This window comes from Schistocerca nitens, chromosome 1, assembly GCF_023898315.1.
Source record: "Schistocerca nitens isolate TAMUIC-IGC-003100 chromosome 1, iqSchNite1.1, whole genome shotgun sequence".
Lineage (NCBI taxonomy): Eukaryota > Metazoa > Arthropoda > Insecta > Orthoptera > Acrididae > Schistocerca > Schistocerca nitens.
Genome location: NC_064614.1, coordinates 143,967,809 through 144,111,987, shown reverse-complemented (window position 1 = coordinate 144,111,987; position 144,179 = coordinate 143,967,809). Strand labels below are relative to the sequence as shown.

Genomic DNA, 144,179 nt, shown 5'->3' with positions numbered 1-144,179 from the left:
TTAGGGGGTTTTCCACATCCCGCTAGGTGAATATCGGGCTGGTCCCCACGTTCCGCCTCAGTTACACGCGTCGCAGACATTTGAAACACGTCCGCACTATTTCACGATTTACACTAGACGCAGACAGTTGGGGTACACTGATTCCGTCATGGGGGGTATGGGGTGGCGGCAGGAAGGGCATCCGGCCATCCCTAACACTAACACTGCAAAATCCGTTGTAACCACGCCGACCCTGCGATTGCTGCGGGACTATGGCGTAAGCGAAAGCAAGAAAGAAAGAAAGAAAGAAATTAACTGACTAAACAAAAAGTAGGCAATGTCACACGTTTCATAACGTAGCTGTTGTTACGCAGTGATTCGGTTACACGTGCTTTATTACTGTGGAAAGTGGCAAATTAATAGTTACGCGCAGTCGAGGCTTCGGTTACAAATGGTGTACTTATATGATAGGTACCAGTGTGTCTAACGTTGCTGGAAGTTTTCAGTTGCAGATAGTACGTAGCTTATCGACATGTTTCGGACTTGAAGGAAGGACGAATCATGGCTCTAGAGACAAGGTAGCGGCATACCGACAGATCACGCAAACAGTTCGTTGTAGTGCGACAACCACGGTACGAGAGGTGACGACATAGGTTCAGGCGTGCGTCGTTCCAGGGAGGGGAACACACACGATGTGATGGTAGGATTGTTGGACGAGCTCTGGCGAATAGACCGATGACAGCAGCTGGAGTTCAGATAGAGGGTACGGGCAGAGTGTCACCACGAATCGTTTGGGATCAGATTACTGGAAGCTGGGCTGAGATCCAACGTGCATCGTTTCCCGCTTCCACCACACCGCGGACAACGAAGACTTGCATGGTGCAGTGTCAGAGTCAACTGGGATACGAAGTGGCGTTCTGTGGTGTTCTACGATGGGTCTCGCTTCTGCCTGTGGCTGTCAAAGGAAGCCAACGTTTCAGTAGGCGTCTAGGTGAAGAATTTACAGCAAGCAGCGAATTTCGGGACCTGTGACTCAGCAACTCCTCGGACCGTGGTACTGGACAGGACAACAAGTCTGATTTGACAACCACCGCTCGACAGTAAGTGGCAAGAATAGCTAGTTGTCATGCTTTTCCTGAAAGGGGCCGGCCTTGGTGGCCGACCGGTTCTAGGCGCTTCAGTCTGGAGCCGCGCGACCGCTACGGCCGCAGGTTCGAATCCTGCCTCGGGCATGGATGTGTGTGATGTCCTTCGGTTAGTTAAGTTTAAGTAGTTCTAAGTTCTAGAGGACTGATGACCTCAGCTGTTAAGTCCCATTGTGCTCAGAGCCATTTGAACGATTTTGAACCTGAACAGGGTACCAAATGGCACACTTCAGCAGGATAACGCATCTCTCCAAGCACAGTTCAGATCACAAATGCCTTGAAGAATATGCAAATCCTAGACTAATCTGCCCGGTCTTTTCGTTTGTCATCCACGGAGCTTGTCTGCTGCAATCCCCAACAACCCTAACGTGTGTCTTTCAGGTGTTCGGAAGCTGTTTGCTGTCCTTCCAGTGCAATGGTAAATCGTGTTTATTTTCTAAACTATTCTCTGTATTTGGCCATGTTTTTCATGTGTCATGGTACACAGACACATTTGACATGTACAGAAACCCACGGCAAGTGGCACTATCTTAAATGCAACCTCAAACCACCCGCAAATTCACAAACAGGTTGCAATCAGATGCATGTTGAACAGACTGAACAGGATCCCTCTAAGCACTTCCGATTAACAGAAAGAGCATTATGAATGCACACAAATAAACATTGGTAGACAAACTAAACAGAAAAATAAGGACAGAAATAATGAAGAAACCTAACCAAACCACACCAATACATACGACCTGCACTATTACAAGCAGTGGCATACATTGACCTACCACAACAAATTCACCCACGAAAAAGGTAACGTATTGAAAAAAAAGCCATAAAAATTGGTTACAAAACAAATAACTCAGTACAAGAGCACATCCCAAAACTGAAATCAAAACCGGACATATACCAACAATCTGGTATCATCAGCTCGGTTGCAGAGGAAAAAAATACACGTTAGAAAGACTGTCAGGACATTCGACACAAGATATAAAGAACACATCAGAGAACTGAAATACGGTATAAACCATTCAGCGTTGCTACGTCATCTAAAACAAGAATACGATAGACCAGGCAATACTGAAAAAGATACGAACATCGTAGGAATCAAGACAGACAACTTCTCCCTTTCCAAGAAAACTTCCACATACAGAAAGAATTAACACAAGATAAACTGTTACTCAATGACCAAATAAATATTAGAAACCAGTCAGGTACTTCGGAAAATATCTGCATCTGCGTGTACGCTCAGCAAGCCACCTTACGGCATGTGGCGGTGGGTGTTTGTCGTACCATTATCTGCTCCCGCCTTTGCGTGATCCAATCGCGAATCTTTCGTGGGACAAATGACTGTCAGAAAACCTCATTATCAGCACTAATTTGTCGGATTTTCTCGTTCTGGTCATTTCGCTAGATGTACGTGGGTTGGATGTAATGCGTTGTCCGACTCTTTCCGGAGTCTACTGTGTTGGAATTTCAGTAGTAAACCTCTAAGTCATGTACAATGCCCCTCTTGTAACATCAGCCGAAGAAACGATCCCATGATGAAACGCAACGTTCTTCGTTGGATCTTGATTATCCCATCTATTAATCCAATCCAGTATATCAATACCTAAAATATCTCGACTGAAAATCGCTGATAAGCTCAAAACCGGTTTATCGACTGAAATATTTTTCGCCTATATCCGACTGCGCGGAATATATTTCGTAGTATTTTATATACGAGATTATTTGTTTGAATAGGTTCCCTAATTCAATTATACGACATGCCACTGCTGAAAAAGGCACAGCCTGATGTTCCCCTATGGCGGCGATGACAGATATAATATTTTTTTTTCACTAAGCAGTTTTACATTTTGTTAAACAATGTAATTACATAACTTTTGTTCTTTGTCCCCCGTAGTGCAAAATGTGTCTTTTAATGACAAGATTATTATGAATAATAGCCAGCTAGACTGCTATGTAAATAGTTTGTATTTAATATCATTCACGGTGATTCCATTTCGGCAAATTGCCGTCGTCAGGTGCTCTGTATATGCGTAAATAAGCGATGGTCTTAATATAATGGTCTTGTAACTATGATCTGAAAAGCTATAATACATCAATAGGTGCTTTTACCTTACATGTAACATCGTTGGTGTCATGTCTTGTCTGTTTTAGAATTATTACTTTCTCCCAGGTGTACACTGGAGATCGTATATCAGATTTTACTTGTTTTCCATGTATGCCACGTTTCTGACAGCCTGGATGACAGTGGGTTAGCGATATTACATGTTTACGTAGTACCATTATAAATAAGTGATGTCTCAAATTCAGTTATTTTTTTAAATTATTTTTATAAGTTTGTTTCTAATTATGTATCTGTCTAGAGTTTGTTTTAGTTTTGTCATTTTTATTTTACCTTTTTAATTTTTTCGTAGTATCAACGTGAGTAGTATAAATCAGAAAGTATTATGAAAAAATTAAAAACGTAAAATAAAAATCTCAAATAAAACTAAAACAAACTCTAGGCAAAAACATAAGTAGAAACAAACCTATAAAAATAATAAAAAACATCTGAATTTCACACACTTATTTATAATGGTAACTGTGTGATCATGTAATACCGCTAACCCCCTGTCAACCAAGCTGTCAGAAAAGTAGCATACATGGAAAACAAGTAAAATCTGATATACGATCTCCAGTGCACACCTGGGAGAAAGTAATAATTCTAAAACAGACAGGATATGACAGAAACGATGTTACATGTAAGGTAAAAACACCTAATGATACATTATAGCTTTTCAGATCATAGTTACAAAACCATTATATTATGACCATCCTTTATGTATTTACAGAGCACATGACGATAACAATTTGTCGAAATGGTCTCGTTGTGAATGATATAAAATATAAGCAATATACATAGCAGTGTAGCTGACTATTATCCATAATAATGTATTTACAGTCTCGTCTCCTCTACAGTTTACATCACTGAGAGGACCAATCGACCACAGAGTCGGCGCGCGGCGTGTCAACTCAACTTTAGATTTGGGCGCGACTGACAGAGAATTAAGCCGATTTACGACTCCCTCCCCCTCCCTGCGCGTCCGTCTGACGAAATTACTCCTCCCCGTGGGGCTGGGCTGCCGGTGACGTTTGCGACAAATGAGTGTCGCGGACGGCCCGGAGAGGCGGAGATGAGTGAGGGGGGCCAAGATGAAAGCGCGCCGCCGCGGGGGTCGCAGTGGCACAGTGGCACAGAGCCGGCAGGGGTGTCAAAGGGAGTGCCCCTAATTGCCTTGATCCCTGCTCACCTACTGACTGACACAAACTTTTACTCCCTCTGATTTGCTTTTTCTTTGCCTCGCGCCCAATCTCCATTATAGTTCCCGCTAACAGTTTCTCGCCAAGTTACATCATTAGCCGTCTCGTAAAAACACCTGCATTGGCCGTTTCATATCCGTTTTGAAAGTAAAACGTATAACGTCTTTTAACTTACCTAGGGCACAATGGAAGGAGACGAGTATTTTCGTGCAGCACGTAATATACTGAGCACCAAAAATTACCGCTAATGGAAAAGGATTTTTAAAATTTTTTCCGATCGTGTTACAGATGCTCACTTACTGGGCCACCCTGATAATTGCTTTGGGCAGCCGGCCGGAGTGGCCGAGCGGTTCTAGGCGCTACAGTCTGGAACCGCGCGCCAGCTACGTTCGCAGGTTCGAATCCTGCCTCGGGCATGGATGTGTGTGATGTCCTTAGGTTAGTTAGGTTTAAGTAGTTCTAAGTTCCTAGGGGACTGATGACCACAGAAGTCCCATAGTGCTCAGAGCCATTTGAACTTTTTTTTTTTTTTTTTTTTTTTTTTTTTTTTTTTTTTGCTTTGGGCAGCCGCAGGTTGGACACCCCCTGGTCTAAAGCTATATCTATCGACATCTAGCATAAACGAAGGGAAGTTAGCGTTTAACGTGCTGTCAACGATGAGGTCATTACGGACGAAGCACAACCCTGGATTGGGGACGGATGTTGAAGGAAAGGGAACTTTCCTTGAGTGATGTAAGGAGGTCGCCCAAAACCTACAAATGTGTGGCCGGGCCGGGTTTTGGATCACTGTTTTTCAGAATATGTGTACAGCGCCTTCAAACGCGCCATCTCGATCGTTGCTGCTTGTAAATGTCTTTAAATGCAAGCAGTGAACCAAGGGTACATTTGGAAAGGCAATTCAAGTTCGGGGAGAGGGCATGATTACTGCGAGGTTTGCCAGAGACTGCAATTCTGTCAATTGATATAGCACATGAACAGCAGTCAACAAATAGGGTACATTGTTCGAAATTTGCGGGTGTACATATTGATGAAAACTTGAAGCATTTTACTTAGCTTCTAAAGTAATTAAGTTTAGCTACTTTTGCGCTTCGTATAATATTGCTAGTCTGAAACAAACGGATCGACCTCCTGACGCATTTTGCATATTTCCACTCAGTAATGTCTTATGGAATAATTTTCTGGGTTAACTCATCACTTAGAAAGAAGGTACTGACTGCACAAGAGCGAGCGTTAAAAATAGTATTTGGTATCCGCGGTCTCCGTATAGGTACCTCTTCAAGGAGTTTGGAATTTTAACTGCACCCTCAGAACAAATATATCTGGCAATGAAACACCTCATAAATAACCCATCACAGTTTGAGAAAAATGCTCATATCCATAGTTACAACACTGGAGGAAAAATTTACCTTTGATATACATTATTAAAGCTGTCAGTGCCTCAGAAAGGGGTTCAGTATGCACCAACAAAAAGTTTTGATCATTTGCCCAAAACCATAAAACCTCTGACAGGTAGCAAAGGAAGTTTTAAATCTAATGTAAAATAATTTTTCATGAACAACTCCTTATGATCCATGGACAAATTTCTATTTGAAAGCTGGCAGGCTGAGCAAAAAAACACAGTTTTTAACTGTAGTGTGCACGGCCGAAGTGGCCGTGCGGTTAAAGGCGCTGCAGTCTGGAACCGCAAGACCGCTACGGTCGCAGGTTCGAATCCTGCCTCGGGCATGGATGTTTGTGATGTCCTTAGGTTAGTTAGGTTTAACTAGTTCTAAGTTCTAGGGGACTAATGACCTCAGCAGTTGAGTCCCATAGTGCTCAGAGCCAACCAACTGTAGTGGCATGAGTAAGATTAAAAAGTAAAGTGTTCATTAATATTAACACTAATAATGTAAAATTGCACAGGATAGGGTAGCATAGAGAGCTGCATCAAACCAGTCTCAGGACTGAAGACCACAACAACAACATCGTTTCGATAAAAGAATCGTTCAAACGGTCTTTGGAACATGCAACTGACTAAATAACTGACGGATAAAAAGTTTAGTTCTTCCAATACCAGGCCTGAGTTAAAACCTTAAACTGGATTCTAGACAGGGGGAGAGAGAGCATACGTTGATAATAGGAAGGATTTCATAGCAAATGAGTGTACGCATCTCCCAATATAGAACAGCTGTTTCAATGCAAGCCTTTTTATTATTTAGTAGCTACAGAAAGACCTTACAAAATTAAATCACTTCTGCAGCACCATACAGTTACATACATCCATGCACCCAGTGCAGATAATTCTTGTACAGATTTTGTAAGCAGAGTAATATAATATGTCGCTTCAGAGCGGTCCGCTTTTCTACCGAACCGAGCAACTTGAGTACTTCCGATGTTGGTAGAAGAGAGAACAAATAAACGAGTCACAAGTGTCTACAAGCTCTCGAAATGTATAAGTACGGATTAAAAAAAAAAAAAATAAGTACACACGTCATAAAAAGTTTTGCATCACCTCGTTTCCGAGAATTCCGGAACCTGTACAGAAAATTGGAATAGAGATCAACATAAATATCATTTCCGCCCTTTTTATTGCTCATGGAAACCACACATTGCATGTTGTACCACCAAACAGTGAGACTTTCAGAGGTAGTGGTCCAGATTGCTCTACACACCAATATCTCTAATACCCAGTAGCTTGTCCTCTTGCATTGATGCATGCCTGTATTCGTCGTGGTATACTATCCACAAGTTCATCAAGGCACTGTTGGTCCAGATTGTCCCACTCCTCGACGACCATGCGGCGTATGTGCCTCAGAGTGGTTGGCGGGAAACGTCGTCCATAAACAGCCCATTTCAATCTATCCCAGGCATGTTCGATAGGATTCATGCCTGGAGAACATGCTGGTCACTCTAGTCGAGCGACGTCTTTATCCTAAAGGAAGTCATTCACAAGATGTGCACTTTGGGGGCGTGAATTGTCGTCCATGAAGGCGAATGCCTCGCCAATATGCTACCGATATGGCTGCACTATCGGACTGAGGATGGCATTCACGTATCGTACAGCCGTTGCAGCGCCTTCCATGACCACCAGCAGAGTACGTCGGCCCCACATAATGCCACCCCAAAACAGCAGGAAAACTCCACCTTGCTGCACTCGCTGGACAGTGTGTCTAAGGCGTTCAACCTGACTGGGTTGCCTCCAAACACGTCTCCGTCGGTTGTCTGGTTGAAGGCATATGCGACACTCATCAGTGAAGAGAACGTGATGCCAATCCCGAGCGGTCGATTCGACATGTTGTTGCGCCCATCTGTACCGCGCTGCATGGTGTCGTGGTTGCAAATATGGACCTCACTGTGAACGTCGGGAGTGAAGTTGCGCATCATGCAACCCATTGCGCGCAGTTTGAGTCGTAACACGTCGTCATGTGGCTGCACGAAAAGCATTATTCAACATGGTGGCGTTGCTGTCAGGGTTCCTCCGAGCCATAATCCGTAGGTAGCGGTCATCCAGTGCAGTAGTAGCCCTCGGGCGGCCTGAGCGAGGCATGTCATCGACAGTTCCTGTCTCTCTGTATCTCCTCCATGTCCGAACAGCATCGCTGTGGTTCACTCCGAGATGCCTGGACACTTCCCTTGTTGAGAGCCCCTCTTGGCACAAAGTAACAATGAGGACGCGATCGTACCGCGGTATTGACCTTCTAGACATGGTTGAACTACAGACAACACGAGTCGTGTACCTCCTTCCTGGTGGAATGACTGGAACTGATCGGCTGTCGGGCCCCCTCCGTCATATAGGCGCTGCTCATGCGTGGTTGTTTACATCTTTGGGTGGGTTTAGTGACATCCCTAACAGTCAAAGGGACTGTGTCTGTGATACAATATTCACAGTCAACGTCTATCTTCAGGAGTTCTGGGAATTGTGGTGATGCAAAACTTTTATTGATGTGTGTATATAGAAAAGGAATAAAATGAACCATATTCGCTATCTCAGAAAACTATAATTGATTATTTCTTTGTTCGAAATGAAACGATAGCAATAGGTCAGTATTTGTAGCAGAAGCTCTGCTGTAAAGGAGGCACAGATTTTCGGGCAATGTACAGTGTAAGTAATGCTGTTAGTGGTCACCTTTTACAGTTTGTAATACAGTCAACTGAATGCCCGAAGTACGGGAGCAATTCTTTCGGTCTCTGAAACGTGCAGCAATAAAAATAAGTGAATCAAAAATGGTGTTCATTTAAAAGCGACAAATGTGTATTATTTTTCGGCAGTATCACCTAGGTGGCTGAGTTTGTGTACCATATTTTCTATTCACTATTACTAGTTTATGAGTGAGAATGAAGTCTTTCGTTACTACACTGTTGTATAAGACATTCTTCGGACTTTTTATCGCGTCTGTTCAGGGTAAAATCTCCAGCTTTCGACGATTACCTCCGTCGCCTTCGTCAATATCAACTGACTGTCGAAACTGCTTCTGTGGTGACCTTGTGTAGACCATAGGTGGCTTCCGATTCGTCGGCAATTACGTAATGCTGTCGCAAATGGTATCAACGTCTACGCTGGCGCCGCCACCGCTCCCGCAGTAGTTAGGAATATCTCTGCCTCTTTTCCGTATCGAGAGCTCGCTTCCATGCACCTCTAAGATTGTAGCCGTTGTCACGGCTGAAGTTCTTCTCGCACAAGATTCTTTATAAATAAGGAAGAGCGAGAACAGCTTCAACCATGGCAGTGGATACAATCTTAGTGGTGCATGGAAGCAAGTTCTTGATGCACGGAGGAGGCAGAGATATTCGTCGCAATATTTACGCTACTACGGGCGAGATGGCGCCACCAGCGCAGACGTCGACACCATCTGCAACAGCATCACGTAACTGCCGGCCAATCAGAAGCCGCCTGTGGTCTATCTAAGACCACCATAGCAGTAGCTTTGATGACACCGCCTTCCTTGCCCTCGCCCCCACCCTGCAGCGCTCCCAACACCTTCTTCAGTCCCATCTTGACCGGTTCCCCACTTGGTGCAACCAGTGGTTGCTTAAGGTCAATCCTTCCAAAACCCAGGCGATCATTGCCCCCCTTCTTGCAGTGGTGTACCGTACGTCTCTAGAAGAGCGTAGCGTTCCAAAGGATTGGAAAAGGCACAGGTCATCCCCGTTTTCAAGAAGGGACGTCGAACAGATGGGCAGTACTATAGACCTAAATCTCTAACGTCGATCAGTTGCAGAATTTTGGAACACGTATTATGTTCGAGTATAATGACTTTTCTGGAGACTAGAAATCTACTCTGTAGGAATCAGCATGGGTTTCGAAAAAGACGATCGTGTGAAACCCAGTTAGCGCTATTCGTCCACGAGACTCAGAGGGCTATAGCCTTTCGGCGCTCGTGATGCGGTCGCGAGGTGGCGCGCACGAGAGAGGATCGGCCAAGCGAACGCGCGGTTTGAGGGGCAGTTAGTAACGGCATGTAGTTGATAGGGGACCCGAGGGGCTACCTTGGCGTTGGATACGGGTTCCCAGGTGGATGCCGTGTTTCTTGACTTTCGCAAGGCGTTCGATACAGTTCCCCACAGTCGTTTAATGAACAAAGTAAGAGCATATGGACTATCAGACCAACTGTGTGATTGGATTGAAGAGTTCCTAGATAACAGAACGCAGCATGTCATTCTCAATGGAGAGAAGTCTTCCGAAGTAAGAGTGATTTCAAGTGTGCCGCGGGGGAGTGTCGTAGGACAGTTGTTATTTACAATATACATAAATGACCTTGTGGATGACATCGGAAGTTCACTGAGGCTTTTTGCAGATGATGCTGTGGTATATCGAGAGGTTGTAACAATGGAAAATTGTACTGAAATGCAGGAGGATCTGCAGCGAATTGACGCATGGTGTAGGGAATGGCAATTGAATCTCAATGTAGACAAGTGTAATGTGCTGCGAATACATAGAAAGAAAGATCCCTTATCATTTAGCTACAATATAGCAGGTGAGCAACTGGAAGCGGTTAATTCCATAAATTATCTGGGAGTACGCATTAGGAGTTATTTAAAATGGAATGATCATATAAAGTTGATCGTCGGTAAAGCAGATGCCAGACTGAGATTCATTGGAAGAATCCTAAGGAAATGCAATCCGAAAACAAAGGAAGTAGGTTACAGTACGCTTGTTCGCACACTTCTTGAATAATGCTCAGCAGTGTGGGATCCGTACCAGATAGGGTTGATAGAAGAGATAGAGAATATCCAACGGAGAGCAGCGCGCTTCGTTACAGGATCATTTAGTAATCGCGAAAGCGTTACGGAGATGATAGATAAACTCCAGTGGAAGACTCTGCAGGAGAGACGCTCAGTAGCTCGGTACGGGCTTTTGTTGAAGTTTCGAGAACATACCCTCAGCGAGGAGTCAAGCAGTATATTGCTCCCTCCTACGTATATCTCGCGAAGAGACGATGAGGATAAAATTAGAGAGATTAGAGCCCACACAGAGGCATACCGACAATCCTTCTCTCCACGAACAATACGAGACTGGAATAGAAGAGAGAACCAATAGAGGTACTCAAGGTACCCTCCGCCACACACCGTCACTGGCTTGCGGAGTATGGATGTAGTAGTAGATGTTTCCTTCCGCCTCCCCGACTTCTATGTCACCACCTATGGCCGTCCTATCGCTCTCACCTCCACCCTTAAGTACCTTGGCGTCACCCTTGACCGTCGCCTCTCCTGGACCCCCCCACTTCCGGACAATCCAAGCCAAGGCACGCTCCCGACCCTGTCTCCTCAAGCTCCTTTCTGGCTGTACATGGGGTCCGGACCCCTCCACCATCCTCCATACCTATAAATCCCTTATCTGCCCTATCCTCTGCTTCGCCCACCCTGCCTGGATCTCCGCCCCCCCTACCTTACAAATCCCTTCAGATCCTTGAACGCCATGCTCTTCGCCTCGCCTATCGCATTCGTCTCCCCTCCCCCACGCAGATCCTGTACGACCTCATTCCGTTCCCCCACCTCCTCCTTTTCCTCGAATGGATATGGATCCTCTACACCTCCCATAAACTCGATCCTCCTCACCTGCTTGTCTCTCCCATCCTCTCCCTCCCGCCCCCCCCCCCCCCCCCGCTGCCGCGCCTGTACTCCCATGTCCCACCTGCTCTCCATCTCTCCACTCTCCTTACCCTCTCCCAACGTGGCTTCCGCCAGCTCCCCCTCCCTGGTGATGCCCTGCTCCCCTCCATCTACCCCTCCTACCAACTTTGATACTCCCTCTTTCATCCTGTGTTTGTTCCTATGGGCATCCTCTCTCCTTTCTCTCCCCCTTCCCTCCCTTCTCCCTTTCTCCCCCCTCCTCCCCTGGGCTTCCCCTACCATCATACCTCCATTCCTCCCACCATCTCCTCTGCCATTGGCATCTTTGCCCTCCCCCCTCCCTCCCCCACCACCTTCTTCCCCTCTTGGCAGGTCCCCGGACTCGTACACGTTAAGTGGACATTCGCGCGCCTGAGATCATCGCCATCGTTTTAGTGTGTATGCCGTCGTGTTTGCGCCACAGCGTTTTTCACCGCCCACGCTCCATCGTTCACGTGTCGTCTCTATCATCAGTGTCTGTGTGCAGTGCCAACAGCTTCTTTAGGTGTCTTCGCGTGTGAACGGCTACGTGTTATTCTGTTTCTGTGTCTACTGTTTTTTGCCCCCCCCCCATTTTGTTCTGTATATTCTGTGTCTCCATTGTTTTTCCTTTGTAAAATTTGTGGCTGAAGTGCAGCGTAGTGTGCTGCTGCCAGCCCACCGTATGAAAGATGTTAAATAACAATAAAGAAAAAAAAGGTAGCTTTGACAGCCAGTTGCTACTGGCGAAGACGATGGAGGTAATCGTCAAAGCTCGAGGTTTTATCATGAACTGACGAGGCAAGAAATCTGAGGAAGTTTGCTGCTACTTGTAGCAGGTCGATGGATGCCACAGACGCGCCACACACGAGCGGGTTTGCAGACGCCGATGTCCTCGCTCCTTTTATTGGTGTTGATTGCCGTTGGTTTTGCGACTACCATTAGCTATAGAGGGGCCTGATGAGGGTGGAGAGGACCACCGAAACTGGTCTCAATTAAGTAATAAACAGGCGCACATGTGACGGTTTTATTTATTGCTTTACATAGGTTATATCTTCCACTAGTACTGCTTCTTTTCCCTTCTTTTTTTCATCCCTTGAAAGTATTGGACAGTGTGGGAAATACCTTTAATGTCGGATTCTGAAAGGAGGGTTTTAAACTGCACCTCATCGCTGTAAAGACCGAAAAACGCCTAATGTGGCCTACGTATAGGAAGTATACCTATTTTTTACACAGTTCACACTACATCGAGCTATGAACAAAAAGATCCAGAATAAGACTCACGTACAGTCAAACCTTTTACTAATTTTATTATTTTATGTATACTGCATTTAGCTGGAGCCCAGTCTTTACTATTCACCATTTTGCCAAAATTTCACGAACAAATGTTCCTGAGTGTCGAAGGCGATATAAGAACATGATAACAATATTATTAATAATAATCCTATTTTTGAAATTTAAAATCGTCATGTGAATGAAAATAGAACCTGAAGTTAGCTGTGTTACAAACAAATGAATTTCTAAAACAGTGAAATGATACAAATAATTGAAATATTACTTACGAGGTGTGGCTAGAAAAAAACCGGACTAGTACTGGTGAAACAATAAAACGAATGCAATAAGGCTGAAAGTCGCGTGGCCTGTCACGTGACTCTCGCTCCGCCTACTGCTCGAGTTTCATCTGCCTCCTGCACTCAGTCTGCCCGTGGCGTCTGTTTTAAGTAGTTGACGTTTTGTCTGTGCGTCGGAAAATGTTGAGTGTACAGAAAGAACAGCGTGTTAACATCAAATTTTGTTTCAAACTAGGAAAATCTGCAAGTGAAACGTTTGTAATGTTACAACAAGTGTACGGCGATGATTGTTTATCGCGAACACAAGTGTTTGAGTGGTTTAAACGATTTGAAGATGGCCGCGAAGACACCAGTGATGACACTCGCACTGGCAGACCATTGTCAGCAAAAACTGATGCAAACATTGAAAAAATCGGTAAACTTGTTCGACAAGATCGCCGTTTAACAATCAGAGCAGTGTCTGAGTTAACAGGAGTTGACAAGGAAAGTGTTAGGCAGATTCTTCATGAAAGTTTCAACATGAACAAAGTGTGTTCAAAAATGGTTCCAAAGTGTCTCACAATTGAACAGAAGGAACGCCGAAGAATGATTTGTTCTGACATCCTGGAAAACATTGAAAGTGATCCCACCTTCTTACAAAATGTTATTACTTGCGATGAATCGTGGTTTTTTACTTACGATCCCGAAACTAAACGCCAATCGATGCATTGGAAAACTCCTGGTTCTCCACGACAAAAAAAGCACGAATGTCAAAATCGAAATTCAAGGCAATGATGATTGTTTTTTTTGACATCAAAGGGATTGTGCACATTGATTGGGTACCAGAGGGACAAACAGTGAATCAGCATTACTACATTAGCGTCCTGGCTACCCTACGTGAGCGAGTACGGAGAAAACGGAACGATTAGTGGAGAAAAAAGTCATGGATCCTTCACCAAGACAATGCCCCAGCTCACAGTGCGTTGTCAGTGAAGACGTTTTTGGCAAAACACAACATTCCCATCTTAGATCATCCACCCTACTCACCTGATTTGGCCCCCTGTGACTTTTTTCTTTTCCCTAAAGTCAAGTCAGCTTTGAAAGGAACTAGATTTGAGACTGTTGAAGCAGTAAAAGAAAAAGCGACGGAAGTAATGTATGGACTTACCAAAAATGATCTGCAGCATTGCTATGAACAGTGGAAAATTCGTATGGAGCGGTGTAGAGACCGAGGAGGAGAGTACATTGAAGGAGATAACATGAAATTGTAAATAATTGTAAATAAATGTTTTTTCCAGCATCAGTCCGGTTTTTTTCTAGCCGCACCTCGTATTATTTAATGAAGTCGAAAATCAAGGACGAAAGTTTTGGTTGAAACAGGTTATATGTTGGCGTAACTTAACTGTTACTACAGGAAAGGATTTGTATTTTTACAAAAGTGAATAATGATGAATCTTAATGAGTGATTTTATGTCGAACTTCACACATGCTTTTTGTCTTACTAAACAACGACCTGTATCACAAAGCATAGTTGCCTGATTTGGTTTAGGTAAATTATCGAAGCAATCCCGACGATGTCGCTTTTCGGGAATTGGGTTCCATAGAACTATGCAAAAAGAGAAAAGAAAACATAATGGCCGTATAAAATCCCGAGGCATCTCGTTCATTTCTTCCTTGCCCGAACACTAGAAAGAGACAGTGGAAGACCAAGGCATTACGTAATCAGTGATGTAACCGGATGACTTACTTTCTAGAGAATAACCGGAAAAATGTAATTTTTCTTTTCAGGTGCTCGAAGCACTCACTCTCTACTACTTCGGAGATGTGAGACTCAAGAAGGGGCGGTGAGGTTTGCCGATGTACCATATGTGCGAACTTCTCTTCGCTTCTAACAACTGATACACATATCGTTACAGTGAAAGTATTACAAAGGGACTTTTCGGGTAGAGAAACGATATTCTTCGCTCGAAAACCAGTTGGGTAAATTTAGAGAAGCGATTTTCGAAGAATGTGCGACAATCTTCGTGTCAATGTTACATATCTCGTGGACGAATTGTGGGGATAAGAGGTTATAGCGAGTACAGAGAAAGGTAGACAGAAATTTTCCCGTTAATACACGACGGGAAAAATTGCACACTACTTCTCTTAGTAATAGTCCTAGTACCTCGTTGTTTCGTATTTTGTACTAGCACTTTTAACATCCTTCTTTCACGCTGCGGATACTTCAGTCAGTATCAATATGGGATACGTGTCCGTATATTTCACTTTGCAGCCAAAACTATTCACTGCAGACCAATGGCATGTAAGCATGGTAGTAACCTTGGTTCACATGGTTCTGAGCATTATGCTACTTAACTTCTGAGGTCATCAGTCACCTAGAACTTAGAACTAATTAAACCTAACTAACCTAAGAACATCACACACATTCATGCCCGAGGCAGGATTCGAACCTGCGACCGTAGCGGTTGCTCGGCTCCAGACTGTAGCGCCTAGAACCGCACGGCCACTTCGGCCGGCCCGGAAGTAGCCTTAAGTCTCACATGGTGCACCATGGTGTTTTGGTCGCAGTGGGTGGAAATGGGTGGTTGCGAGTGGCAAAAATTGTAATGCTAACTTAATTAAGACTCAGCGATGCCAACACAAAGTGCGTGGTGTAATCTGTGCCTAGAGTTTTCATTCAGTGCTATAACGAGATCTTCGGCGCGTGGTGAACTTTTAAGGCTTTGCAATTTGATTATATACGACGAATGTACAGCGGCCATTAAAAAATGTCTTGAGGCACTCAATACAACATTACAAGATCTTCGGAAAAACAACAGATTAATGGGAGCAGTTTTACTGTTACTATCAGGAGACTTTCGGCAAACATTAGCGGAAATTCCAAAGTCAACAACGGCAAAGGAAATAAACGCAAGCTTGAAGAGATTAATATTTTGGGATAAGGTCCAAAAGTTATCTTTGAAAGAAAATATGCACGCAAATATGACAGAAGATCAAAAAGCTCACATATTTGCCGAAAATTTATTGAAAATTGGAAATGATACTTTCCTCTTCATCCAAACACTGATAAGCTTAATATATCATAAAAATTATGCAATGTAGTAGAAACTTATTGAAAAAGTCTATCCATCGACAGAAATGAACTACCTAAATAAAGACTGGTTCTGTGAGAGAACAATTTTAACTTCAAGGAGTAACGTAGTGCAACAAATAAGTGAGCAAATACGGAAGACGCTTCCAGGACCAGAAATAATATGTAAATGGATAGATACAATTATGGATCAAGAAGAAAGCGTCAACTTTCCAATCGTATTTTTAAACTCATTAAATCTTCAGTACGTCTCTGCTTGTATTGAAACTGAAAATTGGATCATCAATATTACGAAATATTAACTCACAGAAATTATGTAATGGCACACGATGTGTGCCAAACAACTATTTCTCAATATTATTGAAGCGAAATTTGTAACTGGTAAACAAAAAGGAGAATCGGCATTCATACCAAGAGTGCGATTGATCTCAACTCATATTGGCATTTTCTTTTAAAAGATAACAATTTCCTGTGAAATTAGCTTATAGTATGACAGTCAATAAGGTTCAAGGTCAAACATTTCACTACTGTGGAGTAAATTTGGATGAACCCTTTTTGTCTCACGGTCAGCTCTACATTGCATTTCCACGTGTCGGACAAGCAGAAACTACATTTGTATATCTGCCACACAACTAAACATCAAATGTAGTATGTAAGACTGTAATGTAATGTAAAGACTTCATATGTAATATATTTGTTATAATAAAAGAAACAAAACGAAAGAGTTTTCCCTGCAGTTTTTTGTCCATTATTACATTTATAAAATTACTGACATTCTGTAGTCGGTAACGACCTGGATGAATGGGAGTTAAACGGCACTCTACCCCCGGTCAGCAAGTTACGGTACTGCCAGGAAAGTGACAGAGTCTATTCTGGAAACCTTGCGTTTCTGCATCACTTTAAGGTCAACACAATATTCTAGCTACACGGATCCAAAACAAGGTGCGGCTAACGTTAGGCTTTCCCACAGTCTCCATAGTTACCCACATAAATCTTGCAGGTATCCCTTTAAGCAGCTGGAAATGGTAGCCACGGTCTCACAGTGCATTTATTCACTTATAAAATGTGTAACCAACAATCCATCTCAGTTTGAGTGTAACAACGATATTAGCAAGTACAACACTACTAGGAAAAAAATATCTGCATTACACTATAACGAATCTAACTTCAGCACAGTTCTATGTAATTGTTCTATGTTGTAAATAATTTTCGTTTTAGATGTTTCGCATTACAACATTTATCATGAATTTGCTCTATGGAGCAAGTAATCGACTAAGAATCTAACTTAAAATTTCGCCTCAGTTACATAACGAAATCAGCATTAAGAAAAGTCTCCCCACACGGGGCAGTGGGCCAGAGAGTACCCTCTCGTTCCAAGAGCTACTCCACCTGCGAGCTCGACATGGTCACGCATTGTCGTCTATAAAAATAAAGTCAGGGCAGAAAGCACCCTTGAAAAGACGGACATGGGGAAGGAGTTTATTGCCACTGTGTTCGAACATCTGGAGCTCAGTACGCCCACGCAACACCACAACGCCCCACACAATAACATCTGGACCGTAGAAACTATCATGCCAGAAGTAAGAAATATGCGTCTTTATTTATTTATTTTATGGCCTACATTGGAACATTTTAGTCAATTTTTAGTAATATTTTAGTCAATATTATGAACTAGGTTCTTCTGTTTTTTGTTCACCCAACACTTTTTCATTATTTCAGATCGTGTCCTTTTCTCCTCACCCGAAATCATCCTTCCCATTCTCTGTTCGTTAATTTCTATCGGTGGTGTGACATCTTTGTCCTAAAGTATCTTAAACATGTCTGTCCTGACTTTCAAATCCTCCATCGTACTCTGTAATTTGATTATGTTCTCCCTTGATCCCCGCGATCCATCAAATGCAGCTCTTACTATTCCATAACTTCTCAATTATTCACCCGCTAATTCTGTTTTCTGTTATCCTTACCAAACGTCCTAGGAAAGAGATCCGTTTCTTTTTCATTGTACTTCTCACTGCTTCTGTTTCTTTATAAACTGTTTCATTTGAAGCTGCTCTTCAAACTCCGCCTTTTTGCTATTTTTTATTTACACATGTTCTGGCTAGCCTTCTTTCTATTTTGAGTAATCTGTCTATTGCTACACTGTTGGTTGTTTTAAATATAGTTTCGCTAGCATATGTTATTTGTGGCTGTGTGACTATTTTTTAGTGTTTCAGTTTTGCGGGTATTGAGAGGCATTTTTTGTTATATGTGTTCTTGGTACATAATGTGTTTTAATCAATTTGTTTATTCTACTCTGCCATGATGGTTTCTCATTCACGTTGCGTCGTGTTATTTCTCTCAAGTATTCAAAACTTTCAACAATTCTTACGTCGTGTTCTCCAATTATAATTTTGTTTGCCAATGACGGTTCCTTTAGCATTATTTCTGCTTTTTCAGAAGATATTTTAAGGCCAATACTCTGGGCTATTTCATGTTATGATTGTCTTTGTGTTTGATTTCTTGAACGTTGTTGGCGAGAAGAGCGAGGTCATGAGCATATGCTAAACAATTCAACTTTATGTCGTCTTTTCGTGTTCCAGTCTTGATGGTCTTTGGATTGTTCTTATACCATTCTCTCATAATATATTCAAGGGAACAATTACAAAAAAAAAGTGGTGACAGGCCGTCTCCCTGCCTTAAACCAGTTTTTATCAAGAATTATTCAGAAAGTTTCCCTTTCAACTTAATTTTCTAATTTGTATTTGTTAAGATAAGCTCTAGCAGTTTAATTACTTATGGGTAGAGTCCGGAATGTCCCAAAAATTTTAACAGTGAGGGTCTATGGACAGAATCATATGGTTTCTTAAAATCTACAAATGTAATTGAGAGAGGCTGTTTCGTTTGCGGTAATAATCCATGAGTAATTTCAGAGTAATTGTTTGTTCGGCACAACTTCTTCGAGCTCTGAAGCACCCTTGGTATTGCCCCAGTTTCTTATCCAGTTGTTCTTTGATCCCATTGTGTAAAACCTTGGAAAAAATCTTGTAGGCACAGTCCAAGAGCAAGATTCATCTACAGTTGTCTGGATCTCTTTCGACTGCATTCGTATGAAGTGGTTAGTGAAAGCTGTGGTCCAGTCTTCTGGGATTTTTTCTGCTATCAATTTTTTTGTAAAATAATATGTAAAGATGTCTGAGTTGTTTTACCAGCATACTTCCACATTTCCGCAAACTCTTTATTTTCTCCACATGCTTTGTAGTCTCTCATTTCTTTAAATGCAATTTCAATTTCTTGTACTTCAGGTGGGCCTGTATTTTCTGGTTTTGCTTTTACAGAGGTGCTTGTGTCTACTGTTGAATGCTCTTCAGGTTCATCACAGATCATGAGCTTGTTGAATACTTCTGCCATGATTTCTGTGTTTCCTTTGTTGTTATGGGCTATTCTTCCTTCTTTGTTTCTCTGCAATAGTATGGGAGGGTTTGTAATTACGTAATTGTTATCAAAGCCTTTGAAATACTCTCTGGAATTGGTTTTGTAGAAGTTTCGCTAAATGGAACTCAGTAGATCTTCTTGATATTGTCGCTTTGTTTTCTCTGATAATTTTAGAGAATTTTGTTGTGATGTTTTTGAGGTTAGGTGCATTTTTTTTTCTTTTGTTAGTTTGAAATTTCCACCCTTGATGACTTTCATTATGAATTTCGTCGCATTCTGTAGTCCGTCATGCATGTTTTTTACGTTGATGTACTGGGGCCGATTCTTCAGCAAACTGTTTCAAAATCGGTATTAGTTCCTCAAGATTATCTGTTACTATTGTATTTTGCGTGGTTTTCTAATATGCGTCTACAGGTAAATAGATATACAAATTTTGAAAATATTTCATTTTTACAAAAATACTTTTTGCTTACCTTTTCTTGTGATAAGATACATTATTCATCTCTAAAAATAGTTGACAACCTTTGTAGGCTCATGTACAACTGAAAATGCAGAACAAGTATTAAGTGAAAACACTCGCACCCGGAGACTGAGTGAAAACATTCATATAGCTGACGTAACCGCCAGATACTTTCATTTGTCTGTTGCCCCTCAAACCCGGAGAGTGTCTCAAAAACATTCATGTAACTGGCGTCGTAGCAAAGATTAGTTCAGTTGCTTCATTCGAGTGAAAAGGCCAACTGAATGAAAGGGAATCGAAGAGCCAAGTAGTTCTTAAAATCATTCTGTCGTTCGCATCGCTGCTGACTGGTGACTGTTGGCACTTCACGCCTAGGGGTTTGGCGCAGATGTGCGAAGCGTGTAACGTGCGGACGAATTTGAGTCACTCTTGCTACATCTACGTCCACATCTATACTCCGCAAGCTACCTTGCGGTGTGTGGCGGAGAGTACTTTCTGTACCATTTTCGCTCCCCGCTTTGCTGTTGAAGTTGTGAACAGTGTGCGGAAAAAAAGACTGCTGATAAGCGAATCTCTCTCATCTCCTCTTCATGGACTTTCCGCGACGTGTACATAGGAGGGCGACGGGCGGCTGCTGTGGCCGAGCTGTTCTAGGCGCTTCAGTCTGGAACCGCGCGACCGCTACGGTCGCAGGTTCGAATCCTGCCTCGGGCATGGATGTGTGTGATGTCTTTAGGTTACTTAGGTTTAAGTAGTTCTAAGTTCTAGGGGACTGTTGACCTCAGATGTTAAGTGCCACAGTGCTCAGACCCTTTTTTTTTTTTTTTTTTTTTTTTAAGGAGGGTGACTCTTCTAGGAATGTATGATCTCGGAACTTTAACGTTAAACCACTGTAACGCAGAACGCGTCTCTTGCATTGTCTGCCACTGGAGTTGACAGATCATCTTCGTGACGCTATCGCGCTTACTAAAGGAACCTGTAACGAAACGTGCTGCTCTTGTTTAGACCTTCTCTGTTCCCTTTATCAATTCAGTCTGGCACGAAGCCCACACTGAGGAGGAATATTCAATTATTGGTCGAACGAGTATTTTTTAGGCTAGCTTCTTTGCTTGCGGACTATATTTCCCGGGGATTCTTCCAAGGACTCTCAGTCTAATTATTAAATGTAAACCTTCACGGCAAGAAATGTAACAATTAATAAAATATTCCAGGCTAATATGCCTTGGTCGAATGAATTTCACATTAATATGAAATCCATCCGACCACGGCGTAACAGCCCGGAACCTTTTATTAATTGTGCATCTCAGTCTGACATCTACCTTTACTCGGACTTGTTTTTCATGTGGTCGTTCCTCTTACAATCGCTCCGTACGCACGCTCGTAGATATTTTATGGAAGTAACTCTTTCGAGATATTCTCCCGCAATTGTGTGATCATAGGACAAAGGGCCCTTCAGACTATTTATTCGTAATACATAGAATTTGTTTACGTTGAGGGTCAATTGCCACTTCTTCAACCAAGCGTCGACCCTGTGTAGATCTTCCTCGATTTCACTGCAATTTTCTATCGTCGCGAGTCATCTGTATAGAACAGAATCACTCGAAAAGCCTCATGTAACTTCAGACTCTATCTACTACGTCATTTATATCATCGTGCAAAGTAATGCTCCTATAACACTGCCCTAGGGCACGCTCGAAGTTACTTTAACATATTAAGACTTCTCTCCGTTGACAATTACATTCTGTATTATGTTTGCTAGATACTCTTTAATCCAATCACACAGTTGGTCTAATATTCTGTAGCTTCCTATTTTGTTCATTAGGCGGGTGCTCGCAACTGCGCCGAAAGCCTTCCGGAAGTCGAGGAACACGGATGCTACATGAGCGGCCTTATCTATCTCCATCTGGGGCTCGTTGACGAACAGAGCGAGCTGGGTTTCACACGATCGTTGTTTCCGGAACTCATGTCTGTTCACGCTGAGGAGATTTTCAGCCTCCATGAATGTCATAATACACGAGCATAAGACAAGTTCGAGAACTCTAAAGCAGACCAAAGTCAGAGATACGAGGGTAAGTCAATTATTATCCGCAAAGTAGTTATAAAATTTTATTGTAATCAAGTAGGAAACTTACAAGAACATAATTTTTAGACATAGTCTCCTTGCGTTTCAACGCACTTGGTCCATCGTTGTACAGGCTTCCTTATGCCCTCATAAAAGAAGGTTCTCGGTTGAGCTACGAGCCAGAAATGCACCGCTTCTTTCACTGCTGCGTCAGAGGCAAATCGACTGCCCCATAATGCCTGTTTGAGTGGACCAATCAAGTCATAGTCAGAAGGGGCAAGATCAGGACTATATGGAGGATGATCCAGTACTTCAACTTTGAGTTTCTGGAGAGTTTCAGCAGTGTGGGCGGCAGTATGCGGACGGGCATTCTCGTGCAACAACAAACACCTTTTGACAGCAACCCTTGCTCCGAATTCCAATCTTTAGCCCGGCAGTAAGCATCTCACTGTAACGTACACTTTTTATTGTTGTACACCTTTCCCCATAATGTTCCAGTACGGGACCTTGTGCGTCCCAAAAAACGCTAAGCATCAGTTCTCCTGCGGACGGTTGGATCTTGAACTTTTTCTTGTACGGCGAATTTGAATGTTTGCATTCCATACTCTGCCGTTTCCTCTCCGGCTCGTATTGATGGGTCCATGTTTCGTCACCAGCAATGAGCCTGTTTAAGAAGTTGTCCCCTTCGTTATCACAGCGATCCAAATGTTTTTTGCAGATGTCCAAGCGCGTTTGTTTATACAACTGTGTGAGTTATTTTGGGACCCATATTGCACAAAATTTATGAAACCTAAGTTTGTAGTGGATGATTTCGTAGGCAGAACCGTCACTAATTTGCAGACGATGTGCCACTTCGTCAATAGTTAATCGTATGTCCAAGAGAATCATTTCACGTGAACGCTCAATGGTTTCTTCATTTGTGGTGGTAAACGGTCGTCCGGCTTCTTCATCGTGCGTAACACTTGTGCGACCATTTCGGAATTTTTCAATCCATTCGTAGACACTTCGTTGTGCCAAAACACTGTTCCCGTAAGGTACCAAAAGTCTTCGATTAATTTCTGCTCCTGATACGCCTTCCGATCACGGAAGACGGATCACTGAACGTTCCTCTTGTTTGGTGCAAATACACAGCGGAGCAGCCATGATTAACATCACGGCAGCGATAACGAAACTAACCTAGCAGCTTGAAAATTGCAAAGATGTAACAACAAGTAAACAAAGCATGCGTCATCAACGTAGAACGACAGTATTACCAAAATAAACAAAAATGTAACTAAATTGCGGATAATAATTGACTTACCCTCGTATAAACCCTTCTCGAAAATGGGAATTCCTGTGGTTTTTTCCAATCAATAGGAGCACTTTGCTCCTCCGAAGACCCACGGTACAATGCTGGTAGAAAATGCGAAAGGTCCAGTGGCCTTCCCTCTGTTGAGAGATATCAGTTGCTTTTCTATCCCATAGTCTATTAGTTTGATATCAGACATTTCGTAGTTCGCGCGGCGATTTAATGTACGCACGACAGCGTGATCCTCCTCCGTGAAACAGTTTTTGAAAAAGACGTTTAGTGTTTCGGCTATGTCTGTGTCGTCCTCTGTGTCAATGCCATTATGGTCACAGAGTGTCCGGACAGGTGACTTCGGTTCGTTTGCTGATGTAATAAACGACCAAAACATTTTAGCATTTCCTGTCAAGCTAGTAGACGGTACCTTACTTTCGAATTCGTACACGTATCGCTATATGGAAAAATACTGGAGGGAATACTTGCCTAGCATCCCCGCGTAGGCATGCGGTTGGGGAGACACTTGACAAAATTAAACCAGCGGGAAAATGCTCCTATGGGAGCACAAAAAATTAGAATACGTTCCTGTTCATTTAAAAGACTCTTTAGAGTGGGGTATCTGTTGTTTCACACTTCCTGCCCCAGCGCCTTTAAAAATTTTCTCAACAATTATGGCTTCCGAACATATTCGCCCTTTTTTTTAACGTGCTGTTCACCTCAAACTCGCACAAGTTCCTCTAACTCACTCACACCCAGTAATCCATCGGTCTAAGTCGCACATAGCCATCGACTCCCTGTTGGCCTTTCTCACTCGCTCATGCAATCCAACTCATTGTCATTACCTGTTTGTATGCTTCTGTCATTGTCTCCTGTGTCACAGCTACAGTCTCCTTCGTACTACCACTGCCTCGTCTCTTTCTCTCTCACTGTCTCCCTCTTGCTCTCTCTCACTCCTACCATCTCATTCATTCCTTTCTGTTGCTGCTGTCTCTTTTCACTGTAACAATCCCTCTCTTCCTCTTCGTCATTGCCATATGCTATGTCTCTAATTATCACTGGCTCTCATTCAATTCCACTTTCTCCTCTTTATTCCTCACCTCCTAGCACTGCCTACCTTTACTAGTGCAGTTCCCTCATTGTCAAATACATTACACTGCCACTGTGTCCCTCTCTTTCCCTCACACTGCCATTGTCTCCTTCGCTCTTTCTATAGCACAACCTCTGTCTACTACCTTCAAGTTCTTTTACTTTTCCGTCCTTTTGTCATTGCAGATGTCTTATTCTCTCTTGCACAAAAAAGCGCGAAAATGTTCGCATGCCACAATTTTGGGGAAAACTTGCTGAGTAAGATAGATGAGGAAGCTGAAACCCCACTTTGCAGTCAGAGTCTTTTGAATAAGCAAGAACATATTCGCATTTTTTTGTGCTCCGATAGGAGCATTTTTCCACTTTTTCCCTTGTTTTTCCTGCTGCAGCTTGGCATGTAACTCATCTGAAGAGAAATGAATTGGTCAGCAAAACTTAGATAATTTACTTATGTGGAATTGAATAACGCAAAACTAATTTTACACCTCAGAGCAGATTTTATGTGCAAAAAATTTGTTCGTGTCTTTGAATACTGCAACATGGGTTTCCCAGATGATAACGAAGACAGCCAGCCGGAGTGGCCGTGCGGTTCTAGGCGCTACAGTCTGGAGCCGCGCGACCGCTATGGTCGCAGGTTGGAAACCTGCCTCGGGCATGGATGTGTGTGATGTCCTTAGGTTAGTTAGGTTTAATTAGTTCTAAGTTCTAGGCGACTGATGACCTCAGAAGTTAAGTCGCATAGTGCTCAGAGCCATTTGAACTATTTGATAACGAAGACACTTTATAGCGTATTTCTCACTTTATAAACTAGGTTTTCGCTTCACACCGGATTTTACGTGCGTATTTCACGCGAACGAGTATGGTAACTTGGAACCTCTGTATCTTGAAAACGGATGAAGATATCAAGAAAATTTTGAAGGCTTTTCGAGATCGTAAAGGTTTCAGCTTTTTGCTGTCCATAGCCGTCTTGGAATCCTCAACTGGGTTTTGATCCACTGGTGATGGCGAAAATATAGTAAAAAAACTCTTTTTTCGATTTTCCGGGAAACCGTCCATGAAGTAATGGTGCCTCTGTAAGTTCCGTCAAGCACGCCGTAGAACACATCCAATACAAAAAGAACCAACCCATTTGCTCCATTTGCCTAAGCAATAGGAAGTGTGTAGAAGTGATGCTTTGACCATACACTATAGCATAGTGATTAACACCATCGTTCTGTTGGGTATACAAATGATCCCCAGGCCAAGGGCCAACCAAAACACTTGATCCTACCTTTTATCGCCAATAGGACCAGAGTAGCGCCAGAAAATCCCGTTTTTATCCTTTTTGGAACGTCTCAGGTACGCATGCCATCGCAAGCATACCGATAGGCGGACGACGCAGGGTATGTATGTGGGAGCGTCCCGTGTCCAGAATATTCGCCTCAGGTCCGATAGCAATGGCACTGCGGAGTGATTAACTGCGGAAAACATGAGTGTTGATGGCGTTCGTTAAACGGCCGCGGCTGCGAACACACACTTGACGCTGACGGCTGACCTCTGTTAACAAGGCCGTATCACGGGCTGTGGGAATCCACAGACCGCACACCGGGCGGCGTCCCGGGGAAGTGGAGAGAGTGAGGTGGAGGGAGTTTTCCGGAGGGGGCCGCTGCCGTTGCGGCCGGTCCGTCTGCGACTCTGCGGTCAGTCACAGCTGGTCCGCCGCTGCAGAAGGTCGCCCAGTCCACGCGTTCACCCCACTTGGTGAGTACCTGCGCAACGCGCGCGCTCTACACAGAGGTGGTGCGGGTCTGCCTTACACAGTAGTCAACCAGAGTCTTTTCTGGCGTAAACGGTGTGCGAGAGAACTGCATTCGGTCATCTCGAATGAAAAACAGCCCACAGTTGCACTAAATTATGTTTTTTTTTAAACCTTGGCCATGCTTTCTGCTATAATAATATAGCCTTCTTCAGAAGTCATACACACTAATAAATGAAAACTATCTTAGCCCAGCGGCTGCGTCAAGACCAATAAAATAACTTCAATAGACATAAGCCTGTTTCGAACATAAGTAAAATTACGTATGGCACCGTATATACTCCGCCACTACAGAGTATGGTTCAAATGGTTCAAATGGCTCTGAGCACTATGGGACTTAACATCTGAGGTCATCAGTCCCCTAGAACTTAGAACTACTTAAACCTAACCAACCTAAGGACATCACACACATCCATGCCCGAGGCAGGATTCGAACCTGCGACCGTAGCAGTCGCGCGGTTCCGGACTGAAGCGCCTAGAACCGCTACAGAGTATGTACTCCTACCACTACAGAGGTAGTGGCGGAGGGCATACGGTGCCATACGTAATTTTACTTATGTTCGAAACAGGCTTAAACCTGTTGAAGTTATTTTATTGGTCTTGACGTAGCCGCTGGGCTAAGACAGTTTTCATTTATTAGTGTGTATGACTTCTGAAGAAGGCTATATTATTATAGCAGAAATCATGGTCAAGGTTTAAAATAAACATAATTTAGTGCAACTGTGGGCTGTTTCTCGTTCGAGACAATTTATAACGGCTCCTGCTGTCGCTGCCATGATGAAAATAATGATACATTCGGTCATGTTCCGTTCGCATTCGCCGTAATAGTGTTCCGCTGGTTGTCGGTCTTCGGACTGTATTACAATGCAAAGGGGCCCTCACACGCTCAATAATACTTTAAATGCGAACATTTTAGGTTAGGCTTTACCGTGAATGCAACTGACATTAAATGGAACAACAAGTTTACTATTACCAGTCACTATATATTCATCTCCACGATGCGCTTCAAAGGTTTAAACATCCATCATCAGGTGGATTTACATTTGTTAACACTAGATGTATGTGTGTCTCTGTTGTGTTACGATTTTTGGAGGAACTTAAGACACTGTCTAGTGGAGAAACAAAACACTATTTCAGAAAATGATTTTGGATTTCTTGTGACAAAAAACTAAAATTACATCTAACGGTAAAAATAAAATAAATGAAGTAGAGAACCTCCAGTGGTCTAGGTTTCTTTCACTGTCGTAACTCTACTTTACTTATTCTATATTTACCGTAAGATATAATTTTGGTTTTTTGTCAAAAGAAGCCCAAAACCATTTTCTGAAATAGTGTTTTGTTTCTCCACTAGATAGTGCCGTAACTTCCTCCAAAAATCGCAACAAAATACACACACACACACACACACACACACACACACACACACACACGTCATACTAACAAATGTAAATCCACCTGCTGATGGAGGTTTATGCCTTTGAAACGAGTCGGGGTGATAAATCAACAGTGACTGGTACAAGTAAACTTGTTGTTTCATTTAAACCCAGTAATACTGTCGAACCTTCAGTATACTGACAGTCTAATGACGTCTATTGACGTATTGTCAACACTAGAAATACTGACGAGTAATAGTGATGGCTCTCAAAACATTCTCAATACATACTGGACGTGCTAGTTCAGATACTGACGATTTGACGATGTTCCCCATTCAGATGCTGACAGTGCTTCAGGAACTAGCCACACAGCGTTTGAGTGCAGTGTTTTTGTTTTCAGTTCGCCTTTTTTGCATATCATACGTTAGATTAAGGTTCTTAATAAGTCTTTTAACACAAAACGGTTCCAGCAGGCCTACATGCAAAGGTGGACACTACATATACCACTTTAGCATGGTCCACGGGGAATTCTCTATGACACTGCTTACTCTTTTAATTTGAAAATATAGTTTGGTGAATTAAAGAGCAGTGTGGAAACAGTACGTCATATATCTGCACTGACTACCAAGAGGTCTCCGAAATGAGTGTCAATTTCACTGAATTATCAAAAAACGCAATAAAAAAGTTTTACGTTAATTGTCTGAACATATCCCCGTCAAGCAGATATAACTGCTTCACAGGTTCCTTTAGAATTTTATTTATTGTCTTTTCTAAAAAAAAAAAAGTCATATGACTAGGGCCTGTAGACCGTTCGCCGGGCTGATATTACAGAACCAAAACATCGAACGTTCGGATGACCTGCCTGTCACCGGAAATCTCCAACTTACTCCTAATCTCTTGTCAACTGCGACTGGCTCTCTCTTGTTTTCCCTCCCTATTTCATCTAGTATCAACATTAATATATGATTTGTCGTATTATGAACGACTCATCGCAAAATAATTTATGAAATCCCTCGGGTCCATGATTCTGATTTCAGTCCTTGTCTTTCAACCAATGTCGAACACATTCCCTCCTGTTGCTTGCGAGCTATAGTTACCACAACTGCTGCAGATGCTTCATTTTCGGTGTTTGACATCTTAACCGCGTAACAGCACGTTCTCAGCTGACAGTTTTCGTCAGTCTTATTGACGGTGTGTGGTCGCTTTACTATACTGAAGGGTTGACAAACTAGTGTTTTCAGTGAATGTTGAACGGCTGCAGACCCCCTTAAAAGATCCTTTATCAAAGCCTTTGGTCGGATCTTCGACAGTCAATTACGGAAGCTTTTATCAAAACTATCTTTTTGCAATTGTCGCCGCGCCTTAGCAAACCGTGATCTCTGTTCTTATAGTAAATAGACAAGCATCGTGTGTATTACTTCTTTTTTACCGACTACAGGTTTCAGTCTGCCATGAAGACCATCTTCATGTCTGATGCTGCAAAGTGTTGACAAACTTCACTTTGCGGCACTTGACCTGAAGATTGTCTGCGCGCGGACTGAAACCGACAGTCGGTGCAAGAGAGAAGTCATCCACACGGTGCCTGTTTGTTTATTTATTATAGAGATATAGTTTATTAAAGATGTTTGATAAAACGAACGAAGGTCTATCTTCGATAAAAGTTCGTTGTTGTATATACGTCGCTTCGCTTGCTTTAATGTCTTTAAACTACAAAATGACACCGAAGCATGTTAGTGAGGCGGAAAGCGAAAAAGGAGCTCTTGTCAAAAATTTTTAATTCTAAGTTATTATAATTTTCACGTTCACCATCAAATTCTGAGCAATTATATATATATATATATATATATATATATATATATGACAACAGACATAGGCATTTATAGCTGTTATATAAACAGGATCTAAGTGTCTAGTTTGGCTTTATTGTAATAAAAAATTGTTCTTCTTTTATACAAAGCTAGTTTGAAATGCCTCGAAAACTTAGGAGATTGGGAAGCATCACATTCGCAGCTGTGAGACTTCGTAAAGGAGCCTCTCGCCAGGCCAAAGTTATTTCTCCATAACGACAAGACGTCCGTTTTCAGGAGACAGACGTCTATTGCTTATAATGCTATTATTGACTCTTGTTGGATTCAAACAGCGCTCAGGTTGGTACGAGCACATACAGAATGAAGTAAATTCTTATAATACACAAAAAACTAAAATGGTGATTTTAGACATCATCGTACGCCTTTTGCTTCTACTGAAAATTTAACTTCTCCGACAAGTAGTCCCTTTTCGGTTTCCGTCTCACGTTTTGTGCGTGGCTGCCGCCACAGTGTTCATTGCGAAATACGAAGATTACAAAAGTCTTCACAACACAAAGCATGCTCACTACAATAACCGCAGTAAGGAAGTAGATGCAGCAATCAGCTGCATTCTAAGTGACTGCGCTGTGGATCATGTTAAGATTATTCACAGAAGATGTCGAAGGAGATGTGGGAAGTCAAGCGTTGTCAAGAGTACACAAGTGAAACAAATTTATCTGATTATCTGTAAGTAACCTAAGCTAACCTTCATAAATTCCTCCTTAAGTGATTTATGTATTCGATCACATGTCTTAGAGACATTATGTAATAAAATTCAGATTACTGCAACAGTAGTTTAATGTTTTTATTGTGATGGATCCATTTCAGCTACATTGCCTTCTTCAGACAACCTGCAAAAGTTACATAATATCTCTTGTTATTTTATTATAATATTGGTTACTCGTATTTTTGGCTATACACGTCAGTGGTCACTGTCACTCTATTGTATTACAACGTCGTGTAAATTTAGGACCTCTATGCTATGAGCTGTTTTGTGGTTTGCTGCTGTCGTTAATCGCTCTTTCTCGTAATTTTTATAATTTGAAGATCTATCGTAAGCAGCAAACTGCAAACCAGATTATAGCGTAAGAGCCCTAAATCTACACCACGTTGTAATACAACACAGACTGACAGTGATCACTGATGATATATGGATGTAAGTTACAAATCTGTATAGACGAAAATATGAGTAACCAACAATATAATAAAATTAAAAAAAAATAATGTAATATTCGCATATGGTCTGAAAGGGATCCACCACAATAAAAACATTAAACTATTATAGCATCAGTCTGGATTTTATTACATAATGTCTCTCAGAGATATCTTCTATGCTGCGGGCCCACTTGATCGTAAATGGTTCAAATGTTTCTGGAATGATACATGAAACGGTACACTGTGGGATTCGAATGCTGTATTGCAATCTGGAATAGCTTTCGCCTGTTGCTAAATGCCTTAACCTAACCGTGAACGATCTTCAATCGAAATGGCATTCATAATTTATATATGAAACACTGCACTAGTTATAAATTTTTCCGTGCTTACCAAGATGTGTTGCGAAAATTTATTCTCATTATCAAGTGCAAATATCTAAGTAGGTATTTAATGTGGTGTTTCGGAAAATCGGACTAAACAAATCAAAAACACACATACAATCACCACATAAAATGCCTACTTAAATGTTTCCTCTTGATAACGGGAATAAATTCTGAAAGCGTTTTATATTGAGCATGAAAAAATGTGTGACTAGTGCAGTGATTCATTATTTAAGTGACACAGTCGCAGGCTTTCCAGGAACACCAGTTATGATGAACCAGATTAAGAAAATGAGTATCGTGTACGCGGTACTTTTATACGTACAAACGGAAATGTTTTTTCTTCTATTCTAAAAATAATGTTGATTTTTCTGTATGTTCTCGCGCTGTAGCTCACGAAGCAAATCCTAGTGAACACTTCGGCCTTCTCTTCTTGCTATCCACAGTTTCACCCACAATCGTTTCCATTACGCTTTCTTCATAAGCAAAGCACTCGTCCCGAATACATGCTTTTATACAGGTGACCGATTATTCGGCGTCCATTCTCGAGGACGAAAAATTTTACGATGGTGTAATAGTTCAGGGAAGTAGTTTGGTCGAAAGAGTTTGACGAAATATTTGACTAAGAACTTTTTCAAAGATGTTTTACAGTGTAATATAATTCTTTTACCGAACCATCGAAAAAAATATTCGCGTTCTCCGTAACAGCGGTACGGAAAGCTTCCGTCAGCTATTTTGTCTGCTTCTGTAGTTGACATGTGTTGCACGGTCTATGGATTGTGTTACTTGATAAAATATCATATTATTTCTTCCTTTTCGTGGAATCGCCTACGAACCGAATATCGATATGACTATCAGCTATTATTTTCTTTTTTTTTTTTTTTTTTTCAAGCATATTGGCCATAGCAGCGGCCACAATGAGCAGTAATAAAATATCATGTAGAACAGTACGTCACTGAGTGGTACCCACAGTTACTGCTGTCTGCCGTCGTCTCTACATGTCGTCACTGGAGTATGGTCCGAAGATGATCCACTTCGGGTGGAAACAGCTCACCGCTTACGGATAAAAGTGTTTTAAGTGATTGAGACTATTCTGTATATTATTTTAGTACTGTTATTCATTTACTCCAATGAAGGTTAATTTCCTTGCAGCTGAATTTTTCACTTTATTTCGATGTCTATAACATTTTATTTTGGTGTTTATCTCGTATATGTACAGTCGATTCGAAGACAATATTACCTCATCTTGAGGTACCTGTTGGACGTGCTTCAGAAATCGTAACTGCTGTAACCATCCTTCCATCAAGCGAGGCTGTTATGATGTGTCCGCTACAGAGTTACGTAAATCTTGCGTGAACAGAGGCTATTTGACACAAATTATCCAGCTTTGTGGCAGGCGCGTCTCCTGTGATGGAAAGACAGCTGGAGCAGTTCACGGAGCACGCCCAACAGATACCTCAAGACCAGACTCATATAGCCCTGATGTCGATAGCACGTATAAGAGATGAACATAAAAAATAAAATAATAATGGTGCATGGAAATCGACTTTCTTTCGAATAAATAGTAGGACTTGAATGATACTGACCCCCAGCTGTGGAACCGTATTTATACAGGGTATATCAGGAAGCGAAAATCTTCATATGGGCATATGCCCTATTCCGAGACAGAACACATTTCATCTACATTGTTATTTAGGGAACTGAGGAATTTACAAGCTAGTGGTTTGAATCGCACTTAAGGGACAGAATGCAAGATTGGAAAGGTAGGAAATTACAGTGACGGGGGAGACATCACAAAGACAGTTCCACAGGGTTCAAGTTTGGGTCCACTCTTATTCCTATGGAAGAAAGACATTCAGAGCGAAGAAACTGAAATCAACAAGAAAATTTGCTATAGAATGAAACGTCAAAGAGGTGAGGTGGGTAAGACACATACATTCGTGCCACTAGCCTAAAATCAAATGTAAGTAAAATGTGTTCTATTTCTAGAAATCATTAGGAACAGGGCAAATGCCCAGAGGTGGTTTTTTGCTTCAAATGAGCGTTCCTGTCATATTCTTGAATATTCAACATTCCTCCTGGGATACCCTGTACACCGAAGTGCTGTTTGACTACTGAAACATATGATCGGTGGCATATAATGCAGCTAGCAAATATTGGATTTTCTTGGGCTACAGAATTTCGAAGTACGCGAAGCCCCACAATTTACAAGTATTTAGCGTCATGATTGTCAGGATAATCTGCTGCTGGGAAAAAAACCTTGTAAAAGTAAAATATGATACTCGCGAAAATAACCAAGAGAGTATGTATAAACATTACTTGTTTCACTTATATAGATCAGGGCCATGTTCTGCAAAGGATGTAATAAAATATTTTCGACCTTGGATTAAAAAAGAAAACCTCATCTTTACAGCCATCCTTATTACAAAATAATTATTTATGGATTCTTCCCTTACTTCTTCGCAGAACAATTCCATTTTACGGTTGAATAACAACTGCACTGTTTGTGTTCTACTGTGTTATTCAGCGTTAAATACCTCGCATGTTTACATGTTTAGATGATAAGCGGTTTCCACATGTGACATAAACTAGCAATCACATAAATTTGAATAGATTTTACTGTCCCAGACTACTAAGTAACAACCTGTTATTGACAGAGTGGCCGCTGTTTTCCTTGTGGAATAAAACGTCTATCTTTTGTAATGAGACAATATTACTTGTTTCAACTCCCTAATAGAATCACATTCACATTTTCGTAATAACAGTTTAGGCTACAGCTAAAATGGGGACCTTGTGTTGTTACTAAGTTCACACAGATATTCACAATGTATGTTGTCATCGAAATTGAGAAAACTGATCTGAAGTTATTTTATCCATTTTGGTTGGAGAATATCGCAGCTGTTTTCGTAAATTACACTGAAGGAAGTACTGCAACTAGTCACAAGTTTTCGTCATATGATTTTACTATACCGTTAGTAGTTTCGGGTCTGAGGCCATCGTCAGGTGGTAGCGTTGAATTCTTGCTGCTTTTACCTTTTCATCCTAAAATATAACAAAATTTTTGTGATGCATAGTTTACAAAACATTTTTCATTTTACATTTGCGTCCTAAAATGTATCGAAGTTTTTGTGATTACACAGTGTTACGCTTATATTTGATCCACTTGTTTACCTGTCCTTTGTTGTGCCTGTCTACGACTCAACATCTCCACTATATGGTGAGCAGCAACTTATCTTTTTCATAATACTGTCGTTATTCCATCTTGAATTTTCCATTGTTCCAAAATTTACTAACCTTCATTTAATTTCACTTACTAGTTTTGATTGAAAATATTATTTTCAATCTAAAATAGAGGTTCACGCTGAATACAACAGAAGAGATCGTATATAGTTCAGAATTACGTCTACATAGCTTTTACAAATATTGCTTACGGGCGCGAATAAAAAACTTTCGAACGCGATGCGAAAATAAATTAATGACCAAGTATCCAGGTGAATGGAGACATTCATTCGGTAGCTTCACAGCTCTGCAACGCAACACACTTCTGGAACGGTAATACATTGTACTGGAAGTCTGGTAGCCATTTCCCTCGTAACATGCTGATAGCTCGCAGTCACGTCAGTCACGCTACGGCAGCCAGCGGCTGGGATAAGTACTTCGCGTTCCCAGAAGCCACATTTGAATTTCATCGAAGAAACTACTCGGAACAGTACGTTTCCTGTATAGTTTTTCCCTCTCTATTTATCTCTAGAATATCGTGCTGTAAAATTATGTGGAGGCACGTCGAAAACTCTCGAAGAGAATATGGTTCTGTTCGTGAGAAAGAATGGCTTTTGTGTAAACTAAAATATCAGTTAAACGTGTTGGCTTGAAGAGATTCTAGCAAGTAAATGTAACATTTCGTTCTTCACGGATAGAAAGTTTTTGAAGTAAAAATAACTTTGAGCGTACCAATGTACTGTTACATTTTAGTGATTCCAAAATCGAGTTAAATTTCCGGACAACTTGACAATGTGAGTGCACGTATCACTACGACGTTGCACTCCCTCTGGTTTAGACACATGCATTGATTCGCTTGGGAAGCGTCTCACCAAGCCTTTGCGTCACATTCCTGAGGCAATGCGGCCCCCTTCTGTTGGTAACTAGTCTACATTCTGAATACTGGCACTCGGTTGCACCCTTTCTCTACTGGGGGCGGATCTGGAGATCTTTCTGGCCACGAGAACGCTTCAACATCAAACACACAGTTCATAGACAGTTCCGAAAATTTAAAAAGTAAAAAGATATTTTAAAAAGATCAATCGCCGAAAAAATTTGAATTTGTGAAGCAAGGTTCAGTGTCAGTATTAAAATCTATTTCTAATCGGGGCGACAGCTAACGACTGGTTTGAAAATTGCACAAAGACGTAAGTCTTCAGTTTCAGCATTTTGTTGACATGAAACAGCAACCTTATTTAAATTAAAAAAAAAATGTTCAGATGTGTGTGAAATCTTATGGGACTTAACTGCTAAGGCCATCAGTCTCTAAGCTTACACACTACTTAACCTAAGTCCGCAGCTCGTGGTCGTGCGGTAGCGATCTCGCTTCCCGCGACCGGGTTCCCGAGTTCGATTCCCGGCGGGGTCAGAGATTTTCTCTGCCTCGTGATGACTGGGTGTTGTGTGAAGTCCTTAGGTTAGTTAGGTTTAAGTAGTGCTAAGTTCTAGAGGACTGATGACCATAGTGCTCAGAGCCATTTGAACCATTTTTGATAATTTAGGTTAAGTAAAATGGCTCTGAGCACTATGGGACTTAACATCTACGGTCATCAGTCCCCTAGAACTTAGAACTACGTAAACCTAACTAACCTAAGGACATCACACAACACCCAGTCATCACGAGGCAGAGAAAATCCCTGACCCCTCTGGGAATCGAACCCGGGAACCCGGGCGTGGGAAGCGAGAACGCTACCGCACGACCACGAGCTGCGGACCCTAAATTATCCTAAGAACAAACACACACATCCATGCCCGACGGAGGACTCGAACCTCCACCGGGATCAGCCGTATTTAAATCCCTTAAAGCGTTTATTAATGGTTCTGTCAGCAGTTGCAATATTTATTAGGCGACTAGTTTCAAATCCTTGGAGGTTCATTTTCAAACCTGACCTAATGGGGCTCCACTGGCAGTGCCTAATCTTAATAACAAACATCAAAGTGGCAACTCGTGCTCTATAAATGTTTGCAGGATCAGCGTCAAATTGCCGGCCGCGGTGGTCTCGCGGTTCTAGGCGCGCAGTCCGGAACCGTGCGACTGCTACGGTCGCAGGTTCGAATCCTGCCTCGGGTATGGATGTGTATGATGTCCTTAGGTTAGTTAGGTTTAAGTAGTTCTAAGTTCTAGGGGACTAATGACCACAGCAGTTGAGTCCCATAGTGCTCAGAGCCATTTGAACCATTTGAATCAGCGTCAAAATCCAGACCTTGATTGTGAGTTGGTAACAAACATGTTCGGATTGATTTGTTGAGCATGAGTTACCACACAATGTTTATTATTAATATCCGGCACTGTCAGTGCAGCTTCAGTAGACCAGGCTTCAAAATGAACCTGTAAGGTTCGAAACTAGTCGCCTAATAAGTACTACTGCAACTGTTGACAGAACCATTCAAATGGTTCAAATGGCTCTGAGCACTATGGGACTCAACTGCTCGGTCGCGCGGTTCCGGACTGCGCGCCTAGAACCGCTAGACCACCGCGGCCGGCCACAGAACCATTAAAAAACGCTTTAAGGAAAGACGTAAGTTCTAGCCGACAGGTGGCAATAGCGTGGGGGACGCTGCCTTCAAATTTCACTTTTATTTCATTCTCATTCTGTTTTCCACTTGCACTTACACTCATAAAAAAACATATTTTTAAATTACTAATATACACAGTCAAATTACAAAACATGATTAAAATTAGAATGACTATATATTAATGACAGCAACTTTTCAGGTGAGAACATTTAGTCCATGTGGAGTTTGCCTAGACTTCAAAACAAGTATGCACTGAACCTGTTAATAATGTCTATACAACAGCCATATGATGCTTTATACAGCTGTACTCATTTTAATCGTGTTTTATAATTTGACTTTGTCCTTTTCTGAAGAAGAGCAGTTTGTTAACATCGAGTATAGATTTAAATGTCAGGAAGTCTTTTATGAAACTATTTGTATGGAGTGTAGCCACGTATGGAAGTGAAACACGGACGATAAGCAGTTTAGAAAAGAAGAGAACAGAAGCTTTTGAAGTGTGGTGCTACAGAAGAATGCTGAAGATTAGATGCGTAGATCACATAGCTGCTGAGGAGGTACTGAATAGAATTGGGGAGAAGATAAATTTACGGTACAACCCGACTAAAAGAAAGGCTCGGTTGGCAGGACACATTCTGAGGCATCAAGGGTCACTAGTTTAGTACTGGAGGGAAGTGTGGGAGGGGTGGGGGTAACAATCGTAGAGGGATACCAAGACATTAATACAGTAAGCAGATTCAGAGGGATGTATGTTACAGTAGTTACTCGGAGATGAAGAGGCTTGCTCAGGATAGAGTAGCATGGAGAGCTGCATCAAACCAGTCTTTGGACTGCAGACCACAACAATAACAACGTATTTGTAAAGTATGTTATTTATACGTGTAGTGCAAGGGAAAAATAGAAAAAAATAAAAAATGAAATCTGAAGGCAACGTCCCTTAGTCCAGCGCCGCCTGTCGGCTAGATCTTACATCTTTGTGTAATTTTAAACAAGTTGCTAGTTAACGCACAGTTTAGAAACAGACTTTAACATTGACACTGTACCTTCTTCTGCAAGTCCACAGTATTTTTAAATATTTTTTAACTTTTTAAATTTTTGGAGCTTGATGCTGTATGACAAACGCCCTACAGTCTTTACGTTCCTTTCGTCTTCATTACAGACATCTGATGATGATAATGACAGATGTCGAAACGTCGTAACAAATTCAGGCATTTTATTTAGCGTTATAGACGATTTTATTCGTAAAATAGGTGGAAGACGTGTCTCTGTCACCTTTTTTTTGTACACTAGGTAACGTCCAAAAGACTGACGAAGACACTATCAACAGAACTGCTTATTTTAGTGAAGCATCGTGCAATCAGTCGGCCGTACCTATTGAGTCAGTCTTGTCACTTTAAGCAAATGATCTATAGTTTTTTGGAAATTAGCATGATGATGTACAAAATACGTGACTAGTGTTCACCGTTGCTGTTAGCCCAGAAGGACGAAAAACCAGTTCAAATCGCAAATTCTTACTTTTTATTCACTCAATGACTAGTTTAGGGCCGAGATTCATTTTTAAATCATCATAACAAAGTCGAAAACGGCATTCCCAAGATGTCGAAAATGTCATCTGTATGCATTGTAAATGTTCATTGCATGTTTTTGACATCTTTGGAAATGCCATTTTCGGCTTTTTTTATGATGATTTAAAAACGAGTCTCGGCCCGAAACTAGTCATCGAATGACGAAAAAGTAAACAATTTGCAACTTGGACTGGTTTTTCTTTCTGCTGAATAACAGAAGTTGCTCACTCAAACTTCTCCAGCATGCTGGAAATTCGTAAATGGTGTTCGAGTTTAGGGGGAATACCAAGTGGGCTGAGGAGGGAATGGAAATTTGGATTAAGGAGGGAAGCGTGCTAGGGTAGTCTGTGCAGTTGTGCAAAACCACTGCGTCAGTTTAGAGACGCCATATTTGTTTACAAAATATGACCTTATACATTTGATGTGTTATGACAGTGAAAGGAACCTGTGACCACTGGAGATATTCTATTTTACTTATTTTGTGTTTACCGTTACATATACGTTTATGTTTTGTCAAAAGAAACCCAAAACCATGTTCTGAAGTAGTGTTTTGTTTTTCCACAAGACAGTGCCGCAAGTTTCTCAATAAATTCGTAACACAACACACACACAAATGTCATACTAACAAATGTAAATTCACCTGATGATGGAAGTTTAAACCTTTGAAACTCGTCGTGGAGATAATTAAACAGTGACTGGGAACAGTAAGCCCGTTGTTTCATTTAATGATTTTCAAGATAGTACACACAGATATTTTAGTGCTTAGAGCTACAAGTAAGTAGTTCAAGTATAAAGTAAATAATCCAAATAAAATCAGATGTTTGGTCAAGTACATATGTCTACATCCATAGTCTGAAAACCAAAGTGAAGCGCATGGCGGAAGGTAATTCCCACTGTACTAGTTATTGACGCCCTTTCCAGTTCCATTTACGTAGGAAGACTGACTGTTTAAAAGCCTCTGTGCGTGCTGTAATTAATCTGATCTTGCCCTCATGATCCCTATGTGAGTGATACATTACAGGTTGTAGTATATTCAAAACCAGCTCCTGAAACTTTGTAAGCACGCTTTCTGGGGATAGTTTGCGTTTATCTTCAGGTGTGTGCCTGTTCAGTTTCTTCAGCATCTGTACGACACTCTTCCATGGGTCAACAGACCTGTGACCATTCGTGCTGCCCTTCTGTGTACACGTTCAATAACACCTGTCAGTCCTATCTGGTACGGGTCCCACACACTTGAGCAGATTCTAGGATGGGACGGACGAGTGATTTTTAAGTAATGTCCTTTTTAGACTGATTGCATTTCCCTGTGTTCTACCAGTAAACCAAAGTCTGCTACCTGCTTTGCCCACGACCAAGTCTCTGTGGCAGTTCCATTTCATGTCCCCACAATGTATTTCACCCAGGTATGTATGTGAGTTTACCATTCCAGTTCTCACTCACCGGTATTATCCTCACAGGATACTACATTTTTTCTTTTTGTGACATGCACTATTTTACATTCCTGAACATTTAAAACAATTTGCCGATCTTTGCACCACTTTGGAGTTTTATCAAGATCTGATGATGATGATTGGTTTGTGGGGCGCTCAACTGCACGGTCATCAGCGCCCGTACAAAGTCCCAATTTGTGCACAGTCTAATTTGTACACAGTCCAATTTAGCCACTATCATGAATGATGATGATGATGATGATGAAATGATGAGGGCAACATAAACACCCACTCCCCGGCCAGAGAAAATCCCCAATCCGTCTGGGAATCGAACCCGGGGCCCCGTGATCCAGAGGCACCGACGCTAGCCACTAGACCACGAGCTGTGGACTTATCAAGTTCTGACTGAATATTTTGTGCAGCTTCTTTCAGGCTGTAATTGATTACACATAACAGCATCATTTGTGGAAAGTCTGAGATTACTATGAATAGTGTCCGCAAGGTTATTAATATAAAAAATAAATAGCAAGGGACATACCCAAAGTTACTTCTACATCTGGCGATGACTATCCATCCAAGATAATGTGGCGCATTTTCCCTGTCGAGAAATACTCAATCCACTCACAAATTTTGCTTGATACCTCATAAAATCGTATTTTTATTGATAATAAGCGTAAGTGTGGAAGTGGAAGTTCCACTTCCGCAAATACCCTTTCACCTAATCGAGGTTTGATTTCGTAGTACGAGCGAGCAGGAGGAGCAGCAGAAAACCCGTTTTGCTGGCGGGGATATCACAAGGACGGCCGATGCAAAGCAAGCTGTCTGCAGGCGTCTCTGCCTCGCCCGCTGCTCGCGAAGAATTTAAATCAGCTGCCCGGCCTGGGGAAAGTAGAATCTTCCTCGACTAAACGGAACTGGCTGCGCCAGGAGATGAAGGTCGCTTCATGCGGAGATGAACACATTCACAAAGGAGGTATAAACAAACGCAGGTTTCCTTATGTCGTGTAACATGCAGGGTAACGATCTGAAAACGACATTCGCAAGAGGAAACCGTTAAATATTCGCGCAGAAATTATTCAACTTATTGTTCTGTGTACGGTGAATGATTTCCACTTCATGAATTATGTGCCCACTTTTACATCTACGTCTACGCCTACATCATACTCTGCAAGCCACCTGTGGTGTGTGGCGGAAAGTACTTTCGGTACCACTATCTGATCCCTCCAAACCTGTTCCTCTCGCGAAGACTGCGTGGGAAGAATGATTGTCGGTTAACTCCCTGTATTGGCTCTAATTTCTCGAATTTCCTCCTCGTGGTCAATACGCGAGATGTGTGTGGAGGGAAGTAATATGTTGTCCGACACCTCCTGAAAAGTGTTTTCCCGAAATTTCAATAGTAAATCTCTCCGTGATACAGAACGCATCTCTTGTAATGCCTGCCAGTGGAGTTTTTTTTTTTTTTTTTTAGCATATTCGTAACGCCGTCTCGCCAGCTAAGTGATTCCGTGACGAAACGCTCCGCTCTTCGTTCAATCTTCTCTATCTCCTCTATCAGTCCTACTTGATAGGGATCCCACTTAGATGAACAATACTCAAGAATCGGGCGAACAAGCACCTTATAAGTCGCTTCTCTCGTGGATCAGTTACATTTCCTTAAGATTCTTCCGATGAATCTGAGTCTGATGTCTGCTTTTCCCACTATCTGTTTTACGTGGTCGTTCCACTTAAGTTCGCTCTGGATAGTTACGCCTGGGTATTTTACGGCAGACGCCGTCTCCAGCTGTTTGTCATCAACAGTGTAGCTGTACAGTAGTGGAATTCTTTTACCATGTATTACTCCTTTTACTATGTATTACTTCTTTTACTATGTATTACTATGTTACATTTATTTACGTTCAGGGTCAAGTGCCAGAGTCTACACCAATCATCAATTCTCTGCGGGTCGTTCTGCAAATTCTTGCTGTCTTCTGGCATTGCTACTTTGGTATAGACAACTGCATCATCTGCGAATAACTTTAAAGAGCATCCGACGCTTTCTACTTGATCATTTATGTATATTGCAAATAACAACGGTCCTATCACACTTCCCTGTCGTATTCCGGATATTACCTTTACAGCTGCCGATTTTGTTCCGTTAAGAGCGACGTGTTGAATTTTATCTGCGAGAAAGTCTTGAATCCAATCACAAGTTTACTCCAATATTTTTTTCATTAAACGGCAATGCGGGACGGTGTCAAACGCCTTACTGAAATCAAGGAAGACGGCATCAACCCGAGCGCCGTTGTCCACTGCGCTGTGGACCTCATGGAGGAACAGAGCGAGCTGAGTTTTGCAGGACCTCTGTTTGCGAAATCCATTTTGATTTTTATAGAGGAGATGTTCATTTTTTTAAAAAAAAGTCATAATTCCTGAGCCTAAAACATGTTCCGTAATTCTACAACAGATTGACGTCAACGATATAGGTCTATAATTGTTTGGATCTGTCTTACGGCCTTTCTTAAAAACGGGAATGACCTGCGCTTTTTTCCAGTCGTTAGGTAAATTTCGTTGCTCAAGCGATTTGCGATAAATTACTGCTAGAAGGGGAGCAAGTTCTTTCGCATACTCTTTACAGAATCTTATAGGTATCTCATCTGGTCTTGAAGCCTTTCCACTTTTAAGCGATTGTAGCTGATTTTCAATTCCGCGATCGGTTATCTCAGTATTCTCCGTTTCGGTGCCGGTGTGGTCGCTGAGAATGAATAGATGATTTTGACCTACTTACTGATTTTATGTACGACCAAAATTTCACAGGATTTTTACTCAGGTCGGTTGATAACGTCTTACTTTCAAAATCATTAAACGCTTCTCTCATTGCTCTCGTTACGCTCATTTTAGCTTCGTTCAGCTTTTGTTTGGCAGCTAGGTTTTTACTTCTCTTGAATCTGAGTGAAGTTTTCTTCGTGTATCTAGCGCTTTCCTAACACGGCTATTAAACCATGGTAGATCTGTCCCATCCCTTAAAACCGTACTCAAAACATAGTTGTCTAGGGCATATTGAACGATGCCTCTGAATTTTTTCCACTTGTTCTCCACTTTTACCCCGAAATCTTTCTGTTTAGAGTACCGAACTATTTATTTGGCTAGTGTCTTTAGCGTTAATTGAGTGGGGAAGTGTTGTCAACTTTTCATCTGTTAATTTATCTTCTCTTCTCTCTATAATAATTTTCTTTCTTCCATTCTTCTTTTCATATCACTCTTAATTCTATCCTTTAAAATTTTTTTATGACCATTTAGTCTTCCATTCTCTGGTTTGGGGGCAGAATTATTATAAACAAATTCACGTCGTTGACGAAAGCAGACATGGAACAAAAATTTACAGAAGGCACGGAATAAATTTTAACGGTTACCTTTGATTTATTGTTTATCTTACCTGCCAGGTATGCGACTGGATATTAATAACTTCGTATAAATATTAATAAACTTGTACGTAATGGCCATTTATAATGTCATACATCACTAGACTAACAAATGCGCATCTTTTACTGTAGTCTGACGTTTGGCGAGGTAAGATGGCGACACCAGGAAGTTTGTGTACGATTTTCTTAAACAAAATGACGTTGTAAGCTTCGCGAGGTTGTCCAAACAAGTTCTGCAGTGGAGCAAATATTTGCGTACTACTTGTGTTTCAAAAATACATTGTAGAACAGTGTTATGAGATCAAGTTACAAATACACATGTTTAAAGAAGACTGTAGCCAAATAGCACAATCTACTTATAGGAGCATTTTTGTACCGAGCACACTATTCGAAGAAAAGCCGAAGTTGATCGAAAGCGGTTAAGAACACATCATTAAGCTACGCCTGTTAATGCTAGATCATTAAACCCCTTAAAAATTATATATAAGCTATTTAAACACTGCAAGTATTTCAGCTAAGACAAACTGTATTGCAATTATTTAGGCTTACATACAATACAAAAGCAAAAATACGTGATATGTTTCCAGCTACGCTTGCTCTGAGTCATCGTCGTTTCCTTGTATCTTTGGACTGCTGTACGAAAGATTACAGCCAAACACGACTCCTGTATTGACCCATTATGACAAAACTCTAAAGGTAACGTGGTAATGTGAGTTAATCGCCGTTTCTTACCACTCTTTTATCTGTAAATAAACATCTGTTTACACGTCCTTTGCGCTCGTCGCCATATTGCGATTCTAAAATGTACGCTTCAGTGACACCAATGATACCGTATACGGTATTACCCATGGAGTTAAAAAAAGTTGTCATTACGTCGCAAATCTGAAGCCGTCTTACATAGCCCAAAACATTAGGTTCACGACATTTAACTTCCTTGGTTCACCGCGGTGTTAGTTATCTGTGACGTCACTCCGACGTGCCTCTGTTCAATTTCGACCGTTGGAGATGCTGTCGACTTTCGTGGTCGTATCCCAAATAGCTTCTGGTGCTATGACTGTGCAGAGACACAGTTGTTTCATCAAAAATGCAACCTTGCATCGTTTACGGATGTACTAATCCAGCCGATCGTAATTTAAAGTTTAAGGCAATCACATTTCATACGTAAGTGGAGCCGTTCAAGGAATATTTTCCTTTGTATGCATGAATTATTACTTGTACTGTCGTAGTTTTATTTCTGTCACTTGACTTTAGATTTCCTATCAGTCCAATTCACAAAGCTTTCTGGGCGAACGCTATGCGAAGGAAAGTCTGGGAAAGTATTAGCAAAATACTTTAACAACATTCCTAACAAAATGACTCACATACATGTTAAAATATCCATTTTATGGGATCCAAGCGTTTGAGACCATTTTCTTGATCACATTTATAGCATTGCATAGTGCTGGAACATGTTTAAAAATATTATATCGTTCTTTTTACTCTGTAAATTGCAGTTATTAGCCACGCACTGAATGACGCGTCACCGGTAAGATTTCATGTGAGAAGATGTGTTAACTTCAGTGAGACTAATCCAGTAACTAATAAAACAAAAACTTATAAATCAATAACTTTATTCTACATGGAGGTATACGCGTGTGCAATTCTGTTTCTTCGACTTATCAATAATCGTTCACTTTGTTGACATGCACAAAATAATATAGCATGTCTTGCTTCTTTCCTCACTGCACACGATTATGGGTAACAAAGAACACGTAGGTAAGTTTTTTTGCAAACGTAAACATTAAAAATGTTGTGCATGCGAACTAAAATTTGAAAGTGTAACGAACAAGATGCAGTACGAGTAAGCAAACATGCACTTGTTTCGAAGTTCCAGCTTCATATGCTATCTATAGAAATACAGTAAAAGTACAATTAAATGGATTAAGAAACCATGCTTTGCACACCATTTCCTTCTCTTCTTTGTTATACGGTATATATCAACAAAAACTAAGTTACATTAACGAGGTAAAATGTGTCGTATTACCGGAGCAAACACGCAGCCAAGAACAGAAAAACGTTCGAAATTGCCCTCCTGATCCTGTGTTATTCATGTAAGCACTATAACTTTTACTATATAAAACAGTTGTTGCGCACACGAGAGAAATAATGATGAGGAAAGAATCAAAAACACTAGTGTGGGCTGCTTAAGATGGCGGCTGGCCCTGTCCACTCTGGCTTAAAAACAGCGTAATTCCGCAATGGCTTCCCCATTGGTGGTTTTTTTTTACCTCCGTGATACTGCCTGTCTAGTGATGTATGTCTGTGCGACAAAATAAAGGAATCCAGAGATAAATATCATTAGGATCTGGGGCCTATGTAATCCACTGAGGTAAAAAAAGAAGGGAGGTGGCATTACGTCACAAACCAAGCCGATGTCGGCCATGTTAACTAGCCCAAAACATTAGGTTCGCCACATTTCATACCCCCGTAGTTTACCGCGATGACACTTTCCCGTGTGGCACTCTGTGTCGTATTACTAGAGCAAATACGCATTCAAGAACAGGAAAACGTTCGAAATTGTTTTCCTGACAATATGTCATTCGTGTAAGCACTGTAATTTTTAGTATTTAAAACAGTTGTTGCGCGCACACAGAAATATTGAATAAGAATCACTCTTAAACAGCAGTCTGCTAATGTTTTGAGCTACTTAAAATGGCAGCAGGCCCCACCCACACTGCCTTCAAAACAACGTACGACGTATGTCTGTTGTGCCGCCTCCTTTTTTTACTTCCATGATATAATCTTACGTTGTATTTACTCGTTGCTAATAGCTTTATTTATTTTAAAATTACTGATTTGAGTCATAATCAAGTTAGAGGTGGAAACTAAAGAGATTTTAAAATATATTCCAAGCAAACATTCTCGCAAATTTTTCCTCAAATTAACGCCGATATTTGATACTAGCAGAATTCTTTGCTCTTGCTAGTCTGCAGTCTATGCAGTTCTTGCTCTGTTCTCTAGTTCTTATGTTACTCCGCTAGCAAGGTAGCAGAATTCCTTCATTTAGACCACTTTCAATTCTTCAATTTTAATCTTATGTGTATCATTAATCTCATTTCTGCTACTCCTTATTACTTCAGTCTTTCTTCGACTTCATTCCTTTCACCAGAGGCTGTAATTCTTCCTCTCTTTCATCGAGAATAGCAACGTTGTCAGCGAACCTTATGGTTGGTATCCTTTCAACCAGAATTTTAATCCCGCTTCTGAACCTTTTATTTCCGTCAATACTGTGTCCGGTTTGTTTGTACAATTCTCCTGCGTGAACAATTTCTTAAATGCGAAGTTTAAAACTTCAGCTTTATTTTTGCTGCCTTCTACAGCGACTTTAGACCGGTCAACGAGTGAGCTTAAGACCTGCTTAGCGATTTTACATAGGACCCAAATTTTTGTCTGGTTCTCGGCCAGATCTTTTGCTAAGGTATGACGGTGGTAGTTGTTTTAAGCTTTGCACACCGATCTTTAGACAGACACATGAATCAATAATAACTTTTGTCTGTCGTCACTTGCGCGTTCTCTTTTGAGCCGAGAGTGCAACAGTCTTTGCTTTCTCAGTATTTGTAAATTCCTTCGTTAAACCACGGCGGGTATTTTCTGTTCTTAATCCACATATTCGTCACGTACTTTCCAGACTCTGATTTACAGTCCGGTTAAACTTTGCCCATAATTCGTCTGCAACCATCGTACTGGGTCTAAGAGATGTCAGTTCTTTGTCTAAGTTGGATGCTAACAATTGTCTATCTGTTATTTATAGCAGAAATACTGTCCTAGTGTTCTCTGGAAAGTTAGAGGGATTACATTCATAAGCCGGCCGGTGTGGCCGAGCGGTTCTAGGCGATAAAGTCTGGAACCGCGCGACTGCTACGGTCGCAGGTTCGAACCTGCCTCGGGCATGGATGTGTGTGACGTCATTAGGTTAGTTAGGTTTAAGTAGTTCTAAGTTCTAGGGGACTGATGACTTCAGAAGTTAAGTCCCATAGTGCTCAGAGCCATTTGCACCATTGGCGTAAAAGATGTAACAATAGACATATTCACTCAAAAACTATCTATACTTTTTGTTGTGTTCGATTTCGTACACAACGGTGGGGAGAGGATGGCTACAGAGTGTTATGGCCACTGCCAGCGTAGGGAAATGATTAGCAAAGTTAACACAGTAAACAGAAGATTTACATAACTGGTTCAAATGGTTCAAATGGCTCTAAGCGCTATGGGACTTAACATCTGAGGTCATCAGTCCCCTAGACTTAGAACTACTTAAACCTAACTAACCTAAGGACATCTCACACATCCATATTCGAGGGAGGATTCGAACCTGCCACCGTAGCAGCCACGTGGTTCCGGACTGAAGTGCCTAGAACCGCTCGACTACAGCGGCCGGCACTTAACTGGTATTTCTCCGCATAACCGAAAACACATTAAAAACACTGCAGCAAGAAACACTGTTCTGCTGCCAATATCAACAAGGAAAAGGCTCGTAGTACTAGGCACGAACGATGATATTGTAGCAAAGAGGCTCCAAGTGCAAGTGGAGTGGATGTCTGGCTACTGCCGGCCGTCCTACATTGCGGCGGCAGAGGGCGCCCATGGTACGGATCCGCTTGTGGTGTGGCTCAGTGGGCATGTATCACTGGTTCTACTGCATTCTGTATGATGGCCAAATGGGGTTTGAACCGTCGTCTTCCTCAGCATGAGGCATTGTAGCGAAGAGGCTCCAAGTGCAAGTGGAATGAATGTCTGGCTACTGCCCGCCATCCTACATTGCAGCGGCAGAGGGCACTCATGGTACGGATCCGCTTGTGGTGTGGCTCAGCGGTCGTGTATCATTGGTTCTGCTGGATTCTGTATGATGGCCGAATGAGGTTTGAACCGTCGTCTTCCTCACCGCGAGGTATTGTAGCAAACAGGCTCCAAGTGCAAGTAGAATAGATCTCTGGCTAGTGCCAGCCGTCCTACAATGCGATGGCAGAGGGCACTAATGGTATGGATCCACTTGTGGCATGGCTCAGCGGGTGCGCATGACTGGTTCTGCTGGATTCTGTACGATCGGTATTGGAGTCTGATGAAACTCGCTATTTCTTTGCCAACTGTGAGGCCCATCGGGTAGTACTGAAATGTAATATCACACTTTAACAGTCGATTAACCCTGAAAGTGGAACAATTTAATGCGACCCTTTATATACAGCCTGTGCAACTGGTTCTACTAGAGCTTGTCCAGTCGAGCAACATTGATTTGTTTTCTTGCAGGAAACGCATGTCAGCGAGCTTCAGAATACGAAAAGATAACAGCCAGTTGAGTGGAACTGCTTTTTGTAGGAGAAATAAATAAACCACGCTGTCGCACAGACTCACATTTTTTGTCCTATCTCGGCGTTAGTTCCTACCTGTGGTCAGTGTTTTCAGTGTGCTACGTAATGCGTGGAAAGGGATAAAAAGTACTGCAGCCTGTTACACGTAACGCGCCGGCAGCCGGATGAGTTGGGATCGAAGTCGCAGCAGTAATATTGCGCCTTGACCTCGATAGCCCGGCGCCCGCTGCTTTCCTGGAGCGTGGCGTGCAGACTTAAGTACTTCTCCCTAGGGGAAGGGGATTCCCCCAGCCCCGCAGCGCCTGTTAATGAAGACGGCTCGCTGCGGTTGCGGAGTGCGGCTGAATTATTAATTAGGCAAAAATAATCACCGGCATCGCCGTCCGAGCGGCAGGATCAAAGGGGTCGCGGCGATAGCGGCGCCGCCACACTTGTTGGCGGCGCCCGCTGTAAATGCGTCCTCTGGACGCGTGCACCGGAAAATAGTTAGGAGGCGAAATACTCACGCATCAGTTACGGCATTTGCTGCATGTGCTCCAAGTTTGTCATAACAAATCTTGAAAGATTTTTGTAGCTATTAAAAATTCACGATCACAAATTTTCAGTACGACATATATAGGGTTAGGAATCTGTATGAGGCTAGGAGAAATTATTTTATAGTTTTTAGTCTGTTTTAAAACGTTTTATATTAAAAATCATTTTTATTTAAATACTTATTTTTTGCTTTTTAGCCTTGCTTCTGGCGGATACCACAGCTCTGTTGCCCCTCATGAGCATCAACAAAATCGGTAAGTATAGTAGAATGTAGTCCAATTAAACCAGGCGATCCTTAGGAAATAAGATTAGGAAATGAGGTAAGTTTTGTTATTTGAGCAGAAATAATTCAGGAAGGTCAAGGTACAGAGTATATAAAATGTTGACTGGCAATAGTAAGGAAAGCTTTTGTGAAGGAGAAATTAGTCAACTTGGAATAAAGATTTAATTGGTAGGAAGTCTACTCTGAAGGTGTTTGTCTGGAGTGTAGCCCTCAATGGAAGTGAAATATGAACTGTAAACAGTTTACACAAGAAGAGAACAGATTTTGAATATGGTGCTACAGAGGAATGCTAAAGAATAGATGGGTAGATCATGTAACAAATGAGGAGGTATTGAATAGATTTGGGGAGAAAAGAAACTTGTGGCACAACATCAGTCGAAGAAGGGATTGGCTGATACGGCACATTCTGATAGGGCACATTCTCAGACACAAAGGGATCACCATTTTAGTATTGGAGGCGAGCGTGGGGGATAAAAATCGTTAGGTAGTCCACAACACGAATACAGTAATATTGGATAAAAATCGTTAGGTAGTCCACAAGACGAATACAGTAATATTCAGAAGGATTTAAGTTGCAGCAGTTATTCAGAGATGAAGAGGCCTGCATAGGACAGAGTAGTGTGCACAGATGTATCAGACAAGTCTTCAGACTGGTAACATCGCAGCTCTTGTCACAAAAGGAATAGGGAACGGGGGGTCAGTTAATGTTATGAGAAGTACCCTTCACCACACACTGTCAGATGTCTTGCGGAGTATTGATGTAAATGTAGATGAAAAAAAGTTTATGTTTGATTGAAAATCTGCTTCATCAGCTACTCATTGAGCATAGGTTTCGTGTTGACATCGTGGTCTGGCTTCATGTACCTGACTTCTCTCTCTAGCTCCTAATTTAGAATGTCTCAATGGAGTTGATTCCAGATGAGATATATGCCCTTGAGTAGTCTCAGTCGCTTTTCTTTGAGCACCACAACACTAGGGATATGGTCTTCAGCTGCTTCATTTGGTCTAGCTTGAGCTTGGCGCTGCAGGTCATTGGCAAGCTGAGAAGGATGCGTGCCCACTGTCTCAATCTATACCGCTTGAGCCGTTACTTCTTGGCGATTGAATGTTCGACATAACCATAGGCTGAGATGTGGCGCAGCTAGCATTATCGTGATGACAGAGCTATAATTAGCCAGCTAGGTGGGCGTGGCTCTGTGCCATTCCTGAGCCTGGCATGGCAGAGGAGCTACTAGCACTCACAGATGTAGCACTGCTGTCTACTGGCTGTCAGTGGGCGTCACCGGCTTACACACTTACTGCCTGGAATGCATTCTGCTACTACCTGCACAACAGTCTACTCCTGCAGGGCAGCCGAGGTGTCTGGCATTACCAACACTTTTCACCCTCCCCCCAGGGGGTCCACAACTCTTTTGTAAATACGTGCGTAGTGAGCACGGGACCCCGAGCTAATGTGGCCCTCCTTCCTTTCCGGGCTGCATACCTTCCTTTTCCGCATCCTTCCCTATCCCCCATCTTCGCCCCCCTCCCCTCACCTCTGGCTCTTTCCTTCCCCTTCTCCCCCTCTGGGAGTATGGTTTGTGCCTACGTCCGGAGACGGACGCTCGTAAATGTAACGCATTCTTCGCCTTCTCTGCTTGTATGTCTTCATCTTTCCTTTGTCCTTCTCTTTTCCTTACCTCTTCTCTTTACCCTTTTCTCTGCTGCGGCGTTTGAGACCTCTCTTCTTTCCTTTCCCTTTCTTTGTTTTTCCCTTTCTCTTTCTTCCTCCCTGTGCGTGTCTGAGCGCCGACCCACGCATTTTCGTGCGTAGGTGGTGACGGGGTAACGCGTAATTCCCCGCCCCAGGTAGACAGGTAGGACACGTACGTACCCCCTAGTAATGGCCAGGCCCAGGGAGGGGTGATTACCCGAGCTGATACCTTCCGAAAGTGCCAATTGGTCCCTCCGTCCGTTTGTCAGAAGGTGTGACCTGAGGTGTGAACAATCACCTAAGGCGGGAGTGCCCTCAAAGAGGGCCCCCACAAGGGAGGAGCGCGCCATTGGAGACGCCGGTAATCATGGGGGATTCTTCCGCAATGGTTTCCTCATCTTCCACTATGTCTGCTCACAAGCGTAAGTTCACTGAGTCTCAGCCACAGACAGTTCTTCCATCGTTGCCACAGTTCCTTGTTGTTTCTCGGTCTGACGAAGGTCACGACTTCTCCACGGTCAACCCTTTCATTATTCATAAAGGTGTCGACGCAATTGCAGGCCCTGTAAAGTCTTGTTCCAGATTACGGAATGGCACCCTGTTGTTAGAAACAGTCATTGCCCTCCAGGCACAAAAATTGCTGCATACTTCACTGCTCCACACCTTCCCCTACGTCTGCTCACAAGCGTAAGTTCACTGAGTCTCAGCCACAGACAGTTCTTCCATCATTGCCACAGTTCCTTGTTGTTTCTCGGTCTGACGAAGGTCACGACTTCTCCACGGTCAACCTTTTCATTATTCAGAAAGGTGTCGACGCAATTGCAGGCCCTGTAAAGTCTTGTTCCAGATTACGGAATGGCACCCTGTTGTTAGAAACAGTCAGTGCCCTCCAGGCACAAAAATTGCTGCATACTTCACTGCTCCACACCTTCCCCGTCCGGGTTGAAGCGCACCGCACTTTAAATTCCTCACGTGGAGTCGTTTATACACGCTCCCTCGACGGATTGTCTGACGAAGAAATTCAGCACTACCTTTCTGACCAGGGCGTAACGGCTGTTCATAGAGTTATGAAAAGGGTTGACACGAACATCATTCCAACCCGCACTGTCTTCTTGACATTTGACAAAGTTCAACTCCCATCGAAAATCAAAGCAGGCTATGAGATAATTTCCGTTCGCCCTTACGTCCCAAACCCTACGCATTGCTATCGGTGTCAGCGGTTCAATCACACCAGCCAGTCCTGTTCCAATCCGGCCAAATGTGTTACGTGTGGCAAGGATGCCCATGAAGGTGCTTGTCCACCTCCATCCCCTCGTTGCATCAACTGTATGGGTGACCACGCTGCTTCCTCTCGAGATTGCCCCATTTTTAAAGACGAAAAGCTCATCCAGGAAATCAGAGTGAAGGAAAAGGTGTCGACCTTTGCTGCTCGAAAATTATTCGCCAGTCGACAGCCCACCGTGTCTCAGACAGGAAAATACAGCACTGTCCTTGCTTCTCCTCGGCCAACAAAGGAGGTGGCCACGCAAACTTGCGACCTCACCTTTAGTGCCACGGTCGTCAGATCGGCCAGCGCAAAGATCGCCCGTTCAACCTCACCACTTTCGCCTGCCCACTCTATGGCTCACCCTTCATCGGGTTCTGCTAAATCTCGAGCCCAAAAGTCAGACACAAAGACATCGAAAAAAGAGCATACCCGTGAAGATTTTTTACGTACCCCAGCTTCACAACCATCGGTTCCTCCTTCATCTAAACATCATGTTTCCAAGAAAGCTAATAAGAAACCCAGTTCATCTCCTTCTCCGCCAAGGCGTGTCTCATCTACAGCACCACCTGGCGGAAATCGCTCTCGGTCGTCTTCTGTGTCGCCGAGGCGCACTGCTGGCGGCCGATCAACCGGCAGATCGCTGGTGGCAGGAGCTGCTCCTGAACAACCTATGGATCAGGATCTTCTGCCTTCGGCTGAATGCCATTCCATGCTGTCGGTCGCAAGCTCTGAGCAGTCGTTGAGTTGACAGAACCTTGGTCACATTCCTCCATTTCTGTTCACCCTATGACCATTATCCACTGGAATATCCGCGGCATTCGAGCCAATCGGGATGAATTGTCGATCCTCTTACGATCCTACTCGCTGGTCATCTTCTGTCTTCAGGAAACAAAGCTGCGTCCCCATGACCGCTTTGTTCTCCCCCATTTTCAGTCCGTCCGATTTGATCTCCCCTCTGTTGAAGGTACTCCAGCCCATGGAGGACTCCTGATTCTTCTCCATGATACTCTCCATTATGACCCAATCCCCTTAAACACTTCCTTCCAAGCTGTCGCTGTCCGTGTTTCCATTTCTGGATATAACTTTTCTCTTTGTACAGTATACATTCCATCGTCCACACCAATGGCACGAGCTGATCTCCTTCATCTTCTTGGTCAGCTTCCACCCCCCTATTTGTGGTTGGGGACTTCAATGCCCACCACCCGCTTTGGGGATCTCCACATCCTTGTCCACGTGGCTCACTATTGCTAGACGTCTTCCACCAAGCGGATCTAGTTTGGCTCAACTACATTTTTGTCTGCCTCCACGGCAAATTTCTACACACTCGAGTGACCACTTTCCATGTGTCCTTAGACTGCAGCCTCAACTGCCATATATGCGCCCGCGACGCTGGAAGTTTACCCAAGCCGATTGGACACTTTTTTCGTCTCTAGCGACATTCGATGACCGTCACTTTCCTAGCGTCGACGATGAGGTCACACATATTACAGACGTTATTCTTACAGCTGCGGAACGTTGAATACCACGCACCTCCGAATTGCCCCGGCGCCCCCCAGTTCCTTGGTGGAACGAGGCATACCGTGACGCAATACGTGAGCGGCGACGTGGTCTTCGCGTTTTCCGCCACCATCCTACTTTGGCCAACTGTATCCGCTATAAGCAGTTCCGTGCGCGATGCCGTCGTGTCATCCGCGATAGCAAGAAGGCAAGCTGGAAATTCTTTCTTAGCTCAATTAACACCTTCACTCCCTCCTCGGAAGTTTGGAGTCGGATTCGACGGTTATCAGGCGCGCATAGTTTCTCTCCGGTCTCTGGGCTCACTGTCGCGCGTGATACGTTAGTGGACCCCGTCGCAATTTCTAACTCATTGGGTCAACACTTTGCTGGGATTTCGAGCTCTTCAAATTACCCGCCAGCGTTTCTCCCGAAGAAACGTGCAGCGGAAGTGCAACCTCTTGCTTTCTTCTCTCAAAATCGCGAAAGCTATAATATTGTTTTCTCCGTGCGGGAACTCCAACATGCTCTCTCTTCTTCTCGCTCCTCCGCTACAGGACCGGATGGTATCCACATCCAAATGTTGCTGCATTTATCAACCCATAGTCTGCCTTACCTCTTTCGCCTTTATAATCGAATTTGGACCGACAGTACTTTTCCCAGACGATGGCGGGAAGCTATCGTGGTTCCTGTTCCGAACCTGGAAAGGACAAACATCTCCCCTCTAGCTATCGCCCCATTTCTCTCACGAGTAGTGTATGTAAGGTTTTGGAGCGTATGGTGAATTGCCGTTTAGCTTGGTGGCTGGAGTCCCGCAGTCTTTTAACACCTGCCCAATGCGGTTTCCGATAGCATCGTTCTGCAGTTGACCATCTTGTTGCTCTCTCCACTTATATAATGAACAATTTTCTCCGGAAACGCCAAACAGTAGCAATATTTTTTGATCTGGAGAGAGCATACGACACCTGTTGGAGGACAGGCATCCTTCGCACACTGTTCTCTTGGGGCTTTCGAGGTCGACTGCCCCTTTTTCTTCGCGAATTTATGGCAGAGCGCACATTTAGAGTGCGGGTGAACACTACTCTCTCCCGTACTTTCTCCCAAGAAAACGGGGTACCCCAGGGCTCCGTGCTAAGTGTTGTACTGTTTGCCATTGCCATAAATCCAATTATGGATTGTCTCCTTCCTGATGTCTCGGGCTCCCTCTTTGTGGACGATTTTGCGATCTACTACAGCTCTCAACGGACCAGCCTTCTTGAACGACGTCTTCAAGAATGTCTCGATCGCCTCCACTCTTGAAGCATCGAAACCGGCTTCCGTTTTTTCCCCAGTAAGACCGTTTGTGTTAATTTTTGGCGACGTAAGGAGTTTCTTCCACCCTCCTTACATCTAGGACCTGTCAACCTTCCGTTTTCGGACGTCGCTAAATTCTTGGGTCTTATGTTTGACAGAAAACTGTGCTGGTCCTCCCACGTTTCCTATCTTTCGGCTCGCTGTCTGCGATCCCTCAAAACCCTCCGTGTGCTGAATGGTACCTCCTGGGGAGCGGACCAAGTGGTCCTTCTCCGCCTCTATCTCTCCTTAGTGCGCTCGAAACTGGACTATGGAAGCATAGTCTACTCCTCTGCTCGGCCGTCTATTCTTCAGCGTCTCGACTCTATCCACCACCGTGGATTACGTTTAGTGTCAGGAGCTTTTTACACCAGCCCTGTGGAAAGCCTTTATGCTGAGACTGCTGAACCTCCGCTGTCCAGTCGGCGAGCAGTCCTTCTGAGTCGTTATGATAGCCATCTTTCTTCCATGTCTACTGATCCAGCCCATGACATTTTTTTCGACGCCTCCTTGGATGTAGGGTATGCAGGCTGCTCTTCCTCCCTACTACCACCGGGAGTCCGCTTCCGTCAACTGCTCCATTCTCTTTCCTTCCGCTTTCCTAAAACCTTCTTGACAACTTGGGGTACAGCACCGCCTTGGCTCCGTCCCCGGATCTGCCTGCTCCGTGACCTTTGTCAACTTCCCAAGGATGGTACCCCTTCACTTGTTTATCGTCGGGCATTTGCTGCTCTATGTGCACAAATGAAGGAAGCCACATTTATTTACACTGATGGCTCGAAAACATCGTTAGGTGTAGGGAGTGCCTATATTGTTGGCGACACCCCAAATCGATTTCGGCTTCCCGACCAGTGTTCGGTGTATACCGCGGAGCTTTACGCTATTCTCCAGGCTGTCCAATACATCCGCCGCCATCAGCGGATACAGTATGTTATCTGTTCAGATTCTCTAAGCTCTCTCCTCAGTCTCCAAGCTCTCTACCCTGTCCACCCACTGGTCCACCGGATTCAGGACTGTCTGCGCTTGCTCCACCTGGGGGGCGTCTCGGTTGCGTTCCTCTGGCTCCCAGGACACGTTGGTATCTGTGGAAATGAGGCGGCCGATATAGCAGCCAAGGCTGCAGTCTCTCTTCTTCGGCCAGCTATTCGATCGATTCCCTTCACCGATCTACGGAGCATTTTATGTCGTCATGTTGTTCTTTTATGGTACGCACATTGGTCGACACTTCCCCATAATAAATTGCGGGACGTGAAAGCTCTTCCCTGTGCTTGGACCTCTTCCTCCCGAACGCGTCGTCAGGAGGAGGTAATTTTAACTAGACTCGAGATAGGGCACTGTCTTTTTAGCCATCGACATCTTTTAAGCGGCGATCCTCCCCCACTCTGTCCCCACTGCTCTCAGCTGTGGACGGTAAGACACCTTTTAATTGAATGCCCCTATTTTAATCCGTTACGCGCCCGCCTACAGCTGTCGCCTGATATATCGCCCATTTTAGCAGATGATTCGCGCTCGGCCGATCGCGTTCTCGAGTTTATTAGTGCCAGTGAGATGACGTCAGTCATTTGAAGCTTTTTTTGGGGACAACCAACCCCTTTCTGTAGTGAATTTTTAAGCTTTTCTTCTGCTTTTAGTCTCTCCAATTTTTTGAGTTTCGTTCCCATTGCTGCTGGTTTCATTTTCGTTTTTTACTGTTTCCTAAGTCACGGACCGGGCACTAATGACCATAGCTGTTTTGAGCCCAAAAAAAAAAAAAAAAAAAAAAAAAAAAAAAAAAAAAAAAAAACTTTCACCCTCACTACCAACATGTGGTAGCTAGGTGGATCAGACAGAGAACAAAGCGACTTAGCGACTTAGCGACTTAGTATTGCGTTATCATCCAGTTCTGAGGTAAGTTTAAAATTTAAAGTATTTGGTTAACTGGGAAGTTTGATTGATTTTAGACAGCTAGACGGACAGACAAGGAAGCGACCTAAACATCTTAAAACAGTATTCATATATAGCAGAGAAACTACTGTGAATATATTAGTACCAATAAAATGGCATTTAAGATTAGTGGTATATGTAATTACCAGTGTCACTTGAGCGGTTAAAAGTAAGAGAAATCTTACACCCTCAAATGACAGTATGAGCATGGTATGAAAATTATCAGGTCCCAATCAGGGCAGGGTGTTAAATAAACAACCTTCAATTTTCTTCAACATTACCCTTGAAAGGAACAGTTGTCGAGTTCAACAAGAAGTGAATGAAAAAATTGTGGTAATTTCACATTGTAACAAGAATAATTATTTAAATAAATGCACTAAAAAGTACAAAATAATTTCTGCTAGCCCCAGATTCCTAACTCTGCACGGATAGTTTTGAAAATAAGTCCTCATGAGTTTTTAGTTGCTGTGACAATACTTGTAAGATTTGTAACGAAAAACAAGGGGCACATACCACAGATAACAGAAATGAGATGAACTATTCATGCATCAGTTAGTGAGTAATGTAATAGTAATTAGCCAGCCAGGTGAACGTCAGCCGGTGGCATTCCTGAGCCTGGCACAGCAGAGGAGCCACTAGCGCTCATGGATGTAGCACTGCTGTCTAGTGGGCAGTCATCGACTTACCCACTTACTGCCTGGAACGCATTCTGATACTACCTGCACAACAGCCCACTCCTGCAGGACAGCCGAGGTGTCTGGCATTACCAACACTACTCTGTCAATATCCTTCTCCACACACTCAATGTCTATTTTGTCCTCCCTCTCTCTCTCTATCCATTTACTCCTCCCCCTTCTCTGTCCATCTCATCCTCCTTCTCTCTCTGCACCCTGCCACCTCTATCAGTTCATCTCCTCCTTCCCTTGTCTCTGCCCACCTCATGATGCCCCATCTGACTATCCACCCTTTTGCTCTTCTCAACAGTGACCTTGTACTCCCATACCGCCTGGGACACTTTCCTATACTATCAGCACAACACAGCAGTTGTGCAGGGCAGCCTAGATGTCAGGTGTTACGAAATCTTTTTCACCCCCACCCTACCTGAACAAACCTACAAGAAAGCGAGTTAATATTACATTATCATCCCTGAGCTATTTGGAGTCTCTGGGTCATCTGTTGCAAAATTTGTGCTAAACAGAGAGACAGACAAGGAAGTGAACTAATAAAAACATGTTGTACTGGCTGTATGGGAGACGGTCTGTAGCGGAGGACAAAGCCGAGCTGGAGAACACTTGTTACGACCGCGCACCGCGGACGTCCTAATCTGTTGAGCAGCGGGCCGTTCGTGCGGAGCCGGCCTCGTTAGCAGTCGTCACGGAAGCGGAAGCGCTTCGCCCGCTCGCGTGTCTGCCTGGCCGGAGGGCACCTGCGCCTGTCCCAGCAGCCAGACCGCGCCTGTTGCCTCCCTTCTTGTCTGCCACAGCCACACCACCACCGCTACCAACTTAACCCAGTTGTCTCCCGTCCGGCAGTGTGGTGCTGGACTCTGCCGCTATATCGCGCCACTGCCACGGCGCGTAACCCAATTCTGCAGTGTCCCACGAGCGCTCCGCGTTGCGCTGCGCTGCGAGGCGAGATATGCCGGCCTCACTTCGCCACTCCAGCCGAGTTCTTATCTCGCGTCGCGTCCCCGCGGGACCTGCCCAACTTCCTGCCGCACCGTGCAGCCGCCGCCGCAGCTGCATCAGCGCCAACCTCGGCCACCACGCACGGTCGCAAGTCGAGGACAGCTTAACCGGCCGCGGAGGTGCTCTGGCGGGCCAAGTCTGCGACGAAGTGGCAGCGGTAATCTTTGCCAGACCGTTCCAGCGACATCTCGCGCTCTCGTGTAACTTCTTCTAAGTATTTACCGCCTCACTCGTGAAATACATTGCAACAGAACAGCTTGATACATTCCACTCGTCTTTGTTTGGACCGGTTCCGGCGTTTAGTTAAAGTCTCTGAGACAGAGCAACCCCGAAAGAACTTATCTCTGCTATTGCTGTTGTCTTAAGGTGCAGCTCTCCGCGTCTCTTTGACCTGTGCTAGCCTCTTTAGCTCCGAATAACCATTTTGACCTGCTTGCTGTATTCCTCTTCGTCTTCCTCTTGGATTCTTATGCCCCACACTTCCCTCCAATGCTAAAGACGATTCCTTCATGTCTCAGACTGTGACCTCTTAATCGATGCCCTCTTTTAGTCGAGTTGTATCACGAAAATCTGTTCAGTATTTCCTCATTAGTTACATGATCTACGCACCTAACCTTCAGCAGTCTTCTGTAACGTCACATTTCAAAACTTCTTATCCTTCAATATTGTACAACGCTTCAGTACAAATACCTTAGGAAAGACTTCCTAACCCTTAAATTTCTGTTGCATGTTAACAAACGCTTCACTTGCCGTTCCAAGTCTATATTCTATTTCCTCTCTAATTCAGCCATCACCCGCTACTTTCAGTATCTCATTTCCTAATCTATTCCCTGAGCATCGCCTCATTTATTTCGACTATATTCCATAATCCTTTTGTGGCTTTTGTTCATCTTGTATCCTCCGTTCAAGAACGGTGTCTACTCCTTTCAATTGTTCTTCACTGTCTCTGACAGAACCACAATGTCAACGCCAAACCTCCTCAAAGTTTTTGTTTCTTCGCCGAGCGGGATTAGCCGAACGGTCAGAGGCGCTCCATTCATGGACTGTGCCGCTGATCCCAGCGGAGGTTCGAGTCCACCCTCGGGCATGGGTGTGTGTGTTTGTCTTTAGGATAATTTAGGTTAAGTAGTGTGTAAGCTTAGGGATTGATGACCTTAGCAGTTAAGTCCCATAAGATTTCACACACATTTGAACATTTTTTTTTGTTTCTTCTCCATGAACTTTAATTCCTTTCCTAAATTTTTCTTTGCTTCCTTCGCCACTTGCTCACTGTAAAGATTGAATAACATCAAGGATACATGAAAACAATGTCTCACAACTTTCTCAGCCTCCGTTTCCCTTTCATACCCTTTAGATACTAAACTAACGTCTGATTTCTGAACGTGTTGCATACGAGTATAACTTTTCTCTCCCTGTATTATTGTCGAAAGCTTTCTCTAAGTCTACATATGCTATAAACGTAGGTTTGCCTTTCTTTAACGTATCTTGTAAGCCATGGGATCAGTATCATCTCACGTGTTCCTTCATTTGTCAGGAACCCAAAATGACTTTCCAGAGGTCGGCTTGTAGCTGTTTTACCTTTCTTCTGCGTCACTAAACGGATACAACAGTGCGGATTGCTTGACTAGTGACTTCCAAGGCAACAAATTCGGTACTGGCGTGAAACCGTCAATTCGCTCGACGGTTGAACTTGATTGTGTGACAAGGTGCAGTCGAATGTGAATCCCTAGTAACTACAAGACTAGTAATGCGTAAACAGTTTTAGATCCCACAACCCGATAGCTCATGTCTCATGTATGTACGTATTTGTCGCTCAGTAGTAATTGTTTTTCCTGTGACGTCATTGTAGCAGTATAGAACCTTGGCCCGTGACTGTTACGAATTAGCTTTGCCTAACGTTATAAATTGGTGCAGCGTGGAAACGCGTTTTGCTAGAACATTGATTCTGTGTCATTGTGAGGACCTTCCGGAACTCTGTTAGCACTCCAAGTGAGACGATAAAAATCTTTGCCGGAATGTAAATGACTATCGCTATTAAATTGAAAATTACAAAGCAACGAAAGGTGTCGTCTCATATGGCTGGTAAATATGATCCGAATTTTAGAAAACGCAAATCAGAGGAAATGTTACGCCAAAAGGAATCCAAAAAGCCTAAAAAGTCCAGTGCCGAACGAATGCTAGAGCTATGGCAGCGTCGAAAGGTAAAACGGGGCAAACTGATTACTTATCTGGACAAACGACAGTCCAAATTTGTGACTTATCTGTTGTGTATCTACTGTTCTACTCTATGTAACCGTTGTACGGAAGTGGCTGATAATTAAATTACATATTAATACGAAACGCTTCCGATGGTTCTATCTCGACGTTTTCACGAAAGATTTGCGGTATGCAACTGGACTGCGCATCAACATTTTTTTTTCATACAATTATTGATGGAATTTAAAAATTTGAAATGCTTTTATAATCTAATTATCAAGAGGTATAATCTTATGTTAAAAGTTTAGCACAAGATGACAAGTATTGCAGGCAGAAACTGTATGTTTGTCTTCAGGCAGCCTTACTGACAATGCGAAAATACCCGGACTTTATTCATCCAGTATTTGAGAACAACAGAACCAAGCGGATTCCAACAAACCTTACACATAATTTGGAACCCTTAGGAAACTTTCTTTCATTGGCACCGCTCACAACATCATGAAAGAAAAGAAGTTTACCGCTTACCATATTTTCGCTATTCATGCAATCAAACTACAGAATTACGGACGATTTTAATTTGTTGGTTACTACTTACTCTACGAAGAACACATTTTGCAGGATGTATCCAAATAAACCACTAAAAATAGTTGGAAAATTGTATCGCTGAACTACTCATGATTCAGATCATGTGATAAACATTGCGATGCGTGAAAAACCAGCTTATTTTAAAACGGAGAGCAAACTATTCAGATTATACTCATTAGCTATTTAATTGTGACAGCAGTCAGCAGTTTGCAAAAAAACTTTAAACATGATTTCAAACATTTCTAAGCTTTTTCATTAGATGAATAAAGCGAAGATAATAAAGTTAATTTCGTTAGGTTTCGCGTCTCCAATCGTAAGGTCTTTTCACGACTTACGTCAAATATTTAACACATTAACTCTTTTTTAAAGTGATCAGACGATTGAAACCGTTTTATACATCGGGGTTCGATAAGAATCGAGAGAGGAGGGAGGTTACTTTTTAAAATATTTCTTAATAATGTATTACAGAATTTAAGTATGAGGGAGGTTTTCTAATACTTCTTGACGTACTTTATGATTCTAAAGAGTAAATGGAAGAACTGCCGTATATATGTGGCGAAAAGGACGTATTGCAAATACATCATAGAAAGGCCATTTACTGTATAATTCCACGATTGCAGAACGATCTCTGGAAGCAGTTCCTTCCCCAAATTACCTAGGAGTATGCGTACGGAGCGATTTGAAGTGGAATGACCACATAAAATTAATCACCAGCAAGGCGGATGCCAGACTAATTGGAAGAATCATGAGGAAAGCAGTCGAAAGTAAGTAGCTTCGAATACGCTCGTTCAGCCAATACTTCAATATTGTTCGTCAGTATGAGATCGGTACCAGACAGGACTGATAGAGGAGACAAATAACATCCAAAGCAGAGCGCCAAGTTTCGTTACAGGTTCATTCAGAAAGCTCGAAAGCATCACGGAGATGCTGAGTCAACTCCATTGGCAGACACTGCAAGAGAGGCGTTCTGCAACACGTCATGCTCCACTGTTAAAGTTGCGAGAGCGCACGTTCGCAAAGAACTCGGCCAACATTCCTCCTACGAATATCTCGCCAAAAGACCGTGAAGGTCAAAATTAAGAAAGGGTTGTCAGCAGTCGTGTTTCCCGCGAACTATAAGCTGGTCGAAAAGGAAAAGGGGGAATTGAAATGATCCACAAAGTACCCTCCGCCACCCACCGTAGGGTTGCTTGCGGAGTATGGATGTAGATGCAGATTCTGAAAACAGAATGTCAAATCAAACTCCTTTCAGCCATCTAAATTGTTGTTTTATTGGGCTATCAGATTCGGCGATGTACCAGCCCATCTTCAGGCTCCCCACCGACGTTCAGGACTCTCATCTTTGTTCCATTCAAAATAGGAACCAGCATTCACTGTCTGGTATCCGTAGGTTATTGAGACAGCGATTACTTCTAACATCGGCTACTGTTCTGACTGGACCAAAGGTGTGAATCCTCCTAAACGTCGGTCAAGGGTCCTAAAGATGGTGATTATAATTAAAGTTAAACTTTCAAAACGCTGTAGATATAACACCACTGCTCAGAATGACGTCAAATGGCAACGGAATATTATCGGAGAAGGGGGAAAACGTATGGTAGAAGGAAAAAAATAGTGTGAAAATTGAGCAATAGATGGCGCTGTGTGTGTCAGAATACGTAAATGAAAACACCTGTGATGCGCACGACCCATCGAAGTTGATATAAACATGCCGAGTTCACGGCTTTTCATCCTTTCGCGTCTGCGACGTTCGCCATGACCGTGTCAATGCAGGATCACGCTCTGTTTGTAAAGCTATATTACAAGAATGATGACTGTGCACGCGTCTCCCTGCAGAAGTTTCGGACACTGAAGGGTTTGAAAAAGGCGTTGGTCCGATGGCTGCCGTGGGTCTGGAGAAAATGACCCGGAAATTCGAAAAGACGGGTTCTTTGTTGTGAACCTGGTAGAGGGAGGAAACTAATTAATTCGACATCAGTGGAAGCAGTGGCCACAGCAATGCAGGAGGAGACAAGTGGTGGTGTGCAAACATGTAGTGCACGGAGAGTTGCCCGAACACTGGACATACCCGTGAGCACGGTGCGTAAACTCCTACGAAATATCCTTCTTTGCTATCCATTTAGAATTGCCCTTGTGCACGAGTTGCTTCCTGCTAACCTGCCAGCAAGAGAGAACTTTACTTTAGAATTACTTTCCCGCATGGAAGTGGACAATGATTGGCCGAGGAAGATTTTGTGGACAGACGAAGCCCACCTCCATCTGACAGGATGGGCAATCCATACGCAATTCAACTAGTACCACTTCATCCTGAAAAGATCACTTTGTGGTGCGGGTTCACGGCATCATTTATCATAGGGCCATATTTTTTCGAAGAGACAGTGGCTTCCGGTCCTTCTAACTGTACCGTCACTGATAAGCGCTATGAGTGTCTTTTCCGCAACAACGTCATTCCAGCTCCCCAACAGCGTGGATGTGTGGATCGGATCATTTTTATGAAAGACGGCGCACCTCCATACATTGTAAATCCCGTTAAGCAGCTGCTGAAGCGCAGTTTCGGAAATGCTAGAATTATCAGCCGCCATTTCCCTACAGCCTGGCCGTCCCGATCATCTGATCTTAATCACTGTGACTCCTGGCTGTGGGGCTGTCTGAAAGATATTGTGTTCAGTGTTCCGACTGCAAACCTAGCTGCATTGAAGGTACACATTACGCAACGCATTCTGAACGTGACCCCGGAAACACTTCGACCAGTTGTGGAACATGCTGTTTCTCGATTTCAGCTTGTTGCAGAAAACGGTGGGCAGCATACTGAGCTTGTTTTGCGCCAGTAATAATCCGATTTGATTTTGAATCATGCTTTTTATGCGGTGTTTGGCCTCAAGACAATTAGAAACCGATGTGATTGATGCTTTTTGTGCGGTTTTTGGCCTCAGGACAATTAAAAACCGATTTTTCCCATCCGATTCGATATGACATTGCCGTGGAGGATGAGCTTACGTAACTGACAGTATGACACCTGTACACCCATGCAAATGGATTAGTATAGTTTGTTTAACGTCAAACGTGCACCTTGGGCATTACTGTATGATTCATTTGTCATCTGTAGTCTACCACTATTAACTTATCATGCTTACAGAGCCGTCTATTGCTACATTTGGTAACTATTAATTTTTCTTCTGCAATACCTTTTCCCCCTTCTCCGATAGTATTTCGTTGCAATTTGACGTCACTCTGACCAATGGAATCATTTCTACAGTGGTTTGAAAGTTTAATTATAATCACCTTGTATATAGCCGAAACTGGTAGCTCAATGAAACAACAATTTAGAGGGCTGAAAGGTGTTTGATTTGACGTTCTGTACTGAACAGCCGAGGTCTCACAACCGTCTGTAAAAAGATGGACATCAGAGCCTTTCCGAAAATGTGGCATATATTCGCTTATGGATCCGTCTTACACAGTGGCGACTATAGAAGTTCTACCTGTCGTTCGTCTTCATTAGATTCTCCATTCTTACGGGAGCACTCGCTAAAAAGTGTTCCATGTGTCTTATGTCTATGTTTCACGGAGACTTTTATCTATGTAACTCTTCGTAATTTGGTGCGAAGTTGGCATTTCGTAACATACAACAGGTATTGATAAATATTCAGATGATAATTATGAGGAACCCAATCCGCAACCGTGACTATTTTCTTGAAATAATTCCACTGGAAGAGATGTAATGGCCTTTTTTTTCAGAATTTGTCCGTTTCATAAAATGTTGCTGTCATCGTATTGGCCACTGCAATGAAGCTGTATGTCTAATATTAGACTTCCTTAATGAAATGTAATAATTAACACTTAAACACAGGTATTTAGAACTGTGCGTGAAAACGCGCGCGCGCGCGTGCGCGCACACACACACACACACACACACACACACACACACACACACGCACGCACACACGCACACACGCACACACGCACACACGCGCACACACACACACACACACACACACACACACACACACACACGTTTCCTCCCGGGTGCAGGTGAGCAGACATCAAATATTGGAAACAAACTCATGCGTATGGAAGTAACTGATTTCCATACGTGAAATCTTACATTCTAAAGAAATGACAAGTTGTATAGACACTTCATATGTAATTTGATAAGTGTGACAGGGTAAAAATTACACAGGGAGACATAGGATCTACTATGGCAGCCACGTTCAACTGGATGTAGGTTGCAGCAGTCACGCTGGAATGGAGTTGCACGAAGTAGATAGGCTAGCCTGATGAGTTACATCAAACGAGTTTTTGCACTGAAGACCACAACAACAAAAACACGTAAAAGATGCACTTATAAAGGCTAGCGATGCTTGCTGTTGCCCTCCGTGGTAATGCAGTGTCAAAATCTGTAAAAGAATATATATATATATATATATATACTGCTGGCCACCGTAAATGCAACACCAAGAAAGACAAGAGGTAGCACAACAAAATTTATTTTGCAGATAACATGTTGACCAAGTATCAAATGATTACGTTTACAGACGTCTGTGACATGTGGTTCCTGCCAGAATCAGTAGCCAGAGTAGCCGCCATTGTTGGAGATCACCGCTGCCACACGTCTCGGCATTGAGTCAAAGAGACGTTGGATGTGTTCCTGGGGTACAGCAGCCCAAGCAGCTTCCACACGTTGCCAAAGATCATCTGGTGTGGCAGCTGGGGATGTAATCTGGGTCACTCGTTGAGCAACCATGGACCACATGTTTTCTATCGGCGAAAGATCCGGAGAGCGAGCCGGCCAGGGAAGCAATTCAATCTGGTCATTGACGAAGAACCTTTGGACAATGCGTGCCACGTGTGGTCGCACATTATCCTGTTGAAATATGGCTGTGGCCGAGCCCTGAAGGTAAGGAAGGACAACTGGCTCCAGCACCTCGGATATGTCGCGCCGGCTATTTAAAGTACCGGCAATGCGTACTAGAGGCGTGCGAGAGTAATATCCAATACCGCCCCACACCATAATACCCGGTGCAAGACCAGTGTGGCTGTGCATAATGCAGCTGTCCAGCATCCTCTCTCCACGGTGTCTCCACACTCGAATCCGACCGTCGTGGTGCTGCAGACAGAAGCGTGCGTCGTCAGTAAAGACAACGTCATTCCATTCTGCCGTCCACATCCGTCTGTCATCACACCATTGGCGACGAAGACGTCTGTGGTTCTGCGTCAATGGTAGACGAAGCAATGGACGTCTTGCGGACAGACTACTCTGCTGTAAACGGCGTCGAATGGTACGCGCAGACACTGGATGATGCGTTACAGACGCAATGTGCTGTGCTATGGTTCGGGATGTCACTGAGCGATCCGTCACTGCCATGCGCACAATTTGCCTATCAGCACGTGCAGTGGTGCACCGAGGTGAATGCGATCGACCACGTCGGTCTGTCGTACCCTCCTTCATCCACGGTCACATATCCGCATTACAGTTGTTTGGTTTCGTCCAACACGACTAGCGATTTCTCTGTATGATAATCCACAATCTCGGTAAGCCACTATCCTTCCTCTGTCGAACTCGGATACTTGATCAAAAGATGTTCGCTGTTGTCTACGAGGCATAACTGATCGTCTTGTGAAACAACCACAAGGTAAACACACGTGCCGAACGTACACTCGTCGAAATCGCCAAGCCTTAAATGGCGCTATGAGGTGGCGCCACAGGCGCGCGTGATGTGCGTCTGCGCTGAAATTCTAATCAGTTGCATATCTTATCGCTGCAAACCCATGGTGTAAATTTCACTTGATTCGGATGCTTCCTTCAGGGTGTTGCATTTACGGTGGCCAGCAGTGTATATATGAAACAATATTTTCTAACAATGTGTGTGTGTGTGTGTGTGTGTGTGTGTGTGTGTGTGTGTGGGTGTGTGGGTGTGTGTGTGTGGGTGTGTACATCACAGCTATTGCTAGAAAATGGTTTTTGTATTGTTACATTTCGTAAAGGCAGTCCTTGAAAATCTCATTATATGTAAAAGAGGGAGGGAGTAGAGGGGTGGAGGTTAGGGAGAGACAGAACGAAATAAAAATAATAATATATGCCAGGAAAAAAAGGTTCTACAACTTCCTCTCCTCAGGGAACCGCGCATTTAAAATGAATGTATTTAATTTTCTTCCCTCTCCCCAGAGACTCTCTGGCCACATAACAACTAACCGAAATGTCAGTCCCTAGAAACAGACGACAAAATAATTGTTCCAGCGCTCTGATACCGAAATACTCAGAAGTCATAGTAACTATTTTACAGATAACTGCAGACATTATTTGTAAAAGACAAGGTGACAGATAATGGCGGAGTATTTCAACACATAAAAAATGAACAATGTACACAGAGAAAATAGAAAAAACAGAAATTGCTGATACAGAAAAAGGTTATGCGCAAAGGACACGACAAGTGAACACCGAGATTACAGCAATAATAGTAGTACTAAGGACTGTACTGCTAAACATTGCTAAACTGCATCTCAAATGTTCCTTGCCTTCTCTGTAACGACGCTAATTTTTAAATTGTTTTCCACCACGTGCAGCAACATCGTAGTTGCATGCGCTGAGCTAATTCTGTCGCTCCGCAAACTGGTAAAAAAAAAAAAAAAATTGCATAGATTTACTTCGTGCTATTGATTTTAATGGATCTCGAGGGACATAATAAAATCTATAACGTCACCTGTTTTAATCAGCTTTAACTTTTAGGTCAACTACTTACCTACAAAAAATCTGCAGTTACAACAGAGTAGTATAAAACATCATTTCACTTTGGCCGTATCGATTTAAAAAGTTGAAATGTACTTCAGTGTAAAGGATACTGCATATAGAATAATTGTGCGACCTTCTTGAGGACTGCTGGGGTGTTTGGCATCCACAACGAGTCGAATTGAAGGAAGAGATGGAAGCAATTCAGAGGCTGCTAGATTTGTTACCGGTAGCTCACGTGGGAATCCCTGGAGGGAAGGCGACATTGTTTTCGTGAAGCTCTATTGAGAATATGTAGAGAACTGGCATTTAAAACTGAGTGTAGAGTTACTGTACTGCCCCCAAAGTACATTGCGCGTAAGGACCGTGAAGATAAGATAAGAGAAATTAGGGCTCATACGGAGGTGTATGGACAGTTGCCTTTCCCTCACTCTATTTTTTGCGAGTGGAACAAGAAAGGTGAGTACAAGGTACCCTCCGCCACGCACCGTGCGATGGCCTGCGGAGCACGTATGTAGATGTAGGTTTAATAGAATTGATGAATTAAGCTATCAAGCATCATCCAACTGTGAACAAATTACATGCGCTTTCCCACAAGGCTCCACCATAGGGCCCTTGCTTTTTCTTGTGTATTTCAATGACCTTTCATCTGAAAGATTGCCAGGATGGAGCTTAGCTTTTTCTAGTGTATATCAATGACCTTTCCACTGTAGCATTACCAGATGCTTTGATTTCTTTGCAGATGATGGAAAAAATTTTCAATAAATAACAAATCAATTATAATCTTAGAAAGATCCGTTAATGAAATTTTTGTGGACGTTAATAAATGCTTCTTAGCCAAGTCTTTGTCAGTAAATTTGGTAAAACAACACTGCATTCAGTTTAGGATTTGTAAGAGGTTTCCGGGCGGTATATGCCTAAAATATGACATCAAAGAGATAGAGGACGTTTACAGTGTTAAATTCTTCGGGTTACCGCCTGATAATAAATTCAACTGGGAAGAGCCTACCACAAATCTACTGAATCGCCTAAACAAATCTCTATTTGCAGTGCGAATGTTGCCAGATGTAGATGAAATAAAAATAAAGGTATCAGACTATGCCTTTCTTTCAGTCCATAATATCATATGGGATTATTTTATTGTGGTAACTCATGAAGCCAAGATAAAGTTGTCCAGTTCAAAAACATGTAATAAGAATTATTTGCGGTTAGGGAACTAGGGTACTGACTATTGCTTGTCAGTTATTTATTGCTTGATGAAAGCTGTCATTAAGAATACATTTCTTTTACAAACGAACACCTCAGTTCATGGAATCAATATTAGAAATCAGAATAACATTCAGAAAGATTGAAAGTCACTTATGTTGGTGAAGAGAGGTGCCCATTATTAAGCAAAAATCATTTCCACTAACCTTCCAACACCCGTAAAGAGTGTAACTACTAATGACCAGTTTTAGAGGAACCTGAAGGATTTATCGGTGGCCAACTCCTTCTACTGCATTGATGAATATCTTAGTAGAGTCAGCTGATGTGTATGTGTTACTAATAATACGAACTATGGCGACTATTAGTACACTCTCACTTCTGTAGAAATCTGGAACAGTAATGCGACTATCGTAAATAAATGTTATGAAACATTTTTTCTATTTGATGATGCATGGCTCCAATACTCTTTAGGATTACTATATACACCACAGTTTCTGGAGCTTTTACGTGTTTTGTGAAAAGTTTGCTATTATCATTTAAAAGAAAATATATTTTTTTTACTTATTCCACATCCATAAGGACCATTTTACTTGATATGTGTGGAAGGTGCATTAGCATATTCGTTTTTGTTTGTAAATATTTATTGTGCGTTCTTGTTTTTGTGACAATATCTGCATGGTGGAGGATTTCTTCACCATAGATATCTGGTAACGAAATGTACATCTGATCTGATCTAATCTTAAAAGTTAAGTTTCGGGTCCTTTGGTATCATACCACGTAAGTGATTACACACCCACATTTTTCTCTTTTTTCACAGTTGCTACGCACAATAAATAATATCTGCTGCAATTTTTCGTTCTACATAGTCTGCCACTCAACAACAAAGACTCTTAGGAATTGAGAGACACATAGCACCTGAAACTACTTTAATTTATCGATGAGAGTCAGATTTTGTAGCAGTACAACATTGTTAAGTGTTAAATAGAGTGGCAAGATACAAAGGGAACTTAAGTACTTACACAAATGTTAGAAATTTATGAACAGTGCAAGTGATCCCGAAATATACCACTTTCAAACAGGCCTCTATGTGGCTGTGTTTATTCACTGAGTTCTGAGCATATTCATATACATTACCGAGTATAGATTTCGTGAAAAAGAAAGTTTTAGATATGTATGTCAAAGATTTCACCCTTAGAATTTTTACAGATTTGGCCTATGACGCTGGCGTCAGTCTGTTGTTGTATTCTGGAAAATGATTATAAATAGGTGTTACGATACTTTTGGAGACGGGAAACTGGCATAGATTCCGCAAATAGCTGTATTGCAAAACAGCTCGCTCTGTTCATCCACAAGATCCAAGAAGTAGTAAGAAACGGCACACAGGTTGATACCGTATTGCTTTACTTTGGAAAGACCTTCAGTACAGTTCCGAAAGGACGCCTAGAAAACCAGATACAAGGTCACAGACTACGAAGGCACTTTTTTGGTCGCCAGCAGAATTTTCGAGCAACATGTCGTTTTTAACCGAAAAAAACTGTGAGATTTCAAGTAAATTATGTTGTCGACAAGTGAGAATTAGAGATCGGTTACCGTCAACTATATATACTCGTATATATATATACGACTGTTGTTCAAAGGAATCATCTCGGCATATGCCTCCATATATATATATATATATATATATATATATATATATATATATATATATATATATAATCTTCTAGAAAGTGGCATACTTCTCATAGCGCAAGTCTACAAGTCTACACAAACCATGCGTGTCCCCGCGTTATTTGCAGTCTTTTTGTCAGTGACTTGTCTAATGCTGCAGATATTATTCATCTTCTGTAAATAATTCGTCTCGATATTTGGCAGCCATGACTTGTTGAAATGACTGTTTGGTAGTGCCCACACCTATCAGCTTTCTTTGGTATTGGAATTATATTCTTTATTATTCTTAAAATCTGAGGGCATTTCGCCGGTCTCGCAATGGTAAGGTAATGCAATTCATACGCGAAAGACGTTAATAAAATCCTCGTTCGTGGCGAGTTTGTTTAGTAATTTTGGGAGTGTGCTGCAATTGGTCTTCAACTACAGGAAGCTTCAAGAAGGAATGGAGACTACCGTTCAATGTACCGTCGACGACTTGGTCATTAGAGACTGGGCATTTGCTCGGCTCGGAGAAAGTTAGGGAGGAAAATTGGCCGCTCAAAGGAATCGTGACTGTTGTTCAGAGGAATCATCTCGGCATATGCCTCCAGAGATTTAGTGAAATCACGGGTATGCTGCATGAGTATGGCTGGGGCATATTGAATTCGAGTGTGCTGTCTGACTACTGCTCGGTATACGCTGCAAGAGAGGCGTTGTACAACATGCAGGGATTTGCTGCAAAAATTTCGGGAGCGTTCATTGCACGAAGAGACGGGCAACGTATTACTTACTCCCTCAGACAACCGGCGAAGCGAACATGACCTTTAGAAATGTAAATGTTCGGCGGTTGTTTTGTCCGAGCCCTCGCTTCGAGACATTGTTTTTAGTTCTGCAGCTGACGCAAGTACTGTGTCACCGCTAAGGACCTTTCCAAGTAGCACATTAGGTCTTTCCCCGTTAAGGTCTACTGCGTGGAGAGATATGCTGCGACAAAATGACCACACATTCGTAGCTCCCTTCGCTCCAACTCGCGACAGTGAATGACCGGCACAATAAAGGCACAGCAAGTTGTGTACATCTGTTCATCGACCATTGTTTCTTTCTCAATATCAGTGATTTCATCTCTTTGTGGAGGAACTGTGTCCTCAAATTTAGAGCAACGCTCTCACCTTGGATACTGGAAACCTTTGTGTATTTGTCTTCTAATGGGATTCCAGGCAATGTGTTGGATTTTCCCGTTGAAACTATCAGTTACCTCACTGGGAAGTCTTTCCCCATCAAGATGCGGTGTTGAACTCACAATAGTCACAATACCTCTCTTGGGAATTCACGCCTGCATATCCTAGTAGAAGGGAAAGAAAATAATTTCTCCGTACATAGGAGGGTAAGTCATTTATTATCCGCAATTTAGTTATATTTTTGTTTATTTTGATAGTACTGTCGTTTTACGTTGTTGACGCATGGTTTGTTTATTTGTTGTTGTATCTTTGCAATTTTCAGCTGCTAGGTTAGTTTCGTTATCGCTGCCGTGCTGTTAATCATGGCTGCTCTGCTGTGTATTTGCACCACAGAAGAACAACGTTCAGTGATCCGTTTTTTGTGGTCGGAAAGCGTATCAGGGGCGGAAATTCAGCGAAGCCCTTCAGTAGAGTACGGGAACAGTGTTTTGCCACAACGCAGTGTCTACGAATGGATTGAAAAATTCCGAAATGGTCGCACAAGTGTTACGCAGGATGAAGAAGCCGGACGACCGTTTACCACCACAAATGAAGAAACCATTGAGCGTTCACGTGAAATGATTCTCTTGGACATACGATTAACTATTGACGAAGTGGCACATCGTCTGCAAATTAGTGACGGTTCTGCCTACGAAATCATCCACAACAAACTTAGGTTTCATAAAGTTTGTGCAAGATGGGTCCCAAGATAACTCACACAGTTGTATAAACAAACGCGCTTGGACATCTGCAAAAAGCATTTGGATCGCTGTGATAACGAAAGGGACAACTTCTTAAACAGGATCATTGCTGGTGACGAAACATGGAACCATCATTACGAGCCGGAGAGGAAACGGCAGAGTATGGAATGCAAACATTCAAATTCGCCGTACAAGAAAAAGTTCAAGATCCAACCGTCCGCAGGAAAACTGATGCTTACGGTTTTTTGGGACGCACAAGGTCCAGTAGTGGAACATTATGGGGAAAGGGGCACAACAATAAACAGTGTACGTTACAGTGAGATGCATACTGCCAGGCTAAAGCCGGCAATTCGAAGCAAACGCTGAGGCTTGCTGTCAAAAGGCTTTGTGTTGTTGTGCGACAGTGACCGCCCGCATACCGCCGCCCACACTGCTGAAACGCTCCAAAAACTCAAATTTGAAGTACTGGATCACCCTCCATATAGTTCCGATCTTGCCCCTTCTGTAAGTGGGGGTCAGAAAACTTGTATAACGATGGACCAAGTGCGTTGAAACGCAAGCAGACTACACTCCTGGAAATGGAAAAAAGAACACATTGACACCGGTGTGTCAGACCCACCATACTTGCTCCGGACACTGCGAGAGGGCTGTACAAGCAATGATCACACGCACGGCACAGCGGACACACCAGGAACCGCGGTGTTGGCCGTCGAATGGCGCTAGCTGCGCAGCATTTGTGCACCGCCGCCGTCAGTGTCAGCCAGTTTGCCGTGGCATACGGAGCTCCATCGCAGTCTTTAACACTGGTAGCATTCCGCGACAGCGTGGACGTGAACCGTATGTGCAGTTGACGGACTTTGAGCGAGGGCGTATAGTGGGCATGCGGGAGGCCGGGTGGACGTACCGCCGAATTGCTCAACACGTGGGGCGTGAGGTCTCCACAGTACATCGATGTTGTCGCCAGTGGTCGGCGGAAGGTGCACGTGCCCGTCGGCCTGGGACCGGACCGCAGCGACGCACGGATGCACGCCAAGACCGTAGGATCCTACGCAGTGCCGTAGGGGACCACACCGCCACTTCCCAGCAAATTAGGGACACTGTTGCTCCTGGGGTATCGGCGAGGACCATTCGCAACCGTCTCCATGAAGCTGGGCTACGGTCCCGCACACCGTTAGGCCGTCTTCCGCTCACGCCCCAACATCGTGCAGCCCGCCTCCAGTGGTGTCGCGACAGGCGTGAATGGAGGGACGAATGGAGACGTGTCGTCTTCAGCGATGAGAGTCGCTTCTGCCTTGGTGCCAATGATGGTCGTATGCGTGTTTGGCGCCGTGCAGGTGAGCGCCACAATCGGGACTGCATACGACCGAGGCACACAGGGCCAACACCCGGCATCATGGTGTGGGGAGCGATCTCCTACACTGGCCGTACACCACTGGTGATCGTCGAGGGGACACTGGATAGTGCACGGTACATACAAACCGCCATTGAACCCATCGTTCTACCATTCCTAGACCGGCAAGGGAACTTGCTGTTCCAACAGGACAATGCACGTCCGCATGTATCCTGTGCCACCCAACGTGCTCTAGAAGGTGTAAGTCAACTACCCTGGCCAGCAAGATCTCCGGATCTGTCCCCCATTGAGCATGTTTGGGACTGGATGAAGTGTCGTCTCACGCGGTCTGCACGTCCAGCACGAACGCTGGTCCAACTGAGGCGCTAGGTGGAAATGGCATGGCAAGCCGTTCCACAGGACTACATCCAGCATCTCTACGATCGTCTCCATGGGAGAATAGCAGCCTGCATTGCTGCGAAAGGTGGGTATACACTGTACTAGTGCCGACATTGTGCATGCTCTGTTGCCTGTGTCTATGTGCCTGTGGTTCTGTCAGTGTGATCATGTGATGTATCTGACCCCAGGAATGTGTCAATAAAGTTTCCCCTTCCTGGGACAATGAATTCACGGTGTTCTTATTTCAATTTCCAGGAGTGTATGTCGAAAAATGAAGTTCTTGTAAGTTTCCTATTTGATTACAATAAAATTTTATAACTACTTTGCGGATGATAATTGACTTACCCTCTTGTAAGCCGATTATGAAAATCAGGGTCGCCTTGCTAGTTTCCTTAAAAACAATGTACAGTTGACAAGATCCTAAGATATTGTAGGCAAATCTGCGTTTCTCTTCTTTTAGGCTTAACCAAAATATTACCCGTTGACTAATGAGACTCTCTTCTTGCGCGTCTCATCGTCTCTCTCTTTCCTACGTTTGTGAAATCTTTAGACTGAAACAGGATATTTATTTCAGGTAAGTTGATACCTCTAGAACCCATGGCAAGAAGGAAGAGAGGGACGCATAGCAAGCGATTACAGTGCGTCATCTGATAATGAAGATCGTACAATGAAACGCATTGTGATTAATGGAAACATCAGCAGGACTTACTGATTACAGAGTTACATTTTCTATATGAAACACTCATTTTTCCCCCTTTGCTTCAATTGCTCATGACTAAAACAAAATACCGGCCGGTGTGGCCGTGCGGTTCTAGGCGCTTCAGTCTGGAACCGCGTGACCGCTACGGTCGCAGGTTCGAATCCTGCCTCGGGCATGGATGTGTGTGATGTCATTAGGTTATTTACGTTTAAGTAGTTCTAAGTTCTAGGGGACTGATGACCACAGATGTTAAGTCTCATAGTGCTCAGAGCCATTTGAACCATTTGACTAAAACAAAATACCTTTACCATTATGCCGACACACGTACTGAGAAATTTAAGCGAACAAACTTCTACAAAAATGTTCTATTTCAGTTTTTTCTTTATTCTGAAGATCAAGAAAAAGAATCAGCGGACTGAGATTGGGCATTTTTGTATAATTAATGGTGCCGCACACTCCCTAATAATGAACATGTCTACTATTCAGGAAGATGGAATCCAGATTTTGATTTTTCGTCGTTTCCTTAAATCGTTCAAGGCAAATGCCGGGATGGTCCCCTGGAAAGGACACATCCGATTTCCTCCCATCCTTCCCTGATCAGACTTGTATTCCTAACCTAATGGTCCTGACACCAGCGGTTCTTTAAACTCTAGCCTCCATTCCTTTTCCTTAATACGTCACATTTCCCCTACCGAGCGAGGTGGTTAGCACATGGGATTCGTATTCGGGAGGGTGACGGTTCAAATCGGCGTCCGGCCATCCTGATTTAGGTTCTCCGTGATTTCGCTAAATCACTTCAGGCAAATGCCGGGAAAATTCGTTTGAAAGGTCACGGCCGACTTCCTTCCCTAATCCGCTGTTTGATCCCCTCCTCCAGCTCAACCAACTATTTTCCCTTCTGGTCAACTATGGAGACTAGATCAAGATTAAAATCCCCTAATCATTTAATTATCTTCTGTTACTCTGTCACAAAGATTCCACCGCGTAAGAAGAAGGTGGCACTTTCTGGAAAACTAAACAACCCTTTTCGTTAGCTCATAACTGATTCATTACGTCGTAAGGAAAACGACTCGTAGTCATTCATTTCACAGTAACCCACTCCTAGAATCATTTTATGTTACTAGAAGAGACAAACAGTCACATATGATTTTGTCCATCATAAATGTTTTTTGAAAGCATGCGACTATAAAAACGATGAGTATGTTTATAAATAACTTTTCTGCTACCAGTCACGATTTTCTTTTATTCATATTTTACAAGACGTGTTTCGGAATACGATTCCTATTTTAAAGTGTGTTTTCAATTTGTACTATGCTATTTTTACGTAACGTTGTCGATGTGTGAGGTTCTGCTCTGTTTCCTTGACTTTGCTGTAATATATAATAAACGTGCAATTTTTAGTTACTTATCGATTTTTATATGTAATTAGTGGCGAAGTATGGAAGAACTTGTATTTACAGTTTTCTTATGGTTCATTTCTGTAGAATCTCACACATATTAAACATCACACGCAACTTTCAGCGCACAGTGTCCGTCGAGAATAACTTACATAAACAAACAGCTACAAAGATGTTTTTACAAGCTGAGAGAGATTATGGTACAGGTCTTCCGCTGAGTTTTTTATGCTTTAGTACGGAAGGTATTTACCCTAACAATATACATTATTATTTGCTGATATCTATTTCGCAGTGGTTCTTATTTCTATTTTTATTTCAGTATATTGTTGAAACATACTCTGTGGAAGACTTGTACAATTATCTCTATCAGCTTCTAAAAACATCTTTGTAACTGTTTGTTTATGTAAGTTATTCTCGACGTATATTGTGCACTGAATGCTGTGTGTGATGTTTAACATTTGTGAGACTCTGCACAAATGGGACATAAGAAGACTGTTAGTACAAGTTATTCCAAATATCGTCACTGTTGTTGTTGTGGTCTTCAGTCCTCAGACTGTTTTGATGCAGCTCTCCATGCTACTCTATCCTGTGCAAGCTTCTTCATCTCCCAGTACCTACTGCAACCTACATCCTTCTGAATCTGCTTAGTGTATTGATCTCTTGGTCTCCCTCTACGATTTTTACCCTCCACGCTGCCCTCCAATGCTAAATTTGCGATCCCTTGATGCCTCAAAAAATGTCCTACCAACCGATCCCTTCTTCTAGTCAAGTTGTGCCACAAACTTCTCTTCTCCCCAATCCTATTCAATACCTCCTCATTAGTTACGTGATCTACCCACCTTATCTTCAGCATTCTTCTGTAGCACCACATTTCGAAAGCTTCTATTCTCTTCTTGTCCAAACTATTTATCGTCCATGTTTCACTTCCATACATGGCTACACTCCATACAAATACTTTCCGAAACGACTTCCTGACACTTAAATCTATACTCGATGTTAACAAATTTCTCTTCTTCAGAAACGATTTCCTTGCCATTGCCAGTCTACATTTTATATCCTCTCTACTTCGACCATCATCAGTTATTTTACTCCCTAAATAGCAAAACTCCTTTACTACATTAAGTGTCTCATTTCCTAATCTAATCCCCTCAGCATCACCTGATTTAATTTGACTACATTCCATTATCCTCGTTTTGCTTTTGTTGATGTTCATCTTATTTCCTCCTTTCAAGACACTGTCCATTCCGTTCAATTGCTCTTCCAAGTCCTTTGTTGTCTCTGACAGAATTACAATGTCATCGGCGAACCTCAAAGTTTTTATTTCTTCTCCATGAATTTTGATACCTACTCCGAATTTTTCTTTTGTTTCCTTTACTGCTTGCTCAATATACAGATTAAATAACATCGGGGAGAGGCTACAGCCCCGTCTCACTCCCTTCCCAACCACTGCTTCCCTTTCATGTCCCTCAACTCTTATAACTGCCATCTGGTTTCTGTACAAATTGTAAATAGCCTTTCGCTCCTTGTATTTTACCCCTGCACCTTCAGAATTTGAAAGAGAGTATTCCAGTTAACGTTGTCAAAAGCTTTCTCTAAGTCTACAAATGCTAGAAACGTAGGTTTGCCTTTTCTTAATCTTTCTTCTAAGATAAGTCATAAGGTTAGTATTGCCTCACGTGTTCCAACATTTCTACGGAATCCAAACTGATCTTCCCCGAGGTCGGCTTCTACCAGTTTTTCCATTCGTCTGTAAAGAATTCGCGTTAGTATTTTGCAGCTGTGACTTATTAAACTGACAGTTCGGTAATTTTCACATCTGTCAACACCTGCTTTCTTTGGGATTGGAATTATTATATTCTTCTTGAAGTCTGTGGGTATTTCGCCTGTCTCATACATCTTGCTCACCAGATGGTAGAGTTTTGTCATGACTGGCTCTCCCAAGGCCATCAGTAGTTCTAATGGAATGTTGTCTACTCCCGGGGCCTTGTTTCGACTCAGGTCTTTCAGTGCTCTGTCAAACTCTTCACGCAGTATCTTATCTCCCATTTCATCTTCATCTACATCCTCTTCCATTTCCATAATATTGTCCTCAAGTACATCGCCCTTGTATAAACCCTCTATATACTCCTTCCACCTTTCTGCCTTCCCTTCTTTGCTTAGAACTGGGTTGCCATCTGAGCTCTTGATATTCATACAAGTGGTTCTCTTCTCTCCAAAGGTCTCTTTAATTTTCCTGTAGGCAGTATCTATCTTACCCCTAGTGAGACAAGCCTCTACATCCTTACATTTGTCCTCTAGCCATCCCTGCTTAGCCATTTTGCACTTCCTGTCGATCTCATTTTTGAGACGTTTGTATTCCTTTTTGCCTGCTTCATTTACTGCATTTTTATATTTTCTCCTTTCATCAATTAAATTCAATATTTCTTGTGTTACCCAAGGATTTCTATTAGCCCTCGTCTTTTTACCTACTTGATCCTCTGCTGCCTTCACTACTTCATCCCTCAGAGCTACCCATTCTTCTTCTACTGTATTTCTTTCCCCCATTCCTGTCAATTGTTCCCTTATGCTCTCCCTGAAACTCTCTACAACCTCTGATTCTTTCAGTTTATCCAGGTCCCATCTCCTTAAATTCCCACCTTTTTGCAGTTTCTTCAGTTTCAATCTGCAGTTCATAACCAATAGATTGTGGTCAGAATCCACATCTGCCCCTGGAAATGTCTTACAATTTAAAACCTGGTTCCTAAATCTCTGTCTTACCATTATATAATCTATCTGATACCTTTTAGTATCACCAGGATTCTTCCAGGTATACAACCTTCTTTTATGATTCTTGAACCAAGTGTTAGCTATGATTAAGTTATGCTCTGTGCAAAATTCTACAAGGCGGCTTCCTCTTTCATTTCTTCCCCTCAATCCATATTCACCTACTATGTTTCCTTCTCTCCCTTTTCCTACTGACGAATTCCAGTCACCCATGACTGTTAAATTTTCGTCTCCCTTCACTACCGGAATAATTTCTTTTATCTCGTCATACATTTCATCAATTTCTTCATCATCTGCAGAGCTAGTTGGCATATAAACTTGTACTACTGTAGTAGGCATGGGCTTTGTGTATATCTTGGCCACAATAATGCGTTCACTATGCTGTTTGTAGTAGCTAACCCGCACTCCTATTTTTTTATTCATTATTAAACCTAGTCCTGCATTACCGCTATTTGATTTTGTATTTATAACCCTGTAGTCACCTGACCAAAAGTCTTGTTCCTCCTGCCACCGAACTTCACTAATTCCCACTATATCTAACTTTAACCTATCCATTTCCCTTTTCAAATTTTCTAACCTACCTGCCCGATTAAGGGATCTGACATTCCTCGCTCCGATCCGTAGAATGCCAGTTTTCTTTCTCCTGATAACGACGTCCTCTTGAGTAGTCCCCGCCCGGAGATCCGAATGGGGGACTATTTTACCTCCGGAATATTTTACCCAAGAGGACTCCATCATCATTTAATCAGACAGTAAAGCTGCATGTCCTCGGGAAAAATTACGGCTGTAGTTTCCCCTAGCTTTCAGCCGTTCGCAGTACCAGCACAGCAAGGCCGTTTTGGTTAATGTTACAAGGCCAGATCAGTCAATCATCCAGACTGTTGCCCCTGCAACTACTGAAAAGGCTGCTGCCCTTCTTCAGGAACCACATGTTTGTCTGGCCTCTCAACAGATACCCCTCCGTTGTGGTTGCACCTACGGTACGGCCATCTGTATCGCTGAGGCACGCAAGCCTCCCCACCAACGGCAAGGTCCATGGTTCATGGGGGAAGAATATCGTCACTAACTACATACAAAAATCTATAACTAACTACAAACTGCATATTTTATATATTGCAGTAAAGTCAATACAGAAACTCGCCCATCGAAAACAGTAGTAAAAATGGTGTATTACAATGAGAAAAAACACCTGAAGATAGAAATCATTTCCCGAAGTGCGTCGTGTAAAATTTGAATAAAACGAAATCGTGATTGACAGCAGAAAAATTAATTTATAAACAGACAACAATTACAGCGATTGAGAATTTGGTGGCCAGTAACAAACTGGAGTCTTTTGTTTAAACCGTAGGTTATTCCCAGAAGCTTATAAAAGATTTACTTATCTTCCCTTCTTGTTACCACACCCTGTCATCTGATGCAATAATCAGCATGAAAATTATTTTAGGCTAGAATTTCATGTTAAATGCAGTTTTAGAGAGTTTGAAGAATAGTACATTAACTTTGATTAATTTAGTTGGTTTCCGTAATAGCGTTTCCAGGTAAGTGTCGCCTATTGACAACGGAAATAAATCGCGTCTCTAGGCAACTGTCATTCTTCCTGCGTATTATAGATGCCTCGATATTTAGAATTTCAGCTACAAGCGCTGTTGAAACTTGTTGCTTCCAGAGAATTACGACAAACTGAGATGTAGGCGGTAACTAAATACAGACTTGAAATTGTACTTTGAACGGCGTATAGAACTTGAGGTAGGGACGTAATTATAACCGCAACATTTAGCTGGTAAACTGAGATCCTGAATACACTACTGGCCATTAAAATTGCTACACCAACAAGAAATGCAGATGATAAACGGGTATTCATTGTACAAATATATTACACCAGAACTGACATGTGGTTACATTTTCACGCAATTTAGGTGCATAGATCCTTAGAAATCAGTACCCAAAACAACCACCTCTGCCCGTAATAACGGCCTTGATACGCCTGGGCATTGAGTCAAACGGAGCTTGGATGGCGTGTACAGGTACAGCTGCCCATGCAGCTTCAACACGATACCACAGTTCATCAAGAGTAGTGACTGGCGTATTGTGGTGAGCCAGTTGCTCGGCCACCATTGACCAGACGTTTGCAATTGGTGAGAGATCTGGAGAATGTTCTGGCCAGGGCAGCAGTCGAACATTTTCTGTATCCAGAAAGGCCCGTACAGGACCTGCAACATGCGGTCGTGCATTATCCTGTTGAAATGTAGGGTTTCGCAGGGATCGAATGAAGGGTAGAGCCACGGGTCGTAACATATCTAAAATGTAACGTCCACTGTTCAAAGTGCCGTCAATGCGAACAAGAGGTGACCGAGACGTGTAACCAATGGCACCCCATACCATCACGACGGGTGATACGCCAGTACGGCGATGACGAATACACGCTTCCAATGTGCGTTTACCGCGATGTCACTAAACACGGATGAGACCATCATGATGCTGTAAACAGAACCTGGATTCATCCGAAAAAAATGACGTTTTGCCATTCGTGCACCCAGGTTCGTCGTTGAGTACCCCATCTCAGGCGCTCCTGTCTGTGATGTAGCGCCAAGGGTAACCGCAGCCATGGTCTCCGAGCTGATAGTCCATGCTGCTGCAAACGTCGTCGAACTGTTCATGCAGATCTATTGACTCAGGGATCGAGACGTGGCTGCAAGATCCGTTACAGCCATGCGGATAAGATGCCTGTCACCTCGACTGCTAGTGATACGAGGCCGTTGGGATCCAGCACGGCGTTCCGTATTACCCTCCTGGACCCACCGATTCCACATTCTCAATGTCGGAAACGTGATGGTACGCATTTCTCCTCCTTTCACGAGGCATCATAACTACGTTTCACCAGGCAACGCCGGTCATCTGCTGTTTGTGTATGAGAAATCCGTTGGAAACTTTCCTCATGTCAGCACGTTGTACGTGTCGCCACCGGCGCCAACCTTGTGTGAATGCTCTGAAAAGCTAATCATTTGCATATCACAGCATCTTCTTCCTGTCGGTTAAATTTCGCGTCTGTAGCACGTCATCTTCGTGGTGTAGTAATTTTAATGGCCTGTAGCGTATACAAACAGGCAGAATACGGCGCTGCGGTCGGCAACGCCTACAGAAGACAACTCGTATCTGGCACAGTTGTTAGATCGGTTATTGCTGTTACAGTGGCAGGTTATCAAGATTTAAGTGAGTTTTAACGTGGTGTTATAGTTGGCGCACTAGCATCTCTGTAGGACCGTTTCACGAGTGTACCGTGAAATCAGGAATTCCAGCAGGACAATGCGACAACCCACACGTCCAGAACTGCTACGGAGTGGCTCCAGGAACACTCTTCTGAGTTTAAACACTTCCGCTGGCTACCAGACTGCCCAGACAGGAACATTATTGAGCATATCTGGGACGCCTTTGCAACGTGCTGTTCAGAAGAGTTCTCCACCCCCCTAAGGTATTTATGGACAACCCTGCAGGATTCATGGTGTCAATTCCCTCTACTTCAGACGTTAGTCGAGACCATGCCACGTCGTGTCACGGCTCTTCTGCGTGTTCGCGGGGGCAATACATGATATTAGACAGGTGTACCAGTTTCCTTGGCTTTTGACTGTAGTATTAAACGTGTGAGGGCCCTGTTAGGTTTTGCACACTGGTGTACTAAAAAATGCAGAAGGCAGGAAGAGGGATCGAAAACGTCAAGACAGGCGTGGCGGGCTTGCAGCCTCCAGACAATACGTGTGCGTCTTGTGCGCGTGCGGCTGGTGCTTCGTGGCGGACACCGGAAGATTTCCGGCTCGCAGTCAGAATTCCCGCAAAGCCTTTCCGGCCGGAAATAGCGGAAGTGTTCGGAGACGGCGGCCAGCTGCGCGCTGCGGACGGAAGAGGGGGATGTTCTTCTTATAACTGGCGAGACGGACGGCAGCTGGGTGACTTGAAGGGCAGCGCGGGAGCTGCCGCCGGCGTGGGAAGTTCCGCGGCGCGACCTTCACGCACAGTGAATGGAGCGGCGGGAAACCCATAGTGACGTAACCGCGGCCTGCCCTGGCTCTGCGCTGCGCGCATCGGCCGACCCGGGTCGCTGACAGCCGCGGGCGGCCAAACAGACGGGAAACGGCGGTGGTCTCTGCTGCCGGGACCCCGTATCAGCTGACCGCTGTCCGCTGGCGGATGTTTATAGCGGCGAGCGGTCGGCCGCGCACAGTGGAAACCTCCCGCCTGCAAGGCGCGCGCCGGTAACCATTAACAACCCGTAAACACTCCCTCCTTGTTATGCCCAAAGCCGCACTACACTGGCAGGCAACGTCTCCCGTGAAATATCTCCGCAACACACTACCGGTGCCTTTTTCTCGTATTTACGAACTGCACTACGAACTCCTGTCACTGTCTCTAAAAGTGAGCAATGCTCCCCATTTTCGAACGTGTTAGATTTCTCGGGAATCATTATGCCTCATGACCGCGATGTAATCCAGGACAGAAAGAACGTCAGCATAGGCCGTAACCTCATCCATATTTTTTAATTTTTTTACATTGTAGGTCTACATTTCAACTGACAGTTCAGATATCACCAGTGCTATAAACACAAATGATACAGCAATCAGACATATAAACAACGCACTGATCAACCGTCATGTCACACTTGCACCCAGTTACAAGTCTATAATTAAAATACCGTTATAAGCAATTATGTGGACTGAACGTAATTATAGCGACGCACTCTCCAATCAGTTTGAGGCATGTACAAGCATCAATCCAACTGAAGCCTCTGTTTACAAATCCATATAGCTAATATAGGTTGACTCTTACGTAGAAGATAACAGAAACCAGCGACTTTTTAAAATGCAATTTATTTTTCGAACCGACAGGTTCATCTTCAGACGGCTAGTTCCAGTTAAGTTAAGCTTTCGCTTTTTGTTTTCCAAAGCTAATGTAAAATGTACCTTAACGTGTACTAGTTTCGAAACCGGAAAAGACGCTATTCAAATAAACAAATAGCATTATAATTAGTGGCTGGTTGCTGTTATGTGTAAGAGTCGACCTATACTTTTACACAGCCACGGGCTCAGAATGTCAGTTTTCTACAAAAAAAGCATATTGCTAACCTCAGTCTACGTAATACTAGACACCCAATGCCCTCTGCTTTTATTTCTCGTAAGTGTAAGATGAACATCAACAAAAGCAAAACGAGGATAATGGAATGTAGTCGAATTAAGTCGGGTAATGCTGAGGGAATTAGATTAGGAAATGAGACACTTAAAGTAGTAAAGGAGTTTTGCTATTTGGGGAGCAAAATAACTGATGATGGTCGAAGTAGAGAGGATATAAAATGTAGACTGGCAATGGCAAGGAAAGCGTTTTTGAAGAAGAGGAATTTGTTAACATCGAGTTTAGATTTAAGAGTCAGGAAGTCGTTTCTGAAAGTATTGTATGGAGTGTAGCAATGTACGGTTGTGAAACATGGACGGTAAATAGTTTGGAGAAGAAGCAAATAGAAGCTCTCGAAATGTGGTGCTACAGATGAATGCTGAAGATTAGATGGGTAGATCACGTAACTAATGAAGAGGTACTGAACAGAATTGGGGAAAAGAGGAATTTGGGGCACAACTTGACTAGAAGAAGGGATCGGTTGGTAGGACAAGTTCTGAGGCATCAAGGAATCATTATTATTAATTTAATATTATTAATTTAATATTGGAGGGAAGCGTGGAGGGTAAAAATCGTAGATGGTGACCAAGAGATGAATACACTAAGCAGATTCAGAAAGATGTAGGTTGCAGTAGGTACTGGGAGATGAAGAAGCTTGCACAGGATAGAGTAGCATAGAGAGCTGCATCAAACCAGTCTCAGGACTGAAGACCACAACAACAACATGCAAAAGACTGGGTCAATAAAATTTTTATACGTGCATAAAAATACCCATGAACTCAAATAGCCGTCTGAAGATGAACCTGTCGGTTCGAAAAATAAATTGCTATTTCAATTCACTGTATTACGATTCAGTGTAGGACTTGTCATAATGAGTTTTGGAATTTATATGCCTCCAGCATTTGAGATGGGGTGTTAGAGAAGAATGTTGAAAATTGGGTGGACCCATGAGGTTAGGAGTGAGGAGTTTCTCCGGAGAATCGGATGGGAAAGGAATATGTGAAAAACACTAATAAGGAGAATGGACAGGATGGTACGATGTCTATTAAGACATCACGAAACAACTGCCACATTACTAGAGGGAGCTGTAGAGGGCAAAACTGTAGAGGAAGACAGAGATTGGATTACATCCAGCAATTAATTGAGGACGTAGGTTGCAAGTGCTACTCTGAGATGAAGAGGTTGGTACAAGAGAGGAATTCGTGGAGGGCCTCATCAAACCAGTCCGAAAACCCACGGAAAAAAAGCGTCCAGACGAAATTGTATTTCATCGTAATTACTATCTGAATTTCCTCTAGCTTTGTGAAAAAGCATTTTTTAGTTTAACCTATCCTTTTACATAAGGGTGATAAAGAGAGGGCATTGGCTATCTAGTAAGATGTGAAACAAGGTTAGCTGTATCGGTTTGTAGGCATAGGCTTCAGTTGGACTAATGCTACTACATATCTGAAAGACTGGAATGTGTGTTGTTTTAATTACGTTCAGGCTACGTGATTACTGACAACAATATTTTAATTATAGAATTGCAACTCTGTGCAACTGTAACATGGCGTTTATCAATGTGTTGTTCGTATGTCTGATTCTTGTATCATTTGTAGCTGCACTTTAAGTTGAAATCTAGATATGCAATGCAGTTGAAAATACAGATAACATTACAACCGATGGTGACCGCTCTTCCGTCCTTGACAGTTCTTGAACCTAACTACCATTCCACAACAGATCACTTTTCTACTCTGCATCCGTACTTGCCAAACAACTGAAGTGCTTGGCACAGGGTACTTCCCATTGCAGAAGTTGTTAGGATTTTCTCCGTTCTGTTCACGTATGGGATGCGGTAACAACGACTATTTAAAGGTATCTGAGCGTGTCGTAATCTTGACCTCGCGATCTCTTCAGAAGCTATACTTAGGGGGTCGTTTTACAACATTTTTTTCTTCAGCAGTTCTTTACTGAAGGTGATGAGAGTTACACACACGAAAGAATGGTGTTTTATCTGCACACTCTATTTTTCCACGTAATCTCCTTCCCGTTGTAAGGCCTTCTTCCGGCGCGAAACAAGGGCCTGTATACCCAGTCGATACCAATCCTTGTCACACTGGACTCGCATTCGGGAGGACGACGGTTCAATCCCGTCTCCGGCCATCCTGATTTAGGTTTTCCGTGATTTCCCTAAATCGTTTCAGGCAAATGCCGGGATGGTTCCTGTTGTGTCTAGACATGACAGCTTAGACACAATGAGAGGAAGCCGAAAGGCACGCGCTTAAACTCACGCAGGCTGGCGTGAGGTCTGAAACAGGATACGTAATGAATGCTATAAAGAAAAGTACGTAGCCTCTGGAATACTTAACTTTAATCCACATTTGTAGAACATCGCTGTTGATGATACATTAATAGAATCTCAATATAAATTGACTACGGCGCCTTGCTAGGTCGTAGCGATTGTAGCTGAAGGCTATGCTAACTATCGTCTCGGCAAATGAGAGCGTATTTGTCAGTGAACCGTTCCTTGCAAAGTCGGCTTTACAACTGGGGCGAGTGCCAGTACGTCTCTCTAGACCAGGGCTTAACAACTGGCCGGTTTTGAGCGCGAGTACTCGCGTCTGCTCACGCACGTGCTCGCGAGCAGATGCAATGTCGCGGAGTAGGGAGGGAGGGGAGGGAGGGGAAATGCGCGCGCACGTTTGAATGTGATTCGCGTTCTTAGCAGATTTAAGTAGCCATCTGAATGCTTTTAACATTTTACTACAAGGTAAAGATCTGCTAATTACTCATTTCATAGATCGAATACGAGATTTTAAAATAAAATTGACACTTTGGGTGAGTCAGCTGGAAACAGGAAACCTAGCTCATTTTCCTAAATTATCATCCATGCAAGATGTTCACAAAGACTGTGAACGTTATTCACATAGTTTAGTTGATCAACGCTTTCAAGATCTGACAGCACTAGACAGTGATTTTGATCTGTTCTCTCCATATTCAGCGAATATTTAAGAGATTCGTCCTGAGCTGCAGCAAGAAATTATTGACCTGCAGTGTGACAGAGAATACAGAGACAAATATCAGAACGAGAAAAACATTTTGGAGTTCTACAGACACTTCCCTCAGGATAGATTTCCTCGTATGTTTGTGAACAACTGTTCTCTGCAATGAAATGCAACAAGACGCGCCTGAGAAACGCGTTGTCTGATCGAAATTTAAACTGCACGCTGCGCCTAAAATGCACAAGAACAATTACTCCGAACATAGACGCAATTGTAAAGGGCAAAAAGTACAAGTTAACCGAGAATCCCACACTTCAGTGACACCTCTTATTGTGAAACAGTTCACAAATTAATACGAATGTAGAGGCATACACTAAGCTAATAAAATTATGTGGCATGTGTACATTCTCCTTTATTTGTTTCATTTGTCGCAGTAATAATTCGTGAGTGATATCCCTGCAGGTGGCCGCGGATTTACATTGACTGGCGGCAGCTGTTGTGTGCCCCACGTGACTCTCCCCACTCTCCGCTCTGGTCCGGTAGTGGGGGTAGCGTGCTCGCGCTGCTCCGTGCTCGCGCCTTGCTGCTCACAGCTTGCTCCGCGAGCACGTATGTTGTGAAGCCCTGCTATAGACCTGCCGTGTGGTGGCGCTCGGTCTGCTATCACTGACAGTGGCGACACGCGGGTCCGGCGTATACTAATGGACCGCGGCCGATTTAAAGGCTACCACCTAGCAAGTGTGGTGTCTGGCGGTGACACCACAGTTCCTTTGAAAGGGCACGGCCGATTTCCTTCCCAATACTTCCCTAACCCGAGCTTGCGCTCCGTCTCTAATAACCTCGTTGTCGACGGGACGTTAAACACTAACCACCACCACCACCACCACCAATCCTTGTCCTAGTGGCGGAGCCAGTGCTTCACTGTGTGAACTTCCTCTGTCGATTGACAGATTCAGCGCCAATTGCCGAGTCGCAGTGCGTCTCTCCTCGTGAATGACAACATCAGCTCGCTGCAACATGTCAGGTGTGACAGCCGTGGATGGTCTCCCCGACCGCTGCAAATCGTGGAGCTCCGCGGAACCGCCTTCTGATGACCTCACCCCCCGAGCCCAGCGGCTAACTGTACTTTTGCCGATAGCAGATGCTCCATAGACTTTGCACTATCGTTTGTTCGTTTGTGAATATTCCCTACAGTTTCTTTCTCCGCAGTGAGAAATTCAATGACAGCACGTACCTTGTAACGTACATCACCTGCAGACGCCATTTTGAAACTGTCCCGCAACTACACTGTCTGTCGAAAGTGGCGGAAACTTGGCGCGCTCGGTCGGGAGATTTGAAATAATACATAGGTAACTTTCGCATTCGTAGCATTGCTTTCGGCTGAGAAAAAAAAAAAAAAATGCGGTACATTACTTTCTGGGTAAACCTCGTATATTCCTATACCCATGATTCAAAGTTGGTTCTTGAACCTTTGCAAGTAGGTTTTCTCGGGATAGTTTGCAATTAATCTGCTAGGTCAGTTTCTTGAGCATTTCCATGATACTCCACCACGGTCAGACAAATCTATGACCATTCGTGCTGTCCTTATCTGCGTGCGTTCAGGATCCCTTGAAGTCCTATTTGGCACAGTTCCCACACAATTCAGGAATATTTCACGGTGGGTTGTACGAGTGGTTTGTAAGCAATCTTCTTCGAAGACTGATTCGATTTTCCTACTGTTCTATGACGAACTGAAGTTGCCACTTACATTACCTACAATAGTGCCTGTCTGCAATTCAAATCTTAAATGGCTGCCAGTTCTTCGTCGCACCACTTACACTTTAATTTTCTACCGCTCCACTCGCGAACTGAGTACTTAAAAAAACGAACACTTAAATTTTTCCGTGCGAGCTCTGATTTCTCCTTTTTTATTACTATGATCATTTCTCTATAACTAGGTGGGCGCCAAGAAAATGCATTCGCATGCGAAGGAAAAAGTCGGTAGACGAAATTTCGTTAAAAGAAATCACCGCAACAAAAAATCATTGGCAACTCAACTCGCGTGTCATATCCATCACTCTCTCTCACCCCTGCATCACGATAATATAAAACTAGCCGCCCTTCTTCGAACTATTTCGGTCCTCCGTCAGTACTGACTGGTAAGGACCCCATACTGCGCAGCAACACTCCAGAAGACGAAGGATGGTCGTAGTGGTAGGCACTGCCTTTAGTGGATTTGTTGCAAGTTCTGTTATGGCAGTAAATCGTAGTCGTTCTTCCGCTTCCCACAATATTTGATCCAATTTAACTTATTCGTAATTCTAATCCCTAAGTATCTAGCTGAACCGACAGCCTTTAGATCTTTCTTCGCTTCTTCGGTATATAGGTAGAACAGCAGAGGCCAAAGGCCACACTCTGGCTTATAGTCTTTGTCATCCGAGCACTTTGTTCGTCTTCCCCTACTCGCAAATATTAAATGATAAAAAACTGCACGAGGTGCGGATCAAACCAGAGATCCCTCACGTAGCCAGCCAGCTATTGTAACCGCTACGCCAGGACGATTGACACATCGTTTGCAGAAACATCAAAATGTGTAGTATACACTGTAAGTAAATATAAGGTAACTATATATATGACGGTAGTATCTGTTCCCGAAAGAACAGTTACCGTCAATGACCATGCAGCTTTGCTAGAAATGAAATGATAATTAAATAGACACCCTAGCTGCAAACAGGCGTTGATGTACTTCATTGGGGACATGCTGAAAATGTGTGCCCCGACCGGGACTCGAACCCGGGATCTCCTGCTTACATGGCAGACGCTCTATCCATCTGAGCCACCGCGGGCACAGAGGATAGTGCGTCTGCAGGGACTTAACCCTTGAGTATGATGGGCAAACATCTATTAGGCGAACTACGAATGTAGTGTTGTGGACATGTTGAGAATGTGGATCTCACGGGGAGCGTGCAAGGGTTAAGTCCCTGCAGACGCACTATCCTCTGTGCCCGCGGTGGCTCAGATGGATAGAGCGTCTGCCATGTAAGCAGGAGATCCCGGGTTCGAGTCCCGGTCGGGGCACACATTTTCAACATGTCCCCAATGAAGTACATCAACGCCTGTTTGCAGCTAGGGTGTCTATTTAATTATCATTTCATAAATATAAGGTGTTCCTCGTATCTGCAATTACGTGGTATCTTGGATACGAGGATATTTAATACCAGTTGTATCTCTATTACTTTCATTTAATGCTGTACGGTATATTAGCAGACCTTTAAGGGATCAAGTACTACTGACATGCAGAAAATTTCTTTGATTTTCGTCTCAGATATTCAAATGGTTCAAATGGCTCTGAGCACTATGGGACTTAACATCTGAGGTCATCAGTCCCCTAGAACTTAGAACTACTTAAACCTAACTAACCTGAGGACATCACACACATCCATGCCCGAGGCAGGATTCGAACCTGCGACCGTAGCAGTAGCACGGTTCCGGACTGCAGCGCCTAGAACCGCTCGGCCACCGCGGCCGGCTCTCAGATATGAAGAAGAGCTTTGGTGTAATGATTGTAGGCTCACGGCTGAATAGCGCGTCGCGAGACAGACAATACCATATCGCGTCTTCAAAACTAGTACATTTTCGTAGCACAGAGGATACAAAAAAGCCTTTTCGTCTGCAGTAGATCAAACCAAACCTTTCAAATATACACTCCTGGAAACTGAAATAAGAACACCGTGAATTCATTGTCCCAGGAAGGGGAAACTTTATTGACACATTCCTGGGGTCAGATACATCACATGATCACACTGACAGAACCACAGGCACATAGACACAGGCAACAGAGCCCGCATCTCGTGGTCGTGCGGTAGCGTTCTCGCTTCCCATTCCCGGGTTCCCGGGTTCGATTCCCGGCGGGGTCAGGGATTTTCTCTGCCTCGTGATGGCTGGGTGTTGTGTGCTATCCTTAGGTTAGTTAGGTTTAAGTAGTACTAAGTTCTAGGGGACTGATGACCATAGATGTTAAGTCCCATAGTGCTCAGAGCCATTTGAACAGGCAACAGAGCATGCACAATGTCGGCACTAGTACAATGTATATCCACCTTTCGCAGCAATGCAGGCTGCCATTCTCCCATGGAGACGATCGTAGAGATGCTGGATGTAGTCCTGTGGAACGGCTTGCCATGCCATTTCCACCTGGCGCCTCAGTTGGACCAGCGTTCGTGCTGGACGTGCAGACCGCGTGAGACGACGCTTCATCCAGTCCCAAACATGCTCAATGGGGGACAGATCCGGAGATCTTGCTGGCCAGGGTAGTTGACTTACACCTTCTAGAGCGCGTTGGGTGGCACGGGATACATGCGGACGTGCATTGTCCTGTTGGAACAGCAAGTTCCCTTGCCGGTCTAGGAATGGTAGAACGATGGGTTCGATGACGGTTTGGATGTACCGTGCACTATTCAGTATCCCCTCGACGATCACGAGTGGTGTACGGCCAGTGTAGGAGATCGCTCCCCACACCATGATCCCGGGTGTTGGCCCTGTGTGCCTCGGTCGTATGCAGTCCTGATTGTGGCGCTCACCTGCACGGCGCCAAACACGCATACGACCATCATTGGCACCAAGGCAGAAGCGACTCTCATCGCTGAAGACGACACGTCTCCATTCGTCCCTCCATTCACGCCTGTCGCGACACCACTGGAGGCGGGCTGCACGATGTTGGGGCGTGAGCGGAAGACGGCCTAACGGTGTGCGGGACCGTAGCCCAGCTTCATGGAGACGGTTGCGAATGGTCCTCGCCGATACCCCAGGAGCAACAGTGTCCCTAATTTGCTGGGAAGTGGCGGTGCGGTCCCCTACGGCACTGCGTAGGATCCTACGGTCTTGGCGTGCATCCGTGCGTCGCTGCGGTCCGGTCCCAGGTCGACGGGCACGTGCACCTTCCGCCGACCACTGGCGACAACATCGATGTACTGTGGAGACCTCACGCCCCACGTGTTGAGCAATTCGGCGGTACGTCCACCCGGCCTCCCGCATGCCCACTATACGCCCTCGCTCAAAGTCCGTCAACTGCACATACGGTTCACGTCCACGCTGTCGCGGCGTGCTACCAGTGTTAAAGACTGCGATGGAGCTCCGTATGCCACGGCAAACTGGCTGACACTGACGGCGGCGGTGCACAAATGCTGCGCAGCTAGCGCCATTCGACGGCCAACACCGCGGTTCCTGGTGTGTCCGCTGTGCCGTGCGTGTGATCATTGCTTGTACAGCCCTCTCGCAGTGTCCGGAGCAAGTATGGTGGGTCTGACACACCGGTGTCAATGTGTTCTTTTTTCCATTTCCAGGAGTGTCTGTTCTCACAGCTAGTCACTTTCACGTTCTGTATCTCCCACCATTAAAAAAATAACCTACGATGAAAACGTAATTGTTTATGTAGAGCTGAGTAAAGCGCACGAAACTAACTCGGAATATCCGTACTTTATTCGGCAATATTGCGGCACGTTTTAATCTTTATGAAAACCGAATCGAGCCTTTCTTTTCTTTCCTCCGTAGGCAGATTAGCCGAGAAATGGAAGAAAAATACCATTGTTCACACCCGCTATCTTGAATTATCTTTTTTTTTCTTTTTTTTTTCTTTCCCGAGAAAGTAGCGCGCTCGCGTGCTGTGATATGAAACAGGGCAATATACAGTCCGGTGTAGTCGTGGAGAGCGAAAACAGTACTTCAGATAGCGGGATATAGCACTACAACAAGGAAAGCTGAAAAGAAAGAAATTTCTGCTAAAAATCGTATTTCTTTCACGATACGCCTTTACTTCCCACGTGAAACAGCAACATTGAAACACTTTTCTAAAAAAATAGTATCAGTTAAACTCTACAGCACAGGACATTTAGGGCAAAGATCTCAACGTGTATTACACGACTCTCACTATGATGTTATTAGTATCTTCTTCTTAGATTTCACGCCAACTTTTTGAGAAGTGCACACGATTCTCACGGAAACTGAGTATCTGCGCTTAGCAAGCATAAGTAGCATTCTCTGTTACCGGCAGCCACATCGTAATAAATCCGACGAGGTTAGCTCAGGTTTTATTGGTAGCCAATCCAGACCAAGTGAAAATTCAGCCTAGATATCTTCGGTGTCCTAATTATATACAGTACATGGAGTGTGGCGCAGTGGTTAGCACACTGGACTCCCGTTGAGGAAGACGACGGTTCAAACCCCGGTCCGGCCGGTTCAATCCCGCGTCTGGCCATCCTGATTTAGGTTTTCCTTGTTTTCTCTAAATCGCTCCAGGCAAATGCCGGGATGGTTCCTTTGAAAGGGCACGGCCGACTTCCTTCCCCATCGTTCCCTAATCCAATGAGACCGATGACCTCGCTGTGGGGTCTCCTGTCCCGAAACAACCCAACCCAACCCCGTCCGGCCACCCTGATTTACTTTTTCCGTGATTTCCCTAAGCGGCTTCAGGGAAATGCTGGGATGGTACCGTTAAAAGGGCAGGGCAGATTTCCTTCCCCATCCTTCCTTAAGCTGCTACAGGGTGTTTCAAAAATGACCGGTATATTTGAAACGGCAATAAAAACTAAACGAGCAGCGATAGAAATACACTGTTTGTTGCAATATGCTTGGGACAACAGTACATTTTCAGGCGGACAAACTTTCGAAATTACAGTAGTTACAATTTTCAACAACAGATGGCGCTGCAAGTGATGTGAAAGATAATAGACGACAACGCAGTCTATGGGTGCGCCACGTCGTCTTTCTGCTGTAAGCGTGTGCTGTTCACAACGTGCAAGTGTGCTGTGGACAACATGGTTTATTCCTTAGAACAGAGGATTTTTCTGGTGTTGGAATTCCACCGCCTAGAACACAGTGTTGTTGCAACAAGACGAAGTTTTCAACGGAGGTTTAATGTAATCAAAGGACCGAAAAGCGATACAATAAAGGATCTGTTTGAAAAAATTTCAACGGACTGGGAACGTGACGGACGAACGTGCTGGAAAGGTAGGGCGACCGCGTACGGCAACCACAGAGGGCAACGCGCAGCTAGTGCAGCAGGTGATCCAACAGCGGCCTCGGGTTTCCGTTCGCCGTGTTGCAGCTGCGGTCCAAATGACGCCAACGTCCACGTATCGTCTCATGCGCCAGAGTTTACACCTCTATCCATACAAAATTCAAACGCGGCAACCCCTCAGCGCCGCTGCCATTGCTGCACGAGAGACATTCGCTAACGATATAGTGCACGGGATTGATGACGGCGATATGCATGTGGGCAGCATTTGGTTTACTGACGAAGCTTATTTTTACCTGGACGGCTTCGTCAATAAACAGAACTGGCGCATATGGGGAACCGAAAAGCCCCATGTTGCAGTCCCATCGTCCCTGCATCCTCAAAAAGTACTGGTCTTGGCCGCCATTTCTTCCAAAGGAATCATTGGCCCATTTTTCAGATCCGAAACGATTACTGCATCACGCTATCTGGACATTCTTCGTGAATTTGTGGCGGTACAAACTGCCTTAGACGACACTGCGAACACCTCGTGGTTTATGCAAGATGGTGCCCGGCCACATCGCACGGCCGACGTCTTTAATTTCCTGAATGAATATTTCGATGATCGTGTGATTGCTTTGGGCTATCCGAAACATACAGGAGGCGGCGTGGATTGGCCTCCCTATTCGCCAGACATGAACCCCTGTGACTTCTTTCTGTGAGGACACTTGAAAGACCAGGTGTACCGCCAGAATCCAGAAACAATTGAACAGCTTAAGCAGTACATCTCATCTGCATGTGAAGCCATTCCGCCAGACACGTTGTCAAAGGTTTCGGGTAATTTCATTCAGAGACTACGCCATATTATTGCTACGCATGGTGGATATGTGGAAAATATCGTACTATAGAGTTTCCCAGACCGCAGCGCCATCTGTTGTTGAAAATCGTAACTACTGTAATTTCGAAAGTTTGTCCGCCCGAAAATGTACTGTTGTCCCAAGCATATTGCAACAAACGGTGTATTTCTATCGCTGCTCGTTTAGTTTTTATTGCCGTTTCAAATATACCGGTCATTTTTGAAACACCCTGTAGATTCGTTACCGATAGGTTCGAACAACACGTAAGTGTTATGGAGATGCTTCTAGTACTGACACGGGAATTCTTGGGGGGAAGGTCACGCTCTTTTCGACAAACACTATTGAGAAAACTTAGAGTTGTGGAATTTGAAGCTGACTGCCGAACGATTCTACTGCCGCTAACATACATTGCGGGTAAGGACCACGAAGGTAACAAACGAGAAATTAGGGCCCATACGGAGGCATACAGATATTCGTTTTCCCCTAGTAGTTTCATGAATTGGATAAACAATTTATATTGTAGGAATTATTATGTTTATTGTAATCATATGAGAAAGAATGGTTACAAACCGAGTAATCATATTTAGAGCTAATACAAGTAGATCAACAGAATGGTTACAAAATAATCCACCTGCAGAACATAGTTACTCAGAATTACCATTAATTTCTAGGTTCTAATATGGCAGATTAGTTCAGCTGTGGTACAACGTACCCTCCTCCATACTCCATAGGTATCTTGCGGAGAATCTATGTAGATGTAGATGTGTCTGACAGTAGCGACGTTGAATAAGTGCTCATAGGTTTTAAGGTATGCACTTTACAGTCAATGTTCACTGGATTTTTTTTCTCGGTTTGGCCGGTACTACCACCTATCAAAGTATGGAAAGCAAAGACCTTTCTGTAGAAGAGATTCGTCTTACAGTAGCGAAGATGTACAAGTGCTCATAGCCATTAAAGCATGCATTTTAGAATCCATATCTGCTACACATTTCTGCTTAGAGTGATCGATCGTGTCACATTCCAGAATATTGACACCCTGTATGGCAGTGAATGTATCCGAAAAATTATATTATTGTACGACATACGGTTCAGGAGATATGTTATCGAACATTGAGATATGTGAGAAACTATCTTTGGCTTAAAACGGAGCCGAAATTACGCAGACTATATTCATCCAGTCCGCAGCTCGTGGTCGTGAAGTAGCGTTCTCGCTTCCCGCACCCGGGTTCGATTCCCGGCGGGGTCAGTGATTTTCTCTGCCTCGTGATGACTCGGTGTTGTGTGATGTCCTTAGGTTAGTTAGGTTTAATTAGTTCTAAGTTCTAGGGGACTGATGACCATAGATGTTAAGTCCCATAGTGCTCAGAGCCATTTGAACCATTATATTCATCCAGCGTTCGATACTGGGAGTTGTGCGCGAGTTCCAAAAAACGTTAAATATAATTTCAAACCAAAGTAATCTGAAGTTCGAAGCTCTTTTATATATGGAAGCTCGATACTTTAGAGAATCAGGAGCTTACTGGTTTTACATGGATATCACTTAACGCAATGGAAACAAACGCCCAGATTTACTAGAGACGTGTTCCTAATTCCGCTGAAACGTGCCCGACCTCTGACAAAAGAAGCGGGACTAATGATGCACCGCTTGAAAATACACTATGCGATCAAAAGTATCCGGACACCTGGCTGAAAATGACTTACAAGTTCGTGGCGCCCTCCATCGGTAAGGCTGGAATTCAGTACGGTGTTGGCCCACCCTTACTCTTGATGACAGCATCCACTCTCACAGCCCATTCTTCACGGAGTGCTGCACTGAGGAGAGGTATCGGTGTTGGTAGGTGAGGCCTGGAACGAAGACGGCGTTGCAAAATAACCCAGATGTGTTCTATGGGATTCAGGTCAGGACTCTGTGCAGGCCAGTCTATTACAGGGATGTTACTGTCGTGTAACCACTTCGGCACAGGCCGTGCTTTATGAACAGGTGCTTGATGGTGTTGAAAGGTGCAATCGCCATACCCGAATTGCTCTTCAACAGTGGGAAGCAAGACGGTGCTTAAAACATCAGTGTAGGCCTGTGCTGTGTTAGTGCCACGCAAAACAACAAGGGGTGCAAGCCCCCTCCATGAAAAACACGACCACACCATTACACCGCCGCCTCCGAATTTTACTGTTGGCACTACACACGCTTGCGGATGACGTTCACCGGGCATTCGCCATACCCACACCCTGCCGTCGGATCACCATATTGTGTACCGTGATTCTTCACACCATAAAATGTTTTTACACTGTTAAATCTTCCAATGTTTACGCTCCTTACACCAAGCGAGGCGTCGTTTGGCATTTACTGGTGTGATGTGTGGATTATGGACAGCCAGGACCATGAAATCCAAGTTTTCTCAGCTCCCGCCTAACTGTCATAGTACTTGCACTGGATCCTGAAACGGTTGGGGATTCCTGTGTGATGGTCAGGATAGATGTCTGCCGATTACACATTACGACCCTCTTCAGGTGTCGGCCGTCTCTGCCACTCAAAAGACGAGGTCGCCCTGTACGCTTTTGTGCTGTACGTATCCCTTCACGTTTACACTTCAATATCACATCGGAAACAGTGGAACTAGCGATGTTTAGGTGTGTGGAAATCTCGCGTACAGACAAAAAAAAATGGCTCTGAGCACTATGGGACTTAACGTCTGAGGTCATCAGTCCCCTAGAACTTAGAACTACTTAAACCTAACTAACCTAAGGACATCACACACATCCATGCCCGAGGCAGGATTCGAACCTGCGAACGTAGCAGTCGCGCGGTTCCGGACTGCGCGCCTAGAACCGCTAGACCAGCGTACAGACATATGGCACCCAATCACGTGACCACGTTCGAAATCCATGAGTTACGCGGAGCGCCCCATTCTGCTCTCTCACGATGTGTAATGACTACTGAGGTCGCTGATATGGAGTACCTGGAAGTAGGTAGCAGAACAATGCACCTAAAATGAAAAACGTTTGTTTTTGTGGGTGTCCGGATACTTTTGATCACATAGTGTTTGTTTACGTACTCGGGACTCGTCTTCAATACAGGACCTATTTCGCCTCTTCTACTGGTATAATCACTTCTGGCGGCTTCGCGAGGTCTCCGTCGCTTCTGCCTTTCGGCGGAATCCGACAACTAGTGTACTGTAACCTGCTGTCTGTTGCCACAGAGCTGATGGATTTTCGCGAAACTTGTCCCAGTTTATGGTCGCACACTAATACGTCCTGACAAATATGAGGAGTTTTATCATCTCTAAAAATAAAATTGTATGATTATTTGTTCGTTTGTTTGCAGTTACACGTTTACGGTCCCGGTATACGGTGAAATACTGCGCCACAGTAACGTGCCACGTCGCTAGAGCAGTCTAGACCGACTGGTGCGTCTCATCTCCGCTTTACAAGTGCCCTGCGCCATTTGCCTCATTTGGTTTCGGCCCCTCTGGCAGCGTGCTGACCTTCTGTGGAGCGGAGATTTCACTTTGTAGCGGGACTACATATACAGGGTGACCCGAAAGTCCTTTAACATTTGAAAATGCACTGACTCATGAAATAATGTAGGTAGAGAGGTAAGAATTCCTGAAATGGCATGGCATTTTACTGAAATCAAAAACGAGTGCAAAAAACTGGCCAACAGAGGGCGCTGGACGGAGCATTTCAGTCTGAACCACAGCTACAGACGTGTATCTACAAATAAACCGATAATTAGTTGAATTCATTTTTGGAGGTGACATCTTTCCGACCACTCCCTTTAATGCGAACAGTCAGCAACACATCAGTTACGCTGCATCAGAATCGTGATTAAAATGAGCTGTATGTACGCCGATACGTTACATAATACACTCCTGGAAATGGAAAAAAGAACACATTGACACCGGTGTGTCAGACCCACCATACTTGCTCCGGACACTGCGAGAGGGCTGTACAAGCAATGATGACACGCACGGCACAGCGGACACACCAGGAACCGCGGTGTTGGCCGTCGAATGGCGCTAGCTGCGCAGCATTTGTGCACCGCCGCCGTCAGTGTCAGCCAGTTTGCCGTGGCATACGGAGCTCCATCGCAGTCTTTAATAACACTGGTAGCATGCCGCGACAGCGTGGACGTGAACCGTATGTGCAGTTGACGGACTTTGAGCGAGGGCGTATAGTGGGCATGCGGGAGGCCGGGTGGACGTACCTCCGAATTGCTCAACACGTGGGGCGTGAGGTCTCCACAGTACATCGATGTTGTCGCCAGTGGTCGGCGGAAGGTGCACGTGCCCGTCGACCTGGGACCGGACCGCAGCGACGCACGGATGCACGCCAAGACCGTAGGATCCTACGCAGTGCCGTAGGGGACCGCACCGCCACTTCCCAGCAAATTAGGGACACTGTTGCTCCTGGGGTATCGGCGAGGACCATTCGCAACCGTCTCCATGAAGCTGGGCTACGGTCCCGCACACCGTTAGGCCGTCTTCCGCTCACGCCCCAACATCGTGCAGCCCGCCTCCAGTGGTGTCGCGACAGGCGTGAATGGAGGGACGAATGGAGACGTGTCGTCTTCAGCGATGAGAGTCGCTTCTGCCTTGGTGCCAATGATGGTCGTATGCGTGTTTGGCGCCGTGCAGGTGAGCGCCACAATCAGGACTGCATACGACCGAGGCACACAGGGCCAACACCCGGCATCATGGTGTGGGGAGCGATCTCCTACACTGGCCGTACACCACTGGTGATCGTCGAGGGGACACTGAATAGTGCACGGTACATCCAAACCGTCATCGAACCCATCGTTCTACCATAACTAGACCGGCAAGGGAACTTGCTGTTCCAACAGTACATTGCACGTCCGCATGTATCCCGTGCCACCCAACGTGCTCTAGAAGGTGTAAACTACCCTGGCCAGCAAGATCTCCGGATCTGTCCCCCATTGAGCATGTTTGGGACTGGATGAAGCGTCGTCTCACGCGGTCTGCACGTCCAGCACGAACGCTGGTCCAACTGAGGCGCCAGGTGGAAATGGCATGGCAAGCCGTACCACAGGACTACATCCAGCATCTCTACGATCGTCTCCATGGGAGAATAGCAGCCTTCATTGTTGCGAAAGGTGGATATACACTGTACTAGTGCCGACATTGTGCATGCTCTGTTGCCTGTGTCTATGTGCCTGTGGTTCTGTCAGTGTGATCATGTGATGTATCTGACCCCAGGAATGTGTCAATAAAGTTTCCCCTTCCTGGGACAATGAATTCACGGTGTTCTTATTTCAATTTCCAGGAGTGTATCACCTGCCGGAAGGTACGACTTTTACACAAGATGGTGTAAACGCATACAGCTGAAAGTGCACGATACTAGAATAAAAATTTCAGTAAACGTAAGCCCACTCGTTAAATTTAGACTAATTGAATGAACGGGAATACAGAGTCTCCTCCCGTTTCGTCTACATGTTGAGCACCGGAAGACATTCTTAGATGCTCCTGTGCTCGCTTTGATTAGCCTAATTTTGTCCTCGCGATCCATTCTAAAACGATGCGTATGTCACTGTGGTTATCTTTACATTCCTCACTTAATACTGACTCATGGAACTTAGTAAATGAATTACCTGAGATGGTTGACAACTACCTTTAATAGTCTGCACTTCAGGTTATTATTTTGTTGACGCTCTTCCACGAGCTAAAGAAATCTGTTACTATTCGTGTTCCGAGCAGTCATTCTACGGGCGCTGCTTATGCAAACCAAACGGGAGGAAACTCTATATTTCCATTCGTCCAATTAGTTGTAATTTAAAGAGTCAGATGAGATGCTCTCGCCAACAACACACCAATGGGAGCCATACTTGCATTTTAGGCTAACACGGTGTTATCACTTCGGCTGCAAAAACTATTATGCCTGCCACTTATCAAGCAGGAATCTTTTCCCGCACGCAAAAATTTTCAGGTACTTCAAGACAAAAACTGTGGTGCCAGTCTAAAGCACAACCAGATTTTTTGATGCTTAACGACGCTAGAGAGATCCGAACTAAGACAGAATTTCATATATATATTGGATACAGAGACCCTAAAACGATTTCTATTTATTGTGGGGAGACGGAAGTTCTGTGGCAGTTGCTCGCAGACTATGCTTCGGACCCTAAACTTCAGATGCCATAATCTTAAAATTAACCTGTACAATGTGTTAAGTAATATGTGAGAAACTTCTGGGGAATGGATAGACGACTTAAACAGAAACAAAAAAGTTCAAACATACATATGGTATTTTCTTAGTTACACACACTTTTTCGCTCTTACATGTTTGCTTGGTTTCTGTGATTTTGTTTCCAAGTTATCAGCTTCCTTCTACATGTATTTTCTCTTTTCGAATGATGTCTTCTACTGGCTAAATGAAATGTTCAAAATGTCCACCATCAGCTCTAACATAAAATTCTGAGTGCCGCCTAATGGCGCTCGCTTCTATTTTCCAAGTGTCTGCTGCTTCTGCTCAAAGCCTTTTTCAGGATGCTGGCGAAGAATGTTGAATACACTATTTCCGTTAAATGTTCCAAAAAATAAAAATGCAATGGATTGAGACCAGAGATAGAACAAACCAAGATGTTGCCAACCCTCGATCTATGCATTTATTTGGGAAACATGATCTAAATCAAAATGGCTTTTTGAATGTAAACATTCTTCACCACCGTGTTTCATGAAGGAATGCAGTAGATACAGCAGACAGTCTATGATACGGCTTTTAGAGATTTATGTTAGAAGTAACGGTATCCGGCCGTTGTGGCCGAGCGGTTCTAGGCGCTTCAGTCCGGAACTGCGCTGTTGCTACGGTCGCAGGTTCGAATCCTACCTCGGGCATGGATGTGTATGATGTCCTTACGTTAGTTACGCTTTCTTAGGTCTAAGTCTAGGGGACTGATGACCTCAGATGTTAAGTACCATAGTGCTTAGAGCCATTTGAACCATTTTTGAAATAACGGTAGAAGTTCTGATGACTGCATTTAGCCATCAGAAGACAACATTTGGGAAAAAGAGAAAATACAGAACCAAGCTGGACATTTTAGAACAAGGAGACAGAAATGAAGCAAACGTGTAAGAACAAAACGTGCCTGCAATTAAGACAATAAAAAAATTGAACATGCATATATCTGAACTTTCTCGCTTCTTTGTAAGTTCTCTATTCATTTCCCAGGATTTCTCCTAATATTACTTAACACTTTAAATGCGAACATTTTTAGGTTAGGCTTTGCCGTGACTGTTACTGACATTAAATGAAACAACAAGTTCACTGTTACCAGTCACCGTTTTATTTATTTCCACGACGCGTTTCGAAGGTTTAAACCTCCATCATCGGGTGGATTTACATTAGTAAGTATTACATTTGTGTGTGTGTTGTGTTACGATTTTGGAGGAACTTGTGGCACTGCGTTCAGCAATACTGCAGTATACATGTGATGTGTTACGACAGCAAAAGGAACCTGTGACCACTGGAGGCAGTGCCACAAGTTCCTCCAAAATCGTAACACAACACACACACAAATGTAATACTTACTAATGTAAATCCACCCGATGATCGAGGTTTAAACCTTCGAAACGCGTCGTGGAAATAAATAAAACGGTGACTGGTAACAGTGAACTTGTTGTTTCATTTAATTACTTAACACCTTGTATAACGTAGTGTATTGGGAAGTACCTTCTGACTCTCACTTCACAGTGGTTTTCAGAGTATGGATGTGGGTGTAGATGAAAAGGGCCGCACAGCAATGCAGAGCCTTCTCTCTTGTGCGAAGATCGCGTCTACTTTGCTAAGTCGACGCCGCAATAACTCGAGAAGCATATACTGCTAGAAAAGGTAATGACGAGGACGAGGAGGGGGTGGGGCCGTGGCTCCGCAATCCTGCGGCGAGAGGGCTGATGGCGCCTAAGGCGCGCGGCCATCGGGTCCGCGTGACGTCATGAAAGCAAAGTGGCGCTCGCCGAATCCCGGTTTACGGGCGGCCGGAAGCCGCGACTGCGCGTGCGCTGCGCCTGCCACTGTCTTGTGCGGCCGTATTGCGTCCGCACCTCCGCGCTGGCAACCCTCAGAGGGTCGACCGAGGTTTCTGCTCCAATCCCGCATCCAATTCAGATTGTACGTGCACGACGTTCTCTGCTGTTCCTGAGGGCGTCCTCCTTATTTTCAGGCGTTCTCCTGCTATGGTATCACACGGATGCCTCGTCTTAGACGTCTGTACGAATAAGAAAAATGCCATCCGCACCACATCTGTATCCGCATGTTAAGATATTGTAAACCGTTCTCTGAATAAAACCGCCAGATCCCTCGATATTTGTCTGTATTTGTAACGCTGTTTCGGCTAGTTCCATCATCAGTACAAGACTTAGAAATGTTGAAAACTCATGATCGCGCTCAGCTGTATTGGTTCAAATGGTTCAAATGCTCTGAGCACTATGGAACTTAACAGCTGAGGTCATCAGTCCTCTAGAACTTAGAACTACTTAAATCTAACCAACTTAAGGACATCAGGATTCGAACCTGCGACCGTAGCGGTCTCGCGGTTCCAAACTGAAACGCCTAGAACCGCTCGGCCGCACTGGCCGGCACAGCTGTATTACTCCAATGTTATTACATAACCGCTTTCAGTCGTCAACAAACCGTCTTCTGTTGTCTGCATACAACAGAAACCGAAAATAAATCACAATGCCTCGCCGAAATGCGTGGAAGAAATTTCCATTTTGGGTAGAGAAAAGAAAGGTTATAGGCTCAATGTACCCGAAGAGTTGGATATTTTTGAGGTTATTTCTAAGAACGATGGCCTCATCCGCAATGGACAGTTACAACTACATAACAAACATTTTTTCAATGGTTTCAATCCATGGATCGCGGGATTTTGATTTCTCTGTTTTTTACTATATTATCCCTGTTTCTGACTCACAAACATCATTTTCTTAGATTCTCAAAGATACGTGCTGCTGAAGTTACCTTCATACAATTATTTCTTGGATTTTAGAGCTGTTTGTAAAATTTTGCTGTATCATTCTGTCATTCACGTAATAGTAATTTCTGTAAAGCCTAATAGGTGGCTCTGTTATACTTAATCTGCTTCACTACCGTGAAATTTCAAAAGACATTAACCTCGCTTTCTTTATGTTTCGTTTTTAAAATTAACTGTCTTTTTTCAATTATTTCTGGTATAATGTTTCAAATGGGCACATACCATTGTCCGCGCCTGATAGGCGGCGCAACTCGTATTGTTTTCTTGGCAGCAATGTAAGCCACTGGTCCGAACAGTCTGATGTCCCCAGCTGGGCACGCGTGGCAAAGGCAACAACGTCTTATTTTACATTTTACTTGAGCATAGCTACTCCAAATTATGACCATTGCTTTTTAGCGTTGTAATTTTGCCTAAGTAATCTTAGTACGTCATGAAAATTGTCGTCTTGCTTGCTATGTTTTTTGTCATACCTGATTTCCTAGGTATTATTTTATAGGATTTGTAGCTTCATTCTGACGAAGACACGCCTAGTAGGTGTCGAAACTTAGGTCAATGTACCTACCAGTTATGTGCAACCGGTTGGGTGAGTAATCCTACGTTGAATCTAGTATATGGCTGCTGAGTACGAGCCATGTTTAAAACTGGAAAATCAGAGAAATTATACAGGGCTATTACAAATGATTGAAGCGATTTCATAAATTCACTGTAGCTCCATTCATTGACATATGGTCACGACACACTACAGATACGTAGAAAAACTCATAAAGTTTTGTTCGGCTGAAGCCGCACTTCAGGTTTCTGCCGTCAGAGCGCTCGAGAGCGCAGTGAGACAAAATGGCGATAGGAGCCGAGAAAGCGTATGACGTGCTTGAAATGCACTCACATCAGTCAGTCATAACAGTGCAACGACACTTCAGGACGAAGTTCAACAAAGATCCACCAACTGCTAACTCCATTCAGCGATGGTATGCGCAGTTAAAACTTCTGGATGCCTCTGTAAGGGGAAATCAACGGGTCGGCCTGCAGTGAGCGAAGAAACGGTTGAACGCGTGCGGGCAAGTTTCACGAGTAGCCCGCGGAAAATTGGCTCATGCCACAACTGGAGACCGACAGCGCCGACTTCATCTTTCAACAGGATGGTGCTCCACCGCACTTCCATCATGATGTTCGGCATTTCTTAAACAGGAGATTGGAAAACCGATGGATCGGTCGTGGTGGAGATGATGATCAGCAATTCATGTCATGGCCTCCACGCTCTCCCAACTTAACCCCATGCGATTTCTTTCTGTGGGGTTATGTGAAAGATTCAGTGTTTAAACCCCCTCTACCAAGAAACGTGCCAGAACTGCGAGCTCGCATCAACGATGCTTTCGAACTCATTGATGGGGACATGCTGCGCCGAGTGTGGGAGGAACTTGATTATCGGCTTGATGTCTGCCGAATCACTAAAGGGGCACATATCGAACATTTGTGATCGCCTAAAAAAACTTTTTGAGTTTTTGTATGTGTGTGCAAAGCATTTTGAAAATATCTCAAATAATAAAGTTATTGTAGAGCTGTGAAAGCGCTTCAATCATTTGTAATAACCCTGTATGTTGCACGGAGCTTTACAAGCAATGTTACAGCAGAAGTACCATTCGCCACACACCGTAAGGTGTCAAAATAATTATATATATTGAGACAACACTGTGCAAGACAAGACAGTTTCGCTGGCGGCAACGATACGCACACGTGAACCACAGTTAGCCGCCCGCTACTGGGAGAGATGTAACGTCAAACTGACGTCTCTCTCGATGTGGCGATGAAAGTCGATAGCAGTTGACCCAATAAGCCACGAGTTGCACTAGTTTCTCCCAAGCGCGAGTGAGCCTTCGGAAATCGTGACGGAGGAAAACAGCTAAATATATGTGACAATTAAGAATACAATTGCCATTTGCTATGATCTTAGGCTTCTGCCTGAACATATCCTCGGAAATAGCGACGTTTCCGAGAAAAAGAGGGCCAAATATTTGTGACAAGCAACTCTACAAATGTCGCTGCTGGTCATTCACTCACAATTGATCATTCGGTTTTTTTTTTTTTGTTTTTGTTTTTTGTTTTAATGAGACTGACGTCAGAAAATTGAAGAAACTTATTCACGAGAGAATGCAGTCCTACACGAAAACAACATCGAATATTGCAGAATACACTTCTATTATTTTGATAAAGAAGTTCAACAATCTGTTACAAATACGAAGAAGCATACAGCAGTACATGAAATTCCTACCTTCGTCTTCCCACGTCACGAACTGTGCGTCCCCTCCCGCCGGAGATTCGAATCCTCCCTCGGGCATGGGTGTGTGTGTTGTTCCTAGCATAAGTTAGTTTAAGCTACACTACTGCTTTGTAAATAAAAGCGAACGCGTCTGGTGTGACTCTTTTTAATTACACTACTGACCATTAAAATTGCTACACCAAGAGGAAATGCAGATGATAGACGGGTATTTATTGGACAAATATATTATACTAGAACTGACATGTGATTACATTTTCACGCAATTTGGGTGCATAGTTCCTGAGAAATCAGTACCCATAACAACCACCTCTGGCCGTAATAACGACCTTGATACGCCTGGGCATTGAGTCAAACAGAGCTTGGATGGCGTGTACAGGTACAGCTGCCCATGCAGCTTCAACACGATACCACAGTTCATCAAGAGTAGTGACTGGCGTATTGCGCGACCCAGTTGCTCGGCCACCATTGACCAGACGTTTTCAATTGGTGAGAGATCTGGAGAATGTGCTGGCCAAGGCAGCAGTCGAACATTTTCTGTATCCAGAAAGGCTCGTACAGCACCTGCAACATGCGGTCGTGCATTAGCCTGCTGAAATGTAGGGTTTAGCAGGGATCTAATGAAGGGTAGAGCCACGGGTCGTAACACACCTGAAATGTAACGTCCACTGTTCAAAGGGCCATCAATGCGAACAAGAGGTGACTGAGACGTTTAACCAATGGCACTCCATACCATCACGCCTGGTGATACGCCAGTATGGCGATGACGAATACACGCTTCCAATGTGCGTTCACCGCGATGTCGCCAAACACGGATGTGACCTTCATGATGCTGTAAACAGAACCTGGATTCATCCGAAAAAATGACGTTTTGCCATTCGTGCACGCAGGTTTGTCGTTCAGTACACCATCGCAGGCGCTCCTGTCTGTGATGTAGCGCCAAGGGTAACCGCAGCCATGGTCTCCGAGCTGATAGTCCATGCTGCTGCAAACGTTGTCGAACTGTTCGTGCAGATGGTTGTTGTCTTTCAAACGTCCCCATCTGTTGACTCGGGGATTGAGACGTTGCTACACGATCCGTTACAGCCATGCGGATAAGATGCCTGTCATCTCGACTGCTAGTGATACGAGGCCATTGGGATCCAGCACGGTGTTCCGTATTGCCAAAATGGTTCAAATGGCTCTGAGCACTATGGGACTCAACTGCTGTGGTCATCAGTCCCCTAGAACTTAGAACTACTTAAACCTAACTAACCTAAGGACATCACACACATCCATGCCCGAGGCAGGATTCGAACCTGCGACCGTAGCAGTCGCACGGTTCCGGACTGCGCGCCTAGAACCGCGAGACCACCGCGGCCGGCTCCGTATTGCCCTCCTGAATTCACCGATTCCATATTCTGCTAACAGTCATTGGATCTAGACCAACGCGAGGAGGAATGTCGCGATACGATAAACCGTAATCGCGATAGGCTACAATCCGACCTTTATCAAAGTCGGAAACGTGATGGTACGCATTTCTCCTCCTTACGCGAGGCATCACAACAACGTTTCACCAGGCAACGCCGCTCAACTGCTGTTTGTGTATGAGAAATCGGTTGGAAACTTTCCTCATGTCAGCACGTTGTACGTGTCGCCACCGGCGCCAACCTTGTGTGAATGCTCTGAAAAGCTAATCATTTGCATATCACAGCATCTTTTTCCTGTCGGTTAAATTTCTCGTCTGTAGCATGTCATCTTCGTGGTGTAGCAATTTTAATGGCCAGTAGTGTAGTTTAAGTAGTGTGTAAGTCTAGGGACCGATGACCACAGCAGTTTGGTCCCTTAGGAATTCACACACATTTGAACATTTGAACCTTCGTCTTCATAACGCCACACCTCTAGCAGCAAGACCACCTTGAACTAAAGCAACTTTCAACAATATTAATAGTTACCTTTCTCCTTGATGGCTTTCATCGCTGATATGTCATTAACTGACATTTACTTATAACAAATCATACTAAGAGTAACGTGCTTGTGATAAATCTTCAATGCGCTCTTGGCTTGAAACGGTCTACTACCGTAAATGCAAGTTATAATGCAGAAATAACGAAATACCACGAAATCCAATATGGCGTCTCCGAAGCCGTTCATTTCTAGATCTGCATCTACATCCATACTCCGCAAGCCACCTGACGGGGTGTGGCGGAGGGTACTTTGAGTACCTCTATCGGTTCTCCCTTCTGTTCCAGTCTCGTATTGTTCGTGGAAAGAAAGATTGTCGGTATGCCTCTGTCTGCTCTAATCTCTCTGATTTTATCATTATGGTGTCATCGCGAGATATACGTAGGAGGGAGTAATATACTGCTTGACTCCTCGGTGAAGGTATGTTCTCGAAACTGTAACAAGAGCCCGTACCGAGCTACTGAGTGTCTCTCCTGCAGAGTCTTCCACTGGAGTTTATCTATCTTTTCCGTAACGCTTTCGCGATTACTAAATGATCCTGTAACGAAGCGCGCTGCTCTCCGTTGGATCTTCTCTATCTCTTCCATCAAGCCTATCTGGTACGGATCCCACACTGGTGAGCAATACTCAAGCAGTGGGCGACCAAGTGTACTGTAACCTGCTTCCTTTGTTTTCGGAGTGCATTTGCTTAGGATTCTGCCAATGAATCTCAGTCTGGCATCTGCTTTACCGACGATCAGCTTTATATAATCATTCCATTTTAAATGACGTCTAATGCCTACTCCCAGATAATTTATGGAATTAACTGCTTCCAGTTGCTGACCTGCTATATTGTAGCTAAATGGTAAAGGATCTTTCTTTCTATGTATTTGCAGCACATTACACTTGTCTACATTGAGATTAAATTGCCATTCCCTGCACCATGCGTGAATTCGTTGCAGATCCTCCTGCATTTCAGTACAATGGATACACTACAGCATCATCCGCAAAAAGCCTCAGTGAACTTCCGATGTTATCCACAAGGTCATTTATGTATATTGTGATTAGAAACGGTCCTACGACACTCCCCTGCGGCACACCTGAAATCACTCTTACTTCGGAAGACTTCTCTCCATTGAGAATGACATGCTGCGTTCTGTTATCTAGGAACTCTTCAATCCAATCACACAATTGGTCTGATAGTCCTGTTCATTAAAAGACTGTGGGGAACTGTATCGAACGCCTTGCGGAAGTCAAGAAACACGGCATCTACCTGGGAACCCGTGTCTATGGCCCTCTGAGTCTCGTGGACGAATAGCGCGAGCTAGGATTCACACGATCGTCTTTTTCGAAACCCATGCTGATTCCTACAGAGTAGATTTCTAGTCTCCAGAAAAGTCATTATACTCGAACATAATACGTGTTCCAAAGTTCTACAACTGATCGACGTTAGAGATATAGGTCTATAGTTCTGCACATCTGTTCCACGTCCCTTCTTCAAAACGGAGGATCACCTGTGCCCTTTTCCAATGTCCTCCGATTTGTCAACTGCAGTCGACTTTCGCGGTCGCATCGAGAGACACGTCACTTTGACGTCACTCGAAGTGGCAATAACTTGTCCCGTCCTAGCCTGGCTGAGCTACACCGTGGCTACGTCACAGAGTGGGGGCGTGGCTGGGCGGCGACATCTGGCGGCGACGCGCTGACGCACAGCCGCGAGGCCCGCCCCGGCCATTACAGGCGTCGAGCGCAATATACAGCGACCAGAGCCGGCCGGGGCCGGGCTGGGATTAATTTCCTCCGGTCGCGTCGTCCGCTGCTGACGCACGCCACTTTTTACAGCACACAGACAGACAGACGGGCAGGCGGCAATAAATACTACCGTCTTTAATTAGCCCCAGGCGAGCGCTACTAGTTAGACACTGTGCGAGGAGCAAATCTGCCAGCCCAGCGTTGTGTCTGTTGCGTCCTCGCGAGTCGCTGATGGTGCATTTCGCCACGTATGTCACCATAAAATGGAATGAAACGTGTCCCAAAATTCTACAGCAGACCGACAGCAACCGAGCGAGGTGACGCAGTGGCTAACACGCTGCACTCGCTTTCGGGAGGACGAGGGTTCAATCCCGCGTCCGGCCATCCTGATTTAGGTTTTTCGTGATTTCCCTAAATCGCTCCAGACAAGTGCCGGCATGGTTCCTTTGAAAGGGCACGGCCGACTTCCTTCCCCGACCTTCACTAATCCGATGAGACCGATTACCTCGCTGCCTGGTCTCCTTCCTCAAACAACCCAACCCAAGACCGACATCAAAAATGTAGATCTGCAGTTTTGTGCATCTGTTCAACAACCCTGCCGGCCGCGGTGGCCGTGCGGTTCTAGGCACTTCAGTCCGGAACCGCGTGATTACTACGGTCGCAGGTTCGAATCCTGCCTCGGCCATGGATGTGTGTGATGTCCTTAGGTTAGTTAGGTTTCAGTAGTTCTAAGTTCTAGCGGACTGATGACCTCAGATGTTGAGTCCCATAGTGCTCAGAGCCATTTTTTCAACAACCCTTCTTGAAAACTGGGATATCCCGTACTGTTTTGGGACCATTAGAAAAGTTAGCTTCTCCAGAGACTCAAGCAATCCTACTGCTAGAAGAGGGATAAGCTCATTCCCAAACTCTGTCTATAATCGATATGGTATCCCGTCTGGTACAGCGGGCGTTTCTCTATGAGCGATCTCGGTTGATTTTCTATCCCTTGGTGACTTATCTGTCATTTAGTCTCTGTTGATCCATCATGGACAGGGGACATCAGCTGGTCAAGTAATTATCAATGAAATTCGCCAAAAGCCGTGTAATTGAGATGTTATTTTATTTTATCTTCTCATGAAATTTTTCTCCCCCGATTACAGAAAGATTCTGTTGGCACACACCTACTTAGGGAGAAATGATCATCACGATAAAACAAGAGAAATCAGGGCTTTCACAGGAAAATTTGAGAGGTTCCACGCCCTCTTTTGCATGTCGCCTCTCATTTTCATCAATTTTATTAATGTTCTATGTCATAGCACCGTAGTAACAGACCGAATAACGTTATTGTAATGCGAGTATTTGTACTGAGAGCTCAAAAAATACTTATCACTCGATTCCTAAGCATGTTGTTTTACTTCTCTGGGTGACTTGTGCGAGGCGAACATTGGAGGACGCGGTACACAGCGTTTCCGGTTGGGGGGCTGCAATTCCCTGAATTCTGAGGGGTTCGTACAATAGGCTTAAGCGCCTATTGGAACGACTGACGTCGGTCGAGTTTCGCCTATTGTATGCAGGGCGAAACGACCTGCGAGACGTCTGAGTGTCGCCGCAGTTTTTGTGTTTACCGTTCCGGCGCGTCTGGAACGAAGATTCCTGGCACCGACTGACTGCATTGTCCTCTTGATTCGGAGATAACTTGTGGACTGTGCCCTGCTGAGTGCGATTGTCTGGCACCGGATGGCCGGTGATCTAGGCAGGTTGTTTTCGTAGCCAGTCAGTGCCCTCAGCTGAATAGCAGAGGCATGATTGGTCAACTTAAACTGAGGCTAGTTGACGTCATAAAGCCCTGCTCGAAATTGGAGGGAACGGTCGCTATTGGCGCGAATGATGTTCTGAGACAATGTGGGGGAATTTTGGAATCAGAACTGAATGCCGATTCGCGGTTTTTCGAGGAGAGTAGGGAGTAGAGCAATGTTGGCTTCACTCTTGCGTTGCGTGGGCAGTGGATTCGGGATCTGATCTTCGTCGAGGTCGGACAGTCTTGCGACTTGGTCGCTCTTTTTCGCAATAACTTAGAATTCTCGGACAGCCTTCACGACCAGAGTTGCTGCACGGCAGAAGTCGGCGGCTACATCATCAGGACGTTGCCTACCGACGATGTGCTGCAGACTTCAGTACTGGTTCAGTATTTTGCGGCTCCGGCATTGTAGGACCTTATCAATTTTATACTGAATCCCTCAGCAGCACGTGCGCCCGCTTTGCTACAAGTCCACCTTTCTTGTTTCTCCATGTGATCCCATTTGAGCTGTCACTACTAATTGCGATACTGCTATATAGTCGGCAGATTAATATTTGATTCATTAGGACCTCCAGTCATTATCGTCAATCTATTGCATCACAGAGAGTAGGAGCCCCTTGTTCTCGAGCCAACTCTTATTCTCACAATATTTCAATATACCCTGTCCGTTAACCCACTGTTTGTGTCGATAGTCATGTACATTTATGTTGTGATGTATAATAAATCTCATTGTAATATTTAATCCGCATATCATTTCGTAGATATATGCAGAATCCCATTTCCTGTTGTTTATTATGATAAAGCTCTCCTTTTGTCTGAGAAGATCACGATTTTTATTAAATTATTGTGAGTGTGCACTCCTTATTTTACTAAGTCCATTACCGTTGCGCACATAATCAATTAGGTGGTATGTAAGGAGGGGGTCGAGTGCATGTCCAGTTCTCATGTGAAATTCGTCTGAATTAAAGAGGTACAAACTCTTCTCCACCCCGGCACTTCGCAAATTTACGTGCTCGTTTTTCCCACTCGCCATTCGAGAGTGGAACGGTAGAGAGACAGCTTGAAGTTGGTTCATTGAACACTCTGTCAGGCACTTTATTGTGCATAGCAGAGTAATCAAATGGTTCAAATGGCTCTGAGCACTATGGGACTCAACTGCTGTGGTCATAAGTCCGCTAGAACTTAGAACTACTTAAACCTAACTAACCTAAGGACAGCACACAACACCCAGCCATCACGAGGCAGAGAAAATCCCTGACCCCGCCGGGAATCGAACCCGGGAACCCGGGCGTGGGAAGCGAGAACGCTACCGCACGACCACGAGATGCGGGCAGCAGAGTAATCATTTAGATGTAGACGTAGATGTATTTTTACTACAAGTTTCGGCATTCCTCTATGCCATCTTCAGGACCCATATGCATCTCTCAAAAATAAACGATATTGTCATACAGTGCCATATATTGCTGGAAGACTTGATTGCAATCAAGTCTTCGAATGAAGCACTTGGGATACGGTTTCGAATTCACGACATCCGGGAAAATATGGCACTGTATGACAACATAGTTTATTTCTGAGAGATGCATACGGGGCCTGAAGACGACATAGTGGAATGCCGAAACTGGTAGTCGTAAATAAAATAAAATAACATCTCAATGACACGGCTGTTGGAGAATTTCATTGATTGTCATTTTGACGTTCGTGTGACGTTTTAAAGGAGGAATTGTGCGATCTTCCTTTGTAAAACATCTTTGCGAAAAGACGTTTATTAGTTTTGCCTTTACTGTGTCATCCCCCGTTTCAATGCCATTATGATTACAGACTATCTCGAGAGATGGTTCGGTTCGGTTAGTGACTTAACATAAGACGAAAACTTCTTAGCATTTTTTGTCACTTCGGTACATAGAACTTTGTTTTCTAATTCTTTGAACGCTTCACGCATGGCGTCTCTTGCGCTTATTTTGGCTTTTGGTTCCTTTTCAGTTTCACGTTAATCTGTTGCTCTTTCAAAACTTCTCGGGCGGCAGCGGAGACATTCAGTTCCCCTCGCGTCTGATACGCTGGGCGGGAGGCCGTGGATGACGAAAGGAGAGCCCCGCGCGTGGCGTTCCTTCTGGTCCAGAGAGGCAGCCGCTTGCCGTCAAAGTGTGGGACGACAGTAAAACTGGAGCGGCCTCGCTAGCTCCGCGACTCCAGAAGGGCGGCGGGCGCCGAATTTTACTGTGTCGCTCTGGCCGGGGAGGGGTTGGGGGGGGGGGGGGGGGAAGGGTCGGGTCTGCGACCTCGCAGTAGCTTTTTATGGCGTCGCGGGCCCGACTGGTCTACCGTCGCGTCTGGAAGGGCTACACCAAAAGGCGGAGGCGGACTGCGCAGTGTGGCAGCCGCTCCGAGGCGCAAACCCCACCGTGGTCGCAACGCGCGACCCTTGTCAGCGAGGTCGAGCCAAGACAGCGAGCATCGCACGCAGGATTTCATTTCCGAGGCTATATTCCGACAAAATTATGTACTGAGTTGCTTGTGTCGTGTTGTTGTTTGCCAAAGGCCGTTTCTTTAACTTACACTACTGGCCATTAAAACTGCTACACCAAGAAGAAATGCAGATGATAAACGGGTATTCATTGGACAAATATATTATATTAGAACTGACATGTGATTACATTTTCACGCAATTTGGATGCCCAGATCCTGAGAAATCAGTACCCAGAACAACCACCTCTGGCCGTAATAACGGCCTTGATACGCCTGGGCATTGAGTCAAACAGAGCTTGGATGGCGTGTACAGGTACAGCTGCCCATGAAGCTTCAACACGACATCAAGAGTAGTGACTGGAGTATTGTGACGAGCCAGTTGCTCAGCCAACATTGACCAGACGTTTTCAATTGGTGAGAGATCTGGAGAATCTGCTGGCCAGGACAGCAGTCGAACATTTTCTGTATCCAGAAAAGCCTGTACAGGACCTGCAACTTGCGGTCGTGCATTATCCTGCTGAAATGTAGGGTTTCGCAGAGATCGAATGAAGGGTAGATCCACGGGTCGTAACACATCTGAAATGTAACGTCCACTGTTCAAAGTGCCGTCAATGCGAACAGGAGGTGACCGAGACGTGTAACCAATGGCACTCCATACCATCACGCCGGGTGATACGCCAGTATGGTGATGACGAATACACGCTTCCAATGTCCGTTCACCGCGATGTCGCCAAATACGGATGCGACCATCATGATACTCTCAACAGAACCTGGATTTATCCGAAAAAATGTCATTTTGCCATTCGTGCATCCAGGTTCGTCGTTGAGTACACCATCGCAGTCGCTCCTGTCTGTGATGCAGCGTGAAGGATAACCGCAGCCATGGTCTCCGAGCTGATAGTCCATGCTGTTGCAAACGTCGTCGAACTGTTCGTGCAGATGGTTGTTGTCTTGCAAACGTCCCCATCTGTTGACTCAGGGATCGAGACGTGGCTGCACGATCCGTTACAGCCATGCGGATAAGATGCCTGTCATCTCGACTGCTAGTGATACGAAGCCGTTGGGATCCAGCACGGCGTTCCGTATTACCCTCCTGAACCCACCGATTCCATATTCTGCTAACAGTCATTAGATCTCGACAAACGCGAGCAGAAATGTCGCGATACGATAAACCGCAATCGCGATAGGCTACAATCCGACCTTTATCAAAGTCGGAAACGTGATGGTACGCGTTTCTCCTCCTTACACGAGGCATCACAACAGCGTTTCACCAGGCAACGCCGCTCAACTGCTGTTTGTGTATGAAAAATCGGTCGGAAACTTTCCTCATGTCAGCATGTTGTAGGTGTCGCCACCGGCGCCAACATTGTGTGAATCCTCTGAAAAGCTAATCGTTTGCATATCACAGCATCTTCTTCCTATCGGTTAAATTTCGCGTCTGTAGCACGTCCTCTTCGTGGTGTAGCAATTTTAATGGCCAGTAGTGTATTTTTACTAACATGGAGAGGTCCCTAGCGGTGGGATCGACTTTTTGAAACAGTCTGTACGATGATGTAGCTTAAGGTGCAATGGAATAACACACTGCAGCCATTCGCCCTGGTGGACTCTCGTTTGTAAGTAATCGATGATAAAAAATTCGGAATTTCGCGTGATGCTCTACGGTTTTTAAAATAGTAGCAATTTACAGACCGGTTGCACTGAGTAATGGTTAAGGTACTGGCCTTCCACACAAAAGATTTTTAGTTCGAGTCGCTTTAGGTACATTGATTTTGTTTCCTATTTTTAAATCTTTTTCGAAATGACTTTGATCATTATTTTTATTCAGTTAATTCGTCACATCACTTCAAACGTTTTAACTTCTGTATCCTACTTTTAGCGTTATCCAGGAGCAGCGACATGGCCGTAGTAGAATGATGTTCCATGGGGTGGTTCATTAGTGTGGGTCCCCTTGCCTCTCACATGTTGGGGTGCTTCATTAGTGTGAGTCCCCTTCCCTCTCAAAATTTGGGGTGCTTAATTAATGAAAATAGCCACGAAGAAATTGTTCAAAACTATCCCCATTTGCTTCAACGCTTAAAGTGTCCACAGTTTTGAGCAGTAACATCCTGTGGTATGGCTGCACACGCTCTTCGAATGCGTTGCTCCACATCGTTTCTGGTTGTGGGTTGTTTTTCGTTAGCAATATTTCTTTAATAACCCCACAAGAAAAAAATCAGGAGATGTTAGGTCTGGTGAACGTGGAGGCCACTGAACTGGTCCGCCGCGTCCTATCCACAGACCAGGGTATCGTAAATTTAAAACGTTCCGCACATTTTTAGCATAACGGGGAGTTGCTCCGTCCTGTTGGAACGACATTCGTTCCCTAGTTTCTAAATGAACATCTTCCATTGTCTCCAACAAATCATCGCGGAGAAGTTGTAAATAAGATTCCCCAGTAACACATTTCGCTAAAGAAAAATACGGTCCTATCAAGTAACCGTTTAAAATTCCACACCAGACCATTAACGACCATTTGTGTTGATTGTCAACGGGTCTGTGCCAGTGTGGATTGATGCCATTGTTTTTTAATGTAGCTTCATCGGTGAACACAACGTATCTAAAAAAAAATCATTGTCAGTTCCTATCATTTCCAAGGCCATTAGCAGAAATGCACGCGTATTTGCATATCTTTCGGCGTTAATACCTGTGTCAGTGTGATATGATACGCATGATATTTATGTGCCTTCAAAATCCTCAAAACAGTTGATTTCGGTCTTCCAGTTTGTCTCTGATCGCACGACTACTAATTTCGGGATCCAGTTGAACACAGGCGAGAACGATAAGGGTATGAGCGTCATTTTCATTGCATTCGCGATGACGAGGTGGACGGTGCACGTATCCATTTCGAGCTCACTGAGTGCAATTTCAAATAATGTTTTCGCTTGGATGTCGTCTGTTTGGGAAACGATCCGCATACAATTGCGCAGCTGCAGCGTAATTGTTACGGCATTCACCTAAAATTAACATCATATGAACAATGTCTGTAGGAGGAGAGTGAGCCATGTTTTGCTAAAGAATACTTTCGTCAGTTGTTATTTACGGTTCACAATCTGAAAGTGAAGTGACGTCTGATAGCCTTGTATACTGATCCATAGTTCGCAGTTTGGCCACGGTAGCGCGACAGTCGGGTGAGTAATGCAATTGTGAAGAGTTCCCTAATGAGACTGTAATACCATTCCGCATCCCTCCATCAAAAACAGTGGCGGGTGGGATACATTTTGTACAAAAGTAACTTAATTTGGCGTAATGAAAGAATTGGTGCACATTTTGTACCGATTTGATGCGTCCTTTTCGGATCATTCTAAATAAATCTGAGTTCTTCCCCAATTTTAATTCTTCTCGATTTCAGCGCCATCTGTCAATGGTTTAAAAATGTTTCAGACAGAACTTGATTACTTTTTTATCGAGAATCCGAATCTGCAATAAAAATGGGTGTTTCCATTTAAGATTTAAAAGTTGCCCCCCGACCCACCCAAGGGGGAGGGGGCTGGAGGTCACGTGTAGTATCATTTTATGTCCCCCTTTCGGCTTACGAACTTGTCTTACCCACTATTTTTACCCAATGTATAGTTTTCGAGATAATCTCATCCGAAATTTCAGATGGACCACCCTGTATATTCCCGTACGGGGAGACATTGCATCGTATTTCTCAGCAAGACAGGCAATGCAATATCGAATTTATGCATCGGCACCGAGCAAGCGACTTCCAATTGAACGTTACGGATGTACGAGAGCAAACTGCAGATGCATTGTTGCGAAATGTGAAAGTTTGGGGCTGGCTGCGGCGCGTGTTCGGATAGCCTAAATGTAAGGCGACCGCCAGCGATAAGCGGGGAATCTGCATTTGAGTCCCGATCAGGCACTAATTTTCATTGTCTTCATTCCATTATACAACTGATGGTTATCCATATTCGCAACTGCGAATACATTTCATGTATTTCATAACAGCTGTAGTCGCCACAGTACCTGTTCCTTAGGACATGCGTACATGTCTGAAGGAACATGCATCGTATTTCTGAGCAAACAGGCACTGCAGTATCTGTACATATAATAAAAGTGTAGACGGCTAATGTCTGTACACAGGAAGTATTTCGGAAAACTTAATATGAGGGGTCTTTGTAACAGCAATAGAAGGCAAAACAGAATCATTAACACGGAACACCACCTGTCCAAGTGGACTTCCTGCACGTTGGTTGTGCTTAGCCGATTTCGTCGCAGATACTACAGGCACAATGTGCTAAATTACTAGCTATAGAAAAAGGCTGCAACAACTTGTTTGCCCGTCCGTTATAGGTGGACCTGAACTAGCTTCTACCAAACTGAGCTCACCTGCAACCTGGAAAAAAATTATTCTCCGTAGCACTCGTTTGGCTGAGGCTGGGGGTGAAAAACGGGTAATATAGAAGCTCAGGGACAAATGGAGCAGTTTCGGCCATATCTGGCATATATAACTTATTTTACTAAATTTTTATTAGCTCGCTCTCTTTCCTATCTGTTGGATACAAATTTTGCAATTGATTTTAAACTAACGCACCTGTGAGACAGAAACTTGAAACTTTCAAAATACCTCAGAACTGGATGTCAATGCAATATTAATTCGCTTTCTCCTCTGGTGTGTGGAAGAGGATACTTGGTGTACTACTACAATTTCCGCTTTTCCTGTTCTAGTAGCGGATGGTTTGGGGTGTAATAAATGAGGATCAGATAGAATTTTTTCTCAGTTAATGCACTATGCAATAACACCTAATTTTTTTCCGGACTGTGATTCAGTCTCGTTTGCAAGGTATATATTGAATAACTATGTATTAATAGAGCTATCCAGTCACCCTTTTCAGTCTTCCGTACGTGTGTGACATTTTTCAGTCGACTTTGAACATTATGATGAGATGACAACAGTTTGTTTCAGTTTCCTTTCACCTGACTTAGCAAAAATAATTATTACTTCTCATGTTTGTATTTCGCGAAAAGGCTGTGAAGGCTGTGAAGTTAAAAATTAGAGTCACAATAAAAATGTTTCGGAATATTATGCCGTGGTCGAATGGATTATACGTTATAACACAACGTTTCGTCCCCATATGCAGAGGTCATTTTCAAGGGTGATCATAGCTACCTTGAATGCCCGACTCACACCCTTGCTCGCTACTGACTACAACAAAATTCTACTTCCGCGTGCATCCGCCCAATGGCATGACGTCACATGTTTTGAATGTGCTAGCGTAATTGGCCGTTGTCGGCTGCCGTCGTCCGCTGTTGCTATCACACCGTTGTGGAAGATTGGCATACGTTTTCTAGAGCACCGAAACCCAGATGTTATTCAGTTCCACGCCCGCCTCCTTCTACTGAAATTCCTGAGGTGTTTTATAATAGGAAGGAGAAGGTTGAGAAATTGAATGAAACCTCCCAAAGCTATCTGTAGCTCTGACAGAATGTCATCTACTCCTGGAGCATTGTCTCCACGGGTCTTTCGGTGCTCTGCCAGACTCTTCTCGAAGTATCGTATTTACCATTTCGTTTTCATCTACGTCCTGTTCCATTCCTATAGTACTGCCTGCAAGTTCATTTCCCTTGTACAGACCGACTATTACTCCTTCCACCTTTCAGCTTTCCCTTCCTCGCTTACGACTGGTTTTCCATCTGACATTTCGATAGTCATATAACTGCTTCTGTTTTCTCCAAAGGCCTCCTTAATTTTTTTGAGTCGGTAACTATCTTCCTCCCAGTGAGGTATGCTTCTAAATCTTTACATTTGTCCTCTAACCATTGCCCTCAAGCCATTTTGCACTTACCGTCGATTTCATTTTCTAGTCTTTTGTTTTCCCTTTTGCCAGCTTCATTTGATACATTTTTATATTTTCTCTTTCCATGAGTTAATTTCATTATCTCCTGTGTAACTACTATTCATCAGTTACCTTTCTTGCCATTATCAATAAGTGACATGTAAACTGAACATTATAAGTCTATATAACCTTCAACATGAAAGATGGTAGTCTGATGTGTATTTTTTCATCGTTGGGTTTTATTTGCCGACGTTTGAACGTACAAAACAGTACTGTAGTATTCGATACACGCCCAAACAGTAATTAAGTATACGGTACAAGGCCCATTACTATACAAAATAGTATTGTAGTATCTGATACACGTCAAAAACAGTATTTTGCTATGCGATACAAGGCCTTTTAAGTTACAGCTATAAGGAAAGTTCGACGAGAGGAGGTGGGACCCTTTAGCGACGTAGGCCCTATCTGATTCCACCCAGTGTGAAGGCTTGCCGAGTGTCTGAGAGAAGACCGCCTCCGCTGTTGCAGGTCTTTTTGCAATGGCGCCGCTGACGCTGCTATGGCTGACGGCGCTGACGGGCGGTCTGGTGGCCGGGCAGCCGACGCCGCCCCCGCGGCCGTCGCTGCGGCCACTGGCGCTGCTGCTGCAGCCGCCGCCCGCCGCCGCCAACCTCATCCCCGGCGGCAGGTACGCCGCCTCCCGCCCCGGACTCAGCGTCGGCGCCCACGGAAACAACGGCCGCAGCCACGATAAGCCCGCGGCCTTCTCAGGTGAGCGGACTGCCTCCTCCACCCAGTGCGGGTACTGGCTGAAGCCTCGTTTGGACTGGACCGAACACACGTGTAAATGATACGCGAGTGTGAGCGAACTGTGTTGAGTCATGCTCTGTTATCTGCTAGTCTTCGCTCGTGTTTCTCTGGCTGTCGGGCTTTCAGCAAACCACTGAAGGAAGTACGCGTCCTCTCCACTTCGGCGTGAGCAGTCAGAAAGCTTTTCTCTGCTATCGTGTCTACATCTGTTGTTGACATGAGTTGAGTGATCGATGGGATGATGTTTAGAGAATGTAATGTTGCTGATAGAAGAATATAGATATCAGTGCACAAATGTCGAAAGAGAAAAATATATGAACAAGCAAGTACCTCCTAGCCTTTTACCTGCTGCTTTGCCTGCCTATGCCTATGGCACACATCTCCTGCTACCATCCCTCCCTGTCCACCCCTTCCTCCCCTTCTCTGTTTGTCCATATCATCCTCCCACCTCTACCTGTCCATTTCCTCCTTCCCCCTCTCTGTCCATTTCCTTGTCACTCCTTTACCACTGTATTTCGTTGTTCCCTCTCAATATATCCGTCTCCTCCTCCTTCCCTTTTTCCCTATTTAGCCACACACATTTGCTCCTATAGCCCCTGGAATGCATCGCAATACTATCCACAAACATGCCTGTCATATAGTCCAGCTTAGCTGTCAGGGGTTACCAAACCTACTCTCCCCTGTCCGACGACTATGGGAGGTAGGTGGTTCTTACCCTTGCAGTTCTACCTCCCCAGACAATAACTAGTATGTTTACCAAATTTGTCTCAAACTGATTCAGTGTTTCAGAAGGAGATGTGAAATGTACACACACACACACACACACACACACACACACACACACATACACACATACACACATACACACACAAACACACACACACTGGACTTTTCCACACAGCTTCACCTGTTTAAGCATTTGACACATATATCAAATACATCTCTTCCCACCTTCTTGCTCTCTACCTCCATCTGTCTGTCCACAACATCCTCCCTCCTCTGTCTACCTCCTCCTCCCCTGTCAATCTGTCTCTTCATATCTTACACCCCCTCTCCCTACCATATCTTTCTCCCCCTCCCTCTGTCCATATCCTCCTCCTCCTCTTCCATTTCCCACCTACGTGCCTCATGCAATCCCTTCCTCACCTCTCTCTTTCCTCCCCTCACTCTGTTTATACCATCCTCTATCCATCTTAAACTGTCCCCAGCCACCATTTGGCAACTGTATCCCCTGCAGTACAGTTCAATAGAGCAGCAACATGCCTGTCATTCAGGGAAGGCTACAAATCAGGGGCCTGAAATTCATTTCCTTCCCCCTGACATACTGACCACCACCAAAAACAGGTAGATAAAACAGGCTAATATTACTTCAACACAACATGCATGTCATGCTTGTAGTGTAGCCTACATGTCAGGGACTGGAAAACTGTTTCTTGCCCCTGATATGTATATTGCCCTGCAAAGCAAATTTATTGGGCAGGCCCATACTGCTCCCACACAGCATGTCTGTCAAGCAGAGCATGGGTGCCGAGAAACACTTTTTATCCAGTATCTTCACTTTTGTTGGAGCTAACAGATCGAAGTGCTAATAACCAGAGGACCTGCTGTTTCTGTCCCAAATTTGGTTGAAGTCGATCCAGGGGTTTGGGAGGAGATTCCAGACATACACACGTACATACACTTTGGTTTATATGTAAAACTGATGATAATGTGGAATAAAACTAAAAAAAATATGAAAGACTTGGTCATTATTGTTGCTTATGTTCGTGGTAACTGATGTTGGACTGTTATCATAGGGATTTTTGATGACAAGTAAAATTAGTTTACCTGGTATGTAGTCCCCTATACAGCAGATTTTACTAACGCAAACCATTTTATTAAGTAGCTTATGTCATTCCCTTAATCATATTTTATTCACAATATGTTTCTTAAATGTACCTTAATAAAATCACTGAACTGCTTTGCATGTACCATTGCAGCCATCATAAACTATCTGAGACACAGCAGCTATTCAGATCGGAAAACATCACCAATGTATACGTCTGAGGATGGTAATGACCAGAGTGTAAATACTAGCCTTCCTTCAGGTTATGTTGCTCGTCGACAATTAATGTTCTGTTAGGTGTGCCTAAATGAAAATGAGATTTCAGTTGTATGTTAAGAAATTTTAATATCAAAATTACAATCCCAGCATGTAGGAAGTGAGTGGAGGGCTTCGTTGTACAAACTCCAGAGTTACTGATGGATCTAGTTGCCCGCGGTTTCCTGCACTTCCGCGTCACCCTCTTGACGTTTTAGAGACTGTTTTAAGGGGCCGAAGATGTGCGAATCACCTGGGGAGCTATCAGGGCTGTAAGGGGGATGTTCCAGTGGTGGCAGGAAGGGCATTCGACCACCCTTGACCCCGCGTTGGCGTGGGACAAGGCCCAAAGAAAGATAGAAAAAGGAGAATGTTCCAGGCCGTCCGGAAATTTCTGAAGGAGCTTTATGATATCGTCTACACTTCTCGCCTCATAACGCTGACACCATAGGAATGTTGTGAAACATGCAAGACACTTCTCTCGATACACCTCTTTCACTTTATGATAAATTTGTGAAGCGTGCTCCGTTCCTGCTAGAAGAAATTGGCTAACCGCTCCTTGTGCTGATTTGGAGGAATCCATCATGCAACAAACGGTGGCAAAAACTCTCCAGAAATGAGAAAATTGCTGCGAAGCCGTCAACTCTGCTTGTGCAACTGGGAATACCGTCACACCGTCTCATGGTAAACAAGTTCTACTACTGTGATTACGTACAACGCCGCTACAGTGAAGGTCTCCTTTTCAGTTGGGCATAAATTATAGTTTTAAATTTCCTCGACTGTAATGACGAGCCAAGGAAGTGCTTGAATGACGTGTGTGCAAATCTTTGGAATAAAAGCTAAGGAAAGTTGGAGTTGCAATTAATGCTCTTCCTCCACGTATTTCACGTTTATGTACAAAATGAGGCACCTCACCTCTTTTTTTCTCGTGCCATGTTTTTTGCTTCAACAAAAACACTGAGTCCGCCATGCAAAATGTTCGTCTCTGAGTGTCATATACCGTAGTTGTCTACAAGTGCTCGTTCGCTAGCTTTTACATACGAGGGCTGTTCGGAAAGTAAGGTCCGATTGGTCGCGAAATGGAAAGTATAGTGAAAATCAAAATTTTTTTATTCGCAACATTTAATCTTACCTTCCAACTAACTCTCTAAATATTCGCCGCTCCAGTACCCTCATCACAGAAAGCAGCCACCTCAGCTTTCCACCAGTTCTCTACGCCGGCCTGCCTTTCGTTGTTTGTGCCAAAATCTTGTCTTCGTAGCCAGCGGTTAATGGGAGCAGAGATGAACAACGGAGAGAGCCAATTAAGATCTGTACTGTGGGCGATCAAACACTTCGCTTCGAAAACGCTGCAGCAGCGTCTTCATTGCCCTGCAGAGTGCGGTTGAAAATCGTCTTGAAGAAAGAAACGCATGACAGTTACGTTATATGGGCTGCATAGCTTCAGGCGAAATCTCTCACCAGATCCACATACCTGGCGGGAGACACTGTTGTTTTAGGCATTTCTACATGATCTCTTTGCGCTCAGAACTGAAAAGAGCACCGTGAAGTCATCGACAGGCACACTAAAAACACTGCCCAACACGTCTGTGCAAAGTTTCATCGGATTTTCACAGTGGTTTCATTTCGCGCCTAATCGGACCTTATTTTCCGAATACGCCGTGCGCGTCATTTACGACGGCCGCCGAGTTTAGGTTCGTTCTGCGTATCTGACGTCACAAAACACAATCAGGCAATGAACAAAGAACGATGTTGCCAGAGCTCGACTGCAGTGCAGAGCACGGACGAGAATCTTCAGTTTTAGAAACGTTCAGTCACAAATAAAGTAATTGAACAAAAGCAATGTCTTGATAGCAGACTTTCTATAAAAGAAAGTTTGGAAAAAGCATTCTTTCTACCAATTGCTTCATATTCTATTAATTAATTAAACCAAACAAGCAATAAGCCTCCTAACTCAGGCGATAGCAAGGAAATTCATTCTCACTAACTGCTTTTTCGCAATAAAGAACAGCGGTAATTGTTTATTTCCTATTGTACTTCGAGGAAACGTGAGCAATTCATAGTCATACCAACAGTGTTTGTCAGTATTTTGCGTGATTGCTTAAAGTCCTCCAGGAATTCAGCTAAATGACGAGCTGCGTTAGCGTAGTGGTTAAACTGTTTGGCCACTAAGCAAAAGGTTCTGAGTTCAAACCTTGTTAGGTGTTTAATTTTCTTTGTTTAAAAACAATATCGAAGTGTCTTACTTCATGAATTTTATTCGTTTGAATGTAATTTTTTGAAATTTCTAGTGGCAACTAAAATCGACCATAGAGAACGTATACACTGTGGACATTTACCTCTGCAAACTCTTCAAAATTTCGTGCAATGGTTTACTACATTTAATGCTGCACAATAACTGCGTTAAATATCGAAACAAAATTAAGTCATTTATGGGGGGAAGGTATCAGTCAAGATGATGTGTAAAAATCAAATTTTTGGGCCAAATAGTTTTTGTGAAATCGAATGATAACTGTGTCAAAGCAGTCGGAACACCATGTGTCTGCACAGGCGAGCAATGCAGTGATGACAAAATGCGGGGAGCACGTCTGTGTAGCAGCGAAAGGGTTAATGCGGCCGTGGTGGCTTTACTTCATAAACTGCGCGCTCCGCCCTAAACTTAAGTTTGTGAACTATACTATACTATACTATACTATGGCGCTGCTTCTCTTGGCGCGTGCAACTGGCAACACAGCAATCTCCCGCGTCTGGGCGGGTATGCGCGAGCCGCCAAGATAAAAGAATTGAACTATAGTACATTCGCTCAGGTCTAAACCAGGTTTTAGTTATCGGCGACTATCCGCGGTAATATTTCCTTGAATATCCGCAGTTGTAGCAGCAATTTCTTTTTGGTTAAAAGTGGCAGGACAGCATCAAATTTACTGTTTTTGTCTGTTTCCATGTACAGTTGACCTGTTATAAGTCTCTACACTACTATTAGTATCCACGACTGAACGGCACTGTGTCACATTTCAGGTAACTGGCCGTTCGTGTTTCCGTCTTCTGGGAAGGCAGCGACGAAGACGTTGACGCCGACGACGACGAGCGCGCCTCCAGCGGCTAGTAAGAGCACTACCAAGAAGGCACCCCCGGCTCCTTCGGAGACTATTTTGCCGCTGCGTTCTGAGCCGGCACCCGACAGGGCCGCCGACATCGCAGCCGTCGACGGTTTTTCTCAGGTGACTGTCAGAAAAGATACCCATTAGCGCTCCCGTCTCTACCACAGCAGGAAGGCATCATTAAAGGCCTTCTGAGATACTTAACGTTAATGTGCTGCGCTACCATCACCAGATAAAATGGAAAAACAAGTACTTCTTCCACCAGTATCTGCTTGAATGATAGAACATATTTCAACTATAATTCGTTCTAGCAGACATCAAATTCACTGTTCTTTCGCTCTCCCTCGACTTATTCTTCCAAGCAGGTATCAGACATTGAAAGGTCTCTGTTAGATTCCTTTCATGCTATTTTCCTCGATCTATTGTTGTTTACGTCATACATTCCACCTCTAAATTTACTGTGGTATTTGTAAATTTAGCTGGGAGGAGACTGAGCAGTGGAATATGTTATACTGACACATAAACACGAACAACTTGTCATACAACACTTTCAAACACATTTTTATATGTAATTCGTATCATACAGTTTCATATGGAGCCCACAGCCGCCTACTTTACATAGTGTATATGATGTCTTGAGATACTGTCATCTCCCCTTCTGGTGTGAAAGGATGAATGAGCGAGAGTATTTGTAGCTGGATGCTCGGTGTTAGCAGAGAAATCTGTCTGTCAGAGAACAGTAGGACCAACGTCTCAGTAGGCAGCTACGATTTCTAAGGCAAAGAGGTTTGTCTCGTTGGTGTGGTTCTGTCCGTCCCTTGTCAAGTTGGTCACTTCCCATTGTATCTGTGGGGCACCCTCGGAAGGGACCCACCCTGGTCAGTCTGAAGCCTGTTTCTGAAGTGGTAAGATCTCCGGGTAAGTGCGTATCTGGTGAGTCCGAAGGACAACGGAATTCTTAAGTTCAGCGTACCTGAAAAATTAATCACTTTTGTTACAGGCCTACATCGAAAATGTTTTTATATTATTTTAAATCGTGACGCAGTGCAATTTCAGTGTTAGTTTCAGAATGTATTGCGGTGGTGGCTTTGTCCAGACTCGAATAAAGGAAACTGGAAGCACGCGGTGATGAGGTGTAATTGTAGTTAAGATCATCGGTCTTTAGTGTGAATTTGCGTGTGACTATAAGCTTTCTCCTCGATAAAATTTTTCAAATTAGTAATTTTTCTTTATGTTCAATCCACGTGATGTGTGTTTTTTGGTAGCAGTACCATGTGTTCGTAACATCGTTTGACCCATCAGGTCAATACTATGGCGTTAGTAATGCAGTTCTGAAGTTTCTTTTGTAATTGATGTTTCGATTTAATTTGTTTTATTATTAAAATTATTATGGAATCACACATTTCTGTAAATCTAGTTGACCACGTGGAGCATGTGGTGTAGTAACAAAACTGGCCTAACATTAAATAAGGCACCAGCTTTGAGTCAGGCTTACCATGTTGTACGTTTAATTGAACACTGATAAACTTTAAAATAAATATCAAAATGAGTTGATAGTGTACGTGACTATTCCGTAAAATAAAAAAAATCATAACAGTAGTAAAAATTTGTCTGTCACGCACGGATACTTTCCACACTAGGTGCGAACAGTTTTTAAAAACATTAGGCTCATTAAAATATTCGTACAAATTTAATAACAGGTAATAAAAGCGGCTGACGTTCGTGGGGTTCGCAACGCCTGCTCCATTCTCCGCCGGCGCCTACTATCGTGGTTTGATGTCTGAAGATTGTCAGTAACTGACCGGAAACAGTATCCACGAAAGTAAAGGTTTCTTCCCGTCAAGACTGCCTATGTTCATTTTAAAAATAATTATGTGTTGAGTGTTGCCTATCCGGTGCTTTCTGCGTGTCGTGTGGGTGAGTGCTTTGGGCTTCGAAAGTAGTAAGTGCAAGCTGCCTGCCGCACTTGCCAGCTAACGCAGTCTATTTAATATTACGCCTTGTAGGTAAAATAGCACAAGAAACCACAGTGGCAATGAGAGATCGCTCATTTTGCTCTGTGCACTTGCAGGTGACAATCAGTTACCAAAAATAATAAAAAAGAATTACATCAATCTCTCTCCACTTGGGAATGTTCCAAATGTTGACATCTGTTTTACAAAGAAAAATACCGTCACGGCAAGGCCTCAGTTCAGAAATGTAGAAATATACTGACGATATTTGTTGATTATGGGGCAACCAGTTAGCTGCAAGGAAGAGAAGGTGACACGAACGGCATTCATATTAAATTAAAATATTCGCTCAGCACAGTTACAAATCGTTGGGTACGAGATAATAAAAATAGTCTCGATCGCGTTTTCAGATTTTTATTATTCGTTAGCAACCGGTTTTGGCCCTCTCCTCATACCATCTTCAGGCGGTATTAGTCAGACACGCCCATTACACTGGAGAACTGTATATCTGTTCACTGCTGTCAGTTCCATGTCACTTTGATAACATTATCTTTATGAATGTCATGTGTGAGTGAAATGAATTCAGTTCTTACATGTACCCATGGTGGCAGGGAGAGACGAAAACCTCCACTAAATCCATTCCCCTGGCAGTCTCATTCCATTTACACAGGTTAGTCAATATAAAATTACCCCAGAAAACATTTCACGCACGTTAAGATTGGCAACGCAACTTCTATCTGCACCTGGGCCTGATGATGTAAGTTGGTTTGCCTACCTTAGGGTGTATTAAATAATTTCCGGCCAGTTCTGTTTTGCCCACCCTCTCCTTTTGATGTGTAGCTGAAGTATACATCAAGATGTCCTTTGGAATGAAATTTTTCACTCTGCAGAGGAGTGTGCACTGATAAGAAACTTCCTGGCAGATTAAAACTGTGTGCCGGACCGAGACTCGAATTCTGGACCTTTGCCTTTCGCGGGCAAGTGCTCTACCAGCTGACCTACCCCAACAAGACTCACGGCCCGTCCTCACAGCTTTAATTCCGGCAGTACCTCGTCTCCTACCTTGCCCGCGAAAGGGAAAGGTCCCGAGTTCGGTTCTCGGTCCGGCACACAGTTTAATCTGCAAGGAAGTTTCAACATGTCCTTTATCAATTACATGCATGCTGTAGAGCATCCAATAGCTGGGCACTGATTGTGTCTCCAAGATATGTGTTGTATGTAGTTAGCATGTGCGATTACACCAAGTGATATTTCATTGGTGTAGTTGGACTGCCAAATGACACGTTCATCTCTGATCACATACGCAGACAGCTTTACTGGATCCCTCACCAGCTCATTGTAAGCGTTGTTCAGTAAATGCGGTACACAAAGGCCAAGCTAAGAGGCCTGATCCCAGAATCCTCAAGTAACGCTCATCTTTTTGCCCTCTCGCTGTCTTAGTTACGCACAATCATTCCTTCTCGCCCTCACGAGATTTCGACAGTTCAGTGCCGTTACTAATTCACTATTCCGAAGTCTCAGTTGTCAGTAGCTCGGCAAAGCGACGTAGGCCAAGTCAGGAAAAATTTTCTTATGATTCTGTCATTCTCATTGGAGAGAAATCTTAGCATGTAAAAATAACTTCGGCCATACACCGGGGGGACTGTTATGAGACCATTATACTCGTATTTTCACAATATATCCGCCGCGCGGGATTAGCCGAGCGGTCTGGGGCGCTGCGGTCATGGACTGTGCGGCTGGTCCCAGCGGAGGTTCGAGTCCTCCCTCGGGCATGGGTGTGTGTGTTTGTCCTTAGGATAATTTAGGTTAAGTAGTGTGTAAGCTTAGGGACTGGTGACCTTAGCAGTTAAGTCCCATAAGATTTCACACACATATGAACAATATATCCAAACGACCCAGAGGATATACTCAGAAGTTCCGTGGGGTTTTACGAGGATGATGCTGTTATATACAGAGAAGTCGCGACGGTATCGAAACGCAAGGAGACCTGCAGAGGATCGACATTAATTGCTGGGGGTTGGAAGTTGGCCCTCAACAGAACAAATTTCACGCACTGCGCAAAAATATGCAGAAAAGTCCACTTAAAATTTTAGAAAGCATTCTTGGAGCACAGGGATCGGTATAAAACGCTAAAAATCAAATACAAACAGTCTCGGTCGCATTTTTCAGATTCGTTACGTGTTACAACTGGTTTCGGCCCTTTCCACAAACCATTTTCAGGCTTTTCCCCGCCATTATGTCTGCTGCTGGTGGCAGACGGAGCTTGATGGATAGAAGTAAGGATGTCGCTAAGTAAGGGTGCAAGTAAGTAACTATGTCAGTAACACCCTTACTTCTACGGATCTCGCTCCGTCCGCCACCAGCGGCAGCCGTAATAGCGGTGAAAAGCCTGAAGATGGTCTGAGGAAAGGACCGAAACCGGTTCCTAATAAATAAAAAGTCTATAAACGCGCTTATTTGATCTTTAGAAAAATCCATTATGTGATTACATGACTGCAAGAAAATCACTGTAAGCAATCGTACCCGTTAAGTATATGGAAATATGCATGAGTATCGATTTTAAGTGGAACGACCGCATAAAACTAATCGCAGATGAGGCAGATGCCAGACAGAGATAAATTACAAAAATCCTCAGAAAGCGTAGTCTACCTTTGTTCACCCAGTACTTGAACATTGTCCATCACTCTGGGAACAGGTACAAATGCTAAAAATAGAGGAAAGTAGGGAAGATGCAAAGAAGAGCAGCACCTCTCGTCGGGGGGCGGAGGGAGGCACGAAAGCGTCACGGTGATGCTAAGCCAACTACAGTGGCAGACGCTGCAAGAGAGGCGTTTTGCATCGCATCCTGGTGTGGTCTACTGATAGAATTCCGAGTACGTTCTCGTATAAAAGAGTTTTTTTTCTCTACGTTCTCGCGGAAAGGCCACGAAGGTAAAATTAGAGATATTAGAGTTCAAACAGATTCTAACCAACAATCTTTCTTTCCGCGAGCCATTCGTGACTGGAACAGGAAAGGAGGGAGACGTTAGAGTGGTATACAAAGCACCCTCCGGCACACATCATAAAGTGACTTGCGTAGTATAGACTATCTGGTCATTCTCATTGGCGATATACATCTAAGCAAATTAGCTTACCACACCTATTTTCATTCTCTGCTTTCATATGGCATCATATTCTGGGGTAACTCATGATTGAGTAAAAGAGTGTTCATTGCACAAAAGCGTGTAATCAGAATAATTGCTGTAGCTCATCCAAGATCATTCTGCAGACACTTCTTTAAAGAGCTAGGGATCTTCACTGTAGCCTCCCAATATATATATTCACTTATGAAATTTGTTATTAACAATCCGAACGAATTCAAAAGTAATAGCAGTGTACATGTCTACAACACTAGGAGAAAGGATGATCTTCACTAGTCAAGGTTAAATCTAACTTTGGCTCAGAAGAGAGATAAATTACGCTGCCACAAAAGTCTTTGGTCACTTACCTAATAGCATCAAACGTCTGACAGATAGCCATACAGCATCTAAAAGGAAATTAAAAGAATTTCTGAATGGCAACTCCTTCTACTCATTAGATGGATTTTTGGATATAGCAAGTGGGTAATTTCTCCACCCCCACCCCCAAAAAAAATTGTCATGTAATATTTTGTGTAATGTAATATCTTGTATAGACACCTTTTATTAACCTGACACGTTCCACATCATTACGAAGGGTCGTATTCATGATTTATGGAACAAGTACAAATCTAATGTAATCTCTAATCAAAAGTCTCCGGACGCTCATCGCCTTCATAACGGCGTGAACTCTGCCAAGAACACTTTGATTGAGATGTTTGAATGCCTGTGCAGCAATAGGAACCCACTGTTTTTCAACAGTCGAAACCAGAGAAAGTAACGGTGTTGGACCCTAGGGTCTGGAGCAAAGTCGACGTTCTAACTCATATCAAAGGTGTTCCATTGGGTTCATGTCTAGGCCACTGAAAGGCCAGTCCATTTTATGGATGTTATTGTCCATAAACAATGCTGTTTTATGGCAGGGTGCATTGTCATACCGATACGACCAACCACCGTCTCGAAACTGTTCCTCAACTGCGCATTACCCTGCTGTAAAATTCTGGATTTAGCGCTTCATTGAGCTTAATATGAGTACCACAGTCTAACCACGGTAAACGGCCCCCCTTTCCATGACACCGCCGTCTCCGTATTTCACCATTGGCACTGAATACTATGGTAGATAACGCCCTCCATGCGTTTGCCAAACCCAAAATCTTCCATTGGATTGCCACAAGATATAACGTGATTCATCACTCCAAATCAGTAGTTTCCAGTCATCCACCGTCCAGTAATGTCGCTCTTAGCACCACCTCAAGCGTCGCTTAGCACTGAGACCAGAAATGTGTGGATCTGAAAGAGTTGCTTGACCATTGTACTCCATTCTTCTTAACTGCCTGCACAGAGTCATTGTGCTAGCTGAACTACTGTATTTCGGAACTCTCGAGTGATTCCTTCCGTTGTTTTTATCCTATTGTCTTTACTACCAGCCTTTGCAATGATCGGCGGTCGCTGTCCAACAGTATGTGAGATCTATGTGGCCTTGGTTTGGTTTTGATTGTTCCTTCGCGTTTCCACTTCACAATCACATCACGAATTTGATTTGGACACTTGCAGAAGGGTTGATATGTCCCGATGGATCTGTAGCTCAGGTGACATCTAATGAGTATCCCACGTTGGAAGTGACTGAGCACCCTTTGACCCACCCATTATTTTACCGTTACTGTTCCTGTACTAACAATTACTCCCCACCTCCATTTATACTTGCAGATATTGAAATAACCGATCTCGGAATTGAAAAGTAGCTACAATCGCTTAGTAGTGGAAAGGCGTCAGCAACAGATGAGATACCTATAAGATTCTATAAAGATTATGTGAAAAACGTGCTCCCCTTTTAGCACTAATTTGTCATAGATCGCTTGAGCAACGAAAAAGTACAGGTCATTCCCCTTTTTAAGAAAGGCCGGAAGGCAAATCCACACATTTATAGACCTATATCGTTGACGTCAATCTGTTGTAGAACTATGGAACATGTTTTATGCTCAAGAATTATGACTTTTTTGAAAATGAACATCTGTTCTATAAAAATCAAATACAGATCCTTCTGAAACTAGCTCGCTCTGTTCCCCCCTGAGATCCACAGCGCAGTGGACAACGGCGCTCTGGTTGATGCCGCGTTCCTTGACTTCAGTAAGGCATTTGACACCGTCCCGCATTGCCGTTTAATGAAGAAAAAATACAGGGTGTTTCAAAAATGACCGGTATATTTGAAACGGCAATAAAAACTAAACGAGCAGCGATAGAAATACACCGTTTGTTGCAATATGCGTGGGACAACAGTACATTTTCAGGCGGACAAACTTTCGAAATTACAGTAGTTACAATTTTCAACAACAGATGGCGCTGCAAGTGATGTGAAAGATATAGAAGACAACGCGGTCTGTGGGTGCGCCATTCTGTACGTCGTCTTTCTGCTGTAAGCGTGTGCTGTTCACAACGTGCAAGTGTGCTGTGGACAACATGGTTTATTCCTTAGAGCAGAGGATTTTTCTTGTGTTGGAATTCCACCGCCTAGAACACAGTGTTGTTGCAACAAGACGAAGTTTTCAACGGAGGTTTAATGTAACCAAAGGACCGAAAAGCGATACAATGAAGGATCTGTTTGAAAAATTTCAACGGACTGGGAACGTGACGGATGAACGTGCTGGAAAGGTAGGGCGACCGCGTACGGCAACCACAGAGGGCAACGCGCAGCTAGTGCAGCAGGTGATCCAACAGCGGCCTCGGGTTTCCGTTCGCCGTGTTGCAGCTGCGGTCCAAATGACGCCAACGTCCACGTATCGTCTCATGCGCCAGAGTTTACACCTCGATCCATACAAAATTCAAACGCGGCAACCCCTCAGCGCCGCTACCATTGCTGCACGAGAGACATTCGCTAACGATATAGTGCACAGGATTGATGACGACGATATGCATGTGGGCAGCATTTGGTTTACTGACGAAGCTTATTTTTACCTGGACGGCTTCGTCAATAAACAGAACTGGCGCGTATGGGGAACCGAAAAGCCCCATGTTGCAGTCCCATCGTCCCTGCATCCTCAAAAAGTACTGGTCTGGGCCGCCATTTCTTCCAAAGGAATCATTGGCCCATTTTTCAGATCCGAAACGATTACTGCATCACGCTATCTGGACATTCTTCGTGAATTTGTGGCGGTACAAACTGCCTTAGACGACACTGCGAACACCTCGTGGTTTATGCAAGATGGTGCCCGGCCACATCGCACGGCCGACGTCTTTAATTTCCTGAATGAATATTTCGATGATCGTGTGATTGCTTTGGGCTATCCGAAACATACAGGAGGCGGCGTGGATTGGCCTCCCTATTCGCCAGACATGAACCCCTGTGACTTCTTTCTGTGGGGACACTTGAAAGACCAGGTGTACCGCCAGAATCCAGAAACAATTGAACAGCTGAAGCAGTACATCTCATCTGCATGTGAAGCCATTCCGCCAGACACGTTGTCAAAGGTTTCGGGTAATTTCATTCAGAGACTACGCCATATTATTGCTACGCATGGTGGATATGTGGACAATATCGTACTATAGAGTTTCCCAGACCGCAGCGCCATCTGTTGTTGACAATTGTAACTACTGTAATTTCGAAAGTTTGTCTGCCTGAAAATGTACTGTTGTCCCAAGCATGTTGCAACAAACGGTGTATTTCTATCGCTGCTCGTTTAGTTTTTATTGCCGTTTCAAATATACCGGTCATTTTTGAAACACCCTGTACGAGCTTACGGAGTATCGGAGCGGACTTGCCATTGGATTCAACAGGGCTTTCTTGCACATAGAACTCAACACGTCGCTCTTAACGGAACAAAATCGACAGATGTAAAGGTAATATCCGGAGTACCACAGGGAAGTGTGATAGGACCTTTGTCTCGTAGAAAGCGTCGGATGCTCTTCAAGGTTATTCGCAGATGATGCAGTTGTTTATGCCAGAGTAGTAACGCTAAAAGACAGTAAGAATTTGCAGAACGACCTATAGAGAACTGATGAACTGTGTAGGCTCTGGCAGTTGATCCTGAACGTAAATAAAAGTAACATTGCGCACGCATAGGAAAAGAAATCCACTGTTGTACAGCTACACTATTGATGACGAACAGCTGGAGACAGCGTCTACCGTAAAATTTCTAGGAGTAACTATACAGAGAGACCGTAAGTGGAATGACCACATAAAACAGACAGTGGGAAAAGCTGATACCAGACTCAGACTCATCGGAAGAGTCTTAAGGAAATGTAACACATCCACAAAAGAAGTGGCTTATAAGGCGCTTGTTCGCCAGCTTCTTGAGTATTGTTCGCCTATCTGGCATCCCTATCAGGTAGGACTGATGGAGGAGATAGAGAAGATCCAACGAAGAGTGGCGCCTTTCGTCACGGGATCGTTTAGCTGGTGAGAGAGCGTTACGGAGATGTTAAACAAACCCCACTAGCAGACGTTACAAGGAAGGCGTTGTGCATCACATAGAGAGTTATTATTGAAATTCTGGGACAGCACTTTTCAGAAGGTGTCGGAGAACATATTATTTCCCCCCACATACATCTCACGTATTGACCACGAGGAGAAAATTCGAGAAATTAGAGCCAATACAACGAACTACCCGCAAGTGGAACAGGGTTGGAGGAATCAGATAGTGGTCCTGAAAGTACCCTCCGCCACACACCATTAGGTGGCTTGTTGAGTATGATGTAGATGTTGATCTGCTCCTCAGGTGACATTCCACGTTGGAAGTGACTGAACTCCCTCCTACCCGCCCATTTGACTCATACTGCTTCTGTACCAACATCTAGTCCCCATCTCCTTTTATACTGGTGGGTCCACCTGTCGTGACATCTGGTGGTCAGTTCGTCGAGTAGAGATGTCCAGATGCTTTTGATATGGTAGTGCAGGTGTGGATGTGCGGTGAGCCATATGACAGTGTTTTTGCTCTACTAGAGGCATCCCAGAGGTGACGTATGTCACTGTGTTCGCAGGTGTTTGGGAGGGGCAACTCCGTGCTGGACGAGCCGCAGATATCTCGCTGCGTATGGGCCATCGTGACCTGCTGCAGCCCCAACTCGAAGGCGGTGCGCTACGGCTGCTTCGAGCAGTCCGGCTGCCACGGCGCCTTCTGGGACACCAGCCCCTGCGAGCGGCACATCACCAGCTCTGCGCTCGAGGCCGCCCTCCACTTCTACCTCTAGGCGGATCCACCACCGTCCCAGACTGCTCAGCAGCGGCGCTTCATCTCTCTTCGTCTATTGTGTGTACCAGAGCGGCAGGTTCTGTTTGCCGCTGGCCAAATGAAGGAGTGACGGGGAACTGGCGAAGAGCTAAACACCTCGTGTACCTGTCCTGCTGCACCCACAACTTTACACTTTCTCTCAGTTCTCTGCACTGTAGGGTAATGTCTACTGTTTGGTCTTCGGCTGCATCTACCGAATGACGGATGCCAGAGGCAGATTTGGAGAAGGGAAGTAGAACTCACGCAAAGTAATACGGCCTTTGTTCAGAAACATAATCTCAGGCCTGGGCGACTCCATCTCTTTGTGCCAAAGACGCTTTGCACTTCCTTCTTTCCTTCACTGTGTGCTTCGGCCATTAGGAGCAGCCCAGTGTCCTTTTTATTTTTTTTGTATTCTACTCTGGCGCAAGTTCCGATATGGAAGACTTTGTGTATAGCTTTCAGCTGATCTGCACCTCCCCTCCTCTTCCCTACTGTGCCATGGCCATTTACGAAGGCACGCTCTCCCACCACTACCGCTGTCACCTCCCCAGTCATGCCGCTCGCACAGGTAGAATCAGAGTTATTCTGCGCGCACCTTAGCTTAGTAGTTCATGTGTTCCTATTTCTGCTGAGGTCTCTTTGTTTTTTATCATTTTAAAACTTTTCATTCCCCAGCTAGGGCCAGTTGTTCGAGTAATGATATGGCGTTGCGGCAGAGAGAGTCCCCATTGGGAATATTTGGAAGGAGATTTCTAGCTCTCGCAGTGGCCTTAGAATCAAAAGAAACGGCAGATGGGGATTGATTTTAGTTAATTTCGGCACAAACTGTGCAAGATAAACAGTGTGAACACCTCATGAATGTGCCGCAAAATCGATCGCTTTATTGTAACAAGGCTTCTGATATAAACTACTCCAAATGTAGCATGTTATGTACAGTAAGACTGCGAGAAACACGGTAGTAAATGGACCGAGTCTCATTTCTGGCAAAAGCCGTCAAATTCCCTCTATACTTTTCACGAACTTCTACTGAGCCCAGTTCAAAGGAATGAAACTCGGCATGGAGGAAGCAGCAGTATTACGCCTATTCGATTGTATGGTTTTGCAAAAAACGTCACTTCGAAATCTTACTGGTTCACTAGTTATACGTTTTCAAAGCACGATCTGGCGCACAATTGTAACATGTTATTTGCGTTTTTCTCATTCTATTGATTCTATCGTCCTCATTCTTGTTGCCCTTCTGTAAATGCTTCCTCTGAAAGATTATATCAGCAGCTCTATGTTGCATAGTCAAAATCTGTATCTGTAATGGCAGTGGATGACATATTGTAATCTCAGTGACACATGCGTTGACGTCCAGCATGTACGACTTCCTGAGCGATTAGAAACTTACTGCAATTAGTTTCTCTCTCTAGTGCTCTCACTTTATTGTTGACGTGTGACGAAGTTTCTACTTTCTTGTAATGGTTTTCGGCAAAATCTTGAAAAAAAGAAAAGGTCAACCGGTGGAAGGCAAAAGGTCACGTTGAATCGGGCTGGTCTTGTGAGCAGAGACAAAGTCAAGATTCGATGCCTGTACAGACTCGCTGCTTTGTGGGTTTCAGTGACTGTCAAAGTTCTCCTTCTGCTTGCTTGTGCTAAGTATCTGTAAGGAGAACGCCACGAAGGGGTCTGCCAACACAATCTCTGTGCTCGCTAGATGCTGAAATATACCTGTTCTTTCACAGAATATGTATAACGTTTCTTCATAATAGTTCTTCTGAAACAATTTTTTTCCGAAACTTTTTCTGACCAAGTAAATACAAAGGAGTCTAGTGAGTATGAAGAATACAACTGTTGTGTTGCCAATATTGATATTTTTGTAACAAAATCAAAATTTACTGCTGTAAATCATTTCCTTAATGCACTCATTTCAAATTGAAATGAACACAATTTGGACTGCATAGTAATATTTTATACGTTAAAATCCTATCCTAAGCTCTAATACAAGTAGCTTTTACATTTTTTGTCTTCCAAATTAATTTTTAGTAACATATGAACGTCTCATTGAAAATAATTGTTGCTTTCTCACATATTAAGCTTTCTCTAGTCTTATTTTGTAGCAGCTTTTGTTTCAGCTGAAGAAAATAAGATTATTTGGTTACATGTTTGATGCCATGTCTTCGTAGTGAATGCAGCAAACATTTGTATTACTGACACTTATATTGAATTATTTACTTCAGGAAAAGACAGTTCAACGCTGTTACAACGGTAAAATTCAATGCTGAGCGTTGTTGTTTGTTAAACCTTCAGCAATTTAATTTGATAGTAAATTTATTGTTATACTGTTTGACGCAAAGACATTAAGACGCAGAAATAGTCATAATTTATTTATGTGCAAACTTTTGTTGTATTTTTAAAATTTATTGATAAACAGTGCCAGTTAAGGAAATATGAGATACACACCAACTGATTAATTCTATGGCACCCAGTGGAATTAAATAATTCAGTAGAATTAAATAATTTAGTTTTGTTAAGAATCCAAACTGACATTAGCCCATGTTTTGGGATCCATAAATTGCCAAAGCTAATAATAGATAACAGTTCACAAGACAATGAATGTCTGAATTATCAGAAGTTTGAATAGTAAATTAGTTTTTATTATTAAGACTAAATAAATAAATTCAGACCTGTAGTACATATCAAATATATTCCTGTTCCTTAACTAGTACAAATTTTTATCTTTTTTGTGACACTCTATAAGAGCTGTGATATTACTTGCGATTACAACGGTGAGAGCAAAAAATGTTTTTTGTGCGAGATCATGCCTGTAAGAATTAAAAGCGCTTTCTTTTTAAGTGATTATTTCATTAGTTTGTAAGTAAGTTCGTAATAAAACGATACTCTATCCTCTAAATAAAATTGTGTTTTAATTCCCACTACCGTTTCAACTCAAAATCATTTACATTCGCATAGCAGGATTAATCAGTAGTGGTCGTGCTGAACAGTAAAGTATATAGTGTGAAAAGTTCAAAATTTCGTAAACATAACAACTAGACTTTTATGTATAGCACACTAAAATTCAGAAAGTAGTAGCTGGAGCAGAAAATAAGATACGAAAATTCAATAATGGTAACGTCAAGATCATTGTCTTCAGAAAAGACCAATTTAGCGATGCCTACACAATAAAGTACAGTATGTAGGCTCAGCTGTTACAGGAAACCACTTTTATATTGAGGGGTTAAGTGAATAGTGGGTTGTTGGTTATGTATTTGCTAACACAGTACAACTTCCTTTATTAACTTAGCACTTGCATTTCATTTCTGCACTGACCCACAGGTTTTAGGTTCAGTTTATCTAAGGACCAGTTACAAGTCGTCTGCTAACTCTGAAATACGACAAAAATAGGTTAAATGTTGTGTACTAGGGTCACCATTGGGCTTCACTACCTAGTAAATATAGAAGGTAGTTCTGCTGCTCTTTATGTGAAAGTCAGACACACTGTATCAACTACAGGATCTCACAAGTTGTGATGATATTTTCGAATCGTGAGGGAAGTTAAATATTATTTGACATTTAATTTAGTTAGTTCGTTAGTTACTTATCGAAATGACGTGGATGCCGTGAAGATCACAGGGTGCAGCCAACTGCAGATGGTGGCTCACGTCGGTACCAATGACGTTTGTCGCTTTGGATCGGAAGAGATTCTCTCTGGTTTCGAGCGGCTATTACAAGTGGTAAAGGCCCGCAGTCTGGAATGCGAGACGAACGCAGGGCTCATCATTTGCAGCATACTCGACAGAACCGATTGCGGACCTCTGGTACAGAGCCGAGTGGAGGGTCTGAATCTGAGGCTCAGACGGTTCTGTGACCGCGCAGGCTGCAGATTCCTCGACTTGCGCCATGGAGTGGTGGGGTTTCGTGTTCCGCTGAATAGGTCAGGAGTCCACTACACGCAAGAGGCGGCTACAGTGGTAGCAGGGGCTGTGTGGCGTGGACCGGGCGGTTTTTTAGGTTAGAGGGTGTAGGAAAAACACAAAAAGGACTTCAGTAACAAAGGGTGCAGGCTGAACACAGGAAGAACGTAGATACAGGAACCATGGGTATAACTGCATTAGCTGTATTGGGGAAGTATCGGAGCTCGAAAAGCACTGATGCTCAGATTGTTATAGGCACTGGAAGCTGGCTGGAGCCGGTGGTAAATTCAACCGAAATTTGTGCGGAGAACCAAGCGGTGTTCAGAAAGGAAAAGCTAAACACAGCTGGCGGTGGCCTGTTTGTTGCTGTCAGAAGCACTTTATCTCGATGCGAAATTGAAGAGGATAGTTCCTGTGAGTTAGTATGGATACAAATAATTCTTGGGAAGAGGAATAAAATAATAGTTGGATCATTTTACCGACCTCCCAACTCAGATAATACAAGTGCTTAAAGGCTCAAACAAAACTTGAGTTTAATTTCAAACATGTACACAACTCGTGCAATTATAGTTGCTAGTGACTTCAATTTACCTTCGATATGTTGGAGAAAATACATGTTTAAATCCGGGAGTATGCATAGAACACCAACCGTAATTGTGCTAAACGCATTCTCTGAAAATTATTTCGAGCAGTTAGTTCATGAGCTCGCTCGAATAGTAAACGGTTGCGAAAACACAATTGATCTCTTAGCAACAAATAATCCTGAGCTAATAAAGAGCACCAAAACGGTTACAGGCATTAGTGAACAGAGGGTTGTCGTAGCGAGACTGAATATTGTAATTCTAAAATCTTCCACAAATAAATGAAAAATATACCTGTTCAAAAAAGTAGATAAAAACTCACTTGACGCCTTCCTGAGAGACAATCTCCATCCTTTCAAATGAACACTGTAAGTATAGACCAAATGTGGCTTGAATTCAAAGATATGGTATTGGCAGCAATTGAGAGATTTGTGCGAAATCACAAAGATTGGCGATCTTTTACAGAAGCTCGAAATTTAGCGCGGACTTATATTCGAGATGCTTATACTAGTTACCATGACGTAACTTTTTTTCGAGCCGGCCGCGGTGGCCGAGCGGTTCTAGGCGCTTCAGTCCGGAACCACGCGACTGCTACGGTCACAGGTTCTAATCCTGCCTCGGGCATGGATGTGTATGATGTCCTTAGGTTAGTTAGGTTTAAGTAATTCTAAGTTCTAGGGGACTGATGACCTCAGATGTTAAGCCCCATAGTGTTCAGAGCCATTTCAACAATTTTTTTATCGAAACCTGACAGAAAATCTAAACAGATTCTGGTCGGCAAGACATAGTCAATGCATTCTCAGAACGATAGCAATGGAAATACTACCGATAACAGTGCTGGCAAAGCAGAGTTACTAAACACAGTCTTCTGAAATTCCTTCACCAAAGAAGACAAAGTAAATATTCCAGAATTCGAATCAGGAACGACTGCCAACATGAGAAACTTAAAAATAGTAGAAGAAGTAGTGAAGCAACTGAAATAGCTTAACAAAAGCAAGTCTTGAGGTCCAATCTCTAAACCAATTACGTTTCTTTTGGAGTATGCTAATCCAATAGCTCCATGCTTAACAGTCATATACAACCGCTCGTGTGACGAAAGATCCGTACCCAAAGACTGGAAAGTTGCACAGGTCACACCAATTGCACAGGTCACTCCAACAGCCAAGAAAGGCAAATTACAAGTCCATATCATTGACGTCGATATGCAGCAAGATTGTGGAACATATACTGTGCTCCAATATTATGAATTAACTCGAACAAAACGGTCTCTTGGCACAGTCAACACTGATTTAGAAAACATCGTTCTTGTGGAACACAACTAGCTCTTCCCTCACACGAATTGTAGTGCTATCTACAAGGGACTTCAAATTGATTCCGTATTTATAGATTTCAAGAAGGCTTTTGACATCTACATGGATACTCTGCAAATCACACTTAAGTGCCTGGCAGAGAGTCCATCGAACCACCGTCACAATAATTCTCTATTATTTCAATCTCGAACAGCGCCAGGAAAAAACGAGCACCTATATCTTTCCGTGCGAGCTCTTATTCCCTTTATTTTATTATGATGATCGTTTTTCCCTGTGTAGGTCGGCGTCAATAAAATATTTTCTCATTTGTAAGTGAAAGTTGGTGATCAAAATTTCGTGAGAGGATCCCGCCGCATCAAGAAACGCCTTTGTTTTAATTATGTCCATCCAGAATCTTGTATCATGGCAGTAACACTCTCTCCCCTATTTCTCAATAATAAAAAACGTGATGCCCTTCTTTGAACTTTCTCGATGTACTCCGTTAATCCTATCTGGTAAGGATCCCACACCGCGCAGCAGTATTCTAAAAGAGGACGGACAAGCGTAGTGTAGGCAGTCTCTTTAGTTGATCCGTTGCATCTTCTAGGTGTTCTGCCAATAAAATGCATTCTTTGGTTGACATTTTCCACGACATTTTCTATGTCTTCTTTCCAATTTAAGTTGTTCTTTATGTAATTCCTAGGTACTTAATTGAATTTACGGCCTTCAGATTTAAATTATGTATCGTGTAAGCGAAGTTTAACAGATTCCTTTTACCGCTCATGTGGATGGCCTCACATTTTTCATTATTTAGCGTCAACTGCCAATTTTCACACCCTACAGATACCTTTTCTAATTCGGTTTGCAATTTGTTTTGATCTTGTGCTGACTTTAATAGTCGATAAACGACAACTTCATCTGCAAACAACCTAAGATGGCTGCTCAAATTGTCTCCTACATCACTTATATGGATAAGGAACCGCAAAGAGCCTATAATCATACCTTGGAGACCACCATAAATCACTTCTGCTTTAGTCGATGACTTTCCATCAGTTTCTACGAACTATGACCTATCTCACAACAAATCACAAATCCGTTTACGTAATTGAGACAATATTCCATTAGCACGAAATTTGATTACAAACCGCTTGTGAGGTATAGTGTCAAAAGCTTTCTGGAAATCTATAAATACGGAATCAATTTACAATACTTTGTCAACAGCACTTAACACTTCATGTGAGTAAAGACCTAGTTGTGTTACACAAGAACGAGTTCCTTACATCTGTGTTGACTGTGTGTCTATAGACCGTTTCCTTAGAGGTAATTCATAACGTTCGAACACCGTATACGTTCCAAAATCCTGCTGCTTATCAACGTTAATGATACGGATCTGTAATTTAGTTGATTACTCCTGCTATTTTCCTTGAATATTAGTGTGACCTGTGCAACTTTCCAGTATGTGGGTACGGATCTTTCGTCGAGCGAGCGGTTGTATGTTATTGTTAAATGTGGAGCTATTGCGTCAGCATAGTCTGATGAAAGGAACCTAACTGGTATACGGTTTGGACCTGGAGACTTGCTTCACTAATCCGAGGACATTTACCTCTACATTACTCATGTTGGCAGCTGTTGTTGATTCGA

At 43.8% G+C, this 144,179-nt stretch overlaps 1 protein-coding gene and 2 non-coding genes across 3 annotated transcripts; 2 read left to right on the top strand and 1 right to left on the bottom strand.

Moving 5' to 3' along the window:
- Nucleotides 1–26,127: 26,127 nt before the first annotated feature.
- LOC126234766 (uncharacterized) lies at nt 26,128–139,667 on the top strand. Its single transcript, XM_049943518.1, has 5 exons — nt 26,128–26,168; nt 49,217–49,273; nt 121,041–121,283; nt 126,418–126,620; nt 136,543–139,667. Exons 2-5 carry the CDS (start codon nt 49,255–49,257, stop codon nt 136,750–136,752), a joined length of 675 nt encoding a protein of 224 aa, XP_049799475.1. The 5' UTR covers nt 26,128–26,168; nt 49,217–49,254; the 3' UTR covers nt 136,753–139,667.
- On the bottom strand, nt 90,451–90,525 carry Trnat-ugu (transfer RNA threonine (anticodon UGU)). Its single transcript has one exon. It is a non-coding gene; the product is annotated as a tRNA-Thr (tRNA).
- Nucleotides 90,682–90,756, top strand: Trnat-ugu (transfer RNA threonine (anticodon UGU)). Its single transcript has one exon. It is a non-coding gene; the product is annotated as a tRNA-Thr (tRNA).
- Nucleotides 139,668–144,179: the final 4,512 nt, after the last annotated feature.

Bases quoted from the DNA above. Each gene is read 5' to 3' on its own strand.
- LOC126234766 (XM_049943518.1), top strand. The intron at 121,284-126,417 runs GTGAGCGGACTG...GTCACATTTCAG, and splicing joins TAAGCCCGCGGCCTTCTCAG to GTAACTGGCCGTTCGTGTTT. The intron at 126,621-136,542 runs GTGACTGTCAGA...CTGTGTTCGCAG, and splicing joins CCGTCGACGGTTTTTCTCAG to GTGTTTGGGAGGGGCAACTC.